Source organism: Coptis chinensis, chromosome 2, assembly GCF_015680905.1.
Source record: "Coptis chinensis isolate HL-2020 chromosome 2, ASM1568090v1, whole genome shotgun sequence".
Classification (NCBI taxonomy): domain Eukaryota; kingdom Viridiplantae; phylum Streptophyta; class Magnoliopsida; order Ranunculales; family Ranunculaceae; genus Coptis; species Coptis chinensis.
This window is the reverse complement of record NC_141457.1, coordinates 60,665,705-60,809,883: the sequence shown is the minus strand read 5'-3', so window position 1 is coordinate 60,809,883 and position 144,179 is coordinate 60,665,705. Positions and strand designations below refer to the sequence as shown.

At 37.4% G+C, this 144,179-nt stretch overlaps 2 protein-coding genes across 3 annotated transcripts; one reads left to right on the top strand and one right to left on the bottom strand.

The window, feature by feature from the left end:
• The first annotated feature begins 86,842 nt into the window (after nt 1-86,842).
• On the top strand, nt 86,843-102,304 carry MYB3R-5 (myb domain protein 3r-5). The gene is made up of 8 exons (XM_086589409.1): nt 86,843-87,374; nt 87,442-87,493; nt 87,561-87,618; nt 94,398-94,492; nt 94,596-94,699; nt 95,027-95,155; nt 99,486-100,585; nt 101,849-102,304. Exons 1-7 carry the CDS (start codon nt 87,208-87,210, stop codon nt 100,573-100,575), a joined length of 1,695 nt encoding a protein of 564 aa, XP_086445535.1. The 5' UTR covers nt 86,843-87,207; the 3' UTR covers nt 100,576-100,585; nt 101,849-102,304.
• Nucleotides 102,305-116,386: 14,082 nt separating this feature from the next.
• PRT6 (proteolysis 6) lies at nt 116,387-140,246 on the bottom strand. 2 transcript variants are annotated; one of them, XM_086589407.1, is made up of 19 exons: nt 140,032-140,246; nt 138,858-139,961; nt 134,542-135,728; nt 134,293-134,433; nt 129,918-130,161; nt 129,084-129,827; nt 127,993-128,187; nt 127,783-127,851; nt 127,194-127,684; nt 124,142-124,193; nt 123,421-124,066; nt 120,199-120,407; nt 119,575-120,116; nt 119,386-119,496; nt 119,167-119,245; nt 118,959-119,036; nt 116,916-116,984; nt 116,724-116,827; nt 116,387-116,618 (listed from the first exon to the last, which is right to left on the bottom strand). In XM_086589407.1, the coding sequence occupies exons 1-18, from the start codon at nt 140,071-140,073 to the stop codon at nt 116,753-116,755; spliced, it is 6,078 nt and encodes a 2,025-aa protein (XP_086445533.1). In that variant the 5' UTR covers nt 140,074-140,246; the 3' UTR covers nt 116,387-116,618; nt 116,724-116,752. The 2 variants fall into 2 exon arrangements, with proteins under 2 accessions (XP_086445533.1, XP_086445534.1); XM_086589408.1 differs by having other exon boundaries at nt 127,194-127,675.
• Nucleotides 140,247-144,179: the final 3,933 nt, after the last annotated feature.

Below are 144,179 nucleotides of genomic sequence, written 5' to 3'. Positions count from 1 at the left end.
TACACTCTGTTACTAATCATATATCTATACTACTTACTAATGAGGGGTGGGGAGCCAGCCGGTTTAGCCGATGACATGGCGTTAGTGCCTGCTTTCTTTATTTTTTTATGTTTTTTTTTTAATAATCTATTCTCATTTGTGAAAATTGGTCCTGTATATTAAGTGAAAAAAAAAATAATGGCCCCACATCTTAAGGGATAACACTTACACATCCCCGTCGGCCGCCACATAAAAATGTCGAGCAAGGCACGTCCATTGTTCTTGTCTTAATATATGTAAGAATTAAAAGTTGCTTGGAAACAAAAAACAACATATTCGATCACTTTCATGATCTGAAAGCCCTTGATATTTTGTGATTTAAAAAATATGAAGGTAAATCAGCTAATAACCCATATCTAAACTATGCCCTGGATCTGATGCCCTAGATATTATAGGATTTCAAAAATATGAAGGTAAATCAGCTAATAACCCATACCTAAACTATGCCCTGAAGATGAAGTAATAATGGTCCATGGAGCAGTGCTACTCGAAACTACTTAACAACCTACTATTGCAATTTAATATAGAGTTGAACAAAATTAGTTTGAAGATCAAAACAGTAAGAATCCTAATATAATTGGGTTTGAAGCCATTGATGCACAACTTGGAACTAACTAAACCGATCAAGCAAAAAGAAGAAGAAGAAGAAAAAACCATCAAGGGCCAGAACATGTTACATTGAATCAAACCTCTAATTGCATATTTGTCAAGGTCCATGAGTAATACACAATAAGCTCATAATATCAGTGATTATCGAAAGAAGAAAAAAAAATAACTTTCAAGCGATATATATAAGGCTTTAATTATCCCTGGCTTCCACGATTATTCTTGTATTGAAAATATAAGATATGACTGTTTAGAAACAAAATACTCTTAATTTCTATTTTCCTATAAGAATACGAAGAAAAAAAAAATACCACGAATAAATATGAGAAGCTCGCCGACTTAATATATATTTTTTAGACAAAAAGGCAGACTTGGTCACATGTTTACATTCATCAAATCAACAAAACAAATAGAAAAATTACAATACTTTAAGGGGGCGCACCTATACACAGTAACAAACATTGCATTACTATTGTAGTTTCTTTTGTAATGTAATTTTCCTCAAAAATAAGGCTGGATGCACCCTGACCATAGTGTTCCTACAAAAGTTCTCTAAAAGCAAAGCACATATCAATATCTCTCACGACAACCACAACCCCCCAAGTTCCATTGAATCTAACAAATGGGAAGACTACGTATTAAAATATCTAGTTGTTGTAAAATTAGTCAAAACAAATATGAAGTGCCAAAGGTGAAGTTAATATATATTTGTTTATACATGAAAATGGAGATCGGACAACAATTTACGATTGAAACTGAGTTTCCAGAAGGGTTTGCAGTATACTCACAATACAAATTAACATTAAGAGACAAATTAATCAATCAAGTCCTTTGATGTTACATACCTTTTTGACCAATTGGAAGAGGTGGGATATTGTCGACATTTTTCACTAAGTTTAAGACATCAAAATTCTCCACCTGAGTCTACTCGTATACATGGTCCTCTTTCCAGACTCTAAAATTTATTTGTTCTAATGGGTTTTTAGTATACAAACTAATAATCTACTTAACTTATGTAATTGGCTTAAGGAGGTATTATTCATTAGTCCCGTATAAATGCTCACCAAGGATTTCTAAATAACATGAAGGAAAATCATACCATTGTGTGTGTACGCGTGTGTGTATACCATTACTATAACATGCATTTAATGTCATCATTAGAAAAGTGAAATGTGTTTGAATGACCAAATAAGACAACACTTTCTTTTGCATATTGTTGGTATTAAATTCATAACTATCGATCTCTAAGTAATTGGATGAACTTTCAAGGTTGGGTGGTATTGTTGTATAGACACAATTGACTATGAAACTTCCATCTCCTAGTCAATTATGTAATAACAATCAGTTGGCAAGCTGATCAGCTCCCAAATTTACGTTTTATTATTTTTATATTACTATATCACAGCCCTTCTTACGCATAATAAACATACAACTAATAGCTTTTACTGTCTTTTGCCAGTTATAAGCCATTTCAGACCACTTATAATAAAAGATGCATTTTAGCGCCAAAAGGAGTTTTATTAACGCTTCTTATGAAGACTCAAGATGCTATGAAAAAGTGATAAAAAAGTCAAAGTCAAAGTCAAAGGTCAAGGACTCAAACCCAGAGGACTGAAAGTCATGTCCTTAACTCAGAAGACTGGAGATGGATGGCCTTGTCACAAAAGAAGACTTGCTCAAGACCTAGCTTGCTCAAGAAGATAGAGAAAAAGCAAAAGAAAAAGTATAAAGAAAAGTAAAAAGCAAAATAGTGAGGTGTCTTGATTGTAAAGGAAGAGGGGTGATAAGCTCCCAAATGTGCGTTTTATTACCCTTACATTACTGCAACAACTCATAGCTTTTATTGCGTTTTTTAGGTTACAGAGCAATTCAAACCATTTATCATAAAAGATACATCTTGGCATCAAAAGGAGCCTTATTTACGCTTATTATGAAGATTCAAAGTTGCTATAAAAAAGTACTGAAAAAAGTCAAAGTCAAAGGTCAGAGGTCAGGGACTCCAAACTAGAGGGCTAAAAGTCAAGCCCTTAACTCAAAAGACCAGAGATAGATGTCCTTGACACAAAATAAGGCTTTCTCTAAAATCTAGCTTGATCAAGAAGAAATCAACAAGCAAAAAAAAAAAGCAAAAAGGAAAAGCATAAAGCAAACTTGGTGAGGTGTTTTGATTGTAAAGGGAGATGGCAAATCAGTCTTTTGTTAAAGTAGGGCTATAAGAATTCAAAAGTAGGATGAGAGAATGCACCTAGACTTATTCTAGTGTCATGTAGGAGTAGTGTAGGATTTTATTTTCAAGTCATTTACTTTTTGTTCTTCATTTCAATCAAGTTGTTTACCTTTTGTTCTTCATTCAATCAAGTTATTAATTTCTTTGTTTGTTCTTCCTTTCAATCAATTTATTCCTTTCTTTCAAGTTGTGTTTGAATCTTTCAATACAACAAAGTCTTTTCTAATGTTCTTCAATACAACTAGAGTTAAGAAAACAAGTCCTAAAATCTAAGAAACCTACCTTCCTTCCTTCTAAACTAATTTGTTGTTGATCGTGGTTTGAGTTAGGGTTTTTGTTGTTCATCTTAGATCTAAGTGGAAAGAATGGTGATGGAGAAAACCCCACATTTTTCTTGATTTTTTATTGTTTTTGGGTTGGTTTTTGATGTATAATGATGTTAAGAACTAACTATTGTTGTTTTGATATTGAAAACATGGAAATAAGAGTTGTTTGATAATGAAAAACTTGAAGAACTTGATATGAACAAGGTAACTTGGTGAACAAGTTATACTCATTTAATTGATTCAAATAAGTATAACCAACTTTGGTTGGGTGAATGAATGATATAAAAGATGTTTTGAAGAACTATTGTTATGAAAAACAAGATAACACAACTTGAATGGAAGTAAAACAATAAGATCCAACAAAGGTTCAAGCTTTAAGAACATGAAAATGGAAAACAATGTAAATAACAATTAAATTATTAATTAAAATATGTTAAACTACTACTAATGACCAAAAATTATTTCTAGGTTAAGTTATCTCTCCTCTCACTTTGGCTTATATACTACACCTTTTATATTTTACAACTTTGCCCTCATCCTTTAGAAATAAGACACCTCATTAGGGTTGCTCTATGCTTTAGGTATCTTCTTGAACAAGCTTGCTAAGGATGCCCACTTTTGAGTTGAGGACATAATCTTTGGTCTTTTGGGTTAAGGACATGATCTTCTGTCTTTTTGTTTTGAGTCCCTAGTTGTTGACCGTTGACTTTGACCTTGACTTTTCGATATTTTTTCTCCTAAGCTAGAATCTTCCCAAGCAACGTCGATAACACTCCTTTTTGCACTAAAATGTACGTATTAGGAGTATAAGTCCTAAATGGCATGTATCCTACAAAAGGTAGCAAAAGCTATGAGTTATCTGTTCATTAAGCATAAGAAGCGCATATTTGAAGCATTGTAAAGGTAGTTAAATGCACATTTGGGGACTGATCACAAACTCCCATTCTTTCAAGCTCCAAATAATTTATAGTGAACCTCACTCAACAACTTTGATAATCCCATTATTATTTTTCAAAAATATAAAAAAAATTAGGATAATATCAACTTAGATAAGGTTTTTGATAACTAGGATAAGGTTTAGGATAATATCAACCTTGTGCCTAAAGTGAAAAATCATTTATCTTTTGGTTGAAGTTTAATAACTTACCAAGTGTTAGAAGTTTGATCTACTTGGAACATTTGGATGCGTGAGGCAAGTAGTGCAACAATACACTCACGCATATCAAATCAATTTGAAGATTAAATTTCTAATCATTTGCATTGTTCTTTTCATTAATCTTGTTAAGTAGTTATATAGTTAAGTAGTTAAGTAGATAAATAGTTATATAGTTAAGTAGTTATATAGTTAAGTAGTTAGTTTTTTATTTTACATTGTGCAAGTTAAGCCCACGAAGGCAAAGTTGTAAATTATTGGTTGTGCCACATTTTCAACCCGACTTGTGGGTTTAGATAGTCAAAATTTGTAACTTAATTGAACAAAACGCTCGAACGATTGGGCTTGATTCTCAGATCACGCGCCAACCAATGTTGGCTACACCTCAAGTAGTGTGTACGCACTGCTTGAGAGGTAAAACTCTCAACTTCCTCGCAACTCTCAGTCAAAGGATATTTGGTGTTTACAAAATCATGCTTATGTGACTTCGTGTTTAACTTCCACATTGTATTTACTTTAACGCATATAAGGCTAAACCCGAGCCACATAACAACCACTGGGAAGTCATTACCTAATGTAGATAAACCGGACATTGCTTGTTACTTGAGGCCCAACAAAACAAATAATTAAAATCAACCAACTAAAGCCAAAAGTTGTCACGTTCCTCCAAAAAAGGGCAAAAATATAGACACGAGGATTTAGAATAAACAATTACCATATTCTGGTGGACCAACTACCTTCCTCACTCCACTCCCCTAGATTCACCGTGAGTGAGTTTCTTGGTAGCACACCACTTGGTGAAGTAATTGATTGCTAACGCTTTTGAGCCGTGTAGTAGATCCCACCTAGTTTTGTGCCCAACTGTTTGTTTGAACAGGGCATAGTAATCTATAGACCAAGCAAAGATTTTCAAAAGTCCAACTTGCAAAAACGAATTTTGATTGTTTGAGCATCCCTGCATCATTTGCGCATTTTTAGGTAGTTTTGCTAGTCTTGCTAAAGTGCATGATACTGCGTTCAGGCACTACAAGGTTTAGCGAGCGTAAAACTTACTCACGTCGGAGAGCATGTCGTCCTAGACAATCTCCTATGTCTTGTCCTCTACCTTCTGAGATGGCTAGCTAATGAAGTCGTGCAAGCTGAAGAGCCTCTCTCCAACTTCTACACACCGTTACAAGATGGACCTCCATCTTGTATACGACTAACACCGCTCATGAGTAATTTTTGCATTCCACCGATCGTGTTCAATTTCTTACCCATTTTCCACGTGTTTGAACATGAGTTACCGTACGAACATTGATAAGTAAGTTTTGATAGGGTAAAAACATGTGTTTAAACAATACTAAAACATGGTTATCAATAATATAATAATACTCTCAAATATATTGATATATGGGAGTAATCATGTTCAATCCACTTTTGTTTGCACGTTCTTGAATGCGAATCTAGAATAAACTACTATTAACTAATGAGAGAGTAATATGAGGCTAAGAAAATAGTAAACTAAAGAGTACAAAATAGTGATTTGATGATATGAGAATGTATTAGAAGGCGTAAATTCCACCACGCGATTCGATTGGCTATTAGTTTAGTCATCGAATCGCTTATTTTGATCCCTAGTAAACAACCTACATCTCTATAGTCATTGTTTAACTAGCATGAGAGATTAGCACCCCCACAAATCTCTTTGATGGGGTTTCTAATCTCTAGTTCTCTTTTATGAGTTCTATCTCTAGAAACTCACAACGAAGAACTTGAAACTCTTATGCAAAAACAATAATGAATTAATTACTAATCATCCTCACGTGGCTTCATAAACCTCTTCTAATGGAGGTTTAGCCTTGTGTCATCAGATTTAAACCAACTAAATTAATAATAGAATACATAATGTAAAAGACAAGAATTTAATTGAAGAACTAAAGCTTTTTATTGATAGGTTCTAATGGAGGCTACAATTATAAAACTAATTCTAACCCTAAACTAAACTAAAACTAAACTAAACTAAGTAGAGACTAAGGGGAGAAATGAGTGTAATGTTTAGCCTTAATCCTCTTTATATAGGAGAGGATTAGGGTTATATTTTCGTGCATAGGCCTAAAAGGGGGACTTTGGGCCTTTAATGTGAGCCTAAAGTCCATTAGGTTAAGTCTAAAGAGGCCACAATTGTTGGAAATTACTTCAGTACTCTTTTTGTCCACTCTTGCAGTTCTGATTGGGGCAAGGTCAGATCCATTAGAAATCTTATTCCAAGCCGGCCGTTTTTCCATAAAATAGGCCAAATTCCAAAACCTAAGTCCAAAGATACGCTCTTTTGAAGTTCTGATAGTTTTTTCTCCTTTTTCTACCTGAATTGATTTTGACTTCCCAGCTTTGACTGGGCTTGAAAAGACTTTTTCTTCTTGATTCTTAGGCTTTAAACATAGAAATCTTCTAGCAATCATCTTGACTCGTTTTCCACGCAAAATGACATCTTTAAGCACATAAACAGCTTCAAGACCTGAAATACACAAAAACACGTAATTTTTTTTTTTTTTTTTTTTTGCTAAAAGGTAATTGATTAATGAATAAAATAGAGTTACATTTTGATTACAAGAGGAAAGTAAGATGCTAACTTCAAGTTACAAAGTGAAAGTAGGTAGTATATGGATCATTCATCCTTAGAAAGTCTGGCCTTCCATTCCACCATATTTTTGTTCCAGCAACTAGTGTCGCACCATACTTAGACATGTTGTCTGTAGCGAAGTTAGTTTCTCTCCATGTATGTGTGACATTGATCCATCTAGCTTCTTGCTTTAGCTGTTCCCACTCATCTCTCATTGACCAGTGAACAATATTCTTATGAAAGAGATTCGCTACTACCTTAGAGTCTGTTTCAGCCCATATCGATGTCCAGCCCATCTCGAGTGCTTTCTTTATCCCTTCCATGACTGTTGCTGCCTCTGCCATATTGTTTGTTGTAATACTGAATCCACCAGCTGCCGCACCCAAAACTTTGCCTTGATTATCTCTAAAGACATTACCCCACCCTGATCTTCCTGGGTTCCCTAGTGAGCAGCCATCTATGTTTACCTTGAGGATTTTTACTGGTGGTAGTAGCCAAAGACATTCAAATATCTTCGGTACCGCCTTTAATTTAAGCTTTAGATGGAGATTGTGCAGTATCCTCAAGTCTTGTATGCTATTGTGCATGTAAACATAATTAGCCTAAACACGTAAACATTACTAATACATAAATATTACTCTTATTCAAACATTCAAATATTCAAAACATGAAAACATTACTAACTCTTATTTATTATAAACATAATTGGCCTAAATGTAATACTATTAAGGGGTTTAAACTACAATTTTGGATACTTATCAAACTTCTATGCTGGATACATGAAGTACGCAATACTTTCTACCATCCGGGCGTCACCGCTAATCAAGTGAAGTTGTGGAGTGTTTCCTTTCACTCTAGCTGGTTAAAGTCACGCATGGCTTCTTTCTCAGAAGCCCGATTCTTTTGATACATGGGAAAAAGTTGTGTTCTCCTTCATGAAGAAATATTTTCCACCGAAGAAAATAGAAAAGATAAGAAGTAAGATACAGTTCTTCAGACAGAGTCCGAGTGAGACATTCTCCGAAGCATGGAATAGATTCTCTGACCTACTCCATTAATGTCATCACCATAAACTAGAAAAATCCACTCTTGTCCAATGTTTTTTCAAAGGTCTTCTCCAAGAACACAAAGTAATCCTCTATATCATGAGTAATATAATGACAATTTTTTGAATGGAGGTACAACCGAAGCTTTAACCTTTCTTGAAGACCAAGCTAAAAAGAGTACCAATTGGGGCAACATAAACAATTCCAGAACAACCCAACCCAGTAAATCTAAGGCTAGTGGTAATTTTGAGGTGCAATCCAATCCACAAATCAAAACATTAATTGAATCCCTCACAAGAAGATAGATGCCCTCACAACTAAGCAAAAAGACCAAACTCCTCAACTTGTCATGAACATAAATACCTCACCATGCAATTTATGTTTAACCCTAAATCATTTAGATACCAATTGTCCCTTGCTCACCAACATATCATCACTTCTACCAGAAGAAGTATGTGTTTTCAATATACCAAATGCACCATGGAGGCAACACCCTAACTTCGCATGGACTAATAATCCACAAACCCAATCACCTCCAGGTTTCATTAACCATATCAAGCCACCAAATACATTCAAATAAGGACAAGGTACCTATAACAATCAGAATAGAGCATTGGTTCCATCCCATTTTAAGCAGAACTACCAAAATCCACCAATGAACAACCAAATAGACCTAGTTCCAGTTATACCACCAACTAGCATCCAAACAAATAAGCCAACCGAGATAATGTTATAAGTAATGCAACAACAAACTCAAATCCTAGCATCTATGCAACAATCTCTAAACTTGTTAGCCCAAGATAAAACCCAGAAAGGTGTGTTCCCAGGCCAAACAATTCGAAATCGTAAACCTTAAGAGATGAAAGTAGTCACAACTTTAAGTTCTGGAAAAACAGTTGACAATAGAGTAGTCTTACCAGAAGACCCTGCATCTATAGAAATACCAGTTCCAAGGCAAAACTTACCATAACCAAAAATGGAAAAATAGATACCTCCAAATATCCCTATCGACATTCCAGTTCTTAAACCATCAACTCATTCACCTGACCCAGTTAAGAAATATAAACCAAAGGCGCCTTTTCCAGCACGCTTAATGACACCCAAGGAGGATGAAAATTTTGATGAAATCAGAGAAACATTCAAGAGTCTAACCATAAATCTGTCATTTCTTGATGCCATCAAACATTTACCCAAACATGCCAAATATCTCAAAGACAAGTGCACCAACAAAAGAAGAACTAACATTCCAAAAGATGTATTTCTTATAGAACAATTTCCATCCCTCACAGAGACCAATGGAATTGTCAAATATAAAGATCCTGGTCGTCCTACCATTCCATGCACTATAGGAGACAAGTACATAGCTACTGCTTTGCTCGATCTTGGAGCAAGTGTTAACCTCCTTCCATACTACCTATTCAAACAACTTGCTTTCCATGAGCTTACACCTACAACTATGACCTTACAATTAGCCGATCATTCTATTAAATACCCTAAAGGCGTAGTCGAAAATATGCTAGTCAAGATTAAAGATTTTTACTACCATATTGATTTTGTCATCCTTGACACCGAAGTCGCTCATGATTCCATACCTATCATTCTAGGGTGCCCATTTTTGGCAACAACCAACGCCCTCATTAATTTCCCAATGGATCTATGACTATGTCTTTCGGAAATCTCTCAGTGGAAGTGAATGTTTTCAAGATGATGAAGCAACAGATGAAAGAGAAATTGGATGGCAAAATGAGTATGATAGAAAGTGTAGTGCAATAATATTGTGACAGAACTTTCCAAGAGAATGAGGTGCACCAGTTCTTATCCTTTGGAGACTCTGATTTCGACATGGATCATTATAAGGAAGATATTATTGCCACTTTGACATTCATTCCTTTATACGATTCAGATGATGATTTACCTATACATGAAGAGACATCACCAGCCCAAGCGTTTACTGTGAAAGAACAAAACCCTGAAGAAACCTTGTTACCCTTAACACCTACACCTGACCTTAAGCCTCTCCCTCCTTACCTAAAATACATCTAGCTTGATCCGGATGGTACTCATCCCTTCATTATTTCATCTCAATTATCGAAAAAGGAAGAAGAGCACTTGGTTAAAATAGTGATTCAAGAACATCGTTCTTCCATTGGTTAGTTTCTTGATGATATAAAAGGAATCGATCCAAAGATTTGCACACACTGGATTCACCTGGAAGAGAATGCTAAGACCTCTAGAGAGCCACATCATCGTTTAAACCTAGCTATGAAAAAAGTAGTACGGGAAGAGATCTTAAGATTACTAGATGCTGGAATCATGTACCCCATATCTGACAGCGAATGGGTTAATCTATTCATGTAGTGCCAAAGAAGTCTGGGATTACAATGGTCCGTAATGAGGAAGGGGAGCTAATTCCAGCACGAGTTCCTATTATGTGGAAGATTTGTATTGATTATAGAAATTTGAATGCAGTCACGAGGAAAGATCATTTTCCCCTACCATTTGTTGATCAAATGCGTGAATGCCTAGCAGGACATGCTTATTACTGTTTCTTTGATGGATATTCAGGATATTTTCATATTTTAATTGATGAATCCAATCAAGAAAAACCTACCTTCACTTTCCCTTTTAGAACCTATTATTATGCCCGTATGACCTTCGATCTTTGCAATGTACCTTCCACATTCCAACGCTATATGTTACACATTTTTAGTGATATGGTGGAGAGATTCATGGAAGTGTTTATGGATGATTTTTCTCTTTATGGAGATTCTTTCGACAACTACCTATTCAACCTTTCTAAAGTATTGGCGTGTTGTCAGGAGAAGAATCTGGTCATTAATTGGGAAAAGTGTCATTTCATGGTAAAAAAAAGGAATAGTGTTAGGTCACATTGTGTCTAAAAATGGTATAGAGGTCGATAAAGCTAAAATAGACAAAATTTCTACTCTACCTATTCCACGGAACATCCGTGATATACGAGCCTTTCTAGGCCATGCTAGATTTTATAGAAGATTCGTTCAAGATTTCTCAAAAATTGTTAAACCCTTAACCAATCTTCTTATAAAAGATGCACCTTTTGAGTTTAATTCGGATTGCATACAGGCTTTTGAAACTTTGAAAGCCACCTTAATAATTGCACATATAATTCAACTTTTTGAGCATGTGTGACGCTAGCAACTATGTTATTGGCGTCGTACTAGGTCAAAAACATGATAAGGGACCGACAGTTATTTATTATGAAAGAAAAAAACTAAATGAGGCTCAACAAAATTATACAACCACCGAAAAGGAATTCTTAGCCATTGTCTATGCTTTAGACAAGTTTCATCCTTATTTGATAGGTTCAGAAACCTCCTTCTTGCTAAAAAGGATGCTGAACAGAGATTGATCCGATGGATCCTTCTCCTGCAAGAATTCACTTTGGAGATAAAAGATAAAAAAAGAGTTGAAAACGTAGTGGCTGACCACCTATCTAGATTAACCTATGGTAATGACAGTGATTCCGAGCACATTTCAGATTATTTTCCTAATGAGCACCTTTATGTGATTCTTTATGCACCTTTGTATGTTGATATTGTGAACTATCTGGTTACTGAAGACACTTTACCCTTATGGAATAGAAATCAGTAGAAGATGTTTCTAGCTCAAGTAAAGTACTATCATTGGGACGATCCATATCTTTTCAGATACTATCTGGACCAGATTATTCGTCGTTGCATTCCAGAATGGGAACAATCTGCGATTCTTTCTTTTTGTCACAAGCAGTCTTATGGAGGACATTTTAGTACAAATAAAACTGCTTCGAAAGTGTTCCAATGTAGATTCTACTAGTCAACGCTCTTTCGTGATGCCTTTGTTCATTGCAAGGCATGCGCTCGTTGCCAACATCTTGGTTGTATTTCTACACGTAACATGATGCCCTTAAATCCCATTCTCATAGTGGAGATTTTCGATGTTTGGGGCATCAATTTCATGGGACCTTTCCCAACTTCTCATGGTTTCATCTACATCCTAGTTGTCGTAGACTATGTATCCAAATGGATCGAGGCCATATTATGTCGTAACAATGATAACAAAACTGATGCGGGTTTCATAAAAGAAAACATTTTTCCAAGATTTGGTGTTCCAAAAGCCATCATCAGCGATGGCGGGTCACATTTTTGCAATCGAGTATTTTAACATATCATGAAAAAATATGAAGTAACCTACAAAGTTGCAACTCCATATCATCCTCAAACGAGTGGTCAAGTCAAAGTCTTCAATCGAGAGATTAAGCGTATCTTGGAGAAAACAATTAATCCAAATAGGAAAGACTAGTCGCTCTGTCTAAACGATGCTTTATGGGCATACAGAACCACTTTTATAACACCTATAGGGATGTCACCCTATAGGCTTATCCTTAGAAAACCTTGTCATATTCTAGTTGAACTAGAGCATTGTGCCCTGTGGGCAATAAAAAACCTTAATTACAATCTCGATGCGGCAGGTGAGAAGCGTAAACTACAAATAAATGAACTTGAGGAGATTCGAAATGATGCTTATGACCTTCCAAAAGATTACAAAACTAACATGAAAAGGATTCATGACAAGCATATTTTATGAAAACATTTTGAAATTGGTCAAAACATTTTGCTTTATAACTCAAGATTGCATCTTTTTCCAAGAAAACTTAATACTATATGTGTAGGAACCGTTATTCCAGAATGAACATTTCTACAAACCGTGAAAACCACGCGCAGTGGAATTAATGGTTCTCACGATTTTGGATTAGAAAACATACCTGCAGATCCGGCTAATCTAACTCTGAGAATCCAATAGCTATGAATCCGAATCAACAATCAACCCCTTGATCTTCTGTTATATTCCTTTCAATAGATTGGACGTTGTGTGGGCAACGATCTACCAACCCTCTTCTTTCTCACAAAGCTAGATCTAATTGTAAATCTATCTTATTTTGCCTCTCTTTTCAATCCAGAGTGAATAGTAATTTCGGCCAGGAGAGAAGGGATTCTATTTATAGGCTACAACAGGGACCATGAGGAGAAATTAGGGTTGGGCCTCCTGACGGGCTTGGGCTTCCCATGTTCGCCCAGAACACACGACCCAAGTCCATCAACAAATGGCTTATTCCACTAAAGGCCATTATTGCACTACAGCCCTAATCCCAAATTACATGTCATCGTTTATGGGCTCCATATTATATGCTCGTTGATGTCCCCTTGTTTAAGATATCGAATGTCTGTTGATTAAGTCAAGTTACTGACAATTACATTAATCAACTTCTTATGTCCTTGAGTAGTACCACTCAACCTTATTGTCATGTCGGAATAAATCCACCTGCAAGGTTTACATGACAATCCTTTTGAGCTCCTTAAGGGGACATCATCAACCCGACTTCTTGTGGGTCACGGATTCCTTCTATAATCAACAGCACACCTTACGTACAATGTCATTACCCAATCCATCGAGTTTGTTGATTCACAAATGAATCTCACTCATTGATGATTTAAAGCAATGTACAATGCACGTAAGTGCCCGTTATTATATCCGGATTAAGACGACAAGCATCCATAATAACAGAGGTGTTTGTTCTCTTATATAATTAGTATAAAGAGAAACAACCTCACTTGGTCCTGTTCAATACACACAAAGTGTACTACTGTAATCCTATAGTCAAGATAGACTAATACCAGATTATACTACAACCGTACCAATGGTTTGTCCAAATCCATCTAGGTTGTGAACTTTTGCTTATACTTTATAAGATATTGATGATATGATCTTCTGTGTGTCTTCCACACACCATATCATCTACAATATAAAGTATTAGACGCATGCATATAACTAATAACATATAATATGCATAACATTTGCCCATATGATTCTCATTCAAAATATGAAGAATTAGAGTTAATACAAAAGTAATGCTTTTAGTATATAACCCTATCAATATGGACTGGTCCTTTTAGTATAACTGCAATCACCCCTTATGGGGCTATTAGTTTAAGAAACCACAAAGATAACAACACATTTCATGTAAATGGTCAACGCCTCAAGCACTATCATGAGTTACGGTCTACGGATGTAAGAGAAACTCTTCTACAATATCCTATTTACAAGGATTAAATCCTTTTTTCCATGATGTATTCCTTCCCTTTCCCTTCCATTCCATCTTTTTCTTAAAAGGAGTACATCATTAAGGTAATTGGAGCCTCTATTTGGAGTGTGTGGTTATAAGTGCCAGAGCCTTAGTCTACGTATATCTCGCATATTCTTTATAAAACATTTTTTTACTCATCGTTTAAGTAAGTGTGACCCTGTGGAGCAAGTATACAATTTTTCTTTTCTTTATTTTATATTTCTTTTTCAAAATAGTTGTTTTCTCCATTCTATTAATGCAAGATTTTCGATACATCAATAGTTATGTGATTTTCCAAAAAAAACAAAATAGGCAATGGATTCTACACAGACCAACCCCTAGAAAAACACAATCTAGGGGCAGTTTGAGATCAATTTTGCTTGTTAATGGTCGCCTATATCACCGCGTTATTCGCACAGGTCAAGACATTCCATATCTTGTGCAGTAAATCTCCCAAGTCGCGTAGCTGAAGCTCTGTTTGTCTAGATTGGGTTCACCCCAGAGCCGACATGAAAGTTGCCTAAGATAACCTGTTATGGTTTCTTTTCAAAATTAGAGTTAATAATCACGGCGTTTGAGTACGAGTATCTTAAAACATCTCACTATAGTTTTCAAAATTAGAAGATATAAAAATGAAAATTATACACCTTGGAGTAACCAAAATGATACCATAATAATGGAGTACCGGATCATTTAAAAAACTTAAGTTATATTACACCCATTCTCCCAAAACAAGGTCCCCATTTCCTACTCTCACATTCACCACATTAATGGTCCCCATTACGTAACTCCCTAGTTAAATAAACCACATATTTCTCATTCTATATCAAACAACTCACACCCCAAACTTATTTGGGGGTGGTATATTTTCATCACGAAGAACAGAGTACAGGTGTACTGCCATTTTTGCTCATGTTTCTATGGTAATCTCTTTCCTTAGCTTTTCATACTTTGAGGATAAAACATATTTCTATTTGGGGGTGGTATAGTAACATTTTACAAAAATTAGGCATTTCTTATATTACTATTAGTAGTATATTTCTTCCTTTCTTAAAAAAAATTTTGAAAAAGACCAAAAATATTTTTCTGTTTAGTATTAAAAGTTTTGTTTCTTTTTTCCATGATGAATAAATAGTCTAGAAGTCTCATTACATCATTAGAGTAAAGATTTGCTCTTCAAACTTAGACTAATATACGTACAATAGTTTATGCATTTTTCATAAATGGCATACATAAGCATTTGATTGTATATAGCAGTGAGTTTCTGAGACCAAGGTTAGAACAATTAAGTTCCATATCCTGTGAGAATCTAGCCAAAAGTCTCATCTAAATGACTATTGAGTGATGACACAAAGGATGTCCAGGTAGAAAGACCACAGTGATTATTCCACTTGTTAAAATGAAATATATTGAAAAATTTATTAAAATACATATCCTAAGAGAGAATTTAGGCCTTTTTTGGATCAATATAGCCAAATAAACTTGAAACCCCCAAAAAGATAGTTCTTTTGAGCTTTCAAAAATTTCTAAAAGCCTTTTTATTCTTCACCATTAATCTCATAATAAAAAGCTTACCCAAATGACAAGTTGAGAATTGGATTAGTATCAGAAAAAAGAGAAGAGAAGACCTCATACAAAAACAGATCAGTTCATTACTTCAAAAAGAAATAAGAGAAAAGAAAGACCATCAAAAACCAAAACTGCAAAAAAAATCAAAGGAGTCAAAAATCGAATCTCCCAAAAGTTCAAAATCAAAAGGAGTTGATATCAAAAGAAACAAAAGCAAAAAGAAACAAAAGAAAAGTTAGAACTCCTAAAATTGAAAATCATATGGAGTTACAAAGCCAAATGGCTAAAATAATGAATCACAATTCGGAAGAAAATAACAAAACGAGCGAGGTTCTTCTCTACTTACAAGTATCTTGAAAACCCAATTTCTCAACTTATCAGATTTTGTTTTCCCTTCCTTTTTCTTTCTAAAACATCACCCTTGCCCTGTAACTCCTTGATAAGCAACTAAAACTTTAGTTTAAACCCTTTAATAGTATTATATGTAGGCCAATTATGTTTATAATAAATAAGAGTTAGTAATGTTTATGTGTTTTTGTGTATTTAAGGTCATGAAACTGTTTATGTGCTTAAAGATGCCATTTTACATGGAAAATGAGTCAAAATGATTGCTAAAAGAGTTCTATGTTTAAAGCCCAAGAATCAAGAAGAAAAAGTTTTTTCAAGCCCAGTCAAAGATGGGAAGTCAAAGTCAATTCTGGTAGAAAAAGAATAGAAAAGTCAATAGAACTTCAAATGGGCGTATTTTTAGACTCGGGCCTCGGAATTGGGTCTACTTTATGTCAAAACGATAGACTCGGAATAAGCTTTCCAATGGATCCATCCTTGTCCCAATTAGAGCTATAAAAGTGTATGAAAAAGACACTGAAGTAAGTTCTAGCAGCTGTGGCCTCTTTAGACTTAACCTAATGGACTTTAGGCTCACATTAGAGGCCCAAATTCCCCCTTTTAGGCCTATACACGAAAATATAACCCTAATCCTCTCCTATATAAAGAGGATTAAGGCTAAACATTACATCCCCAGCTTCCTCCCCTTAGTCTCTAATTAGTTTAGTTTAGGGTTATAATTAATTTTATAACTGTCGCCTCCATTAGAACCTATCAATAAAAAGCTTTAGTTCTTCAATTAAATTCTTGTCTTTTACATTATGTCTTCTATTAATTGTTTAGTTCATATGAATCTGATGACACAAGGTTAAACCTCCATTAGAGGGGGTTTATGAAGCCACGTGAAGATGATTAGTAGTTAGTTTTATTATTGCTTTGCATAAGAACTTCAAGTTCTTCATTGTGAGTGTCTAGAGATAGATCTCATAACGGAGAACTAGAGATTAGAAACCCCATCAAAGAGATTTGTGGGGGTGCTAATCTCTCATGCTAGTCAAACAATGACTATAAAGATGTAGGTTGTTTACTAGGGATCAAGAAAGGCGATTCGATGACTAAACTAATAGCTAATCGAATTGTGTGGTGGATTAACCCCTCTCTAATCCTTTCTCATATCTTTAATTCACTGTTTTGACATCTTAGTTTACTATTTTCATATCATATTACTCATTAGTTAATAGTAGTCTATTCTAGATTTATTTACAAGTACGTGCAAACAAGAGTGGATCGAAAACGATTAATCCTATATATAAACACATGTTTAGAGAGTAGAATATTGAATGATTAGCATGATTTAGTAATGTAGAAATACTATTTTTACATCTATCAAATCTTAGTTATCACTCCTAATAAAAGACCTCTAGCTCGATTAGGAATAGGATGGTGTGATAGTAAGTGCCAAGTGTGATCAATCGACCTTGGTTTCCTTTGGACGTCATTCGTGTATGTGAGGAATATAAATGCTCACTGTATTTGAGAGAATGAAACTTGAGTGAATCTAACAGAGAATTTGTGTTTTAACATATCCCTGTGAGAACCCACATTAAGGACTGTCTCCAAAAGTTTTGGAAACGACTCTGCTTTTGTATTTCATTGCTCATGTTTGCGTATTTATCTTTAGATTATTTAATTACTGTACATTTGTTATTATAAGTTCAAAGGAGCTTGTCCTTATTCCCCGCTAATGAGATGTATAGACTTATGAGAATAAACAAGGAGACAAGACCCTTTATACTAGATAGAGGAAGTTTGTGAATACTTTCTCTGGAAAACTCTCACGAGGCTTAAGCTCGTCCATTAGGGAATTCCTAGTGGTTTAAGGTCTTGTTGTATATGGTCAATGTAATCGCACTCCGTAAAACGAGATTTGGATAATAAATCACACATGGTCAAGGACAAGCAAAATGCTATTTGGGGGTGGTTGATCAGCTCCCAAATGTGCATTTTATTACATTTACATTACTGCATTATAACCCTTCTTAGTCATAATAAACAGACAAGTCATAGCTTTTACTACCTTTTGCAGGTTACAGGTCATTTCAGATCACTTATCAAAAAAGATATATTTTAGCGCCAAAAGGAGCTTTATTAACACATCTTATGAAGACTCAAGATGCTATGAAAAAGTGCTGAAAAAGTTAAAATTAAAGTCAAAAGTCAAAGGTCAAGGACTCAAACCCATAGGACTAAAAGTCATGTCCTTAACTCAGAAAACTGGAGATGGATGACCTTGTTACAAAAAAAGACTTGCTCAAGAAGATAGAGAAAAAGCAAAAGCAAAGCATAAAGGAAAAGTAAAAAACAAAATAGTGAGGTGTCTTAATTGTAGAGGGAAAGGGCAAATCAGTCATTATAAAAGTAGGAGTATAAAAGCAAAAAAGTAGGGAGAGGCATTATCCAATTTTGGTTTGACAACCCAAAAATTGAGATCAATTTTATCATGCTTTCTTAGGTAGATTTACATTTATTGCATTTTAATTTCTTGTATTGTTATTTCTTTATTTCAATCTATCTTGTTTTCTTGTTTTATTGTTTGTTTGTTTTCATTTCATTTCATTACATTCAATCTTGTTTTCAATACTTGTTGTTTTCAATCGTTTCATTCCAATCAACTTGTCTCTACACTTTGTCATTAAATATCAAGAACACTAGTTGCACTCATTGAAGTTATCAATTAGTGTAACTTTGGTGATAAAGCTATCTCATTTCCCCTTCATTCTTCATGTTTTAATCCTACAAACTTCATGTTTTCCTTTCTTTAAACACTAGTCTTTCCATACTCATTAGGAATAGAAGAAAAAAGATGAATAGGAAAAGTTAAAAAGTTGTTGTTTTCACTCATCAATCATTCTTCCCATCTTAAGATTTAGGATAGAAACAATCACCACCACTACTACATCACAAGCAAAAATGATGACAACACGGAAACTGAATAAAGAGAATGGACATTTTTTAACCTGGACAATCTGCGCATTGGTTTTGGAATAGGTATCAAATCCCTGAAGCGTTAGACCATCAGTCCACTTCTTCTTATATAGATTCAGCAACATCTTCTCCTCAAGTTCATTATTTTTGTAATTGATTGTTATTAAGTAATAATGCATGTTCAACCCATGGATCAATGCATGGAAGATGGATGTCACCAAAGAAAACAAATTGGTTAAGGTGCATTCAACAATCAACTTTGAGCAATTAATGATAGACTACGTTTAGAATCTACTTACTTGTGTGAACAGTTTGTTGAGATGCCTAAGATTGGATGTTGTCTGCCTTGGTTCTTGGCCAAGCATTATGGTTTGTGGGTTGATCAACCAGAAGGCATCAATCACCACCTTTCCCTTAACACTCTGTATTAGGTCCACGACAACTACAACAATGCTTTTATTTAAAGCTCAAAACTCTGCAAAACATAGTCGAGTTAGAATAGAGGTAGGCATATAGCATAATCGGATGGAGAGGGGCAAAGAAGAGTCAACATATACACTAATATGCTACAAAATTATAAAACCTTCCAAAGTACCAAAGAAAGGAGTTACTGGCACAATAAGCTACAACTGGCCCTCAAATAAGAAAGAAATAGCAACATTGACCCATAACAATCACTCAAACTCATTTTTGGATTGTCAATGATCGAACTTGGATATATCTTTAAGGAAAATATGAATTGTTGGAAATATATAATAAAACGGATATGTTGATAAACTTCTTTCAGGTTCGTGGAAACTAGTCTAACAAGTAAGAAAATTGAAACTGACAAATGAAAAATGATTAAAATCCCATCAGTAAGTAAAAAAGAAATTAACCCACCTTTCATAGCAAATCACATAGAACCAGGATAAAGTCAAAGGAGATAAAATAAAATTCAACATTTACAGAACAGCTCTGTTTTTTCGTTTCTCCATAGTTACTACTTTTTTTCAAATAGTTCTAGACAAAATATTTGAAATTATACTTGAATTTTTTTATAAGCCCATACGTGTAACTAAAAGGCATCCAAACACAGCCCTCCTCTCCTCTTCTTTGCACTGAGTTAATACAACCATACCGAAAGAAGACTACATATTTTATATGTTTGTGAATGTTAACTTTATTATACATCTTTATCCAAGGAACTATATCCTCAATCAGATAATTCAAAGATGTTTGAGAGCCTCAGTGAAAGGAAGCCATACCCAAGAGTCAAAAGGTATTACTACTTCTTATCTGTTTCTAAAATAGATATATTACCCCATATTCACCTACCACATATCGGTAATGCCGATAAGAGGATATCATCTTCTAAATAAAGTATCAAATTGAGAAACTTAGAAATGGTGGTTTTTAAGCTGATCTAACCCATCTTATCATGTGGTTAATAAGAACTCAAGTTAGACTAATTAAGTACGGAAAAATTATACAACCCCATATTGTAAAATCTAACAATACAAAAAATAAGAAGAAAATTAATTAAATAATAAAGTTGGGAACTAAAGCAAAAGAAAATATGATACCTTCATTATCCGAGCTTGTTAAGAACTGTTTGCTCACTTCTATGATTAGAAATTTTGTTTATTATTTTTTCTTGTTTGTGAGTAGGAAAAAAAATGAGAAACAAAGAAAGAGGCAAAAGATTATATGATAAGCACACAAAACTGTAATATTAAACCCCATAGAAACATATCAATTTGGTTAATCATGTGTTTAATAATCATGAAATAATTATATTTTTGTATTTTTGCAGGTTTTCACAGTAGACATGAAAATATTGGTTAAACCTGCGTTAAAGCACGGGAAAGATGTATATCTGAAGTCTTCCAAATCAGCCGTGTGAAGCTCAATAAAGACGGGGAAGAAAACGTCAACATATTCTTGAAGCTGGTTTTCATATCTCTTGAAGATAGCCATAATTGCAGAAATTGACGTCCGGGCCCACCAATAGACATAGCATATGGACCCACCTTCCGAGCCCACAATAAGAGATGAGTCACCAATCATGGAGCATGTCAAGACAAAAGGGCCAAATTATTGGCACAAATAGACACCTTGCATGTGGTTAAATGCATGGTTATCCAAAATAGTGTAATTTTGGCATGATTTGATTTTGAAGATAGGTTTGTAATAAATGTGGGAGGTGATTTCACGTGGGAAGAAAAGGGATAAAGTTTAAGTGTGGGCTGATTTGGGGAGTGAAGAGCTTAGCCATATTTTCATTCACTTTTCATTTTTCTCTCATTTTTGCACTTTCACTTTCATGTTTTCTTTTCCAAGTTTAAGAATTCTTCTCTTATAACACTAAGAACACTTTAGTTTCTTGAATAAACTCTTCATATTTTAGGTAAATTGGCACTGATTACTCTTCTACTCTTGTTCTTAATACATTATAGTCTAAATTAGTCTAAACTATCCATCCAATTATCATGAGCTAAAACATTCATTTGTGGAGAGTTAATGATGCTCATGTGAGGAATAACTTTTGTTATTGATTTCTAGTTATTTGTTTAGGACAAATAAGCTAGACTTTATATCCTACCCCAAAATGGTAGTTGGTGTAGAGTCTAGTTAGGAATTGAGATGATTTCTTAGAGATAAGTCATTACTTTTGTTTCTCATACTAGCAATATGATATTAGAGATAAGAACATATTGTTAGGGATCAAAACTCTAATTTTTATTAAGATTTGTCTATGAATTCTAATAAAAATTAGAGATGCAATAAACTAGATTCAAGCAATAAAGGTTTTTCTTCACATGAGTGGATTTAACTCTCCACACCTTTCCATCTATCCATTTCTCTTTTTAGTGGTGCATGTTTACGTAACTTGTAACTTAAGATATCTAAAATCAAACTAAGTAGTTTGAATATTACTAAACTATCAAAAATCCTTCTCACTAGTTTCCCTTGAACAAACTCTAATTGTAATGTTATCCTAGACTTTAGGTTGGAACGAATCCCTACTCTAATTAAAAAATCGAAAAACAATGAGTAAAGGAAGTTGACTAGTACCAAAACGGATAAAGAAAATACAATTCTTTACACCGCAAAGTGCTAGCATCAATTATGCATCGAAATTAATAATTTTTATTTATTAAGAAAACACACATACATAACTTTTTTTTGTTCATTTTTTTTTCTTGTTTGTGATATTGACCTACAAGAAGGAAGAGAAATAAATCTTTCATGGAGAATCGTAATAATATAAATAATTAAATAACAATAACAATAACATCACCAGCTATAGTGACATTCTTCAAAACTGTAATCTTAAAATTTTCCTAAAAGCCTATTCCAATGTCAATTCATGCATAAACATAACCCGAGTTCCACTACCAGCACTACCCAAGTTAGACTTCTAAGTGGCAAGGTCAATGCATAATTCTTTGTAACTCTGGGGATGGATGTAGTAACGAATTCATCGGAAATTCTAACTGAAACTTCCACTTACTAAATTCTATTAGTCCTTGACGAAGTTAGAGTCAAATAGGTACTCATGAAGCTTTATTTTAGTTGAGCGAAAGGTTTTCAATGATGAAAGTTAAGTAGAAGACACCTTAAACTAACCCAATCTACCGACATAGTATACGTACTCGTTTATGTCCTCATTGAAGTTTTAGTCCAAGTACAGTAAAAGAACATTGAGTATCAACAGAGACATTGCGCTACATGATAATAAACTACTCAATTGGACTTTCTAAAGTATGGAAAAAAAAAGGAAATGAAGAGCAAACAAAATTAATTGATGGTACCAAGTATTAACAATACCAAGGTGGTGTCTCCTTTGAACTTTTAGAATGACAACATGCTACTACAATGTTAGCTAATATGCAGTGAACTGATACAATGTACGATACAAATGGTAGGTTTTAGTAAATAGACATATTATGTACACTCATACACCATCCTATATTTCAAGGGGATGTACCCTTGTTTTTAATGTATGTTTGTATCACTCTGCCCACGTATTTCTTAACAAAATAGCACCGACGTATTTTATAGAGAATCTGCACTAGCCTACCGTTCTCTAGACCATGGTTAGGACATTGCAAGAGCATGTCCTTAAACATCTCCATACACTTCCATAATGACTCTCCATCAGTTTGCCAAAAAGATGACAAGTCTTTTCTAAAAGCATTCGCCTTATGATTAGGGAAAAAGTTCTTTAAAAACACAATGCATAACTTTTCCCATCCCATTATGGAATTCGATGGGAGAGTGTGAAACCAACTCTTGGCTTTTTCTTTAAGAGAAAATGGGAATAATTTTAATTTTATAGCTTCGTCACTAAATTGTTGAAACTTAATAGTCCCATAAATATTCTCAAATTCTCTCACATGAAGATATGGATCTTCCTCCTCCGTTCCCCTAAACTTAGGAAGGAGCCCCGGCAGATTGGGCTTCAACTCAAGTGGTTGGCATTGGTTGCAGGGGGAACGATGCAAGATGGTCGGGTTGTCCTAGTAGGATATATATATTCCTTAATAGATCTAGGTACTTGGGCAACCACGTCATTGTTATTCCCCTCCATGTCAACAAAAATTGGTGTATTGCCAACAAAAGTTACAGGTACCTCTAACTCAGGATTTCTACTTCTCCTATGGAGAGTGCGTTCAATCTCAGGATCAAATGGTGCAAAAGGTATATTATCAGACCAAGTTACTACCATAAACTATTTCTAAAACCTAAGACTCTTATTTAACTATCACGGCACACAAGACGAACAAATTTAAACGACGAGTAAGAAAAATACCTCCCTTAGCTTTGTTGTGTCCTCCAGCACTAGTACACTTGCACAAGCACAGTTCTGGGTTCCTCACAGTAATTGAAAGTAGCCTGAAAAAAATCAGATGCCTCAGTATATAAGATGAGGGGCGTGCATGCTCAGAAAACTCAGGAACAAAGCGTGTGCGTGCTCTGTACTAAACTCACAGAAAACAAGAAATAGCGCAGACGCACTCTAAGTTCCTCGCAGGTGGGTTTCAAAAATTTTAGGAAACTTATCACAGAAGTCAGGAACTTGTTCCTATGATCTTATGCAGGAAATACGAAACAGAAACTTAAATTATAAATATGACTAATTTTAACTATGAAAAATCACAAAATAATAAAAATAGTGTTTTAACGTTCAATTATGCCACTACAATCCCTAACAGTGGCGCCAAAAACTTGATAAAGATTTAACTAACATAAATAAACAGGTTAATTAACTCCTATTACTATTACTACTTGCAAGCGCACAAGGTCTATTGTAGTAGGTGTGCGAGAACAAGGTCGAACCCACAGGGATTGTAATATAGGAATAACTGAATACTTAAAAAACTATTTAACCTAATCCAAATATAATGGTGGTTGATTTGAAAGAGTGGTTTAAAAACTAATATTGTAATGATACTCTAAAAATTATAAAACTTGTATTAAGTTATGAATGGTGGAAACACTAAGACATTTGATTCCACCCTAGACTCTTGTAGATTCTCTTAATTCACAGTTTTAAAGTTCTCAATTAAGTACAAGTAGCATGAGGGAAAGGAAACCCTAGCTTCCTCGAATATGTGTTCGTTTAAGCCCTAATATGCATCTATACATGAAGTCGAATTGAATTTCAGCATGTAAACATATGATTCCCTAGCAAGAGTTGTCTTCTTATGGCATAACTCCTCACAGATTCAATATACAATTAAAAGCCATGCTATAATGTTAATGGAGTAGTAATCCTACGATTAACTAGTCAAGATATGATATCTAATCATTCAAGATATAGTCAATGCAAGTAAACCACTAACATCAGTGTGAAACAATATCTAAATCAATTAAAATTGGTTTAAGGACAATAATAGCAAAATAAAGATATCCTACGCAAGTCTAGGGCTTCACCAAAGCCCTAGCTTTGAGATTAGTTACTCATAAACATGGTGGAAGAAACAAGACAGTAAAGAAGGAGAGTTATTGACAAAACCGTCATTCTGTTTGGTGGCTTCCTCTCCAGCATAATCTTCTTCTTCTTCTCTAGTGGTTCTATCCTGCAGTATTGGATTTTGTGTGTAGGAGGCGAGAGAGAGAGAGCTCCTCTCTTCCTTTTTTATATAGAGATCCCTTAGGGTGTACAAGCCTTGGAACTGCTTTAGAAAGCTTCCTTTTCATGTTTTAATCACTTTTGGAAACATCCCAATCGAGTTCAAGCGGTGGAAGCAAGCTGCGAAGGGTGCTGTGAAAACACTGGAATTCTGCGTTTTTAGAAGGGGGCGCGTGCGCGCTCTGACATAGGCTTCTAATAGCGCGGGCGCACTATTACCTCTTGAAAATAGTACCTCAACTTTTTGCAGTAGCTTTATAATGACGTACACATGTTATTCCATATTTCGTTTTGTGTAGTCTCTCTATGTAATCAAGACGTGAGAATCTCACAACTTCGTATAGTCCTCGATCTCAGCCCGTTTCTTCGTATTCGTGTTGATTTCTATAAAACCAAGAAAATAGATTAATAAAATGCACTTATATTATTTAACTAGACAATATAACATAAATATGGGCTTACATGTGTAGCATTTATGTGCTTATCAGGCGCGAGACTAGGATAGATCTACTACACGACTCAGAAGAGTAAGCAATCACTTCACCAAGTGGTGTGCTACCAAGAATCTCACTCACGATGAATCTGGGGGAGGGGAGTGAGGAAGGTTGTTGGTCCACCAGAATTCGGTAACTAATTACTTTAAATCCTCGTGGCTATATTTTTGTCCTTTTTTGGAGGAGCGTGACTACTTTAGGCTCTAGTTGATTGATTTTAATTTGTTTATTTGGTCTAGTGCTTCAAGAATCAAGCAACGTACGATTTATCTACATTGGGGAATGACTTCCCAATGGTTGTTATGTGGCTCAGGTTCAGCCTTATGCGTGAATTTAAATTGTAGTGCATAAATTAAATTTCAAACAATCATGTAAGCATGCTTGAACACACAAGGTATCCTCTTACATGGGCTTCAAAGATTTTTAGAATTTATCTCTAAAGCCATGCTTACACGCCATTTGAGGAGATGGCGATGTTAGTTGGTGCGTGATCTGAGAATCAGGCTCAACCGTTCGAGCGTTCCCTATTTTAGGTTACAAAAAAGGTCTACTTAAAAAGCCCACAATCCAGGTTTTTAATAATTAAACAACTTTGCATTTAAGGGCCCAAAACATAAAAGTAAACTAACACTACTATTAATACTAATAGATTCACTAGATTAGATAGATTATCTAGATTAACTAGAGTTAATCGTAATTAGAGTGTTGATTACCAAGTTGATTCAAAGTGCATGAGCGTATGATTCACGACTCGCCTCGCACACTTGAACTTTCCAAGACAATGAAAACTCTAACTCTTGGTAAGTTTCACAACTTCCACCAAGTGTTCTGTAGGAACTGTTATGGTTGCATCAAATGATTTACAAATCGTGAAAACCCATGTGCAACGGAATAAAGGGTGTTCACAATTTTGGTTAGAATCATACCTTGGATCAGCTGTGATAACTCTGAGAATCCAAGCTCTACGAATCAGCAACCTCTTGATCTTCTGTTGTATTCATATCCTTGGAATGGACGTTGTGTGGGCAACGATCTACCAACCTTTTCTTTCTATCTTTCCTTGCCTCTCTTTTACAATCAATGAATGAATCAATTTCGGCCAAGAGAAAAGAGTTTCTTTATATAGGCTACAACAGGGACCATGAGGAGAAATTAGGGTTAGGTCTCCTGACGGGCTTGAGCTTCCCATGTTCACCCAGAACACACGGCCCAAGTACGTCAAAAATGGCTTATTCCACTAAAGTCCATTGTTGCACTACCGCTCTAATCCCAAATTACGTGTATGGGATCCATATTATATGCTTGTTGATCTCCCTGTGTTAAGATATCGAATGCTAGTTGATTAAGTCAAGTTACTAACAACTACATTAATCAACTTTTTATGTCCTTGAGTAGTACCACTCAACCTCATTGTCATGTCGGATTAAATCCACCTGCAGGGTTTACATGACAATCTTTATGAGCTCCTCAAAGGGGACATCATCAACCGACTTCCTACGGGTCACGGATTCCTTCTATAATCAACAGCACGCCTTACATACAATGTCATTACCCAATCTATTGAGTTTGTTGATTCACAAATGAATCTCACTCATTGATGATTTAAAGCAATGTACAATGCATGTAAGTGCCCGTTATTATATTTGGATTAAGAGGACAAGCATCCATAATAACAGAGGTGTTTGTTCTCTTATATAGTCATGTACAATGCATGAATCTATTGAGAGTGATGCTTGATAGGGTTATATACTAAAAGCATTACTTTTGTATTAACTTTAATTCTTTATATTTTGAATGAGAATCATATGGGCAAATGTTATGCATATTATATATGTTATTAGTTATATGTATGTGTCTAATACTTTATGTTGTAGATGATATGGTGTATGGTGACACACAGAATATCATATCATCGGTACCTTATAAGGTATAAGTAAACGTTCACAACCTAGATGGATTTAGACAAACCATTGGTACGGTTGTAGTATAATCTGGTATTAGTCTATCTTGACTACAGGATTACACTAGTACACTTTGTGTATATTGAACAGGACCAAGTGAGGTTGTTTCTCTTTATACTGACTATATAAGAGAACAAACACCTCTGTTATTATGGATGTTTGTCCTCTTAATCCGGATATAATAATGGGCACTTACGTGTATTGTACATTGTTTTAAATCATCAATGAGTGAGATTCATTTGTAAATCAATAAACTTGATGGATTAAGTAATGACATTTTATGTAAGGTGTGTTGTTGATTATATAAGGAATCCGTGACCAGCAGGAAGTCGGGTTAATGATGTCCCCTTGAAAAGCTCATAAGGATTGTCATGTAAACCCTGCAGGTGGATTTAATCCGACATGACAATGAGGTTAAGTGGTACTACTCAAGGACATAAAAAGTTGATTAATGTAGTTGTTAGTAACTTGGCTTAATCAACGAGCATTCGATATCTTAAACACGGGGAGATCAACTAGCATATAATATGGAGCCCATAAACGTAACATGTAATTTGGGATTAGGGCGGTAGTGCAACAATGGCCTTTAGTGGAATAAGCCATTTGTTGATGGACTTGGGACGTGTGTTCTGGGCAAACATGGGAAGCCCAAGCCCGTCAGGAGGCCCAACTCTAATTTCTCCTCATGGTCCCTGTTGTAGCCTATATAAAGGAAACCTTTTTTCTCTGGCCGACTTACTCATTGTTTTACTCAAGAAAGATTAGTTCAAATTCGGTTCTGACCTTGAGAGCGATAGAGGCCAAGAGAGAAAGAAGAGGGTGGTAGATCATTGCCCACACAATGTCCATTCCATTGATAGGAATACAACAAAAGATCAAGAGGTTGCTGATTCATATATCTTATATTCTTAGAGTTATCTTAGCCGATTTATAGGTATGTTTTCCAATCAAAATCATGAACCCCATTAATTCCGCTGCGCATGGTTTTCACGATTTGTAGAAATTTACATTCTGAAATAACGGTTCCTACACTTAACGCCAGAAAGAGAGAAATGTCTTTTTCTCTACAAGGTGAAATTTGTTTGCTGTTCGGGGGTCTATGAAGTGATTTCGTGAGGTTTCTAGTGAAGGAAACAGACCACGATTTCTTAAAAATAAATAAATAAGTAAATAAATAAATAATAAAATAAAAGAGTTCGGCGAACAGGATGGAACAATGAATATGGCCATAACAGTTGGGAATTTAGGTTTCCATTTTATTGTTCATATTTGCTTATTATATATGCATGTTTTTATTTATGGATGTTTGCTAAAAACTAAGCCCACATGAATAATAGATAACATAGACATAGGTCTAACCAGTAAATAGAAAGATCCTCAATTCTAAATAACTAAGTAGGAGCGGGAATTTTGTTTTGTATAAATCCCACAGTCTCCATTACTGGTTTGTTGGTAATGTAATTATACTTGTGCGTCGGTTTTAGTGCCTTCCTCCATATCGGATGAGTCTAATTACGGATCACCAAAACAAACTTCTAAAGGACAACTATATGAGATTATTAATGAATGGATTCACTTTTCCATCTGAAGGGATTCATTACAAAATAATGGACTTAGTGTTGAGTAATGGTATACACTTAGATACAAGTAATGGTATCCTCCCCATCAGAGTCACTGCTATTATTTGTAGGACTAAAGAAAGGTCAGCATATTAGTTTTACTTGTCTAGATGGCATGTGTCCACTCTAACAAGTGGTGTGCTGTTAAGTTGACGAGAAGTAAAACTAATAGGAAAAACCTCTCTACACGAATGTAGATATGGTAAATGTCCACACTATCGTGGCTTACTACTTCTTGGTGTGTAGGGTGCTGACAGGTTAATTAATTGATTTTTAAGTTAACTCCAAAAGTATTTCCATGAATGTAGAATGGTAAACGGCCACACTATCATGGCTTACTACTTCTCGGTGTGTAGGGTGCTAAATGGTTTATTAATTAATTAATTTTTGTTATTAACTCAAAAAGTTTTTGCCCTACATAAATATTTCTTTTATGTGATTTTCAGGTTTTCAAAATGGTTACTTTCAACCCACTAGCAACTATTCTTAAGGAAAACAAACTCCTTGGCTCTAATTACATAGACTGGAAACGCAACTTGGATATCGTGTTGACTATTGAATAGTACAAATATGTACTCAATGAGGAATGCCCACTTAAGCCTAAAGATGATGCTGGAGAAGAGGAGAAAGGAACATATAAGAAGTGGATCAAGGCAGATGAGATGTCGCGGTGTTACATTCTGGCATCTATGTCAGGTGTGCTACAACATCAGCATCAGGCCATAACCATGGCTTATGATATGATGATCAATCTCAAGGCACTCTTCAGACACCAGAATAGGGCTGCTAGGCAAACTGCCATGAAAAACTTGATGACCACAACTATGACTGAAAGGACTCCTGTAAGGGATCATATACTCAGGATGATGACTTATCTGAATGAGTTGGAGATCCTTGGAGCTGATATCGATGAGGAAACACAAGTCGATATCATTCTCATGACGCTGCCTAAGAGATTTGAACCGTTCGGCTTTAACTACAACATGAACAAAAGGTTGTATTCTTTGGCGAAACTTATGATAGAACTTCAGTTAGCTGAGAGTCACTTTAAGCAGAGTTATGTTCAGGTTTATGCTACTGAGAAGGTTTCTACTTCTACGCCTAATGGCGGTAAGAAGAAGAATAATGTTCAGAAGCATAGGAATATGGCAAAGAAGGGCATGGGACGTCAAGGAGCTGTGAAAAAGCCTAAGGGCAAGTGCTTCAAGTGCAAGCAGCCAGGACACTGGAAGCCAGATTGTCCTCTTCTCAACCAAGAGAATAATGGAGGTATGTCTCATGCACTAGTCGTTTAACATGTTTAGCAATGTTATCTACCAGTACCTGGTATGTAGATACGGGAGCCACTAACCATGTCTGCATTTCATTGTAGAGGTTCCAGAAAACTTAGTGCTGGAGAGATTACCATATCTTTGGGGGATGCTACGAAAGTAGTAGCTGTTGCAGTGGGAGATGTTTGTTTATCTTTTGGTAGAAATAAGACTATGGTGTTAAAAAATTGTCTTTTATGTGCCTAATTTTAGAAAGAACTTGTTTTCAATTTCTATGTTAATTATGGATGGGTATCCTATTTCTTTTAAATGACAAGATCGACATTAAGAAAAATAAACTTTTTATCTGTTCTAGTGCATTAGAAGGCAATTTATACATCATTAATCTTATTCCACCCACAGTGCATTAAATTATAACCCCGAGTAGTATTATTCTAGAAGTATTGAGAGGAGCGACATTAAACTTCTTTAGTACCAATAGTACAAGAACAGGAACCACAACGTGTCACTAATGATGTACAAGAACAAGAGGTGCTTCATTGTAGTGGGAGGGTTGTTAGACAACCTGATAGGTGGATTGGTTTGGGAGTGTCTTCAGATATAACCACTGATAACCAAGATCCTGATCCCTTGACCTACAATGAAGCACTCCAAGATAGAGATGTAGAATCTTGGCAAAAGGCAATGATTTCTGAGATGGAATCTATGGATTCTAATCAGGTATGGGAGCTTGTAGAGCCACCCAATGGTGTAAAACCCATTGGATGCAAGTAGGTCTATAAATGGAGGTCAAGACAGCTTTCCTTAATGGAAGTTTTGAGGAAACCATCTATATGAAGCAACCAAAAGGATTCATTGAAAAAGGTCAAGAGCATCTTGTTTGTAAGCTTAAACGATCCATTTATGGACTTAAACAAGCTTCTAGATCTTGGAACATTCTTTTTGATGAGGTAATCCAATCTTATGGATTCGATCAAAGCCCAGACGAATCTTGTGTGTACAAGAAATTTGATGGAAACGTAGTGGTATTTCTTGTGCTTTATGTAGATGACATCTTACTCATTGGAAATAATATGAAAGTGTTGTCAGACATAAGGGTATGGTTATCAAAGCAATTTGATATGAAGGACTTGGGAGAAGCGGGTCACATCCTTGGGATCAAAATTATAAGAGATCGCAAGGAAATGATGTTGTGTTTATCTCAGGCTACCTATATTGATACTGTGTTGACTCTTTTTAACATGCAAAACTCTAAGAAAGGTTTCTTACCTTTTAGGCATGGAATTCCTCTATCAAAGGATATATGTCCCAAGACATCAAAAGAGATAGAGGACATGAAATCGGTTCTTTATGCTTCAATTGTAGGAAGCTTAATGTATGCCATGTTATACACGAGGCCAGACATCTGTTTTGCTGTTGGCATGGTTAGCAGATATCAGAAGAACCCAGGACAAGGGCATTGGACTGCGGTAAAACATATTCTGAAGTACCTAAAAAGGATTAATGATTATATGTTAGTATACCGTGCAAATAGTTTGGTTCCCTTAGGATATACAGATTCTGATTTTCAGTCAGATAGGGACAAGAGTAAGTTTACCTCAAGTTATGTGTTTACCTTGGGAGGTGGAGCCATAGTATGGAGGAGTGTCAAGCAGAAATGCGTGTCTGACTCCACCATGGAAGCTGAATATGTGGCAGCCAAAGAGGCAGTTTGGCTCCGGAACTTCTTGTTGGACTTGATAGTGGTACCTAGTTTACCTATGAGTATCACACTTTTTTGTGATAACACTGGTGTGGTATCTAACTCGAAGGAACCATGAGCCCATAAAGCAAGTAAACACATTGAGCACAAGTACCACCTGGTACGATCAATCATAAAAAAGAGATGTTACTGTTACCAAGATAGCATCAAAAGACAACCTGGCTGACCCCTTTACAAAGAGCTTACCAGCTAAGTCTTTTGACAAGCATGTTGAGGGGATGGGAATCAGATGCTTGGCAGCATAGCTTTGAGTATAAGTGGGAGATTTGTTAGTAGTATACTAAAAAGAAATGCTTTAAGTATAAGTGGGAGATTGATAGGGTTATATACTAAAAGCATTACTTTTGTATTAACTATAATTCTTTATATTTTGAATGAGAATCATATGGGCAAATGTTATGCATATTATATATGTTATTAGTTATATGCATGTGTCTAATACTTTATGTTGTAGATGATATGGTGTGTGGTGACACACAGAAGATCATATCATCAGTACCTTATAAAGTATAAGTAAACATTCACAACCTAGATGGATTTGGACAAACCATTAGTATGGTTGTAGTATAATCTGGTATTAGTCTATCTTGACTATAGGATTACACTAGTACACTTTGTGTGTATTGAACAGGACCAAGTGAGGTTGTTTCTCTTTATACTGACTATATAAGAGAACAAACACCTCTGTTATTATGGATGCTTGTCCTCTTAATCCGGATATAATAACGGGCACTTACGTGCATTGTATATTGCTTTAAATCATCAATGAGTGAGATTCATTTGTGAATCAACAAACTCGATGGATTGGGTAATGACATTATATGTAAGGTGTGCTATTGATTATAGAAGGAATCCGTGACCCGTAAGAAGTCTAGTTGATGATGTCCCCTTGAGGAGCTCATAAGGATTGTCATGTAAACCCTGCAGGTGGATTTAATCCGACATGACAATGAGGTTGAGTGGTACTACTCAAGGATATAAGAAGTTGAGTAATGTAGTAGTCAGTAACTTGACTTAATCAACGGGCATTCGATATCTTAACACGGGGAGATCAACGAGCATATAATATGGAGCCCATTATCGTAATACACATAATTTGGGATTCGGGTGGTAGTGCAACAATAGCCTTTAGTGGAATAAGCCATTTGTTGACGGACTTGGGCCGTGTGTTCTGGGCGAACATGGGAAGCCCAAGCCCGTCAGGAGACCTAACCTTAATTTCTCCTCATGGTCCCTGTTGTATCCTATATAAAGAAACCTTTTTCTCTTGGCCGAAAAAAATTATTCAGTGATTGCTCAAGAGAGGCAAAGAGAGAAAGAAAGGGCTGGTAGATCGTTGCCCACACAATGTCCATTCCAAGGATAGGAATACAACAGAAGATCAAGAGGTTGCTGATTCATAGAGCTTAGATTCTCAGAGATATCACAAATGTTCAAAGGTATGATTCCTAACCAAAATCATGAACACCCTTATTTCGCTGCGCGTGGGTTTTCACGATTTGTAGTCGATGACATGAAACCATAACGGTTCCTACAATGCTTCCTTCCTTAGGTACCCAACCAAGCATCCATGTTCCTTCAATCCCCAGCAGTAGGGCCATTTAAAGTTTTAGTTGTGGGAGTTTCAAAGTTTATTTGATTGAGGTTCACCATAAATTGTTTAGAGCTTGAATGAATGGAAATTTGAAGGAAGAAAGGTAGATTTCTTAGCTTCTGGACTTGTTTTGTTAACTCTAGTTGTATTGAAAAATATTAGAAAAGACTTTGTTGATTGAAGGATTGAAACTCAAACTTGAAAGAAATAACTTGATTGAAATGAAGAACAAACTTGAAAGAAATAACTTGATTGTAATGAGGAACAAAAAGTAAAACAACTTGAATGTAAATGACTTGAAAATTAAATCCTACACTACTCCTACATGACAGTAGAATAAGTCTAGGTGCATTCTCTCATCCTACTTTTGAGTTCTTATACCCCTACTTTTATAAAAGACTGATTTGCCCTCTCCCTCTACAATCAAGATATCTTACCAAGGTTGCTTTATGCTTTTCCTTTTTTGCTTTTTCCTTTTGCTTTTTCATTTCTTCTTGATCAAGCTAGGTTTAGAGAAAGCCTTCTTTTGTATCAAGAACATCTATCTTTGGTTTTCTGAGTTAAGGACTTGACTTTCAGCTCTATGGTTTTGAGTCCTTAACCTTTGACTTTGACTTTTTCAGCACTTTTTCATAGCAACTTCGAGTGTTCATAATAAGCGTAAATAAGGCTTCTTTTGGTGCTAAGACGCAGCTTTTATGATAAGTGGTGTAAATTGCTCTGTAATTTGAAAAAGGAAATAAAAGCTATGAGTTGTATTTTCATTATACGTAAAAAGGGTTGCAATGCAGTAATGTAAGGGTAATAAAATGCACATTTGGGAGTTGATCACATATGCTCGCATAAGTTAAATATGGAAAAAAAAATGTTAATTCTATTCATCAAAAGAATCGAAGGATAAGACCGATGTATGAGGAAGTAGTTCAAGACGAAATTAAACCGATGCTGGATAATGGGATTAAGTAGTTCGACCAGTATAGTTTCAAAGCAAGACAATGCTTGAGGCTGAAACAAGATATTCACCTCTCAAAAAATATGGTTTAGCACTACTATTCTCTACTCAGCGGTTGCAACCATATTTCCAGTCACATTCAACGTGATAAGGGAAAGAAGTGTTTCTCTATTTTTTTTTTCACTGTTGCGATACTAGCTAACTATTTGCCCCACTCCAAAAGTAGTATTCCCAATCACTAGCATCATAGATGCCAATTAACATCGGCAGAAATGCAATGTTCTAATTGCAAGGCAGGCCACAGTAAAAAAAAGGTTGCAAAAATGCATTTGTTCCACCACCTCCACCAACACAGTCAAATAATCTTAGTATGATATGATATTAATGCATTGTTAATTTCGTTTACTTTTAAAAAATTATAATAATAACTTGGTTTCAATAATGCAGGCCAGACAAAGAAAAAATTCAAATCAAGCTGAGACAACACCAAGTTTTGAGAGTGTTATAATAACACATTGTTCAAACACAAGAAGAACTAAAAAAATGCGTAATAAGAGAAAGAAGTGTTTCTCTATTTATTTTTTTTCCACTATTGCAATACTAGCTAACTATTTGCCCCACTCCAAAAGTAGTATTCCCAATCACTAGCATCATAGATGCCAATTAACATCGACACCTGATTGTTTGCCCTCAGACCAACTATAAATCAAGACATACATTTTTTTTTCTTTCATTTGTTTGGTTTTTGGTTTGCTCTTTGATGGCAATTACTTTGCTATTATGATTCTTAGCTCAAATATAGCAACTTGACTTATTTCTCAATGAATAATTGCAATTTAGAGTGGAGGAAAATGCAAATGGTTGCATTTGTGATAGATATTGAATACAGATTGAAGTCTGCCTAACTTCATAATTAATTTTCCCAAACATGATCGAAAAACTTAATGTTTGGGAAAAAGTAATGATGAAGTTAAGCAGACCTCAATCTATATTCAATATCTATCACAAATGCAACCATTTTCATTCTCTTCCACTCTAGATTGCAATTATTCATTGAGTGTAGGACTAATTAAAGAAGAAAATAAAAAAGCATTATTATAAATGCAATTAGTTTAATATTTCACATCATTCGAGTTAGATGTTGAGAAGCCAACTATGGCCTCTCAACTTGAAATGGATCCCAATACTTTTGTGCCTGTCTTGGTACGTGATAAGTGTTAATTTTATATTACTCTAACTCACAAATTCACGTTGATGCACAATTTGAGTCAAGGTTTCATCTCATTCCTAAACAATAGAGCACATATGACAAAGGTGCTAGCACAATTCAAAGGGATTCCATGGTGAGAAGGATTTTTGAATAAGTTTTTACACTACATTTGAATTATTTTTACCTTAACTTACAAATTACGCAAACTCAACTTTTAAACACTTATACAAAGAAAATTAAGAGAGAAAGAGAATTGTGGAGAGTTAAATCAACTCATGTAGGTTACTCCTACACTGCTTACAACTTCTCTTGCATCTCTAATCTCTCCTTTGATTCATAGACAAATCAAAGACGAGTTTTGAGTCGTGATCCCTAACACGATGAACTCATCTCTAAGAACATCCTGTTAGCATAAGGAGTTGAACAAATACCTCATCTTCGAGAATACCTTTCAACTCCTAGCTTAATTACCTTACACACCTGTCGTTCAAAGATGGGAGTCTGATCTTCCAAAAAAGTCACGGGTGTTACTAATGTAGTCACGCCCCTCTACTGAATTCGGAATCAAGGTCCTCAAATTTGGCCAGTTGCTACCATTTTTTGATAGGATGTAAGATCAGTCTTGAACGCCCTAAACAAATGACCAAAAGGTAGAAACAAAGTTGGATTTCTCACATGAGCTTCATCAACCCTCCACAACGGAGGGTTTTAGGTCATGATCCTAGGATCTATGAACTAATTACAAGAGATCATAAAGAAACTAATGAAGAACAGGTTGAGAAGAAGGAGAAGTTTATTCCTTTGGAAAGGACTTCATTGATGAGTTACAAGCTATTCTAAAAACTAAAACATAAAAACCAGAAATGATATGTTTGAAAAAACTAACTTATGAATAAAACAAAAATGAGTGAAAATCACAAGTGCTCTACTTTGGTATTGCTCCACTTTGTCTACCTTAATGCTCAAATAATGGAGAAACCACTAAGTGATGGGCCATGTGCTTTGACCAATGGTGGTTCCATGTGAGCCTGGTGATTTTTACAACTTCACGTTTGCGTAGAGCTCGCCGTAGTAATTGTTTTGACAGTTTACGAGCCGAATTTGGAGTCCAAAATCAGAAGATATGATCATCAAAAGTTCCACGACTTTTCTACATCGTTGTCATGATTAGACCCTGAAATGGTCAATGTTGAATACACATGCTTTATTTTGGCCTTTTTGAGCATCAAATGGGCAGAGAGAGAACATTTCAAGTTCAAACACTATTCCATACAACATTTTCATGCTGTAACGCAGGTTTTGCTAGAATTTTATCGTTAACTGCCGAAACCTGTGAAAGCACGAAAATACAATTAATTTATATTTATTAAACACATAATCAACCAATATGTAGTGTCTCTATGGGGTTTATAGCATAGTTATGGGTACTTATCATTACATGCTTGCCAGGCCCCCACCCCCAGCTTCATCAACTGCTGAAACATGTATTCAATACCTATCACAAATGCACCATTTGCATCCTCCTCCACTCTACATTGTAATTTTCACATCATTCGAGTCAGATGTTGAGAAGCCGGCCGCTTTGGCCTTTCAACTTGAAATGAATCCCTATGATTTTGTACCTGTCTTGGTACGCGTTTGCCGACCCCTTATCAGTCCCCAAATATGCATTTTTAACCTCTTATAATGTGGTGCTAGTTTGTGGGGAGTTTGAAGTTTCTATCCTAAATCTTAAGATGGAAGGAATGATTGATGAGTGAAAACAGCAAATTTTTAACTTTTCCTATTCCTATTTTTCTTTTATTCCTAATGAGTATGGAAAAACTAGTGTTTAAAGAATGGAAAACATTGAGAACATGAAGTTTGTAGGATTAAAACATGGACAATGAAGAGGAAATGAGATAGCTTTATCAACAAGTTACAGTGCAACTAGTGTTCTTGATATTGAATGACAAGAAGTGTAGAGACAAGTTGTTTGGAATGAAAAGATTGAAAAGAACAAGTATTGAAAACAAGATTGAATGTAATGAAATGAAATGAAAACAAGCAAACAAGAAAACAAGATAGATTGAAATAAAGAAATAACAATACAAGAAAATAAAATGCAATAAATGTAAATCTACCTAAGAAAGCATGACAAAATTGATCTCAATTTTTGGGTTGTCAAACCAAAAATTGGATAATGTTTTCTCTCCTTACTTTTTGCTTTTATACTCCTACTTTTACAATGACTGATTTGCCCTATCCCTCTACAATCAAAACACCTCACTCCTTTACTTTTTACTTTTCCTTTTTCCGATCCTTTATGATTTTGCTTTTACTCTTTCTTCTTGAGCAAGCTAGGTTTTGAGCAAGGCTTCTTTTGAGACAAGGTTATCCATCTCCAGTCTTCTGAGTTAAGGGCATGACTTTCAGTCTTCTAGGTGTGAGTCTTTGACTTTTGACTTTGACTTTGACCTTTTCAGCACTTTTTTATAGAAGCTTGAGTCTTCATAAGAAGCGATAATAAAGTTCATCTTGACGCTAAAATGCATCTTTTATGATAAGTGGTCTGAAATGGCCTGTAACCTGCAAAAGGCTGTAAAAGCTATAACTTGTCTGTTTATTATGCATAAGAAATAATGTAATGTAGTAATGTAAAGATAATAAAATGCACATTTGGGAGCTGATCAACCACCCCCAAATAGAATTTTGCTTGTCCTTAACAAAGATGAGAGAGAAAACTAAGATCACAAATGTGTGATTTATTATCCAAATCTTGTTTCGTGGAGTGCGATTGTATTGACCATATGTAACAAGGACTTAAACCATTAGGAATTCCCTAATGAACGAGCTTAAGCCTCATGAGAGTTTCCTAAAGATCGTAAGGATGGAAATGGGTCGGGTAAGAACCGATCCCCGATCCGGTCTGAACCAATAAAAGCGGGTCTGGGACAGGTAGTTAGCATATTGGACCGGTTCTGGGTCTTGAAAATCAGAACCGGACTCTTATTGGATTGGTTCTAGATTAAGTATGTATCGAACCGTTATGGGCTTGATCCGGCTTGATCCGATTAAAATTTTTAGTCTTATTCTTCCTAATTTTCCTCCACCATATATTTCTATTACCTTATACAACATTGCAATATTTAAAGTTCCAAAATAAGATATGCAAAATATATATGTAATATTACGATATTTTTTTACATAATAAAAATATGGTCTCTATCTAAAGGAAAATCCTCCCATACAAATTTGGATTTCAAATCATTCATTATGTCTTTTGGATTTGTGTACCTTGTTTTTGTGTTTAGCAAAAAAAAAATATTTAATATTTATATAACGAAAATTAGCATCCAATTATAAAAAAAAACTCGGTTCACCAGTTTGAAATTGAGCTTATTGGTTCGGAACGAATCAGATCCAGAATCAAAAAAAAGTTTTTGGTTCGATTCTGGTTCTCTAACTCAAATATCCATTCGGGTCGAGTCCAGTTATGGGTCTATATTGTTGAAAAGCGGATCGGTTTTGGATTTGCATATATCTGAACCTATCCAACCCATTGCCAACCCTAAGAGAAGGTACTTACAAACTTCCTCTATCTAGTACAAAGGGTCTTGTCTCCTTATTTATTATTAGAAGTCTATACATCTCATTAACGGGGAATAAGGACAAGCTCCTATGAACTTAGAATAACATATGTACAATAATTAAATCATCTGAAGATAAATGCATAAACATGAGCAATGAGATGCAAACGCATAATCATTTCTGAAACTTTTGGAGACCGTCCTTAAGGTGGGTTCTCATGGGGATGTGTTAGAATACAAACTCTCTAATAAATTCACTCAAGTTTTGTCTCTCAAATGCAGTGGGCATTTATATTCCTCACATACAAGAATATTGTCCAAAGGAAAATGGATCTATTGATCACACTTGCCACTTATTATCACATCATCCTATTCCTAATCGAGCTTGAGGTCCTTTATTAGAAGTTACGGGGCTAGGGTGATCGTCTAGAAAAAAAATAAAGGGAAAACAAAATCTGATAAGTTAAGAAATTAGGTCTTCAAGATACTTGTAACTTAGAGAAGAACCTCGTTTTGCTCTTTGCTTCTTAATTGTGATTCATTCTTTAGCCCTTTGGCTTTGTGACTCCATATGATTTTGAATTTTAGGAGTTCTAACTTTGCCTTAATTTCTTTTTCATATCGACTCCTTTTGATTTTGAACTTTTGGGAGATTCGATTTTTTACTCCTTTGATTTTTTTGGAGTTTTGGTTTTTGAGGGGTCTTTCTTTTCATATTTTTTCTTTTTTTACAAAGCATTTAATTGTTCTGTTTTTGTACAAGGTCTTCTCTTCTCTTTTTTTGATACTCATCCAATTCTCAACTCGTCAGCTGGGTAAGCTTTTTATTGTGTGTTGTAACAGGTGAGGGATTAATGACAAATAATAAAAAGGCATTTAGAAACTTTTGAAGGCTCAAAAAGGGTTAACTAAAGGAAAAACTATCTTTTTGGGTTTTTAACATTTATTTGGTTATATAGATCCAAAAAGGGCCTAAATTCTCTCCTACGATATGGCGTGGTGATCAAGCAAGTGGATGTGTGGTCTTTCTATCCAAACATCCTTTGTGTCATCACTCAATAATCATTCAGATAAGGCTTTTGGCTAAATTATCATAGGATATTGAACTTAATTGTTCTAACCATGGTCTCGGAAACTCACTGCTATATACAATCAAATGTTTATGCATGCCATTCATGAAAAGATACAGAAACTATTGTATGTATATTAGTCTAAGTTCGAAGAGCAAATCCTTACTCTAATGCAATAATGAGACTTCTAGACTATTTATTCATCATAGAAAAAGGAAACAAAACTTTTAATACCAAACAAAAAAATATTTTTGGTCTTTTTCAAATTTTTTTTTAAGAAATAAAGAAATATACTACTATTACTAATATAAGAAATGCATAGTTTTTGCAAAATGTTACTATACCACCCCCAAATAAAAATATGTTTTGCCCTCAAAGTATGAAGAGTTAAGGAAAGATATTACCATAGAAACATGATCAAAAATAGCAGTACGCCTGTATTTTGTTCTTCGTGTTGAAAATATCCCACCCCCAAATAAGTTTGGAGCGTGGGTTATTTGATATAGAACGAGAAATACATAGGCTATTTAACTAGGGAGTTACGTAATTATTCTACTATAAAAATTTTGGGTTTTTGTATTTTTGAAAACATATATATAATGCAAAATAAAAATGGAAATGTTGGCATGCTGTATTTGTATTACCTTCTACTCATATACCAAATTCCATATATAAACAATTAAAACAAGCAGATATAATTAAAATTATACTAAACGTTATACACATAAGTGCTAAAAGTAAAAACAAAACAAACAAAATAAAAATAAAACATACATCCAACTATACGGACACTAGGGAATTGCCTAGTCATAATCCGTGCGTGATATCTAACGTCAAGGCTGTCTCGAGCTACCCTCTCCTGGCTCTCGGCAGACTCTCTAAGATCTATACTCAGGAATAATCGCATCTCGTAACTCGTTAAGAGTTCGAGTGACGCGATCCTGAAAAGCATCATGGTCTTCTCTGGAAGCACAATGCTCATCCTGCATGATGAGGACACACTGGTGCAGGCGTCCCTGGCCCTCGTACATGAATGCAATTGCATCCAGTGGGTGCGTGAACTGAGAAATCGCTTTAGGAGTGAAGTAGTTGACCAAATGTGGTGGCAGGAGATCCTCTGATGCGTGCTCTGCGGCAAATTCTTCTATTGGCAACCAGTCGAGCACCACACAGTGACGGTATGCAAGTGTGACTGTGCTAGTCCACACTATCATGTAGTCTGTAGGTTATGCTGCTCCCCAAGCAAGCATAATCTTGGTAACAAGGACGGGCAGGGGAGCAGTACTTCGCCTCGACTGTGTGAGCTGGTCCCAAAGAAATGTAACAATACATAACCTATTATTTTGGGTCTGTAAGATCCAAAGAATGTGGAGATCAAAAAGCTTCGTCGTTGCCACCAAGTTGTGGGCTATCCACGTAGCTACTACCATCTAGTTCTTCCTCAAGGAGCTCTGCTTCACGCATGTAGAATTGGTAGAGTATTGCCCCTCGGTAGCCATAGCGATCATTAGGTCAAACACTGAACCACGGAACTCTCAACTCTCTGGAATCGCGTGCCTTGCAAGAATACCCACTGCTCTTCCAACCACTACTTTGTTGAGCTCAAACAACCCTTCTCCAACCATCACGGTCGCGCTAGCCTCGTTATCGTGAGCTAATCCACGATAAAAAGTTTAAACAAGAGAAGGGGAGTATCGGGTTGTAAAGTCTAGCATGATAGGTTTCCAACCTCCCCTTAAGATTTGTGCCTTGTAGAGCATGTCATAAGCACCCGTATCGCAAAGAGAGGAAAAGTTGATCTCGGGTACAATCATTCGGATAGCCATGAGTGGAGGTTTTGTTAAATTGAAGGTTGGGTTGAGAAGGAGTGATGATCGATTTGCTGCAAGGTGATGGAATGAAATCAAGTTTGATGAAAATCAAGGGGCGGGCACGGATTGAGGTTGCGCGGGCACGCCTGGTTCGGGTTTTTATGGGCTAGATTTTGTGGGGGAAGAAGTAGGTCAGGAAGTCACGTGGTTAGGTTTTATACCCACATACGATCGTCAGATGTTGGGTTTTAGGGTTTTGAAAGTTTTGGCCCAAGCCTAAAAGAATATCCGAAATACCCAAGATGTCATTTCCTGTCTCATAACTCGTAAAACGCAAATTCCTATTTCGTTACAGGTAGAAACTGGACAATCAAGCCGTCTAAACGACCAGCATAAAATATCCTATTCAACGGAATATCACATGTGTCTATCCAAGGTCATATGACACAAGAGATGATGAGAACGCCTTGAGATACGTAGATGACGTAAGCTCAAATACGATGGAACTCTAAAGAAATAAAGTGTGTCAAACTGGAAAGCAAGCGTGTACAAAAAGCGTGATTATACAAAAAGAATGTTACAAGGGAAAAGGAAGGAGGATCTTTATTTTGTATTTACAAACTAAAAGATAAAGACTAATTAATTTTTTTAGGAATGAATTTTTGAAAAAAGTAAAAAGTTGGGTCGTTTTAAGTCAGATTCTAAAGACTTGTTAAAGTTTTTGAAAACTTTGACTCAATCCCAACCAGATGGTTGGATTACTCTATTAAGCTACGCTCGGTGGGCAGGTGTATGACAAATGAAAACCTTGAAAACTGAATTTTCACTATGAGGTTGAAGACCGAGGCAAGTTGGTGTTTGACAGTTCGAGCACCAGCCTTTTCACATAGCGCGTCTCTTATGTGTGTATGAACTCTTACCCAAACCAAGAATGGTTTTTGGTATATGTGTTCATATCTTCAGTTGCAATTCTCTAGGAAGTGTTTGTACACGTCATTGAAACTAATACATCTAGTCTTGCTACGTAGAGGGTTTATGTTCTGAAGAGAAGACATTTTTGGAAATCGGGAGAGTTTTGAAAAATATGTTGAGAAAGAGAAAGATTTTAAGATTTAAAAAGAAGGGGAAATTTTTGAAACTTTGTACAAGGTTGAGTCTTTTAAAGTCAGATTCTCGAGACAATTATAGAAAGGTGGAGGCAAAAGATAGAATTAAATAGAGAATAGTAACATTTTGGGTTACATTATTTGTTTAATTCGTGTTTGGAGACGCTTTTTTTTATTATTATTGGTTGGTTTTCCCAAGCAAAAGATATCTCTAACTATATAGAAGTTTTGACAATAAGATAAAATTATACGTGAATCTGGTATCATTTTGGTTACTCCGGGGTGTATAATTTTCATTTTTATATCATCTAGTTTTGAAAACTATAGAGTGATGTTTTAAGATACTCGTACTCAAAATCGTGATTCTTAACTCTAATTTTGAAAACAAACCATAACTAGTGATCTCAGGCAACTTTCGTGTCGGCTCTGGGGCGAAACTAATCTAAACAGACAGAGCTTCAGTTACGCGAGTTGGGGGATTTACTATGCAAGACATGGAATGTCCTGACCCATGTGAATAGCGCGGTGATATAGGCGACCCTTAATAAGCAAAACTAATCTCAAACCGCCCCTAGATTGCGTTTTTCTAGGGGTTGGTCTGTGTAGAATCCATTGCCCATTTGTTTTGTTTTTTGGAAAATCACATAACTATTGATGTATCGAGTATCTCACATTAACATAACAGATAAAATAATTGTTTTGAAAAAAAAATGTAAAATAAAGAAAAGGAAAATTGCATACTCTCTCCACATGGTCACACTTACTCAAACGACGAGTAAAAAATGTTTTACAAAGAATATGCGAGATATACGTGGACTAAGGCTCCGGCACTTACAACCACACACTCTAAATAGAGGGTCCGGTTACCTTAATGATGTACTGTTTTAAGAAAAAGATGGAATGGAAGGAAAGGAAAGGAATACATCATGGAAAAGAGGATTTAATCCTTGTAGACAGGATCTTGGAGAAGGGTTTCTTCTACATCCGTAGATCGTAACTTATGATAGTGCTTGAGGCGCTGACCATTTACTTGAAATGTGTTGTTATCTTTGTGGTTTCTTAATGTAATATCCCCATAAGGGGTGACTGCAATTATACTGAAAGGACCAATCCACCTAGTATTAAATTTTCTTGGAAAAAGATGCAATCTTGAGTTATAAAACAAAAACTTTTTAACCAATTTTGAAATGTTTTCATAAAATATGATTGTCATGAATCATTTTCATGTTGGTTTTGTAATCTTTTGAAAGGTCATAAGCATCATTTCAAATCTCCTCAAGTTCATTTATTTGTAGTTTACGTTTCTCATCTGCCGCATCTAGATTGTAATTAAGGTTTTTTATTGCCACACAGGGCACGATGCTCTAGTTCAACTGGCAGATGACAAGGTTTTCCGAAGACAAGCATGTAGGGTGACATGCAAAGGAGGTATTTTTTCTGAGTAATTGAAACAGAGGTTTACACTTATCTGAACTCTTGGAGATGAACCTGTTCAGAGCTGCTAACCTGCCTGTAACCTTTTGAACCTCTTTCATATTCTTAGGTGAATGCATTTCTATGAGCGCTCGGATCTGATCTGGGTTTACCTCTATTCCTTGCTTCGTAACCAAATACCCTAAAAACTTCCCTGACGATACTGTGAAAGCACATTTCGTAGGGTTGAGTTTCATGTGATACTCTCGAAGAATGTCAAATGCACGCTTCAAGTGGGAGAGATGATCTCCCCATTTCAAACTCTTAATCAAGAGATCATCTACATACACCTCCATAATGTCTCCCATTAATTTTTCAAACATTTTGTTCACCAAGCACTGGTACTTGGCCCCCGTATTTTTCAGTCCAAATGGCATTACCTGATAACAGTACAGCCCATTCTCGGTTGTGAAACTTGCATGTTTGTGGTCTTCCTCATACAATTGGATCTGGTTGTAGCCAGATGACCCATCTGTGAAAGATAATAGTTTATGTCCAGCCATCGCATCTACCAATTTGTCAATCCATGGTAAAGGGTAACTGTCTTTTGGACATGCGCGGTTTAGATCCATGAAGTCAATACATATTCTCCATGTCCCATTCTTCTTACTTACTAGGACAATATTAGAGATCCAGGTGGGGAAATTGATCTCCCCTACAAAATTAGCTGCCTTTAGTTTTTCAACATTGGCTTTTACCGCTTTGGACCTGTTAGCATCTATCCTTCTCGGTTTCTACTTGACTACTACTACATCACTATGAACATTGAGCCAGTAGCACACCACGTGGGGGTCAATTCCTGGCATTTCTTCGAATGACCAAGCAAACACGTCTGTGTGTTCTCGGAGGAACTGTATTAGAGCCTGACATTCTCAAAACTCAACAAGGTGCCGATGAAAGTGGTTTTTGGCGAGCTACCTCCCACAATTTCCACTTCCTTTAACAGTTCCAGTGAGGGGGGACCCTCCCTCTCTCTTGGGACCAGATTCGGGAGAGGGGGATCCAACTGTAATTGCTATTTGGCAGGTTGCTCCACCTCCATTGGTTCAGAAGGGAGTAGGGACTGCTTCATTGCCATAGCGTAACATACCTTGGCAGCCACCTAATCCCCTCTTATTGTCTCAATTTTCACGTTGTGTAGGAACTTCAGACATTGGTGATAGGTGCTTGGGACAACTCAGAGTCTATGTAGCCAGGTCCTACACAAGATCATGTGATAGGGTGTATTAGCTTTTACCATAATAAAATTTATGATGAGAGTTACCGGACCAGTAGCTACGGGTAGTTAGATTTCCCCTAACTGTCAAAGCTTTGTCCCCACTGAATCCATATAGGTTGGAGTTGGTGGAGACCATCTCAGAATCAGGAATCTGTAGCTCTTTGAATACATCGTAGTATATCACATCTGCTAAGCTGCCTAAATCAACCAATATGCGATACAAATCATAATCTCCAAAAGGGAGTGTCAGAACAAGTGCATCTTCATATGGGCTTTAGATGCTACAACAGTCGGCCTCAGTGAAGAGGATAAGCAGATCTTTGTGGGGTACCACATTGACCTGTGCACTTATAGTCAGTTTGTTATTCACGATCTTCATTTGCTTGGCGATGTGCATTTGATGACGCGTGCCCTTTTCATTGACCTTCCCACTTCATTTGCTTGCCTTTCCAGAAATCATAATTAGCTGGAGGCGGCCATTGAGCGGTCCAGCTCCTGGGGGATCCTGAACTAACATACTGATCTCCTTAGGCTATACTGTGTTAGCCTATTCGTGGGATACAAACTGCTTTAAATACCCCCTTTCAATAAGATCATGTAGTTCATTTTTTAAGGTCCTGCAGGCTCTGGTGTTGTGACCCTTAATCTTATAGAACTTGCAGTAGGTCCTTTGGTCTCTGGTACCCAAAGAGCTTGGCTTAAGCAGAGCTGGCCATTTGAGGTAGCTTTGATTCTTGATGGAGTCCAGAACCTCATCTGGCATTTTGTTCAAAGGGGCAAAGTTTCTGTCCATTGAGGGGAGAGCTTCTTCAGCTCCTTCTACTCGTGGCTTCTTCTGTGGTTTTCCATCTGCGCCACTGGTTACATTCTGGTACTGACCTCTGGGCATCCGTCCTTTTGATGGGGATTCAGCCCTTTGGCAGCCACAGTTACAGTCTCTTTTTGACTTTTGATGGGAAGAGTTCCCTTCTCGAGGGGCCACAAGAGCTGTCCGACTAGCCTTTTTTGCTTCTTGATGTATGTTGAGGACATCCTCCTCCCACCCCGCATGAGTCTCAACCCTATGTAGGAGTTCCTCTAAATCATGGGGTGGTTTCCTGGAGAGGGATCCGAATAAAGCATTGTTTTCATCCAACCCTTGTTTGAAAGCTATTATGGCAGTGTGTTCGTTGCAAGACTCTATCTGGATTGAAATTTCCATGAATCGTTGCATGTAGGACATCAATGCTTCTCCGTCCTTTTTCTTGATGTTGAACAATGCGTCAATCTTCTTTGGTTGGTGCTTGTTGCATGAATACCTATCTATGAAGGTCCTAAACACTTCTTCTAAGGACCTGATCAGTCGCTCAGGTAACCTGTGGTACCACTGGAGCATAGATCCAGACAGGGAAGCTTTGAACTCTTGACACATGTCGTGGTCATACCTTTCATATTGTCCCATAGTTGCTCGATATCTAAATACGTGATCCACCTGATCTAATTTGCCATTGAAAATACTAAACTTCGGTTGCCGGTAGCCGCGGGGGTAAGGCTTTCTCATTATTCGAGATGCGAAAGGAGATCTGCCTGCCCCCATTATGGTGGATTGAACAAGAGAGTCTTGCATTTTTCTCCCCTTGCCTGTCATTCGATGCATCTGACGTATCAGGTCATTCTTCTCAACTTTCCATGCAGCTTCTTTGGTGGAATGCTTCTTGGTCTGAGCTCTTTTCCTATGTCTAAGGTCGGCATCACGATCCTGGTCCTTGGACACTGGTTCAGATGCCGTATCCGAGTCCTCATCTGAGTGGCTGTATTCCGACTCAGAAGTCTCACATATAGCTAGGCCCCCACGCCTTGGGTTATTTGCATGACCACCTTCTGGAAGGTCGTCATCATCAAGATCGATGAGTGGCTCCTTCCCTGTGTCAAATTGATACAAATGCCTCAGCAGCCATACTTCTCGTTCAAGATTGCTTCTTTGCTGTTCCAGAGCCTGTACTGCCTGGCTTGCCTGAACAGACTCGGGGTTGGTGAGGACAACATTCTCACCATTGTCAAGCTCCTCTTGAGCGTTATTCCTGGGGCATGCACCGGGAGTAGCTTGTCCGTCGGTGCTGGTCATAGGTCGTCATTGTGACCGACGTTCTCCCCTTCAAGTATCTCATGCTATTCTTCTCTCACAGCGATGCTGTGCATGGTAGCGCCGCCCTTTGTTTTCTTTGCTCATGCCATCACAATGGTAAGAGTTTTTAAACTAGATCAATCATTTGAACGAATGTTTACCTACTTTCGTCCCCACAGACGGCGCCACAAGATGCAGGGGAGTTTTCGAGTATCCCCTGATCTTCCTCTATACCTTGTGATCCAGAAGCTTTTACTGAGTAGCAAAGGGATGAGATGATTGTGAGTTCAGGGTTGAACTGCCTGGCGGCTGCCTACGTATCTCCCTCTTGATTTAGGAGAATCAAACCCTATTTTGCGTAGTTCCTAAGAGTGAATCCCTCTGGTTCTTATAGGAAGAGTTATGAGAGTCCTAGGTTTAGGGATGTCCTCACCGCTTGTGAGTTCCCTTCCATCCTCGGACTCTACCTTCATATTAGGACTCCTCTCCTTATGGAAGTCTAAGTCTAGACCATATCTTATGAGAGGTAAGTTTCCTTGTTGATCATAATGTCCCATCGTATATGGGAAGATTATATCTAAAAGGTAACTCCTAAGATATGTCATCATGATTCCTTCCTTATCATCAGAGATCGCCATCTTCGTTTCTACGTTCAGAACTGCCTATATCGGGCCTAATGACTTGGAGAACTGTCATACTTAGAGGCTGTCAGCCACGTGCCTAGCACATGCCCACTAAACACTCGTGCTACGCACGAGATCACTTATTCATAGAACTGCTCTGATGGTCCTTGTCTCATTATGGACATCTATAGTCTTAGGTTATTTCACATGCACGTGTCATCTGTTCAATGACGAGAAATCTCCCTTACATTTTACTTGCATAGTAAATAACTGTCGGCCCCTTATCATGTTTTTGACCTAGTATGGCGCTAACAACATAGTCGCGTCACACATAAGCTCAAACGATTTTGACCAGTCAGGAGGTTGAATTATAGGTGCAGTTATTAAAGCGGCTTTCAAAGTATGCAATCTGAATTAAACTCAGATAGTGCAACTTTTATAAGAAGATTGGTTAAGGGTTTAGCTATTTTTGAAAAATCTTAAATGAATCTTCTATAAAATCCAATATGGCCTAGAAAGGCTCGTATATCACAGACGTTCCGTGGAATAGGTAGAGTAAAAATTTTGTCTATTTTAGCTTTATCGACCTCTATACCATTTTTAGACACAGTGTGACCTAACACTATTCTCTTTTTTATCATGAAGTGACACTTTTCCCAATTAAAGACCAGATTTTTCTCCTGACAACGCGGCAATACTTTAGAAAGGTTAGATAGGCAGTCATCAAAAGAATCTCCATAGAATGAAAAATCATCCATAAACATTTCCAGGTGAATCTGGTGTGTGCAAATCTTTGGATCGATTCCTTTTATTTCATCAAGAGACCAACCAATGGCAAAATGATGTTTTTAAATCACTCTAACCAAGCGCTCTTCTTCTTTTTTCGATAACTGAGATGAAATGATGATAGGATGAGTACCATCCAGATCAAGATAGATGTATTTTAGGTCAGGAGGGAGAGGCTTTAGGTCAGGTGTAGGTGTTGTAGGTGACAAGGTTTCTACAGGGTCTTGTTCTTCCATAGTAAACACTTAGGCTGGTGAGGTATCTTCATGTGTAGGTAAATCATCATCTGAATCGTATAAAGAAATGGATTCCAAGGTGGCGTTGGTATCTTCCTTATACTGATCTATGTCGAAATCAGAGTCTCCAAAAGATAAGAACTGGTGCACCTCATTCCCTGGGAAAGTTCTTTCATAATATTCTTGGACAACCTAACACTTTCTATATCACTTCTCGATCCAATTCCTCTTCTATATGTTGCTTAACCATCTTGAAAACCTTGACTTCCATTGACTGGAAGATATGGTCATAGATCCATTGCGGCAATTGATGAGGGCGTTGGCTGTTGCCAAAAATGGGCACCCTAGAATGATAGGTCTGGAATCATGAGCGACTACGGTGTCAAAGATGACAAAATCAACAGGGTAGTAAAAATCTTTAACCTTGACGAGCAGATTTTCAACTATGCCTTTTAGGTATTTAATATAACGATCGACTAATTGTAAGGTCATAGCTGTAGGTGTAAGCTTATGGAACCCGACTTGTTTGAATAGGTAGAATGGAAGGAGGTTAACACTTGCTCCAAGATCAAGCAGAGCACTAGCTGTGTACTTGTCTCCTATAGTGCAAGGAATGGTAGGACGACCAGGATCTTTCTATTTGATGATTCTGTTGGTCTCTGTGAGGGATGAAAATTGTTCTATAAGAAAGGCATTTTTGGAATGTTGGTTCTTCTTTTGTTGGTACACATGCTTTGAGAAATTTGGTATGTTTGGGTAAATGTTTGATGGCATCGACAAATGGCAAATTTATGGTTAGACTTTTGAATGTTCTCTAATTTTATCAAAATTTTCATCCTCCTTGGGTGTCATTAATCGTGATGGAAAAGGTTCCTTTGGTTTATATTTCTTAACTGGGTTAGGTGAATAAGTTGATGGTTTAAGAACTGGAATGTCGACAGGGATATGTGGAGGTATCTGTTTTTCAGTTTCTGGTTCTGGTGAGTTTTGTCTTGGAATTGGTATTTCTATAGGTGCAGGGTCTTCTGGTAAGACTACTCTGTTGTCAACTATTTTGCCAGAATGCAAAGTTGTGATTGTTTTAATCTCTTGGGGTTTAAGATTTTGAATTGTTTGGCCAAGAAACACACTTTTCTGGGTTTTGTCTTGGGCTAACAAGTTTAGAGATTGTTGCATGGATGCTAAGATTTGAGTTTGTTGCTGCATTACCGATAACATTATCTCGGTTGTCTTATCTTATTGGACATTAGTTGGTGATGTAACTGGAACTAGGTCTCTTTAGTTGTTGATTGGTGGATTTTGGTAGTTCTGGTTAAAATGGGATGGAACCAATGGTTTGTTCTAATTGTTATAGGTACCTTGTTCTTGTCTGAATGTATCTGGTAACTTGATATGGTTAGTGAAACCTGGAGGCGGTTGGGTTTGTAGATTATTAGTCCATGCAAAATTAGGGTGTTGCCTCCTGATCAGCTCCCAAATGTGTGTTTTATTACCTTTACATTATTGCATTACCTCCCTTCTTACGCATAATAAACAGACAACTCATAGCTTTTACTGCCTTTTTCAGGTTACAGGCCATTTCAGACAACTTATCATAAAACCTGCATTTTAGTGCCAAAAGGAGCCTTATTAACGCTTATTATGAAGACTCAAGCTGCAATGAAAAAGTGCTGAAAAAGTCAAAGGTCAAAGGTCAAGGACTTAAAACCAGAGAATGGAAAGTCACATCCTTAACTCAGAAGACTGGAGATGGATGTCCTTGCTACAAAAGAAGACTTGATCAAAAACCTAACTTGCTCAAGAAGATATGAAAAAGCAAAAACAAAAACATAAAACAACATAGTGAGTGTAGGAACCGTTATGGTTGCATCGAATGATATACAAACCGTGAAAACCCATGCGCAGCGAAATAAAGGGTGTTCACGATTTTGGTTAGAATCATACCTTTGATCAGCTGTGATAACTCTGAGAATCCAAGCTCTATGAATCAGCAACCTCTTGATCTTCTGTTGTATTCCTATCCTTGGAATGGACATTGTGTGGGCAATGATCTATCAACCCTTTCTTTCTCTCTTTCCTTGCCTCTCTTTTAAATCACTAAATCATTAAATTTCAGCCAAGAAGAAAAGATTTCTTTATATAGGCTACAACAGGGACCATGAGGAGAAATTAAGGTTAGATCTCTCGACGGGGTTTGGGCTTCCCATGTTAAGCCGAACAATAACACGCCACCCAAGTCCGTCAACAAATGGCTTATTCCACTAAAGGTCATTATTGCACTACCGCCCTAATCCCAAATTGCGTGTATTACGTTTATGGGCTTCATATTATATGGTCGTTGATCTCCCCATGTTTAAAATATCGAATGCCCATTGATTAAGTCAAGTTACTGACAACTACATTAATCAACTTCTTATGTCCTTGAGTAGTACCACTCAACCTCATTATCATGTTGGATTAAATCCACCTGCAGGGTTTACATGACAATCCCTATGAGCTCCTCAAGGGGACATCATCAACCCGACTTCCTGCGGGTCACGAATTCTTTCTATAATCAACAGCACACCTTACATACAATGTCATTACCCAATCCATCGAGTTTGTTGACTCACAAATGATTCTCACTAATTTATGATTTAAAGCAATGTACAATTCATGTAAGTGCCCGTTATTATATCCGGATTAAGATGACAAGCATCCATAATAATAGAGGTGTTTGTTCTCTTATATAGTCAGTATAAAGAGAAACAACCTCACTTGGTTCTGTTCAATACACACAAAGTGTACTAGTATAATCATGTAGTCAAGATAGACTAATACCAGATTATACTACAACCGTACCAATGGTTTGTCCAAATCCATCTAGGTTGTGAGCGTTTACTTATACTTTATAAGGTACTGATGATATGATCTTATATGTGTCACCACACACCATATCATCTACAACATAAAGTATTAGATGCATGCATATAACTAATAACATATATAATATGCATAACATTTACCCATATGATTCTCATTTAAAATATAAAGAATTGGAGTTAATATAAAAGTAATGCTTTTAGTACATAACCCTATCAGTGAGGTGTCTTCAAATGAGAGGGAGAAGGCAAATCAGTCTTTGGCAAAAGGTGTAATATAAAAGCCAAAAAACAGGAGGAGAGAAGGCACCTAGACTTAATCTATGGTCATGTAGGAGTAAAGTAGATTTTAATTTCAAGTCCTTTACATTTTCAAGTTCTTATTGCTTTATTTACTTTTTGTTCTTCAATTCAAGTTTGTTATTCAATCTTCAATCCAAGTTGTTTTCAATACAAATTTACATTCAAGTTTGTCATTTAATCTTCAATACAAGTTTGTTCTTCAATACAAAGTTTTTCATTCAAGTTTTAGTCAAGTTTCATTACAAGTTTAGTTCATTCAAAAACAAGTCATGAGTTTTAAGGATACTACCTTCTCACCTTCATAAACTCCCATCAATTCATCTCTAAAAATCTATTGTGAACCTCATCAATCTTTGAACTTATCACAATACTAATACGTCACCTCCATGGTGCAGTTGGTATATTGAAAGCACAAACTTCTTCTGGTGTAAGTGATGAGATGTTGGCAAGCAAGGGACAATTGGTATCTATATGATTTAGGCTTAGATAGAAATTGCGTGGTGAGGTATTTATGTTCATGACAAGTTGAAGAGTTTTGTCTTTTTTTTTTATTATGAGGGCATCTATCTTTCTTGTGTGGGATTCAATTAATGTTTTGATTTCCGGATCGGATTTCACCTCAAAAATACCACTAGCCTTAGATGTACTGGGTTGGGTTGTTCTGGAATTGTTTATGTCTCCCCAATGGGTACTCTTTTCAGCTTGGTTTTCAAGAAATGTTAAAGTTTCAGTTGCACCTCTATCCAAAAAATTACCATTACTCATGATGTCGAGGGTAACTTTGTGTTCTTAGAGAAGACCTTTGAAGAAACATTGGACAAGAGTAGATTTTTCTAGTTTATGGTGAGGACATGAATGGAGTAGGTCAAAGAATTTATCCCATGCTTCAGAATGTCTCACTAGAACTCAGTCTGAAAAACTATATCTTACTTCTTATCTCTTCTGTTTGTGTCACGACCCGAATTTCTAAACAATTACAAAGTGAATATTTGAGATATAAATATCTCAAACATCATTATGTTCAATTATCTAAAAACCCAGGCTATGACAGGGTGGATACAACACATACAAATACCGAAAACCCATATCATAAACGAATACACTTAAAATAAATAATCCCCAAATATATATATCTACCATCACTTTATTAAAAGACTATCTTCCGTCCAAAAATCATCAATCAAAACTCTAAGAATAATTAAGTCCTCAACATCATATTCTCATGTCATAATGAATATGAAAACTACATTATTACATACTTCCAAAAAGGATCGGGCCTAACAACATAAACTAACGGTCTGCTCCTAAAAGTTATCCAAATCAAACATCGTAGTTCCACTGCCTTCCACCTATGTTCCCAATAACAGACCCACGATACCAAAACAAAGCAAACATAGGTCAGCAAAATAGAATTTGCTGGTATGAGTAGACTAACAACATAAAGACATTCCCAAACTTTAATTATCAAATCAATCACTTTAAATGTACCCATACTTAACCATTCTCAGTATGGAAGACAAGTAGTTTCGTCTTTTCAACCGGCATAGTTTCTTCCCAAGCAAGATTTCCATTCTAATAACTCAGTAATTGAATTAAATCTTACCGATAACCGTTTCTGTGTAAAGGTAGGACAGCGTCCCTGCACAAAATATTAGTAAGTCCTACCCTCCTGAAATTGAAAGTTATAAATTCTTAATATATATGTTTAGCTAATCTATATGTATTCAAACACAAGTCCAAGCACGCTTATGGGTCTGGAGGAATGTCTTAAAGCATTGGAAGGCTGCCCAGAAGCTAGTAAGGCATCAGATAGCAAAAGGAGAGCAGACTTATGTATGGCACGATCCTTGGTGCCATGATACCCCGTTACTTCAGTAGCTAGAAGCAGTTCAACCCTTGTAGGTACCGAAGAATGCTCTAGTTAGGGATCTTATTACTGATGGGAGATGGAACCAACTAGTTACTAGTCTGCCTGCGAGTAAACTAAAAAAGAGCATAGAGGATACTGAGTTGAACTCTATGCTAAGGCAAGACCAGGTCATCTGGATTCCAACAGTCTCAGGACGTTTCACAGCCAATTCAGCATACATGGCACTCAAGCAGATGAGAACAAAAGTCAAATGGTACAGAGTGGTTTGAGGTAAGCTAGTTGTTCCTAAGCACTCCTTCACTGGTTGGCAATTGTTTGTGAATTGTTTACCTACGCAGGATAGGTTGGTTGGGAAGAAAATTATTACCCAATCTACTTGTAGTTTCTGCAACTCTTCCAGGGAGCACTCAAAGCATCTATTTTTTTACTATCCATATACTAAAGGTGTTTAGGCGAGAGTGAAAAGATGGTTGGGCTCGAGCACTCAAGTTAAGTCATCAACTGCCGAGTGGTATAACATTATGCGGATTTGTAGAGATACCACTATGGAATCTGAAATTGTTAGAGTTGTTGTATGCACCACTGTATATGCCATCTAGGTTGAAAGGAACTTGAGGAAGTTCCAGCGGAAGTAGCAAGTTAAAGACCGAGTCTGTGAAAAGGTGAAGCGGGATATGAAATTATATCAGCAAACAATGTTGAAAGAAGTCCCTGATACGATGGCAGCTAGAGTACTTCTCGACAGGTTAGGAATACAAGCTTCTTTCACGGCATGAGCCCCTATCTGGTGTGAATGGTTTAGGACAGAACCAAGTGAGTTTGTAGTCAATATAGATGGATAGGTCACTAAAGAATTTAATGGATTTGGTGGTGTGATAAGAGATGCAGCTGGGGTTGTTCAGCTGGGGTATACTGGGAGCTCTATAAAGAGGTCAGTCATTACCCAGGAACTCTTGGCTGTTGAAGCGGGTATGAAGGGAGCTATTTGTATTAGAGCTCAACGAATTACAGTTTGCTTAGACTCTAAATGTGCAGTAGGAGCAATTACTGGACGAGAGGAACCTCCTTGGTATTGTCTTAACGTTATTGCTTCTATCCAACTCTTGAAACAACAGTTTGATCAGGTTGATTTCAAGCATGTGTACAGGGAAACAAACAGGGTAGCTGATTGCTTCTCTAAGTTATGTAAGTCTCATGAGGATTTTGTTTTCTATTTTCTTCCTCCGTTAGACTGTGCACTAACTAAAATTGTAATGGAGGATGCGCAAGGAAAAGTGTACTTGAGATCTTGATTAATACAGGTTGGGGTCTGCCTAACCCCTAGCTTCAAAAAAAAAAAAAAAAAAAAAAAGTCCAAGCACGCACCCACATAACCAAATCAATTTCTCTTATTAACTAAACCGATTAATTTTTATACACCCACCCTTTAGTACCTACTCCACGATTTGTACTCCACACATTTGCCAAATCACACATTCATGTGAGTCTCTCTCCCATTGAGTACCACTATATCACAACCATCTCTGGGCTTTCCATACACAAAATCACAGCCACTTTGGGCATAAAATCTCAGGTCATTCATGGCACATTCAATGAATACCTTGGGTCATTCCCGCCACATTCAAAGAATACCCATCATAACACTAACGGGCCATCCATGGCACATTCAATGAATGTCCTGGGTCATTCCCGCCACATTTAAGGAATACCCAACCATACATTCTCATACACTCGAGGAATACAATCAACCTGCAAGGCAAATACCTTAGTTCCTCTCTAGGGAAGTCCAAACTATTGGGTCATTCATGGCACATTTAATGAATACCCGGGTCATTCATGGCAAAGTCAATGAATACCCATTTATAACACTAACGGGCCATTCATGACACATTCAATAAATGCCCACCTATCACATGACATCACAAGTCATAATATCTCATTTCCAAATCTGGAGGTGTGGAGAATTCGAAAAGGGTGTGCTAAATCTGTCGAGAACATTATTGAATTGTATTGCGTATATTCTTTCAGCGTAAAGAGAAGTATCTTGCTTTGTATATATCATTGTTCAAGCATTATTAATTATCACGATGTCTAATTGTCATAGAGTCGTATATCATAAAAGAATTATAGTAAGAATGTAATTTTACTTAGGAATTTATACAAGTACACACTTATGTAAAAATATAGTCTTAGCCTAAAGTCAAGCACACTAATAGCCCTAGACCTATCCTAATAAACCTAATCCTAGCCAATAGTCAACAAGTCAAAGGTTGACTGGTCAACAACAGTCAACATGCCAAGGGTTAAAAGGTCAACAGGTTCTAAACCCATCTAACCAAAACCCAAGACTAAAGCCCAAAAGTCTTTAGCCTTCCCCAAATTAACTTAATCAAACTTAAGCCCACATGTTTATATCTTGGCCTAAGCCCACTAAAATTTGACCGATCTAATTCAACTAAACAAGACTTAAGCCTAAAAGTCTTTATAACTCGGCCCAAGCCCAAAATCTTAATCTGGTCTAACTTAACTACCAAGACCGAGAGCACTAGATCATACTCTCGGTCATCTCCTCCTCCACCGATCTTGCCGAACCGCATGACCACCCAACACCACCAAAAGGTTCGGTTTTGCTCCCCATCAAAAACCCAACCTTTTCATATAAACAAAACTCAAATCCATCACTTCCCCAAAATTGATCTCGACGCCATTAACACCCCTTCAGAGCTTCAACAACACCCAATTAAACAACAACCAAACATCAATCACTTAACCCCCCGACATCAACCAACAACCCAAGCTTTAACAGTACCAAAACAAACAAAACACTGGAGTCAAACAAAACAAACCCATATACATCAAAGAACGACACATAACAATCGGCAGAATAAAACTGATATACCTTATATACTCAATCGGCAGTATAATAACATTCAATACCCATGAATTTAAAGATAACAATATGACAGAGCATGCAGAATAACATAGAACGTCACAGAATGTCTAAAACTTATCGACAGTTTAAGCATTCTAATACTAACACAGTTATATATATAATTTGTTTTATCAGTAGAGATTGGTTTGACAGTAAACCTTTTTTGTTCGGTAGAAAACTTTAAATAAAAAGTTTAGTGAAAGATAAAAATATACTCACTCGTTAAACGCAAACTTGTTTGCTGTCAAACTCGAGAGGGAAAGCGTAGCGCAATCTTCCTCCTCTTCTCAGTAGATCTCCAGCCAAACTTCTCCCTTTTTCCTCTCTGTGTCAAACTCTCTTTTTCCTCTCTGTTTCAAACTCTCTTTTTTTCCTCTTTGTTTTTAAAACTCTCGAAAATAGGGAAGAGGGTTTATCCTCTTTACCCACGTTTCCTATCTCCAACTAATCTTTATCCTATTTTGTTTTATTTTATTTATTTATTTATTATTATTATTATTTTTTTATAGTACAAGGAAATATATAAAAAAAAATGCAGGGTGTTATAATATACACACCTTAAAGGAATCTCATCCCAAGATTCAAAGTAAAGTGTTAGAGAAAAGCTTAGGGTGCATCGATCTATCTTACTTTATCTTCAAGTTCCCAAGTCACGCCGTTTTCCCTTTTGCTCCATTGCACTTTCACTAAGTTTACAATTCTCATCCTAAGGTGTTTCACATCTCTATTTACTATCGTGATAGGCCTTACCGTAAAAGTTACATCATCGTTCAACTCTAGCTCGGCTGGCTAAACAACCTTGGTAGAATCTTTCACACATTTTCGTAGCATAGACACGTGGAAGACATCATGAATCATCTCCAAGTTAGGTGGCAAAGCAAGACAGTAGGCCAAACTACCCATAGATGCAACTATCTCATATGGTCCATATTATCGTGGACTCAACTTTCCTTTCATGCCAAACCTCATTACTCCACGTATATGGGAAACCTTTAAAAACACAAAGTCACCTACAGAAAACTCAACTTGTTTCCTCTTCAAGTTTGCATAAATTTTCTGCCTACTTTGTGTTGTCTTAATCCTTTCTCTAATGACTCTAATCTGTTCGGATGTCTCTCTCACTATCTCAGCCCCAAGTAATGCTCCATCTCCCACTTCTGCCCAACAAGTAGGTGATCGACATGGACGCCCATACAAAGCTTAAAAGGGTGCCATACCGATACTCGACTGGAAACTGTTATTATATGCAAACTCCACCAAAGGCAAATGCTCCTCCCATCCTCCACCAAAATCCATTACACAAGACCGTAACATATCTTCTAATATCTGATTTACCCTCTTCGTCTGTCCATCTGTCTGAGGATGATAAGCAGTACTCATCGCCAAACTAGTACCCATAGCATGCTGAAAACTCTTCCAAAACTCAGAAGTAAACAAAGGATCTTGATCTGAAACAATGCTCATTAGGATCCCATGTAACCTGACCACTTCCTGAATGTACAAGGAAACCAACTTATATGTATTTCTACGCACGTCAATAGGAATGAAATGAGTAGACTTCGTTAAACAATCAACAATAACCCAAATAGATTCATTACCTCTCCGAGACTTAGGCAAGCCATAAATAAAATCCATAGAAAGGTGCTCCCATTTCTACATCAGTATCTCTAATGGTTGCAATAATTCATAAGTCCTCTGATGTTCTGCCTTAACCTGCTGACAAGTTAAACAATGAGAAATATATTCTCTGACATCTCTTTTCATCCCTTCCCACCTAAAGGTCCTCTTCAAGTCATGGTACATCTTCGTTCCTCCAGGATGAATTGTAAACCGAGACCGATGATCTTCATATACATATATTATCTCCTTCTTTAACTCTGCATCATCTAGAAAACACAATCCCCATGAAATCTTAATCCTCCCTCAAAATCAACTGCCCAATCAGACAAACAATCATCTAAAATATCAATGACAAGATCATCTAATCGACTCAAAAGAAATAGGTCCCTATGCTGCATGGCAATCACTCTACTGAAAATCACCAGCCTAACCTCCAAACTGTATATATATCCTTCATTTGTACCTAGTGTTGTCCGGACATCATAAGTTGTTAGTCTCCAAACTGTTCCACTCTTGCACCGTAAGAGTGGTCAAAACACAATGCAATCGACTAAGTGCATCGACAACTACATTGCCTTTGCCTGGGTGATACTGAATCTCGAAGTCATAACTACTTCTGAATTCCATCCATCTCTGTTGCCTCATGTTCAACTCTTTCTGTGAATAAAGATACTTCAAACTCTTGTGATCCGTGTAAAGCTCAAACTTCTCACCATATAAATAATGCCTCCAAACCTTCATAGCAAAAACCATTGCCTCTAACTCCAAGTCATGAGTAGGATAACGTCTCTCATGTATCTTCAACTGTCGTGAAGCATACGACAGTACGACACCACCTTGGGGTCTTGCATTAACACACAACCCAAACCAGTTCCACTAGCATCTGTAAAAACCAGTAGTTTTCCGCCTCTAGTCGGGATTACTAGAATTGGAGATGTAATCAATCTCTGTTTCAAGTTTCAACTCCAAGAATGCCTTCTCACAATCATTAGTCCACATAAACTTCACATCCTTCCTAGTTAACTCTGTGAGCGAAGCTGCAATAATCGAGAACTTCTCAATAAATCTCCGATAATATCCAGCTAACCCCAAGAAACTCCTAATCTCTGTAACAGTGGTTGGTTGTTTCCATTCTTTCACTGCAGCAACCTTCTCATGGTCTACAGCAATCCCCTCACTAGATATCACATTTCCCAAGAAACGAATTTCTTCTTCCCAAAAATGGCACTTGCTAAACTTAGCATACAACTTTTGTTCTCTAAACGTCCGCATGACTATCTACAAATGCATTTTATGTTCTTCTGTGTTTCGTGAATACACTAAAATGTCATCAATGAAAACAATCACAAATTTATCCAAATAGGGCCTGAAAATACGATTCATTAGATCCATAAAGAATGCAGGTGTATTCATCACAGAAAACTCATACAAACCATACCGAGTTCTAAATGCAGTCAAAGGAACACTCTTCTCTTCAACTCCCATTTGATAATAACCAGTCCTTAAATCAAACTTTGAAAACACCTTAGCCCCTTTCAACTGATCCAACAAATCATCAATCCTAGGAAGCAGATACTTATTTTTTATAGTCACAAGGTTCAAATCTCTGAAATCAATACACATCCTCAAAGTACCATCCTTTTTTGAAACAAAAATAGTAGGCACACCCCATAGTGAGTTAATCGATCGTATGAACCTGGTCATACACACCTTAAAAGATTCAAACCCATATCCTCAAAAGAAATGGTTAAGCCAAAAACAAAATCACTCAAACATAAACTCTTACCCTTTCCTGAGTAATTCTTCGACTTGTAAGCCGAAACATAAACTCATACAAAATCACTCAAAGATAGGTGCCAACCTGTAAGCCGACTTTGAAACTGGTGCAGTCCCTGGTACCAATTCTATACGAAACTCCACCTCCCTTTTGGGTGGCAAACCTGGAATCTCCTGAAAAACATCTTCGAAGTCTCTTACTACTTCCACATCACCAATGTCCCTCATAGGTATCTCTATAAAGCACAAGAAACTAGACATCACAGAGTCCTCCTTACTAACACAAGTGTGAATCAACCTCGGCATGCCAGGTGTATTCACTATAACTTCCCTCCTCGCACAATCCAAGGTAACATGATAATGAGTCAACCAATCCATACCAAGTATGAAATGGAAACCCTCAAACCCCAAAACTATCAAGTCTACCATAAAGACACGATTTAAGAAATACAACTTGAAACCTTTGCACTCATCATATAAAGTAACATAACCTCCTAACAGTGTTTCGACACACAAAGGTTTAAATAAAGGTGTAGTTTTAAAATGTTCTTTCTCCACATACTGACGAGGTATAAAGGAATGTGAAGAACCCGAATCAAACAAAACTCTGAATATAAACTGAGATAAACTAAAGATACCTTCAACATTCCCATGTCCCCTCGCAGCTGCATAGGCTCTAGCACGAGTGATTGTTGTTGGTGCTCTGTTCTGCTGATTACCCTGTTTGGTAGTGCAATAACGAGATATGACCACCTGCTTACACTCCTAGCATGCCCTTTCAATAGCAACTATGGCTCTAAGTGCTGGAACTGGAGCAGGTAAAGGTAACGCTGTTGTTCGGTATGGAAGAGCGGGAGCACGACCCTAAAACTAGTTACCCTGCCTCTGCCACTAATTCCCCTGAGGTCTATAGCCTCCATGCTACCTCGGTGGCCTATAACCACCCTATTGTGCAAATCCTTCAAGGTGGTGAAATCCTCCCTGAAACCCCTGTGATGGTGGTCTCTGAAACTGACCCCTCTGAAGAATATCATAAGGCCTGAACCTATTTGACTACCTACTCTCAAAATGCCGAGGCCCAACAACTGGTATCTCACCAAACTTCCTCTTCCCCTTCAACTCTCTGAGGGCTGCACTCTGCTCCTCATATTTCAATGTCAAATCCAACACACGATCAAAGGTGTCCCCGTCAAAAGGAATCAATTTGCTGGCCAAGTAACTCTCTAATCCACGTATGAACTTTTGGTTTTTCCTCTTATCAGTATCCACAAGATGAGGAACAAACCTCGATAACTCATTAAACTTTGTCACATACCTAGCCGCGTCATCAAGTTGGTGAGCAGCCAACTCCTGTTTTTGTACCTCAGTAAGATGCATACGCTTAAAAACATTTTCACAACTTTGAATCAAAGCCTCCGCTGCAATCGCGTTCCCAACACCAGTAAACCGCTGCCCACCAAGAGTACCAAACTCTTTAATGAGCTTAGCAAAAGGATCACCCTGAACAAGCTGGTTATTCTGCATAACCTACAGCAACTGAGTCAATTGTCCCCTGTCATCTGTACTAGAGTGTTCACTGCAGGTCCAATACTATTGCCATTTCATGTTTCAACCATGATTTACAGTTCAAACAAAACTCCCATTAATATTCACATATTTTCCAAAACACTTAACACTACCCATATTCCACATTTGAGTATCACTTAAACTTTCTAAATCTAAGCTAACCTAGGCTCCGGTACCAAAATATCAGAACCCAAATTTCTAAACAATTACAAAGTAAATATTTGAAATATAAATATCTCAAATATCACTATGTTCAATTGTCTAAAAACCCAGGCTATGACGGGCTGGATACAACACATACAAATACCGAAAACCCATATCTTAAAAGAATCAACTTAAAATAAATAATCCCCAAATATATATATCCGCCATCACTTTATTAAAAGGCTATCTTCCATTCAAAAATCATCAATCAACACTCTAAGAATAATTAAGCCCTCAACATCATATTCTCAAATCATAATGAATATGAAAACTACATTATTACATACTTCCAAAAAGGGTCGGGCCTAATAACATAATGTAATGGTCTGCTCCTTAAACGAATCCAAATCAAACGATGTAGTTCCACTATCTTCCACCTATGTTCCCAATAACACACCCACGTTGCCAAAACAAAGCAAACATGGGTCAACAAAATGGAATTTGCTGGTATGAGTAAACTAACAGCATAAAGACATTTCCAAATTTTAATTATCAAATCAATCACTTTAAATGTACCCATACTTAACCATTCTCAACTTGGAAGACAAGTAGTTCCGTCTTTTCAACCGGCATAGTTTCTTCCCAAATAATATTTCCATTATAATAACTCAGTAATTGAATTAAATTTTACTGATAACCGCTTTTGTGTAAGGGTAGGACACCGTCCCTGGACAAAATATTAGTAAGTCCTACCCTCTTAAAATTGAAAGTTAGAAATTCTTAATATACATATTTAGCTAATCTATATGTATTCAAACACAAGTCCAAACATGCACCCGCATAACCAAATCAATTTCTCTTATTAACTAAACCAATTAATTTTTATACACCAACCCTTTAGTACCTACTCCATGATTTGCACTCCACACATTTGTCAAATCACATATTCCTGTGCGCCTCTCTCCCACCGAGTACCGCTATATCACAGCCATCTCTGGGCTTTCCATACACATAATCACGGCCACTTTGGGCATAAAATCTCAGGTCATTCATGGCACATTCAATGAATACCTTGGGTCATTCTCGCCACATTCAAGGAATACCCATCATAACACTAACGGGTCATTCATGACACATTCAATAAATGCCCTGGGTCATTCCCGCCACATTTAAGAAATACCCAACCCTACATTTCCGTACACTCAAGGAATACAATCAACCTGCAAGGCGAATACCTTACTTCCTCTCTAAGGTAGTCCAAACTATTGGGTCATTCATGACACTTTCAATGAATACACGGGTTATTCATAACACTATCAATGAATACCCATTTATAACACTAACGGGCCATTCATGGCACATTCAATAAATGCCCACCTATCACATGACATCACAAGTCATAATATTTCATTTCCAAATCTAAAGGCGTGGAGAATTCTAAAAGGGTGTGGTCGATCTGTTGAGAACATTATATTATATTCTTTCAGCGTAAAGAGAAGTATCTTGTTTTCTATATCATTGTTTATGTGTTACTAATTATTACGATGTCTAATTGTCATAGCGTCGTATATCATAAAAGAATTATAGTAAGATTGTAATTTTACGTAGAAATTTATACAAGTACACACTTATGTAAAAATATAGTCTTAGCCTAAAGCCAAACACACTAATAGCCTTAGACCTATCCTAATATACCTAATCCTAGCCAATAGTCAACAAGTCAAAGGTTGACTGGTCAACAGCAGTCAACATGCCAAGGGTTAATAGGTCAACAGGTTCTAAACCCATCTAACCAAAATCCATGACTAAAGCCCAAATGTTTTAGCCTTCCCCAAATGAACTTAATCAAACTTAATCCCACATGTTTATATCTCGGCCCAAGCCCACTAAAATTTGACCGATCTAATTCAACTAAACAAAACTTAAGCCCAAAAGTCTTTATAACCCAGCCCAAGCCCAAAATCTTAATCCGATCTAACTTAACTACCAAGACCGAGAGCACTAGATCATACTCTCGGTCATCTACTCCAACAGCTCCTCCTCCACCGATCTTGCCGAACCGCATGACCACCCAACACCACCAAAAGGTTTGGTTTTGATCCCCATCAAAAACCCAACTTTTTGGTATAAACAAAACTCAAATCCATCACTTCCCCAAAATCGATCTCGACACCATTAACACCCCTTCAGAGCTTTAACAACACCCAATCAAACAACAACCAAACATCAATCACTTAACCACCCGACATCAACCAACAACCCAAGCTTTAATAGTACCCAAACAACCAAAACACTGGGTTCAAACAAAACAAACCCATATACATCAAAGAACGGCATAGAACAATCGGCAGAATAAAACTAATATAACCATATACTCAATCAGCAATATAATAGCATTCAATACCCATGAATTTGAAGAGAACAATATGACAAAGCATGGAAAATAACATAGAAAGGCACAAAATGTCTAAAACTTATCGACAGTTTAAGCATTCTAATACTAACACAGTTATATATAATTAGTTTTATCAGTAGAGATTGGTTTGACAGTAGACCTTTTTTGTTTCGATAGAAAACATTAAATAAAAAGTTTAGTGAAAATAAAAATCTACTCACTCGTTAAACGCAAACTTGTTTGCTGTCAAACCTGAGACGGAAAGCGTAGCGCAATCTTCCTCCTTTTCTTAGTAGATCTCCATCAAAACTTCTCCATTTTTCCTCTTTGTGTCAAACTCTCTTTTTCCTCTCTGTTTCAAACTCTCTTTTTTTCCTCTCTGTTTTTTTAAAACCCCCGAAAACAGGGAAGAGGGTTTATCCTATTTACCCACGTTTCCTATCTCCAGCTAATATTTATCCTATTTTGTTTTATTTTATTTATTTATTATTATTTTTATTTTTATTTTTATTTTTATTTTTATTCTTTTTATAGTACTAGGAAATATAAAAAAAAAATACGAGGTGTTATAGTTTTTTTTGGTGGAAAATACTTCTTCATGAAGGATAACACAACCTTTTCCCATGTATCGAAAGAATCGGGCTTCTGAGACAGAAGCCATGCATGACTTTTACCAGCTAGAGTGAAAGGAAATACTCGTAGCTTCACTTGATCAATGATGACGCCCAGATGGTGGAAAGTATTGCATTCTTCATGTATCCGGCGTAGATATTCGTACGGTAACTCGTGTTCAAACCCATGAAAGATGGATAAGAGATTGAACACGTTCAGTGGAATGCGAAAATCGCTCATGAGTGGTGTGAGTCGTATACAAGATGGAGGTCCATCTTGTAATGGTGTGTAGAAGTTGGAGAGAGGTTCTTCATCTTGCACGACTTCGTCAGTCATCTTAGAAGGTGGAGGACGAGAAATAGGAGATTGGCTAGGATGATGTGCTCTCCTACATGAGTAAGTTTTATGCTTGATAAACCTTATAGTGCCTAAACACAGTATCATGCACTTTAGCAAGACAAGCAAAACTTCATAAACATGCGCAAACGATGCAGTGGATGCTCAAACAATCGAAATTTATTTTTGCAAGTTGGAGTTTTGAAAATCTTTGCTTGGTCTATAGATTACTATGCCCTATTCAAATGAACAGTTGGGCACGAAACTAGGTAGGATCTACTATACAGCTCATAAGAGTAAGCAATCACTTCACCAAATGGTGTGCTACCAAGAAACTCACTCACAGTGAATCTGGGGGAAGGGAGTGAGGAAGGTAGTTGATCCACCAGAATATGGTAATTGATTACTCTAAATCCTTATGGCTATATTTTTATCTTTTTCTGGAGGAGCGTGACTACTTTTGGTTTTAGTTGGTTGATTTTACTTTTGCCAAAATGTTCAAAACCTAAAAAAGGGCACGTGTAGTGCTCACGCCTTTTTCTTTTCTACCCCACACACTAGCCCCCACCTCAACCCATCTTCCCCAGCAAAAACAAAACCCTATCCACCGCAACTCAACCCGCGCCCGCCCCTGTACCCACCACCACCACCGCTAATAATTTCACCGTAAACTCCATTTTCAACCCCTTTAACAACTATCCACTCCTATTTCACTAATTCAAAGCCGAAATGAACCAGGTCACAAAAATCGTTCCGTAACAAAATTTTGAGCACCTGTTTAATTTTGTTCTTTTTGACATACACTACAAGGCAGAGATAGAGAGAAGACATTGGGAGTCTTTGGTATAGTTGGTGCATGCAACTTACTCTCCCTCACTCACTCTTTCATTTTATAATAGTATGCACCGAGCGGTGGATGGTAAGGTTTTCTATATGTTTGTTAAGGGAACATTTGAGCTTACACCAGAGGTTATGAGTGAAGCAATCAGGATTCTGTTGAAGGCTTACACTCAAATAGAACAGTCTCCAGAAAACAAGTTTGTGGATGCTCTGATCGCCGAGATGCTTCTGGAGGGTAGGAAGAACCCCGTATCTCACTACGCTTATCAGAACGCGCTGAGGAGGAATCATTTGGCAGTTTCACAATGGATATCCTACAATCCTATAGGCTCAGCCAAACCCTCCAACATCAATAAGAGTATTCTACACATTCTTTGGATTCTGCAAGAGTAGAAAAATAGTTTCTGCGTAGTCTGTTTCATTTGGAAGCAACTTCGTAAAGTCCGTAACACTTATGTTTCTCTCCCTGTGATTGCGACTCTTATTATGCAATAATGGGATTTTGAGATTCCTGACGACACAGTGGAGGTCGAGTACGTTACAACAAGTCCCATCTATGCCCACTGTGTCCAGCTGTACTGGCATCCTCCTGCAGCTAGGGCAGCCGACCACGTTCGTGCTAGTCTAGAACCTGAAGACTACTTTGCTCTAGGAGCTACTTGCCAGTTCACTCAGCTGATGGATGAAATTTATTTCCTCCATGAGGGCCAGAGACTCCTCCATGAGCAAGCTTTCGAACTCAGGCAAACTCAAAGAAGCCATTTTAGCTAATCAGCAAGCTTTCCAACACGAGCAGAGATTCTTTCAACAAAATGTCACAAGGACATTGCGGTGGATACAGAATGTTGTCACCGGTATAGATACATAATGCAGAAACCGTCGTCAACCAGGAGATGGATATTCTCGACACAACAACAAGTCACGCACGGATTCTGACTAAGCACATCCCTAGTGTCCGTATAGATAATTTTATGTTTACTTTTTGCACTTATTAATTGTAATAACTATTAGTATTATAGTAGTATTATGTTAGTAGTATGAATGCATGTTTAGAATTTTCTTATGTGGAATTTGGTATATGAGTAGAAGGTAATACAATTACATCATGCCAAAATTTTGAATTTCAGCATTATATATGTTTTTCAAAAATAAATACAAAAACCTAAAGATTTCATAGGAGAATAATTACGTAACTTACTATTTAGATAAACCATGTATTTCTTGTTCTATATCTAGCAATCTACGCTCCAAACTTGTTTGGGGGTGGTAAATTCTCAACGAATAACAGAGTACTGGTGTATTTCCATTTTTGCTCATGCATGTTCCTATGGTAATCTCTTTCATTATCTCTTCATATTTTGAGGACAAAGCACATTTCTGTTTAGGGGTGGTATAGTAACATTCTGCAAAAACTAGGCATTTATTATATTAGGTATATTAATATATTTCTTTCTTTCTTAAAATATTTTCGAAAAGACCAAAAAAATAGTTTTCTATTTAGTACACAAAAAACTTGTTTCCTTTTTCTATGATGAATACATGGTCTAGAAGTCTCATTATAACAATAGAGTAGGGATTCGTTCTTCGAACTTAGACTAATATACGTACAATAGTTTCTGCATCTTTTCGTGAATGGCATGTATAAGCATCATTGATTGTATATAGCAGTAAGTTTCCGAGACCAATGTTAGAATAGTTAAGTTCCATATCCTGTAAGAATCTAGCCAAAAGCCTCATCTGTAAGTTTATTGAGTGATGACACAAAGAATATATGTCCGGATAGAAAGACCACACATCCACTTGCTTGATCATAACGCTATATCCTATGAGAGAATTTAGGCCTTTTTTTTTATCGATATAGCCAACTAAACGTTAAAAACCCTAAAAAAAAAAATTCCTCTAGTTTCCCCTTTTTGAGCCTTCAAAAATTCAATAAATCTTTTTATTCTTTGCCATCAAATTCTTGACCCATTGTTACACACAATAAAAAGCTTACCTAACTAACGAGTTGAGAATTGGATGAACAATAAAAAGAGAATAGAGGACCTTGTACAAAAACAGAACAGTTAGTTGCTTCGAAAATAAAAGAAAAGAAAAGAAAGATTCATATCAAAAATCAAAACTCCCAAAAATTCAAAATCAAATGGAGTCGATTTCAAAATAAACAAAAGTAAAGTTATAACTCCCAAAAATCAACATCATATGGAGTCACAAATTCAAAGGGTTAAAGAATTAATCACAAATTCGAAAGCAAAGAACAAAATGAGGTTCTTTACTAGTTACAAATATCCTAAGGACCCGATTTCTCAACTTATCAGAGTTTGTTTTCCCTTCCATTTTATTTCTAGACCACCACCTTAGCCCCGTAACTCCTAATAAAAAACATCTAGCTCAACTAGGAATAGGATGGTGTGATAGTAAGTGGCAATTGTGATCAATCGACCCCGCTTTTCTTTGGACGTCATTTGTATATGTGATGAATATAAGTGCCATTTGCATTTGAGAGAACGAAACTTGAGTGAATCTATCAGAGAGTTTGTGCTTTAACACATCCCTGTGAGAACCCACCTTAAGGGCGCTCTCCAAAAGTTTCGGAAATCACTCTACTTTTGCATTTATCGCTCATGTTTGCGCATTTATATTTAGATGATTAAATTTTTGTACATATGTTATCCTAAGTTCAAAGGAGCTTGTCTTTATTCACCCGCTAATGAGATGTATGGACTTCTGAGAATAAATAAGGAGACAAGGCCTTTTGTGCTAGATAAAGGAAGTTTGTGAGTACCTTCTCTGGAAAACTCTCACGAGGCCTAAACTCATCCATTAGGGAAAATTCCTAATGGTTTAAGGCATTGTTGCATACGATCAATGCAGTCACACTCTGCGAAACGAGATTAGTATAATAAAAACATATTTGACTTTTTATGTTCTTATTTCTTATCTTTGCTTGGGGACAATCAAAATGTTGTTTTGGGTTAGTTGATCAGTCCCCAAATATATAATTTTATCCTCTTATAATGCTTCAATTTAGTCAAATTATATGATCAATAATGTAGAAAACTCATGTTCTTATTACTTTTTCAGGATACAGACCTATTCTGGACCAAATACCTCAAAAGACGTGTTCTAGAGTCAAAAGGAGCCTAAAAGGGATCCTATGGGACAACTGAAAAAAAAATGCCAAAAAGTCAACGGTCAAGGTCAAAGTCAACGGTCAAAATCAACTCAAGGGTCCAAAAACTCAAAAGCTCATAAAACACTCCAAGGCTTCAAGGACCAATGACTCAACCCTTTACAAGACAATGGCTAAGCACCAAAGCTTCAAAAGACCAAAGGCTAAAATTCCCAAAGACATGGGCTTGCGCCCAAAAGGCTTGATCTTATTCACTCAAAGAATGCACAAGAAGGTTCTAGATTAGATTGCTTGATGAATAAGATATGAGGAGAGCGAACTTGTACATCACTACACATATATAAGTGTAGAGATGCCCACAAAATAAGGAAGCTAGTTAACTAATAGCTAGACTCTAGTAGGAGTAGGAGATAATAATTAGTTAATTGTTTTTATTTAATTTTATTATTATTGTTTTCCATTTTCATTGTTTTAAAGCTTCAAGTTTTGTTGAATCAAGTTAGTTTTCTTCCATTCAAAGTGTTTAATCTTGTTCTTTATTAAAATAGTTTTTCAAAACATCTTCTTATTCATTCATTCAACACATCAAAGTTAGTTATACTCATTTGAATCAATCAAATGAGTATAACGTGATTCAAATGAGTATAACTTGCTAACCAAGCTACCTTTTTATATTTAGATCTTCATATTTTACACATAAAACAACTCTAGTATTCATGCTTTAATCCTCAAAACCTCAATAACTAGTTGTCTACATCTTCATACACCAAAAGCATACAAATAACAAATGAAAAGTTAAGAAAATGTTTGGTTTTTCTCCATCACACTTCTACTCTTCAAAACCCAATACCCCACCACTACATCAACTTCAGCCCCTTATCCCCCATTTCATCCATTGCTGAAACATATATTTAATATCTATCTCAAATGCAACCATTTGCATCCTCCTCCATGTAGGAACCGTTATTTCATAATGAATATTTCTACAAATCGTGAAAACCACGCGCAGCGGAATTAATGGTTCTCACGATTTTAGATTGGAAAACATACCTGTAAATCTGGCTTCTTGATAACTCTGAGAATCCAATAGCTATGAAATCAACAATTAACCACTTGATCTTCTGTTATATTCCTTTCAATAGATTGGACATTGTGTGGGCAACGATCTACCGACCCCCTTCTTTCTCACAAAGCTAGAACCAATTTTGGATCTATCTTTCCTTGCCTCTTGATTACACACGCATTTTATTTCACGTTTATTGGTTTTCTTGATTAATTAAGTCCGAGGTCCACAGTCCAAAGTCCGAAGTCCAAAGACCAAAGTTCCAAGTCCAAAGTCCGTATAGTCGTACGTTTTCGTCAAGTTACCTTACTCACGTGGGTTTGGTAGGATAGGTCGAGTAAGGGATCGTCGAAACCTTAGGGCTTGGAAAAGGTTCACAACTGGAATTACAACTTTTGGTGAGTAGGATTTTTAGGTTTTTTTTAGTTGGTTTAATTAATTTTACGGTAATGCAATTAATGTAAATTACTACGGTGATTTTGATGTAGGTAAACAAAGATGGAGAAACAGGGAGAGAGTTAATCATGCTCATGCAAGAATCGTTTTTCAACAGTTTACTACCACATCACTACATCTCTAATTTGTCTCGTGTTCGGAGACGACGTCGAGTATTGATCCCTAGCGCATGCCCACATCTCTAGGTCGCATTGCACTAGCATAAGGAGTTTAACTAATATCTCATCTCTGGTATATTATTTCAGCTCCTGGCTCGTTTTCACATCAGCTGGACAAATTGGATAGCTGTCTGACACCAAAGAGTCGCGCGCGAGACATTTTGGGTCACGCACGAGACTGTTCTGGAGCATCATCACTCTAAATGCTTACCCACGACTCATTTGGACTCCGAATTGGATGAATGAGATATTGAAATGATCGGCACGAAAAATGCTATCCAATTGTATGTGTCATCCTCAAATGTCACAAGAGTTTTTGAAAAGAAGGAGGGTGTTTTATTTATAAACCAAGATTGTATTTATATACAAAGGAGATAAACGTGAAGAACACTAGATGTCCAAAAGAGTCACCATCTATAATCATAGACAACTGTCATGTCGGCTCTAGAGCGAACCCAATCCAGCCAGACTGTGGCTTTACCTTTATGTATTATGGGGTTAGGGGTAGGACGGTACCATCCTGGACCGTACGTGCTACGGTCTAATAAAATTGCCCTTATTACATACGGCTATCCTCAAACCGCCCCAAGGGAACTCAAAGTAACCAATTCTAGGGTTGGTCTGGTGGAATCCATTGCCCGCTTATGTTCCAAGTATGCGACATCGAGGTTGGACAATTAATCTCATGTCCAAAACTTAATGCGAAGGGAAAAGGCAACAATATAAACATATCTACAAGATGAGTCTTTTAACGCCGGATCCTCAAGACGAATCGAAGTCTTTTAACGCCGGATCATCAAGACGAATCGAAGTCCGTTAACGCCGATTCTCAAGGCGAATCCCAACCTGTGGGAGAAACGGCGGCGGCGAAGATTATCCTGCGCAACCGGTGTCGACAAAAGTATACCTTAAACCGGCTAGTATCGGATAGGAATTCAGGGGCCTAGATGAAGGGTGTTTGGCAATGCATACACCAACCCATCCTTCGGCGCCGCGTCGTTTACGAGCAAAAGAACTACGACCATTCCCTATTCGTGATGAGTGAGACTTACACCAAATGATTAGCTGAAGTTCGAGGTAGAGAGTAGAAAAGGAAAGAGAAGGAAGGAGGTGAAATTTTAGGTACCCATCGCTTTACCGAAAGGCACGTTTTTTCTCGTGATGCGTAATTTTATACTCGGTTCTGAAAAAGAGTTTTCGTGGACTAAGGTTCGCGCTTGCAACCACACACTTCAAAGAACTTTGGAGATCATAAGATAGAAGATGGCCTGGCTACCAAAATGGCGCACCCTCTATAGAAACAAGATTGAGTACGCCAAACTAAACATCTAGTCGATTATATCTTTGGATCCCGAAGAAGAGTCCGTTCAACATCCGGTGAGCGTAATTGTGGTAATGTTTTAGGCGTTGTCCATTGACTTGAAATTATTTGTTATCTTTTGGATTAAGCAAAGAGATTGCCCCATAATGTTTCACGGTGACCACAATGAAAGGACCGGACCATCGTGTTTTCAATTTACCGGGAAAGATGTGTAATCTGGAGTTGTACAAGAAAACTTTTTGGCCAATTTTGAAATCCTTACGCAAAATGTGCTTGTCGTGCACTCTTTTCATATTAGCTTTGTAGGATTTCGAGAGATCATAAGCATCACTCCGAATCTCCTCCAGCTCATTTAATTGCAGTTTTCGCTTCTCGCCTGCCTCGATGATATTGTAATTGAGGCTTTTGATAGCCCAAAAGGCACGATGCTCAAGTTCAACTGGCAGATGACAAGGTTTTCCAAAAATAATGCGGTAAGAAGACATCCCTATAGGTGTCTTAAATGTTGTTCGATATACCCACAAGGCATCCGATAAGCGGAGAGACCAGTCCTTTCTTGATGGGTTGATAGTTTTCTCCAGAATAGACTTTATCTCTCTGTTGGAGGCTTCTACTTGGCTACTCGTTTGTGGGTGGTATGGAGTAGCAACCTTGTGAGTAACTCCATATTTCTTTATTAAAAACCCAAAAATTTTGTTACAAAAATGTGTACCCCCATCACTGATGATAGCTTTGGGAACACCAAAACGAAAGAAAATGTTTTCTTTTACAAATCTCACGACAGTCTTATGGTCATTTGAGCGACATGCGAATGCCTCAATCCATTTGGACACATAGTCTACAGCGACTAAAATGTATAGAAAACCTTGAGAAATAGGGAAGGGTCCCATAAAATCAATGCCCCAAACATCAAAAAATTTCACAATCAAGATAGGATTTAGGGGCATCATATTTCGTTTGGTAATTCAACCTAGGTGCTGACAACAAATGCAAGCTATGCAATGTTCGTGTGCATCGCGAAAAAGGGTAGGCTAGTAAAAACCACATTGTAACACCTTGGCCGCAGTTTTCTTTCCACTGAAATGACCTCCGCAAGATTGTTCATGGCAAAAGGATAATACCTCGGTGTGTTCCCAGTCGGGAATGCAGCGACGAATGAGTTGGTCGGAACAATACTTAAAGAGGTAGGGTTCATCCCAAAAATAATATTTCACAGTGGATAAGAACTTTTTATGATCAGGACATGACCAAAAGGAGGGGACTTCCTCAGTAACTAGGTAGTTAACGATATCCGCGTACCATGGAGATGAGAAAATAGAGTACAAGTATTCATCTGGGAAGGAATCACCGATAGCCCGTAATCACTATCGATGTCACCAACCAGCCTTGATAAATGGTCGGCTACGACATTTTCGGGTTCCTTTCTTGTCTTTGATTTCCGGGCTTAATTCTTGTAAGAGAAGGATCCAAATGGAACAAAGCGTTGTTTTTCGTCCTTTTTCGTAAGTAAGTACCGAATTGCGGCATGGTCAGTATATACAATGGTCGATGTTCCAACTAGGTAGGGGCGAAACTTATCCAAAGCATAGACAACAGCTAGGAATTCTTTCTCAGTTATGGTATAATTACGTTGAGCGTCGTTAAGAGTCTTACTAGCGTAGTAAATGACAATGGGTTTGTCGTCACGTCGTTGGCCTAGTATGGCGCCAATAGCAAAGTCGCTAGCGTCACACATCATTCGAATGGTTGAGACCAATCAGGAGGTTGAATGATAGGAGCGGTAGTCAGAGCGGTTTTTAGAGTATCAAAAGCTTGTTTGCAATTGAAATTGAAGTCGAATACTGCATCCTTAAGCAGGAGATTGGTTAAGGGTCGAGCAACTTTAGAAAAATCCTGAATGAATCTCCTGTAAAACCCAGCGTGGCCTAAAAAGGCACGGATATCACGAACTGTACGTGGGAAAGGTAGCGAAGCAATTTTAACAATTTTAGCTTTATCGACCTCTATCCCGTTCTTCGAAACAATATGACCTAGAACAAGTCCCTTGGTAACCATGAAATGACACTTCTCCCAATTGAGTACCAATTTTTCTCTTCGCAACGCATTAATACTTTAGAAAGGTTGGATAAGCAGTCGTCAAAGGAATTTCCGTAAATGGAAAAGTCGTCCATGAAGACTTCCATATAACGTTCCACCATATCACTAAAAATGTGAAGCATGCAGCGTTGGAAAGTGCCTGGGGCATTGCAAAGACCAAAAGGCATTCGTTTGTATGCAAAGGTTCCAAAGGGACATGTGAAAGTTGTCTTTTCTTGATCGGCTGGATCGATGACAATTTGGAAGTATCCGGAATAGTCATCAAGAAAACAGTAGTAAGCATGACCGGCTAAACATTCTAGCATCTGGTCAATGAATGGGAGAGGGAAGTAATCTTTATGGGTTCTGGCATTAAGTTTGCGATAGTCAATGCAAATTCTCCATTTCAAAGGAATGCGAGTGGAAATGCACTCACCATTTTCATTTTGTACAACTTGAATGCCGGACTTTTTGGGAATAACGTGGACAGGACTAACCCAGTCACTATTAGAGATAGGGTATATGATACCCGCATCAAGTAAAGGTAAAACTTCCTCTCTCACTACTTCCTTCATGGCGGGATTAAGGCGGCGTTGTGGTTCTCGCGATGTCTTTGTGCCGTCATCAAGATGTATGCAATGCGTGCATATGCTAGGGTCTATTCCCTTGATATCATCTAAGGACCATCCGATAGCAGAGCGGTGTTCACGAATGACATGAATCAAACGTGCCTCTTCGTCGGTAGTCGAGTGAGCAGAAATTATGATAGGGTGACTACCATCGAGATCGAGATGCACGTACTTCAAATCAGAGGGTAGAGGTTTTAAATCCAGAGTTGGAGGATTGGGGATCAAGGATTCATGAGGGATCATCTCTTCAATGGAAAAGAGCGAATCCGGTTCTTCTGAATCAGTTTGCAACGCAGCATCAGGGTCAAATAGTGGTACTGGCTCTAATAATGCATGGACATCCTTTATGTACGAGTCATCGTCAAACTCCGGATTATCATAAGAAAGAAATTGGTGTATCTCGTCTGGGGGAAAAGAGTTTGTGAAATAATCATGTTCCAGACTATCAACCAAGCTAATCTCGCCCTCCATTATAGGATCGGGAAATTGTTTCATTAATTTGAACACATTGAGTTAAATGAAAGGTTCCCGAAAAGCGGTGTCATTGAACCGGCCCCGACAATTTATGAGAGCGTTAGCAGTTGCAAGAAAAGGACGTCCCAAGATGATAGGAATGGAGTCACAAGCCACTTCAGTATCTAAAATGACAAAATCAACTGGGTAGTAAAAATCTTGGACCTTGACTATGACGTTCTCTACTATGCACTTTGGGTACTTGATGGAGCGATCCGCGAGTTGCAGAGTCATATTGGTAGGTTTTAATTCATGAAGACCTAACTGCTTAAATAAGTAGTAGGGAAGTAGGTTAACACTGGCACCTAGGTCTAAAAAGTCGCGTAGCGGTATACTTGTCGGCAACGCATGGTACGGTTAATTCGACACGGAATCTTGTACTTTACCACACCATTGGTAGTGGTAATCGAGGGAAATTGCTTTCGATGAGGAACGCTTGTTGAGGTACATTGCAGACGTCGTTTGGTGGTGCACATGTCCTTCAAAAACTTGGCATGCTTTGGGCAAATGCTTTAGCGCATCTAGGAAAGGTAAGTTTATGGTCAAAATTTTGAAGGTTTCACGGATCTCATCAAAATGTTCGTCATGTTTGTTCTTTACCAAACGGGCGGGAACGAGCTTTTGGGCGAATCGGCGTATAAGGATCGGTGGTATCTTTTCCTAGGGACGTGGGTGTAGATTTGGAAGGTACAACTTCGTCCGTTATAGGTTTTGAGGTAGGAGTTGGAAGGACGCGTCGGTCGTGGCTTCCGTCGATTCCTCGCGCCCGGCATATCGATATTATTGTCGATGGTTCGGCCGTAACGAAGAGTGGTAATGGCATTTACCTCACCCTGGCTTGGATTACTAGATCCTGGTGCATTGTTGAGTTCAAAGGCAGTGTTTGTAGGCTTAGGGTTTGGAACTACTTGCCCAGGAACACGCCTTTTGACTTTTATCCCCGAAGCTAACGGTGAAGAGAGGCTATTGGATAGAAGCTAGGATTTGATTCTGTTGATTCATGTATGTCAGGAAAGTTTCAGCCGTTTTATCGGCTGTGGATTGTACCAAAGGAGCAGCAGGAACTAGTTCACGGATATTATTCACGGGTTGATTTTGGTAGCCATATCCTTGATTAGCGGGAACAAGGTTACGGTTGTTTTGGTACCCTATATTTGCGTTGTTGGGAAAATTACTTTGCCCTTGCTGGAATTGCGGAGGATTTCCTTGACGATAGGAATTGTAGTTCACGAGTGGTCGTACAGGAACGTTGTTGACACCTGGAGGAGCTTGTTGTTGGACAGGGGGTGCCCAAGCTAAATTCGGATGTTGTCACCAAGGTGCATTAGGGATGTTGAAAGCACAAGCCTCTTCAGAAGATTGGGGAGGGCACTCGTATACCAAAGGACAATAAGAATCGGCATGCTCAGGACTTAAGCAAAGAGGGCATGGGGAAGCGTTGGCAGCCATGACCTGTTTGGGTTTTTGTTCATTTACTTGTACCGAAAGAGCATCGACCTTTTTGTTTAGGGACTCGATTAGAGTTTTTAATTCCGGATCGGGTTTGACCTCGAACATAGACGTAACTTTGGCAGGAGTGTCTTTAGAAGATCTAGAAGAATCAGTGTTTCCCCAATGGGTGCTTCGTGAAGCCTGTTTCTCAAGAAAAGTGTATGCTTCAGTAGCGCCCTTGTCCATAAAACAATCGTCGTTCGTGATATCTAATGTTTCCTTTTGATGGTCAGAGAGACCATTAAAAAATGAACGGACTAATCTGGCCGATTGTCGAAGTTGATGATGGGGACATTCGAGAAGCGCATCAATAAATCCGCTCCATGCTTCCGAAAAGGATTCCTGGGGGTGCTGGCAAAAGAATTGAATCTTTTGAAGTATTTCTGTAGTTTTCTTCTGAGTATAGAACTTTATCATGAATGCTTGTACGAGCTTGGCACATGTGTCAATGGATTGCGGCGCTTGTCCGGCGAGCCAAACTGAAGCTTTATCAGCTAAGGTGAAGGGAAACAACCTAAGCAAGACTTGTTCGTTGATAATTGTCGGATGGCGGAAAGTGGTGACTACTTGTTGCATCCGACGAAGATGATTGTATGGTTTTTCATAGTCTAAACCATGGTAAACAGGTAACAAACCGAAAATGTTTGGCGGAATGCGAAAATCACCTACAATCGTGATCGAAGTTTAATGCAGAAGCGTGTCCTTCCTATAAGGCAAGATAGAACCGAAAGGGGTTTCTTTGATTGTGAGATTTTCCTCAGCCATAATTAAAGGAGATAATGGCAACGGAGATGTTTGACGAGGTTGATTTACGGAGGAGGAACTATGTCTAGGAGATAACATAAACAATTGTTTCTTGTATTTTCGACGACGATATGTAAGTTCTAATTCCTTATGTTTATCAGACCGTAGTCTCATACAAATATAAATTTTAATTTAAGGCTCATAAGGAACGAATAATGACTGGAGGTTTTAGAATTTAGGAAAGAGGGAGGTGAAGCACGTCTTCCTGAGCTGTTGCTAACTCGAGCAGGTAACCTAGGATAACGTGTGAATATTCCAGCAGCCATGTCACCTGAGAGGATTGAGGGAGGTTGTCCGTGCTAGCACGTTCCTTAATTAGGCAACCTCAATTTTTTTCAAGTTTCCTAGGCACTGATGGAATAGGATGATGATTTATGATGGTGTATTTTGCGGGGTGTTATTAAGATGATTTAGATGAAATTTTTAATTACTATGATAATTTTTTAATTTTTTTTTTTTTAATTTTTAATTTTTTTTTTAATTTACCAAATTAATGTATTATGGAGACGTGATTACGAAATATGCAATTAAAAACGATAGATGCCCAAATAGAAACTAACTAACATATACTAGTTTACGCAGAAAGTCTACACATGCAATCTATATTACTTGTACGTGCAACTATATGTAAGTTATATGTGAGCTAGGGGGATGTCGAGAACGAACTCATGCAATTGAATACCGCGTACGTGAATTGATTTAACATACACATACAAAAATATTCTAAGCAGGTGGTTTGAAGCTACGCATATATCCAAATATATTCGAATCATATTAATTGTGTTAACGTGAATATGTAATGACGAACCACCTTTATATGCAAGGAGTTCTCATGCCAACATACAAATATACGAGGTAAAACAGGTTATAGCAAATAATATCCTCGATAAAGTTTGAGGAGTTTAAGAGTTTGAAACCTGGCGTTCCGCGATTCCTTGTATAGCGATCGACTAACTCCCGAGCTTATGCTTACTAGAAAAACAGGACCAGAGAGTCCAAAAAGTAATCGAAAAGGAAAGTGGCTCAGACTGAAAACCGGAGTGTTGATACTCCGTGCTAGTCTCGCGTGCTACTAATTCAATCTCGTCCGAGACTCTTTTGTCCGTTCAAGATTTTCAAATTCCTACGGAAATTACTTAGATCGTGCTAATGAAAATAAACAAAACTTGGTTCACGATATTTGTTAGTAGAAAAAAAGTTAGGGTAAAGAGTTACTTAACTCGTTAGTATTGTAACAGAAATGAAAATTAAAAAGATGAGGAGGTAGGGGAGGGGTTTTTATGGATGTATTCCAGTTATTACGTTAAGTCCAGAGTCCTTCGGCGTGCAGCGGCGCCATTTGGTTACACACGCATTATATTTCACGTTTATTGGTTTTCTTGATTAATTAAGTCCGAGGTCCACAGTCCGAAGTCCGAAGTCCAAAAACCAAAGTTCCAAGTCCAAAGTCCGTATAGTCGTACGTTTTCGTCAAGTTACCTTACTCACATGGGTTTGGTAGGATAGGTCGAGTAAGGGATCATCCAAACCTTAGGGCTCAGAAAAGGTTCACAACTGGAATTACAACTTTTGGTGAGTAGGATTTTTAGGTTTTTTTTAGTTGGTTTAATTAATTTTACGGTAATGCAATTAATGTAAATTACTACGGTGATTTTGATGTAGGTAAACAAAGATGGAGAAACACGGAGAGAGTTAATCATGCTCATGCAAGAATCGTTTTCAACAGGTTTACTACCACATCACTACATCTCTAATTCGCCTCGCCGGTTGGAGATGACGCCGAGTATTGATCCCTAGCAAGATGCCCACATCTCTAGGTCGCATTGCACTAGCATAAGGAGTTTAACTAATATCTCATCTCTGGTATATTATTTCAGCTCCTGGCTCGATTTCACATCAACTGGACAAATTGGAGAGTCAGTTCGACGACACCGCAGAGTCGCAAGACGAGACTGTTTCGAGCATCGACTCCAAATTGGTATAGTCTCAGTCATTTTGGGACCGGATGTCTAATCTATGCCTAAATCCTACGTAGTGATTCTAGAATATTAACGAGTCAATCTGGATTTTCACACGAGCAGCATAACCCTCCCCCTAGGGGATTAGCTCATGGTCATAGAAGGAATAATAAAACTTGTTGTATACATTAAGTAAATAAATGCATGACATGAATTAAACTAGAAAAGAAATGACTGTTATTAAGGGTAAAATAACTTATAGTATTTAAGCTGCTGGAATGAAAATGACAAAATGTAAGTACTGAAAGAAAACGAACTAAAGCTAAGCGGATGCTAAAGCATGAAAATCTTTGAAGGGAAAATAATGAAGGCTACCCCTCATATATATAAAGGAAGACCCTTCACATGAAATCCTAAAAATTAATCAGGGTTTGTTTGTTACCTAATTTAAAAGTTCAAAACTTTGAGAATCAAAGTTTTGTTTTTAATATTAAATTTTGTCCTTTAGCTTATAAAGTTTTGTCTTTATATGTTTTATTTTCGTCTTTTAGCCCAATTCAATTCAAACATTGAATTAGTACGTGTCTTTCCTCTTGCAAGGTGGCACCAAATTGAACCCATCACTTGTCACCTGCCTATGCTGACTCGTCATGCCTTTTGGCCCGCAGAGTGGGTCTGCTTAGTGTGTCCAGTGGCGGCGTCAATTTTGGCATTTTTACGACTTTCTGTCCTTGTGCAGAGTTCGTCACCCGGGTCGCTATGGCAGCTTCACTAGCCAACGTCGGCATCTAGATTTATCCGATTTGAGCTTCGGAAGTTTGCTGCTTCTTTATATGTGGACCCTTTCTGCACTGGTTTTGAACTTTTGGAAACTTCGGCTTTAGTCAGGCTTTGTTGGGCTTCACGGGGGTTGAGTGGAAAACTTCAAATATTCCAGTATTCCCGTACTTTGATGCATGTTTTATCATTATATTCATTTTAATTGCGGAAATCTGCAAAAGTACGAAAATATAATTATTACATGATTATTAAACACATAATCGACCAAAATGTTATGTCTCTTGGGGTTTAATATTACAGTTTTGGGTGCTTATCACCTCTCTTTTCAATCCAGATGAATAGTGAATTTCGACCAGGAGAGAAGGGTTTCTATTTATAGGCTACAACAAGGACCATGAGGAGAAATTAGGGTTGGGCCTCCTGACGGGCTTGGGCTCCCCATGTTCGCCCAGAACACACGGCCCAAGTCCATCAACAAATGGCTTATTCCACTAAAGGTCATTGTTGCACTACCGCCCTAATCTCAAATTACGTGTTACGCTTATGGGCTCCATATTATATGCTTGTTGATCTCCCCGTGTTTAAGATATCGAATGCCCGTTGATTAAGTCAAGTTACTGACAACTACATTAATCAACTTCTTATGTCCTTGAGTAGTACCACTCAACCTCATTGTCATGTCGGAATAAATCCACCTGCAAGGTTTACATGACAATCCTTTTGAGCTCCTCAAGGCTCCTCAAGGGGACATTATCAGCCTGACTTCTTGTGGGACACGAATTCCTTTTATAATCAACAGCACACCTTACATACAATGTCATTACCCAATCCATTGAGTTTGTTGATTCACAAATGAATCTCACTCATTGATGATTTAAATAAATGTACAATGCACGTAAGTGCCCGTTATTATATACGGATTAAGAGGACAAGCATCCATAATAACAGAGGCGTTTGTTCTCTTATATAGTCAGTATAAAGATAAACAACCTCACTTGGTCCTGTTCAATACACACAAAGTGTACTAGTGTAATCCTATAGTCAAGATAGACTAATATCAGATTATACTACAACCGTACCAATGGTTTGTCCAAATTCATCTAGGTTGTGAACGATTACTTATACTTTATAAGGTACTGATGATATGATCTTCTGTGTGTTCACACCATATCATCTACAACATAAAGTATTAGACAGATACATATAACTAATAATATATATAATATGCATAATATTTGCCCATATGATTCTCATTCAAAATATAAAGAATTAGAGTTATTACAAAAGTAATATTTTTAGTATATAACCCTATCACTCCACTCTACATTGTATTCATTGGGTGTAGGAGTAAAGAAGAAAATTATAAAATCTTTCAAAGTAAGACCTCTAGCTAGCGAATAAGTCAGTTGCCCTCTTGTTAGTGGCGGAGCCTGGGGGCCAGGGTACGCCCTGCGCACCACCAAATTTTCCTTAAAAAAAATGCTATTGAAGTTCTAAAGCTGATCGTGCATTGTCTCATTGAGGACATTATCTTCCTTTAAGTCAAGTCTTAAGCCCATACAAGTCCTACGCCCCATACATTTCAAGTCTTAAGCCCATATAACTATATAACTGTTAAAAGTTCATGGATCCTTCCATCCCACATATCTTTAAATCATATTCGGGCTTTATTTTTTTTTGACTGATAACACTCTAGCCTACTAACTATCCAACCCATTAACTGGGCTAATCACACAAACAAAATACAGGGACTACAATTTAATGACAAAGCCCAACAATGGTTTCGCAATAACTCCAAAATTGGACTGAATTTTGGCTCAATGACAAAACTAGGTTGACGTCAACAATCTTCAATAATAATTTCGGTTTTAGGACAAATCGAGTTGATGTCATCATATGTAAATTTATACAATTTTCTTTGCCTACGTAAATTTAAATTTTCATATGAAAATGTTTTACATAGTATTTTACATATGTACATTTGTATTTACGTATGACAATGTACATTTACAAGTGGAAATTTAAATTTACACATTATTTTTCTCAATTGAAGAAGTCTATAAATTTATATTTACACAGTTGCTGACGTTAGCTCGTATTTACATATGGAAATTTATATTTACATTGCTGATGTCAGCTCGTGTTTTTGTCCTAAATCCATAATTAAAATTCAGGGTGAACTTGGGCAAAAAAAAATAGGAAAATTGGGCTCTCAACCTAATTACTCAAACAAAATACCCATAAAAAAACAAAGCCAAAGCAAAACCCATTAGGTACTCTCTCACTTCTCCTTTTTTGGCTTCTCTCATCTCCCTCTAATAAGCACATAAATGTTACACATTTATGCCCACATTTATATTAAGTTGTCCAGTTAATTTATATATTCTCCTTTAATTAGTTTGTTTTATTGGTTTTACAGAAATCGACATGAACGCGACGAAATGAGATGAGACTGGAGATTTACGGGATTGTAAAATCCTCATGGTTTGATTACAGATAAGATACTCGATACAAGATTGAAAATAGCATATGAAAGATATTCTGCAGCTGCTATGAAAGTTTGGAGTTCCGCAGTCAAAGTTGGAGGGCGCCCGCCCCCTAATATGCCGTGTTTCGAGGGCCCCCGCCCCTCCTCTTTATTACGCACATAAATAGTATCTTTTCCAATTTCGATCAAATCCTGACTCTTCATTAAATGCACCGAATTAGAAACTTCTAATTCCAATCAAACACGTCTGGCTGCCCTAATCAAACCCCTATATATACTAATGAAAAAGGAGATAGAAGGGAGCCTTGTAAAAGCAAGGAAGAGAGAACAGGAGAGGCCGAGACTTTTAGAGCAAGAAATTTTTTTGGAGAGAGGCCGAAAGCTAAAACAGGTTATACTTCATGGAGGCCGGATTCTGGAGTAGCACAGTGAGCCGAAAAGGAGGATAGAGATTGAAGACATGAATAAACGAACTCACTATCTACATGAGTGTTTCTATATCTTTCTTTGGTTTTTGTTTAATTGATATGTGTAGCTAAATTCTATCTAGGGCTTGGATGAAGCCTTAAACTACTGTTTGTGCACTTGGATTAGTTTCAATGATTTCTAGGGTGGTTTAAAGTTAATCAATTCTTCTAAGTTCGTATCTACTAGTAAAACTTTATCTTTCATATTGTATGTCATGCATGCATTATAGTTTGCTAGTAGTTAAGCTTGTTTCAATTATTGTTGAAATCAAATTTACATATTACTCGTGCTGTAATAAGATGAGTAATCTTTTGAGTTTGATCATTAATGTTGAATTTTTAGAAGATACATGTTAGTTAAGATATGTCACGTTCACATCATCTAGAAAGTACTTGATTCTCATCGATAATAATGCTACTCGTATAAAATTCGGAACATTGGACTTCATTCGAAAAATACAAATAAAGGTTTAAGGTGGATTCAACAGTCTTAAAATTCTTCACACTTGATAGTTCAAGTAATTAGTTTTATTGATTCGTAGTTAAATTAAATAACTTTAGTTATTAGTAATTAAAAACTTCATAAACAAATATTGTTCGGATTAGGTTAGGTAATAGTTTAAAACTCAATTATCCCCAACACGCATTTTTTGTGGGATTGAACTCGTATTTGCATACCTATTATAATAGAATTTGTGCGCTTGTGAGTATTAATATTATAAAATATGATTAAATTAGTCTAATTATTTAGGTTGTTTTATTTCCTATCACCCTCCTTCTAGTGATCTAGTCTCGACTAATTCTTTGCCAACAAGGAAAAAAAATAAAAGAAAAAAAAAATCTTCTTCACTATTATTAATCACTCTACTTAAAGATATCTCGTGGACTTGTTTTACTATATGGATGAGCATAAAGAGCATATATGTATTGTATTGAGATATTGCAAGACTAGAAATTGTAAGCTAAAGTTCAGCAAGTGTCACTTTTGAGGGAAACATGTATAATATCAGCTCACGCTTCAAGATTTGTAGGATCTGAATGACATAGAAATAGAGTAAAATCTATTTGTTGTCGATTTGGATTCCATAAAAAAATCGGGGTGTGACATTTACTCCTAAGAAGTACAGTAATAAGTTTTGATCTAACACTTACAAATTTAAAAATTCCGTTACTTAAGCTATAATAAGATTTTGATTTTTACAAATTGAAAACATACACTAAAAAAAAATGTTTGTTTGTATAATAGTATTAAAAAAACAAAATAAAAACAAATAAAAAGGATAAAATAAAACGATAGATTGACAAAATTAAACTTATGAGAAAAACAAGAAAAAACAAGTGTGTGCTCTAATTGAATCTGTGCTAAAAACTTATAGTGCTAATCGGCTCACCCTGGAATAAATTTCTGGCTCCGCCACTGCCTATTGTTTCCCTAAAACCACGATGGATATAGATAGTCCATGTTTGTAAGGATTGTAGCTTTTCTCTTATAGACTTAACCAACTTAATTAAGCCTGTACCAAGGAGTGAAGGAAGAACCCTTGATGATTTATATACTTCCAATAAGCAAATAGTCAATACTAACCTCAACTTTCTTGCAACTCTTCAAGATGCGTGCCTCTAAGGCTTTAACCCAGCTTCAGCTGCTCTGATTTCCTAATACATGATAGACTTATTATTTTTTTTTCCTTCCATTGAATGCTATATCTACATTGCCTTCATGGTATCTCTGGTCGATTATACCACCAAATAAACCAGCTATATCACTTCATAGAGAATTATCAATATTTAAACTTAGAAATATCAACTGGAGCGGTGTTTAATCCACTCAGACTTTACTCACAAAGTCGTGTTAATTCTTGGAGCTAGCTTTACAAGTACTCCTTCATCTGTTGTATAATCTTCTTCTTATCTTGCTATGTAGTTAATGTTCTTCTTGTAATTAACCTCTTAGCATTTTTCTCTATTCAGACTTCAGAGACTACACGATAGCGTACAAAATTGCCTATATCACCTTTGTTTCTTATAGTCTTTAGTCCATTATATCAAGTAATTCAATATTTTAGGTTTTGGTCCTTCACCTTAAGATATTAGGTATTCTAAGAGAAAAAAAGGACTAAATGGCTTAAAAAAATATCAAAAGGGAGCCGAGCCCTAATATCGAAATATTTAAATCCAAAATCTAGGGTACGCACTACGTACATCCCAAAAAATACCTAAAAATTAGCTACAACGTCTCTTTCATAAATTACACATAAAAATCAATCTAACCGTCGAAAAAGAACCGCCAAATATCCAACGTCCACAACAATCTCAGTAACAAAAGAGTTTGTCAAAAAAAGACAAGGGCAAAAGAGTGCCGTTTGAGTTCAAACTTTTTCTTTTAATCAATTTAACGAACCGTTAACTCTTAACTCGCGAAACACGGGTAGTTCCGTAACTTTCGTTAAAAAACCGAGTAACGGAATCGTTAGTCTCTCTTTCAACGGGCAAGATTATTTGCTGCGTTCCAAGCAGTGGTAACACAATTTAAACTTTTAAAAAACATAAACTAGAAGAATTAAGGTTGTTTATTTGCTGATGAAGTGATATCTTATAAGATCTTGAATTGAGATATGATCGAAATGAGTGAATTATTATTATTAGTATGTGTTGAGAATAAACAGTCGGATGCAACTTCTTCCAGCTCTTGCTCTTCTTTTTCATCTTCGGATGAGGATGAGGAGGATAGCGAAGAAGATTCGAGTATTGTTCTTGGGATTACCACGTCTCCATCTCATCGGTACATTTCTCTTTATGCTTTGATTTATATTTTTGCACGACGGTAATTAGAAAATTTTAATATACAGGAGAACTTCTGGTCCTATTAGAAGAGCAAAGGGAGGTTGGACTCCACAGGAGGTAAGTTGTAACTATGATTGTTTTCTTTCACTGCAAAATTAATCCTTTTAACATTTGGAATATGCAGGATGAGACTTTGAGAAATGCTGTTCAAGTTTTCAAGGGGAAGAGTTGGAAAAAAATAGGTTTGTATTCTGATGCCAACAATTTCATTTGTTACTGAATTATAGATTAAATTACTACGGAAGTAACATCTATAGAAAAAAAACATATTCTAAAATAAATGTGAGTTTATTACCATTTACCAAGTTCTTCATGTAAACACAATAATGGTATGAGACGTGACATCATGGTTTAAATCTTGAAAACGAGTTCAATTCTATAAACTATATAACATCTTTAGTTGACTGGCCTGTAAACAGACTATCACGCTTAATAAAGGTTGTAGCAATTTTAGTGGCTTTATTGCTTGGTGAGTAAAACTGAGAAGGACTCTCCTTCTCAGTTCTAGTGTGCTTAGCCAAAAGGATAAAACTAAACACACTAGATGCTACATTAAGAAGGCAATTACTTGGGAATTAACAATTGACACCTGCTAATGTTCTCAATTATGTCATTGGTTATCACTTGTGAGGTTATGGAAGCCATGAGGAGTTTTATTCATCTGTGGATTATATGAGATGGATGCTTTCCATAAGAGTAACAACTGAAAGAGAACAATTTGGATTTCTTTGGGTTTCACTGAATGTATGTAGAATTTTTTCGTCACGATCTGTGTACAGATAGAACAGCCCCTTTGTTATATGGTGGTGTGGTAGTAAACTTTGATCATTGTTATAATGAGACCAAATGGGAAAAGTAGCAGTACTTCTTTTCCAGTTTATGTATGGTAATTCCATGTATATATTAGCAGTACTGGAAATTTAGAGGTAGAAAGGATTGCACAAGACGAATTGATGTGGACATCATAGCTGAGCCCCATGGGTACCCTACCTTCTGTTACTTCTTTTATTGAGTGCTGGCCCATGGCCTATTGTAATAGATTTCATTGTCTAGCAAGGAAAACCTCATCTATAAACAAGGGGCTCTTTGGGTTTAACACAAGAGTGGATGATTATGTTTATGAATTAAGATGGAATGGAGAAATGTTTTAGGGCATTTATTGTCTATAGAAGTATAGATTTTCTATTTGTTTGCTTCCGCTGATGAAATCTACATCATTGACAGTACATAAATCGAACCTAAAAATTGGCCAAACAAGGTTCCACACAACTAGAGCTGCTGAAAGAGTAAAGAGAAATTTCGGTGATAGTTATCTGGAAGCTTAGCAATTTAGAAAGAGTGGTCTGCTGCACACCAAACTTTAGGATGCTGTCACTCTGACAAAAAATATCAGTCATAATGTGAAAGTCTTGTCCATAGCCTAACTCCCATTGCTAGGAAGATGGTGGCTGGCTTTGACCATATGGACTATGTGACAGTGTTCCTACAAGGCTTTACTGTTATAAATACCAGAGAAATTTGGGATTTGTTATTTTAGCTTTAAGTTTTAAAACCTGAAATGTCATCCTTTAGATTAAAGTTACTTCACACCAAATCCCCTTTTTTTTTACCATATAGCAAGTGAAACTAAGACAGTTGAATTAGTTCTATCTGATTTTGATAGGAATCAAATTAATAACCTAAGCTAATTACTGAAAATTTGACGTTAGTAGCTTTAAAATATAACCGCTTTAGGGATTTACTTTGAAGAGATTATTGCCGAAGTGGTCATCATATAAGTTTTTTTTTTCTTAGTTAATTTCTCCATAAGAATATAGGTAAAGAGTTAAATCATGGCTGGTTAACAAAGAAGAAATCATATTCTTTGAATTACAAGATATAAAGTGGTATTTTCCATTAAAAGTTTTTTTTAAAGATTAAGCTACGGTTAGGCAGACCACCACCTTTTTTTCGTAATCAAGAAACATGTCTTAGTCTTACATACTGAACTCCACCTGCATCATTCTCTACATGTTCTTGAAGAGTTCTATCTAGAGGAATAAAAATAACCACAAAAGGACATTCTATATTACAACATAGAGACGCTAAATAATTTGCAGCCTTGTTTGTTTCGGAAATAGAGATGTGTGTGATCAACTCGGAAATAGCTGCAACCAGCTCTTTCTCAGAACCAAGGAGTTTTCTCAATCTTTTTGATGGACTTTGCCTTTGAAAGTTAATTCTTTTAATACTAAGAGTATTGAAGAAAAGAGAAGTTCAGATCCTAAACAATTGCTCGGTTTTCTTAACAGTATGCCTTACAGTGTCCTGTGTCCAAAGCTTTGCTAGAATAAAGCTTTGGACATTCTATATTACAACATAGAGACGTTAAATAATCTGCAGCCTTGTTTGTTTGTTTGTCTATACCATGGGAAATAGAGATGTGTGCGAATTGAGTGACCAACTCGAAAATAGCTGCAACCAGGTCTTCATAGAACCAAGGAGGTTTCTCAATCTTGTTGATGGACTTTGCCTTTAAAAGTGCAAAATACTGAGAGTATTGAGGAAAAGAGAAGTTCAGATCCTAAACAGTTGCTCACTGTTTTAAATTGTAACGGCGGTTAAGGGTTTTCTTAACAGTATGCCTTGTCCTGTGTCCAAAGCTTTGCTAGAATGTCCTGTCTCCAATGCTCTCTGGAACTGCTTATCACCTTTTCAGAGTGTTGTGGAGTTGGTCAATGCACAGTGTTCGCAGATTTGGGAGGTGTCTTGAAGAACATCTTTTAGCTGCTACTTATGGGATGCACTGAAGAAGCATCCTTTTGTTTCTTTAAAGTCAGAACAATTTGCAGTATATAGTATTCACTATTCAGAATGAAAGAAGTGTATTTTTTTTTTTGGTAGTTGTCGCACCCAAATACCGCGACCTTTAACTTTACTAGTATTAAAGCTCTATTTTTTATCGGCTACACCAATTAGGTTGCCTACGTACTTACTCCTTCGCACTTACTCCTAGAACTCGACAACATGTCCGGGAAGGGTCTCATCCCCTTCGCACTTACTCACCGAACTCACTACCATGCTCGCGATGGGTCTCTTCTCCTTGTCCTTCACTCTTCACAATCAATCGTCATCCCCACAAAGTGTCTCAACCCATCGGCTCTCGTACATAGAACTCATTGGTGTATCCGCGAAGGGTCTCCTCCCCTTCGCTCTCACTCTTCAAACTCAACATATTGTCCGCAAAGAGTCTCATCCCCTTTGCTCTCACTCTTCAAACTTAACATATTGTCCACGAAGGGTCTCATCCCCTTTGCATTTACTCATGGAACTCAATATCCCGTCCGCAAAGGGCCTCATCCCCTCTATTTCTCTTTTGTAGAACTCAATAGTATATCTGCGAAGGGTCTCAACCCCTTAGCTCTTATTCGTAATACTCAACATCTCCGTAAGAGTTTCATCCCATTCTCCTCGGTGCTCTGTAAAACTCTACATCATGTTTGTGAAGGGCTTCATCTCCCCCGCTCTCTGGCTTAGATGCAACTCATTTTGCCCCAAGCTTGATTCGGACACTGCGGTCCACGTAGGGCTCATCCCCCCCCCTTCTCTCTGGCTTAGAGGCAACTTATTTTTTCCCAAGCTTGATTCGGACACAACAGTCCACGAAGGGCTCATCCCCTATTCTCTGGCTTAAAGGCAACTCATTTTGCCCCAAGCTTAATTCGGACACAACGGTCCACAAAGGGCTCATCCCCCCCATTCTCTGGCTTAGAGGCAGGAAATCTCATTTTGCCCCAAGCTTGATTCGGACACTACGGTCCACGTAGGGCTCATCCCCCCGTCCTCTGGCTTAGGGGCAACTCATTTTGCCCCAAGCTTGATTCGGACACAACGGTCCACGAAGGGCTTATCCCCCCGTTCTATAGCTTAGAGGCAGCTCATTTTGCCCCAAGCTTGATTCGGACACAGCAGTCCACGAAGGGCTCATCCCCCCGTTCTCTAGCCTAGAGACAGCTCATTTTGCCCCAAGCTTGATTCGGACACAGCGGTCCACGAAGGGTTCATCCCCCCGTCCTCTGGCTTAGAGACAACTCATCTCTATCTCCCACATAAGAGTAGACCAAACCTTCTCTAGTAAATATGTGCGGACAAATTCTCAAGGCATTAAGAGATAATAGTGTACATGTATGTAACTTAGTGCAAAGATATCATGCCCTTAATGTGAACTGTAAGTCCCCACTACATAGAGACACCAGCAAACTCCGAGGGGTCCCGTATAACTAGTACGGGGCTCGACCCCGGTCTTACTCAATGTTATATCATGCAATAAACCTTTAATGCAAAAAGTAAACTCTTTGATGACAATATAGTGCATGCAAATAAGGTAGTAAACGAGGTGTGATGGATCCATCTCTCAATGCCAGCTCAATCTCAGCTCTGTTCCGCGGTACCGTGGATCTTTCTCTTTAACCTGAAACTTTCATATTTGAGTTTTGCACAAATAACACATGAGTTTTAACGAAGAACATTAATTCAACATAAGTATTTGCATACAAATATAATGGCGATCATATGCTCCAAACAGTGTACCATCCGTCTTACCCTGAGGTGTACAACCACGTTTCTCATTTATGGTCTGCGACCTCCCAGAGCGAATAGGTTTGCGGAATACCACGAGGTCTGGCCACATACATCTCAACCACGGATGGGGACAAGGCTTGGTTGCCCCCAATGTAACTCTGGTTGACATCCAAGTCACTACTTGTTCGTCTATTATGTACATGACGGTAAAATAACAAGTTACCTGCCGCGGTACATGTCTCTGCACATCTTTTGTAATCATCTTACCATTCATATTCGAATGCTCCAATCTGTAGATCTCAATCTCAAACTCTGGATCTCCTTGTTCCTTTGCCTTGAAACTATATAGCCATCAATGTCTTCTCTGCGCATGTTTCATCAAACCTTCCTTATCCAGATATTTTTGTTGTGAAGCACCATACCATTGTGACTTCTCCATACTTAATGTGAAAGCTCAAATTATGTGTCCACCCGGAATCACTATCGTGCACTGAACTCGTAAGCACCGCAACTCATCCCACAATCCTTCTGCCGCACATTTCTACAGGCACCTTCAAACCCTTTTCTACATATCTGCCCCATCGAGACTAGTTCTGAACCGTCGTCTCATGAGATTGATTCCAAACAGCTAGTGACCGTCTCTTATTGGTTGATTTTCCCAAAACCCAAGGTCTCTTAAGCATATAGTTGAACACTTGAATACTTCATGTACACGTTTCAGATGTCTTTCTAGCTGAAATTTGTGGCACCGAACCAAGCTGCTAGTAACTGCTGAAATGTGAGCCTTTTCATTGTATTTGTTGCCAAAATGTTCATAGCTGCTCAATAGTTTCTAGATAGCTATAGGCCTACTGAAATCATTTGTTGTAAGAATTCCAATCCAAAGACCAAACGAAGCTCACATCACATATGCCTCTCTCAAGCAAATAACCGAGAACCGAGAAGATCTACTGAAACAACTTGAACACTATCGGAATTTAAGATGAACATGAACTTAGTTGTTAACTAGTAGTAGCTTTCTCATTCGCAACACATCTCAGCCACTACTACCTTCTCTTTTCTCGACCACCAACTATTTTTCTTGTTCTCTATTTCGGTCCCCATAGACGGTGCCATTTGTCGCACCCAAATACCGCGACCTTTAACTTTACTAGTATTAAAGCTCTATTTTTGATCGGCTGCATCAATTAAGTTGCCTACGTACCCATTTCCGGATCAAGCCGTCATAGTTCACTCATCTCCCCTCACCCCTCCCCCCTTTCTGCCTCTCTTATGAGCTGCCTCCTTCTCCTCTTCCCCTCTCTTCCCTTTTATTTCGCTCTCTTAGGTTTACTTCATAGGGCATGGTATGGTCTTGGTCCTATTCTCTGGGCTCAATATATACTATGGTGCTGGCCCTATCTCTTAGCCCAATAAACACAAGCTCCCTCTATGAATATGGCTACTACAGTAGTTAGATCAGGAGTGTTGCGGTAGTGGCAGACTTCACATGCTGATATTTAGCACGGAAGAGACTTTAAGGTTGTCGGACTTTTGTTTTTCGACCGTATTGAATTGGAACTCTGTTTGCGTTTTCCTTTGCTTGAGATTTCCAAAAGATAAAAATGTTGCTCACATGTGGTGTTTCTTGAGGATTCTTGATTTTCTTTATCTGCTTCCATTCTTCTTGCAATGATGTATTTATCCATTGAAAAGAAGTTCTTCCCAGCTCTGTATTTCAAGCAGCAGTTTAAGTCTGATGTGACAAATATGAAGAGTTTAAAGGGGTATTAGGGAAGTTTTTTTTTATTGGTGCGTCTTATATAAGAGCTATTTGTCAAAGAATACAAGAGCTTTCAGCCTTTCACCATAAACGGAAATTCTCATTATATTATTTTAGCAATGTGTTTTGCTGTGGAAAAATCAGGCTGGTTTGTTTTTATTTATCTTCCAGGGCTACATAACTGTAGAAGTTCAGGTATCTATGAACAAGAATGATGAGATATGTGGCCTGAGAAATATTTAAATTCACAAATGTTTTAAGGAGGAATTCTATTTTTTGTAGCTAACAGTGCTACATAAGTTGAGAAGTTCAGATATCTATCAACAAGATTGATGGAATCTATTGCCTGAGTCATAATTCATTCGCTTATGTTTTTTTTCAAGGAGATCGTGTGGGTTTATCAAATTTAAGTTGTCCTCTTTTTTTATGTTGTAGTAATGGCCACGACACATATTAAGCAGTCATTCTGTTGCTGTCATAATTTTTCTTTTTGAATTAGTTTGGAGGTTACTGTAATCGAATAATCATTCAATATATATCTGCTATCTGATGACCGCCAATATTTTGTACACCAATCTATCACTAATTGATTGTTGTTAGACTTGTCGGCATCCTAATCATTGAACAATGTAAATGCAGCTGAATTTTTTCCTGATAGATCAGAAGTGCAATGTCTTCATAGATGGCAAAAAGTTCTCAATCCTGAGCTTATTAAGGGACCATGGACCCAAGAGGTTACTGCCAACTTTTCTCTTTGTGCTGTTAACAGTTCATCAGGATTTGGATTTAGAGATTTAGTTATTTTTTGTTTCTCTTTTCTTACTAATTGTTTTACAGGAAGATGACAAAATCATTGGGTTGGTATCTAAGTATGGTCCCACAAAATGGTCTGTTATAGCAAAGTCCTTGCCAGGTCGCATCGGAAAACAATGTCGCGAAAGGTAAACTTATCCTCATGCGATTTTCATCTGGATTTTTCAGTGCGGATAATGGTGCTTTATTGTTGTTTATTTGTTCATTAAGTTGATATTGCTATTCCTGCTAAATATAACCAACTATAATCGTTTTCCTGCCGAAACTTGTAGGTCTCCTCTGAAGTTCTTTTTTCCTGAGTTTCTTTCCTTTTATTCAAATATTTTTTGCTACAGTTGACACTGCTAGTTCTTTCATTTTACAATCTATTTGTCCGTGGCATGTAATTTGTTTGCTTACAAATGAAAATCCTTCACTGTAAACAAGAAAGGAGCTAATGGTTCTACTATTTTCAGGTGGCACAATCATTTAAACCCTATGATAAAAAAAGATGCGTGGACACTGGAGGAGGAACTCTCACTAATGAATGCTCAGCGTACATATGGGAACAAATGGGCAGAAATAGCTAAAGTTTTACCTGGCAGGTAGTTGATCTTATATAATATATTTGTTTAATGAAAGGGAGTAGTTTAATTGGTTGAAACATTCTGGTAGCCCATGGATTTGATAATGGAATAGATTATGTTTAGGCATTGGGTGTCAAGGAGCCATGCATGATTTGTATGTCCCACTTTTTTCTTTTTTTTTTCTCTCTCTCTCTCTCTGATGAAAAGCCAATTTAGTTTGGAGGTCATTACTATGAAATCCAAGCTATTTTTGGAGTTGATCAGAAGAAGTGAAAGTGAAAAACAAAGATAGACCTTATGTCCACTTTTCTCTCTATATTTAGATCACAAAGATGAAGAGATACATGATCAGGCGTTCTCTTAAACGGACTGTCCGTTAACGGACATGTTATATAGTGTCTTGAGCAGCTTATATAGTGTCTTGCACAGCTTATATAGTGTTGTATATAAGCTGCCCATGAACAAGTTAATAGGCGTAAATTAAAAAGCTGTACAAGACACTATATAAGCTTCGGAGCTGCCCCACAGAACGGACATGTCCGTTTAAGAGAAAGCCTGGATACATGATGGTGATAAATCAAGGTTCAACACATACTTCTAGCAATTCATCATCTAGTGGCATTTAGACCGAGGGATACTGTACAATTACATGATGATTGTGTACATGATGATTTTCTAGAATATAGTTAATGTAAACTGATTGGCTAAAGCTTCAATCGAATAATGAAAATCAGTAACACTCAATTTATCACTGAAAATAATTACTTAAATAATGTTAGTATCCTGAACTACTGAGTAAGGAGGCTATTATCCTATTTATATTATCCTTGCCTCCTTATACCTTAAAATACTCTAGTTGGGATTTATTCCTTGGGCCAGCATGGCCAGTTAATAAAACAAAAGAAAATACAAAAAGAAAATATGTCATGGAAAGGACGACACCTATGATCCCTACTATATCATTCTCCTTAGCTAAAAATCTCGCGAGATTTAAAGTGGCTTATAAAACTCTTCTGGATAAACTTCCACCACTGGGATAGCGAAGCAGCAACATGCTCCTGCGTTTCAATATTTTAGGGAAGGTGGTCTGAATTGTCTCCATTAGCAACAAGAGTAGATTATTATTAATTTATTTATTACTGTAGTTATCTTTGATATGAACCCCAATCATTGTAATTCTAGCAACGCACTCCAGCAATACCTGAATTTGGCGCAAATTTAGGCACAACAAAGGAGGAAGAAGGAATATTACCAGTACTGACGTGGTCTCCAAAGCATACAAATAAAGTGTAAATATCCTTGAAGTCAAGGACATTGGCTATTTGAGGCTTTGGATGTGGTATCTTCCCAACTTAGCCTCTTCTGTCTCTGTAAGGGTAGCATGTAAAGCAAGTATGTCAAATTCGTCAATGTGTTCTCTCAAATGTAAATTTCTCAGTTTCAATGCCTGAACTCGACGAGGTAAATCACGCTCATAAGTACGGAATTTGTGCTTCATCTTCAACTATTCCTCAATAGGGCTAGCATGACACTTGTTGGATCTCCAAAACTTATGATGCACGGATACGGGTACGGATACCGATACGGCATCACGGGTACAGGGTACAATACGGCTCTTTTGAAATATTAGGATACGATTACGGCCTATGGGTACGGCTAATGAATATGAATATTTTAAAATATATGTGTATTAGTCAGGAACATGTGAAAAACTATTATAACACATGTCAAAGTCAATACAACTTGAAGCCTCAAGAACAATTTACATTTCAACGAAGTAGAACTATTGGATCAGGTCTATTTCAGAGATTCCAATACCCTAGAAGTATCCAGTACCTGTATCGATATCGTACCCGACCCATACAGGTGCAATGGCATTTTAGGAGTATCCGTGCATCATAGTCCAAAACCTTTTTAGTCGAAAATTTTATTACGTTTGTCCAGTCAATAAAACCATCAGGATCTAATTTCCCATTGACCATCTTAACATCATTCTCAAGTCTTTGTGAAGTTTAGCAAATTAAAGTAGCAAGGATTAGAATTAGAGCATCCATGTCTTTATTACTCATTACCATTACTAATTGAGTAGGATTATTTTAAACAAAAAAATTGTCATTGTGGCGACGATTCTTACCTGTTGGATAGCGGTTAAAAGACATGTTATTTCGCCTACACGGTGAAGGAAGGCTATCAACAAACCATTGAGGCACATGAGGGTTTTGATAGCGCCCCTGAAATTGTGCTTGATTATTTGGTATACCACATTGAAATGGTGGTTGCTGAAGTTGAGGAACCCAATTGCTAATTCGTTTCTAATTTACCATCATCGAAGAATCATTGATATCAATTTGAGATTTATTGGGTAATTGAATGCATGCTCTATTTGCCAGTTTCAGATTGTAAATTCTCAAAGGGATTTGCAAAAGAAAGGGAGGGGAGGGGGGGAGGGGGGAGGGTGGGGTGGGTGGGGTGTTAGAGTTTTCCGGAGACTCATTAGTAACAAAAAGTGCACTTGGTTGTTGTTGATGTGGAACACTGGTACCGTTGGCAAAATGGGGATGCTCCTATTAAGAGGAGTAGTTGGCGCATTGCCAGTATGAGCGGGATTGAGTTATGAAGCAGAATCAATCGTTGGAACTACGTTGGTGGTGGTAGAAGTTGTTGCTTGTGTGGTTGAGTGGCAGCATGTTGAACATTAGCTGCTATAGGCATGAAAAAAGCATCAAACCATGTGTTCCATTGCTGTTTTGATGCAAATAAAGCTCCCATGTTAGCGTTTGATATAGCAACATGAGATTCTCAATTCACTTTTCTTTTTATTTGTTGAATAAATATTAGAACTTGTCTTGAAAAGAAATTCCGAAAATCACAAGCTCTGAGTATTACTTTATTGTAAGCCGATTGGTGGAAGATTTAATAACACAATTTATGAATATAAATAGTCACTCTAAAAATCCCTCAAATCGAACAGACTTCTTCTCAATAGGCTACTATCCTATTTATAACTTATAATACCCTTGCCTCAAACCCCTACAAACCCTAAATATTATCTAGTTGGGCTTTGACTCCTTGGGCCAACATGACCATCTAATAAAATAAAGAAAATTTGTGAATTATAAAACGTCCTAAAAAGGACACATACTTCTACGCCTATTACATCACTTTGATTTCCTAAGTTAAGTAGGAATAGGACTCCAGTGGTTTCCTATTTGAATTAGGAGATTTTGAAGGGCCTTCTTTGTTATTTAGTTGTTTATTCATTTGAGATTTTGACCATAAGTGGTTGTTTTTAATTAATTTAAACCAGTGTTACTAATCAAATTTACATCCGTCTTAAATATTACATCACAGAAACACTATTTTCTTTTTTTCTTTTTCTTTTATTGGCAAGCCTGTTTTTAAATGAGATCAGTAACTGTTTTTAAACACTATTTTCTTTGCTTTACAATGTCATCTTATGATGATGCTCTAGATAAATAATGTCAAATATGCCAAGGCTACTGATGTTTACAATTTGACAGTGGAAATATGAATCCCTTCTATTGCATTCACTTCCACTGTGACCAAATTGCACGATATAACCTATGTAAGTTTGTCATTACTAATGAAAAAGAGAAGGCCATATCTCATAACTCTTTTAAGAATAACAAGCACATTACCTTTTATAGTTTGCGATGCCATCTGAAGATGTTGCTCTAGATAATTAATCTAAAGTCACATTGAAACGGGTAAGCATGTCGGTGTTTGACACTGATACGGAGTGTCTGACACGGCCACCTATATAAAGTAGGACACGGGGACTTAGCTAAGTGAAAAAGAAACTATTACTGTTCTTTAGTTACACAACTATTTCCTGGCCTCAATACCTAACAGAACACCTCCTCAAGTTATTTCCTTTGCAAGTGGCATATCATGGAGTGGTGACTGTTATTTGTGTTTGTATACGTATCTGACACCGATTTTGTTGAGAATATGAAATTCCCATGTTACGTATGAACCGCAAAATCTTTTGGTGTATTAATGCAAAATTGCAAATATGCTAAATTGCTAATGTTTTTGATATTTAACAATCTACTTACTTTTGTTATGATGCAGTATTGAACTTTGAAAAAAGAAATAAAGAGTGAACGAACACAGCCTACTAGATAACAACCCCCCCTCCAAAAAAAAAATGGGGGGAGGCTTTTTTAACGATCAGTATTTGAGTTGTTGCTTGCATTTCATGCATTGTAGAGAGTTGCCTTTGACATATTGAATAGACACCGGGAACACGTGCTGATTTATTTGGAGCGGATATGCTGATTTAGGTTTTGTCTTTTATATTAACTACTGTGCATTGTGTCTGCAGGACTGATAACTCAATAAAGAATCACTGGAACAGTTCCTTGAAGAAAAAATTAGATTTTTATTTGGCTACTGGTAGACTCCCGCCGGTTCCAAAGACTGGGATAACTGGCACCAAAGACACATCCAGACTTATGGCTACTGGGCAAATTTCTGGTTGTTCTAATAGAGGGTCTGACTCAACTGACCAACAAGTCTTAGAAACTGAAGGTTTATGTAAATTGGATGAAGATTTCGAAGATGAGTTCAATTTTGCCTCACAAACCATTGATACAGATAGTTCAGCAGGGACAATGCTAGCATCACCCTCCAAATCTGATGATGTTGAATGCAAGCTGCAGGCATCAAATTCAGAATTTGGCTGCAGTTCATCTGCTTGTGCAACAAATCCAATGATATTTGGAAGTAAGGGAAAAACCGATGTCAATGACCTTAATGGAACACCATTGCAGTCTAGGATTCCAGCCTTTGGTTCATTGTATTACGAGCCTCCGCAGCTTGAAAACTGTGATATTCCCTTGAGTTCCACTCTCTCTGACACTTATTACTCCTTTCAGAAGATGTACAGTACAAACTTGGATATGTCTCCTAGCAGTTTTGCAACTCCACCTCGTGTTGAAGAACCTGGTTTTGGTACGCTAAATGCAGAATCTGTATTAAGGAATGCTGCTAAGAGCTTTACAAATACTCCCTCCATATTAAGGAAACGAAAGGCAGAATCTCTTGGTGTATTACCCCTAAATAGAGTGGGGAAAACGAAAGTAATAGAAGTCTTAGACAGTTCGCATACACCTGAAGAAAAAGAAAGAACAGAGAACAACCAAGATAAGATTGGGTATGAAAAAGCAAGGCTGTGTCAGAGTCCTGCTTTTTGTGGTAACAGAACCACTGAACTTTATGACGAGAAAGACTTCAATGCATCTCCACCATATCGTTTATGGTCGAAAAGAACTGCTGTTTTCAAGTCTTTAGACAGAGATTTCACATTAGACAGAGGTAAATTTGAGAGTCAAGCACAGTCAAGTCTTGTAGTCAAAAGCAATCAATCTTTTACAGAAAGTTATTCACAAACGGCAAAGATGGGGGTGGCGTGATACATTAATTGTGAGTATATTCAGGAACTGCAATACTTTGATTTAATGATTACCTATATTGTCCGTACTAACTCCCTTTTATTCCCCCTTTCTATGTATTCACACATCCCTGTTCACTGTTAGATTCTTACTTTCTTTAACTAGATTCAACTGTGATTGAGCATGTTCTTAAACACAGACATATCTGTAGAGTATTGATAGAGGTTGCCTGACTGTGTAACATCAATCGTCTGAGCAGTATGCTCATAGACATATCTATGTAATGTGTTCATAGTGCAAAATTCCTTTTTCTGCAATCCCTTTCCCCCCCTTTTTGGGCATTCACATCTCATTGTTACTGCTTGTTTCTTGCCATCTATAACTAGATTCAACTGTGATTGAACATGTTCTTACACAGACACCTATGGATTATTGATGGAGGAATGCCTTACTGAACACTCTCATGGTAGTGTAACAAAAATTGTATGAGCATTGTGCTCAAAGCTGTCTTTAGTTTGCTGATCATTTTGGTCTGAAAATATATACTGGAACTATAGTTTTCTGTTTGTCTGCTAATATAGTCTTTTATTTTTAAGTGTTTGAAAGTAGTTTGGTGCTTGTACTATATATCTTATCAAAACTTGCAAGCGCGAGAGACTGGTTGTTTTGTTTTAGGTCTCACATAAACCTACTTTGTTTCTGCTCTACACTTGTCGCCAAAGTTGGTCAACATAAACCCATAGTTCGGGATTTCAGAATTCTCGGAATTCCGATAAATCCAAAAACCGAAATCCATTAAATTTCGACTCTATCACATTCGGAATTTCGAATTCATTTGGAATTTTGGATATTTCGACTCTATATTTGGAATTTCGGTTTTTTGGAAAACCGAAATTCGGGAATTCCGGAGTTTCGTTCGGAATCACGAACTATGCATAAACCTACTCTGTTTACAGTCTAGAACATAAACCTATTGCATGTGTATATGTGCTAATTATAGTATTTTGATTACTAGAAGATGTGATGAAAAGCTAGGAATCAACTAGTAACATGTGATGAAGAACTAGGAATCCAAGTGCATTATGTTATGCTGCTAATCAAGTAACTGAGATATGATAGAAGCTTTGGTTGTATTAGATGGTGCATGTGAAAGCTCATAACGTCCTGCGAGTTACAACTTTAAAGTTCTGTAAGAATAAAATACAACACTAATTGTAGTATTGCACCCACACAAACAATCCCATCTGAAGATTAAGTAGCATGTTTTGATTTTCATTCGCTCGTCCTATTGCAGTTAGCCTAGTGGAAACAGTCCTATATTGCAGTTAGATTTGAATGGAACAATATGAATCATTGATGAGGAACTCCTCACTTCGGCGTTTGTGTTGGCACATGGAAGCTGACTGAAAAGATTTTTGCTTGCCAACGCTAGAAATCAGAGTTCACATGCAGCAAGAAGAACAGGTTTATTGTCATCATTTTACAGTGGAATAAGACGGACAACTTTCCTTGTGGTACAAATATCCGGACGGTTACTGGATTTAATGTACAGTTTTATAGAAAAGGCTCCCCCCTCCGCCCACCTTTTGTTTGGTTGTAACTGCATTAACTTAGTTTTCTTACTTTGTGCCTGGTTCCTCTTTTCTACAGTACCTTTTAGTGACATAAGAGTGATGAAAGTAAATAGTGCACCGATGCTCTTGTGATATTTTACTATTCTTTCTAATAAGATCGTACGTGTCAATGAACACCAATTGTGTGAGTGTGACTTTTTCACCATTTTGTCTCTTACCCATTAGTATCTAAATGACCTTATTTGATACTTCCTATCTCATCATATTTGAAAATGCTATGATGTGGAGCTGTGGAGCTTGCTAAACTTCATCTAGTAAGGGACATCATATTTGAAGGAGAAGCTCGACGTGTACTGAAGACTCTGATGGATCAAGAAAAGAACTGGGATATGGCATTACGGCCTGTTTTTGAGAACATTAGTCTGGCTCTGAGTCATTTTCATTCACTATGTTTAGATTAACTAGTCCTAAAGGCAACTTGTGGCCTAACAATTTAGCGAAGTGGGCGGCAAAGTATGGACCTATGCACTTCTGCTGTTACCTTTTTCGATAATGGCTTCTGTTGTTACGCGACTGATGTAATAGACTATGTTTTAACTGATTAATGAACTTTATTTTCATCAAAAAAATAAAAAATAATAAAAAAATGCTATGATGTTGTTCTAGGCTCCTAGCTATAAACAACTTAGTCAGCGAAAGTACAACTCTTCTTTCCAAATTTTACTCTCATTTTGAATAATTTAAGAGTGACACTTGTATTTTCCTCCGTCGTCAATCAAGAGATTAAAGGATCTGATAGAGCATTCGTCGCTGTAATCTCATCTCCACTGTATTTCATTTGTTTCACCAAAAGAGTGGCCGCCACCTCTGCCTTGATGGTCATGGACATGCGTGAGGCATGAGCGTGTCGTGCGGCACTTGGGCTTAGATATCCTAAGCAAGTCTGTTTTAGGTGACCAATAATCATTCAGTGGTTCACAATGTCAATAGTATGTGGAAGTAGCAAGTATGAGTGCAATAGTGCGATTGTAGGCATCAAAGTAAACTTTCATTTAGAATTAAGGATCCTAGAATTAAAAGGCAACAATACAATTGTCGCAAACAAAGGCAACTAAGTGAAGATTTTGTATGTTTAGTTACTTTAATTATTATTTATGCTTAAAGTTGAGTATTTTCATTGTTCTAGAAATAGGAGATGTTAATACTGGACTAAAAGTTAGTTAATCCTCACAAGAGATTAATGGATTAACTCTCGTCACACTAATCAACATTTGGCATAGAGATAGAGATTGGTTGGTTGGGGATTTAATAAAGTTTGAAATTTTGTGTTGGAACATTGTGATAAAACATAAAATATTAGAGTTTTACAATAAAACTAATTAAACATATAAAAGAATTGCTAGGTGGATTAGAATACTCTTCCTAAAACTCTTTCTCCATCAAAACCCTATTTCTATTAATTTAGTTAATTTAGTTTTATTTGAATTCACTAGTTAGAGTAGTATAATAATTCAAATAGTAAAAATCATTCTCTCTTTTCCCATTGATTTGTCTCTAACTTCATTTCTTTTCCACATATTTTGAGATGGGTACGAACCCTTACTTAAGCTATAACACGACGTTTTTATTAGAGAGTAAAGTATTGACTGTAATCTAGTTTGTTTTTGTGTGTGTATGTTTTGTCTTTCATCTGATATATATCAAATTAGATTATATAATCCTTCATAGTGATTGATAACCCTAGTCATCATTAGGGGTGGGCAATGGGCCAGGTCGGGCTAGCCCGGCCCTAAACATTTAAAGTTCTTCAAATATTAGGGTCGGGTCGGCCCGGCCCTAAAGTCAGCATAGGGTCGGGTCGGGCTGGGTCACAAGTCTAAACCTCAAGCCCTGACCCTACCCTAAGCTCTCTTTAAAGGCTTTAGGGCGGCCTATATATTTTTTTTTACTACATGGTTTAAAACTCATTTATATTACAAAATGTACAATAATCTACAAACTCAAAGTCCAACCAATCTAAGTAATAATCTCGTATAAGTCCAAAAAATTTAAAATGCACATCCACAATCTAATGAACTCAAGTACATCGAGAGTTCGAATTTGTTCTTCCTTGTACTCAAACCTCACTAAAATTACATTTAACATTGAAATACATAGACAAATAATTATATTATCATTTTAAAGGAAGAAGTAATAGATATAAAGAAGAAACATAATAGTTTTGGTTAAGGGTCATGGAAGTTGTTAAACTATTTGTAATATCATAAATTATTTCTATAATAGATTCAAACAAATATAATATTACATTTCTTCTAATTTAAAAGTGATTCAAGCTTTGTATATAGAAATGAAAATATTGGCTTTTGAACAAGTGATGGAGAAAGGTTTGAGATTACAAATGTCATTTTTCTGACAAAGGTTGTTTTTTGGTTTCTATGTTACAAATGTCTACTCTGTATTTTGCTTTAATGGTGTGGAAGGAAACCTTTAGTTTTAGACTTGGCTTGGATGTGAATAAAAATATAATTTATAAGAAATAAGTGAGAAAAGAAATTGAGAATAATAAGTTATGGACTTTGACTTGATGATCAAAGGAATAAAGTCTTATTTTTTTATTAGGCTAGTGCTCATTGTTTTTCATGGCTGCTAAGTTGACAAGTTTTTGTTATATAAGACAAGTTATTGGAAGTACCCTTGGGTGTAAGTGATAAATTATAAAGGACAATGTTATTTTAATTGAAAATATTTAACAAAGAGTTGGACAATTATGGTATGTGTATTTATAGTGAAAGTGTGAAACAGGGCCGGTTAGGGCTTGGTTAGGGTCGGGCTAATGAGGGCTGGATTAGGGTCGGGCCTATGTTTTAGATATTTAACCCTAGTCCTGCCCTAGAAGGCATTAGGGCCGGGCCGGCCCGACCCTAAACTTTAATTCTGTGAGGGCTTTATAGGGCTTAGGGTCGGGTCGGTCAGAGCCGGGTTAGGGTCGTTAGGGCCAAATTCCCACCCCTAGTCATCATCCATCACAATCCATATTCCCTACCCATCTCATATTTCCACTCAAGACTAATCGTTATCAATCCATACTTCCTCAAATTCATCTCAAGTTAGCTCACATTAATTGAAAGAAAAAGTATTACAAATTCATTTACTTCAACTGGTAGAGAAGTCCTATATCAGAACCATCATTAGCGGCTGAGAAAGGCGTGGTGTTGGCATGTATTAAGTTCTTCCCAAAAGGCACTTCATGTGGTCGTGATAGTCTTCATGCCCAACATTTGATGGACACCATGAGTGGTGTTGCTGCTGCCGTAGCTACAGATCTTATGGAAGTCTTGACGCTAGTCGTGAACTTATAGCTAGCTTATGGAAACCTTAAAGCTAGTCGTGACGATGTCCTCAAGCCTTGGCAGAGTTTATAGCTAGTGCACCACTCACCCCACTAATCAAACCAGATATCAACATCCGTCCTATAGCTGTTGGCAAGGTATGGTGTGGAGTTGTGCCTAAAATTGGCATGAAGGAAGTTGTTGCAGATATGGTTCAGTACCTGGGTGATTATCAGTTTGGTGTTGGTATCTTTGCTGAGGCGATATTGCATGCGACAGGACCAAATGATAGTAGGAGTTTTTATCCCTGCTGTTCGTAGTGAATGTGAACCTTGAAAGCAGTCTACAAGCAAATTCGATAGGAGCTGGGCTCCGTCGAACTGTTTGGTTCATCACAATGAGGAGAATTCTTTTTTGACTATGATGCTTGTGGAATTTAAGAATGCTTCCAATCTGGTTGATTGGGCAACTATGTTGTAGAAGGTTCGTTTTCAGTGTCCTTTTATTGCTCATTGGGTAGAATACTTGTATAGCCAACCTACAAGACTCTATGTGGGGCAAGATTACATTTGGTTAGACGCAAGGATTCAGCAAGGTGACCCATTAGGACCTCTTCTTTTTGCACTAGTTTTGCATCCACTAGTGCTATGAATCCAATCCAATCTGAATGTCAATTGGAACTTCAGGCTTGGTATTTAGACGATGGAACTCTGAATGGTGACTCAGGGCAAGTAGCAACAACTTTACACATAATTCAGGAAGTAGGACTATCTCTTGGGTTAGTCCTTGATGTTGGTAAGACAAAGATTTTTTTGTCGTTGACAGATCCTCGATGTTCTAATCCAGCTCTATTCCCACCATATATATCTCGTCCCCAACTACGCATAAGGTTGGGGGTGGGGGGGAGGTGGTTAGTACTAACATGTCACATGTCATTCATTATGGGTTTTGTCCATAAGCGAGTTGAGAAAAACATAAAGACTTCAGATTCATTAGCTCAATTGAAAGACCCACAATGTGAGCTAGCCCTCTTACAAGCATGTGTGGGGTCGTCAAAACTAATATTTGCTCTTCGTACATGTCCATCGTCATGGAAGCAGCTACCCTTTCTGATCGTAGACTACTTAGAGTATTGTAGTCTCTGATGGTCTTGGATTTGGCCATCTCCTGTCTACACTCCCATTACGTCCTCAACATATACCGTACAACCGATAGCATCAATTTTGCCTTTGTTGCCTCTCGAGTTCATACCAAGGAACTTCAAAATCATAGAAGTTGCAGAACTACACCTATGGGGATGTCTTCAATAATGTTATGGCTGAATTACAACTCTACCTTCCGGATTTTGACCTTAGTACTCTAGCCTCAAACGTTGTCGCCCCCTCTAAACCACAGCACGTGTTGGCGAAAGCATACTATGGCAAGGTACCCCACAAGTTTTGGAAGGGAATTTGAGTTGTCAACTCGTCAAAAGGCTGTTGTTGACATCTTGAAGCTTGAGCACGCCAAAAACTTTCTCCTGGCAAGGTACCCATAAGTTTGAAGGGAATTTGAGTTGTCAACTCGTCAAAAAGTTGTTGTTGACTTCTTGAAGTTTGAGCACGCCAAAAACTTTCTCTTTAGTATTTCTATGGCAGGTCTTAGATAGCACATGTCACCGGTTGAGTATCGTGTCATCCTCTGCTACCGCCTTATGATCCCTTTGTAGATGACCATTGTCTTGTGTGTAGGAAGAGTTGTCTTGACACTTTTGGGGACAACACAATACAGTGCAAGTACTTCCCTGGGTTCAAATACAAGCATGATCATGTGCGAGATATTTTTTATGATACGGCTCGGTGGGTAGGTATACAAGTGAAAAAAATAAGCTCCTACAGATCCTATAGAAGGTAGATCGACACTTCAACTAGAAAAAATTTTAGTTTATAATTGGTTTGAAGGAAAACATGTTTGTATTGACGTCACAGGAGTGTTGCCAATAGTAGGATTTGGTAATGGGTTTTTTTAAGGGAAGACAAGCAGCCCATAGTGCACAAGCTACATCGAAGGTGGAGAAACACGAAAGAATTTGTTTGTGTAGGATTTTTTCGATATCTCATGCATGATTCCTATGATATATACAATTACGTTATACCACATGCATAAAATAGCGCAGCGGAAACAGAAGATCGTACCTTGGTCACAAATTTTCAATTTGAAGTTCCAAGCTTTGATCTACGAGAGAAGATGTTCTTGACACACTCAAGATCTTCTTCTTCTTAACTTTGCTTCGAGTCAAGTTCCAACCACGAGCGGGAAGCAACCTTTTTTTTTTTTCACGAACCAAGAACCAAGAACTGACAATGGCTAGGGAGGATACCACCTATGGAATCTCCACAAATTCTTGGCTTCTACTTTAGAAAATGTTGGAGGCGCCATTAAAGGAGAGAGAGCTTTTCTTGTTGTTAGGATGATTAATATGTGAGAGGTGGGGGTCTATTTATAGAGGTTCCCACCTCCTCAATATTGGATAGGATAGAGTCCTATACTCATCTAATATCGAGATAGGATAGAGTTATATACTCATCTAATATCGATAGGATAGAGTCCTATACTCATCTAATATCGAGATAGGATAGAGTTATATACTCATCTAATATCGATAGGATAGAGTCCTATACTCATCTAATATCTGATGGGATAGAGTCTTATACTCATCTAATATCGGATAGGATAGAGTCCTATACTCAGTGGTTTATCCTTATCTTGGTGGCGTCTATCCAACCTTTATTTCCAACATCTCCCCGCCACACATCGCGAAGAAGGTTTCTAAGAGAAGCATTTAAGTAGAATGCTTAGCCATTTTTGTGTGTCTCACACGGCAAATGGTTCGTGTGACCCTAGCACACGATCATGATATCCGTGGAAGTAGCAAGTCGCAATGAAAAAGCCGCGACCACGGTGATCTACCATGAAAGTGATCTTAAAGAAGATGAATCCAAAACCTAATATCCGGGAGAGTGTGTATACCCCAAGATCTGTTTGTTTCATCACTTTGACAAATAGCACTCATCCCTATGAGTCCACACCATAAAGTCAAAAACGTATCACATGATTCACAATTATCATCAATTGTCCGCCGTAGAATCCGGTGATTGTGTGATAAACCTTCGGTTCTTTTACCCTTTGCAGACGAAGTCATTGTCGTCGAGTTCTACCAACTTCCCAATATGCATCCAGTCAGCCTTTTAGTAAGAGCTTGTGGGGAGCAAACCAAAGTTACGAGTAGTCCTCTTATTTTCTTGACAAGGTCAAAAGTTCAAGGAGGGTACCATTCGATATGTTTTAAACAAAAATATATCAATAGAGCTCACATAGCAAGAATTTTAGGGATATTTCTTTTCTTGCTCTCAGGTGGTCAACTATACACATGTTGTGTGAAAACATGTCATGGCAAGAGTATCTAATTTGTTTACTCAACAATAGATATCTGTATGTCCACTCATACCATACAAGTGTTGTCATCCCTAATGACAATTCCAAGGATACTATGCTCCCACTTGGCAACAACCGGTTTGTAGGTTTAGGCGAATCTTCCCTATGAAGCTGTTTCTTCTTATCCAATTATAAGAAGGGGCATGACTCGACACTAGGTCCACCCTTCCTATAAGGTTTAGTGACTTGTCAAGCTAAACTCCCATTTATTTTAAAATGGAAGTGGATGTTCATGTGAGTGAACCGGTCCAACCCTACCGACATACATATGAGATGATAAATGAAGATAATGAGAATGCAATCGATCCGGAAAGAATGCACTTTTATTCATTAAACCATCAAAGTGTTCTTAACATAATCACATCCTCTTTTAACCCAGCATTTTTACATGTGCAAAGGAAGAGTTCCTTTGGAATAGGTTTGGTCGATGGATCCAGAACCATCGATCGAATGGATATATGTTGTAGAACCACTTTCTTTTCAATTATCATTTGTCGTGCGTAGTGGTATTTTAACTCTATATGCTTGGTTCTTCCATGGTACTTTGGATCTTTAGCATATGCAAGAGCAGCCATCTTTGTCCGTCGGATGTGAACCTGTTCAAGACTCTTGAGAAGAACACCGACAAGTGTTTGATGAATCGTCGAGCCACTGACCTCTCGCGGTGGCGAAAGCAACATGCAATATACTCGGCTTCCATAGTTGAAAGTGCTATGGAAGTTTGCTTTTGTTTGCTCCGGGATATAGCACCTCCATTCATTATGTAGGTATATCCCGAAGTTGACTTCCTCTCATCAAGGTCTCCAAACACCGTCGGCATCGGAGTACCCAATCGACTTAAGATCTTTCCCTTGGTAGACAAGTGAGTAGTCCACGGTGCCTTTTAGATACCCTCATTATCTTCTTGATGACCTTCAAATTAATGCGACCCGAGGATTTGTTTGGAACCTTGATACTAACCCAATGCATAGCGGATGTCCGGCCTTTGTACACAACATTGCATACATAAGGCTTCCATGCGGCTTGAGTATGGTACATTTTTCATAGCCCGAAGTTTCAAAGAGGATTCTTGGGAGACATTTTAGAACTCAAAGACTCTCCTAGACTTCTTGGGAGATCCACTTGCTTACAATCGGTCATGTTGAATCTTTCCAAAACCTTCTTGATATATGTCTCCCCGAGACAAAGATAACAAGCGTTTGGGCGATCACGAAGTTATTTTAACTCCTAAGACATAACTTGCTTCACCCATGTCCTTCATTTCGAAGTTTAATGACAACCACTCCTTAGTGGAATTTATCAATGCCTTATTGTTACCTGCTAACAAAATGTCATCCACATATAGAGATAGAATCACAAAACCATTTTTTAGATGTCTTGACATATACGCAATGGTCCTCATTTACCATTTCGAATTTGTCTTGAAGCATTGCTTCATGGAATCTCAGATTCCACTGTCTAGAGGCCTGTTTTAAACCATATATGGATCTGTTCAGTTTACACACTTTGTGTTCCTGACCCTTGATTGAAAAACCAATTGGGTTGATCCATATAGATTTCCTCTTGTAATTCTCCATTGAGAAAAGCAGGTTTGACATCCATCCGGTAAAGCTCTAAATCTAAATGGGCAACCATTGACAAGAGGAGAGACGATGGAGGCAAATCTCACTACTGGTGAGAAGGTGTCCTCATAGTCTATTCCTTCTTTTTGGGTGTAACCTTTTGCAACAAGCCTAGCTTTGAATTTGTCTATGTTCCCTTCCGCATTTTTCTTGATCTTGAGAACCCACTTGTTCCCAATAGATCTCCTGTTTGGAGGTAGATCAACTAAGTCCCATACTTTGTTTTTCTTCATCGACTCAATTCTTCCTTCATAGCTTCCATCCACTTACTTTGTATTGGACCCAGAAATAGCCTCCTTGAGCGTTTTAGGTTCATCGGATATTTCGTAAGTGCATTGGTCATATTTATCTCCCCTTCAATCTCAAACCGGCGTTTGGGGATATGGCCTCTAACACTCTTACGAGGTTGGGATTGATCAATCATTTGACCAATGCCATTGTTACTAGAATCGGGGTTGATGAAAGTTTCATCTTCGCCTTGTTCATCGCCAGGTTATAAGGTTATCAACGTAAAGTTGTATATCCTTATCAACCTCACCCCTCATTGGGTATTGATCCTCTAAGAATCGGCTACGCGTGCTTCTATTTTACGTGACATGCCCTTGAGTATCCTCCCCCTAGGAAGACATACCCCTTAGAAGTCTCATCGTATCTTATAAAGATACACTTCTTTCCGGGAGCACTCAACTTTCCAAATTCTCGATTTTGAGAAGTGACAAAGGCAGCACACCCCCCATGGTCTAAGGTAGTTCAAAACGGGTTGTCTACCAATCCATAGTTCATAGGGTGTTTTGTCAACAGTTTTTGAAGGAACTAGGTTAAGTATGTGCGCAGCCGTTAACAATGCATCACCCCAAAATGAGATAGGCAAGTTAGCCTGAGCCATCATAGATCTAACCATGTTCAGCAGGGTTCTATTCCTTCTCTCAGAGACACCATTCTCACGAGGGGTATAAGGAATAGTTAGGCGCCTAGTTATACCCTTATTTTCCAGAGTTCCTTAAACTCATCAGAAAGATATTCACGTCCGCGGTCAGTTCTTAAGGCCTTTATTGTCCTATCAAGTTGATTCTCAACTAAGTTCTTGTACTTTTTAAAATAGTCCAAGGCGTCTGATTTGTGAGACATCAAGTACACGGTCCCATGCGTGTATAGTCATCTGTGAAGGTAATGAAATACAAAGCCCCATGCCTTGCTGTTACATTCATTGGTCCACAGATGTCTGAGTGAATAAGTTGTAAAGGATAAGTTGCCCTTTGGGCTTTCCCAAAAGGTTTCTTGGTGGCTTTTCCAGCAAGACAACTTTCACAGGTTTCCATTTTAACAGAGGTTAAGTTACCTAATAACCCTCCCCTTGCTAAGCGGTCTATCCTATCAGGTCCAATATGTCCTAGTCTAGCATGCCACAATTGGCAACCAACCATTTTAGACATAAAAACTTCAGTTTGTGCTAAGTGTAATGTCATAAAAGAATTCATTAAATAAGCATGACCTATCAAACTGTTATTTAAAGATATCTCAAGCGAGTTCTGGGAAAAATTAAACACATAGGATTCTTGAAGTAATTTCAAAACTGATAAAAGATTTTCTCCTAATTGAGGGTACAAAGAGTACTTCTTCAATAAGGATGGATCTCCCACTCATAAAAAATCCAACCTACAAGTGCACGTGCCCAAAACATCAAGAACACTTTGGTTTCCCATGTGGACTCTCCGAAGTTCCTTGTGGAAGTTCAGGAAATCTTCAAATAGGGACCTATCGGCTTATGTGGTCATGTCGCTGCTGAATCTACAATCCAATATTGTGATGAATGGGACAAAGATGACAATATTTATCACATTGACAAGATTTCTTAAAGTAAAACTCACCTCGGAGAAGGACATGCCCTAGCATAGTGTCCCATCGATGACAACGGAAGCATTCAACACTAGTCATGTCTATCGACTTCCTAGGTTTCTTTTGCTGTTGGTTAGGCTTGGCCTTTTTCCTTGCCTTTCCCTTTTCCACTTTTCTTGTTCCAAGGAGCCTTCCCTCTTTTTGGAGTTGACAACATTTGTTTTCGGTTTGAACAATGGGCTTTTCATTGAGAAGCCTTTGTTCCTCAAGCTTCACATTTCCTTTGCACAGTGCGTGTAAAGTTTGTGATATCTTGTCGTCATCGTCAAGATAAGACGAAATTGTTCCCAAGTTTTAGGTAAAGACCTAATGACAGCTTGAATTTCTTTGTTCATTTGACGGGACTGTCTGCTTGGGCTAACTCAAAGAACCATGTTTCTCATCACCGTGCAATGTTGTGTCATAGAGGTATGGGGCAGACTTGATAAATTTGTCAAAGCTCATTTGTAGCCTCCTCACCGTGCGAAAGAGTCGTACCCCAAAGGTCCGCTTTTCGCTTCCCATAGCTCTTTTGCCGATCCAAGGCCATCATACCGCGATCATGAAGTCATTCCTCATGGTGCCAAGTATGGCAATTCGGGCAACATTATCTTTGCTTGTATACTCATTGTACTTTTTAAGTACAAAGAAGATAAGCAACTTGTGTTAATCCTTCAATTGGTAGGTTACGCCATTGTCTCGGTTATTACATCAATGACCTTCCTATCTCCGCGTAATTAGCCTAACTTTCCTAGACCAAAGTTCGTAATTCTTATCGTTTAACAAGTCCTTTTCAGGTAGCATCGTAAACGGGGATTTTCCATCGGGTGCCATTCTATCAAGTTTGAATTCCAAAAATAAGATACTACGAATAAGAATCATCTCTTAAATTTAAATCTAAGTAATCCACATTTTCACATATGAGATGATCATGATAATCTACTAGCATGATTCTAGCCATTAAATAAAATCAATGCATTTGACTATCAATAACATAGAATATGCAAAAAATCTACTACTTAAATTTCCATTTCATAAAATTGTTTCTACAAAAAAAGAGTTTCCTATCTTTCAAAAAACAATGTAGAACTAAACAGAGCTAGTCAACCATGAACATAGAAGCTTCCTGGGTGCCCAGGGGAGTCATCCTCATCCTCACAGTCACTATCACCATTCAAAAAAATTACTAGCCACTTCCTCTGTTTCCCGTGAGGGGGGAAAATAAACCCCGATGACACATCATATGGATTTGGTTCCTTAGCATCGTCCCATAATCGATGTAGGAGAGATTTAAGTGGTCGAGCCTCATTCCTATCTTGAATAGGATTTGGGGGCTCTTTGGTGTATATTCTCGGTGATGGTGGCTCTGTCTCTATCTTATCGATTTCAAGGCAAGTAGGCTTCAAAGTTCTCCTATATTGCTTTGCGATCATGCGTTTCTTGGAAGCCCGCCTCCCAAGATCCGGTTCGGTTTTCCTACAAGTTTGGTCTATGTGACTTAGGCATTGTGCCTTAGTTTTCATATGACCGTTGATAGAAAACAAACAATTTTATATTCATGCAATAGTAAAAATCGTGATTCAAATAATTCTTTGCATGGTAAAAATAAACATCCTAATGTCAATTTTTAATTGTGGAAAAATACATGTGAAAAAAAATCCTAAAATTTATAGAGAAATAATCTCAGAAATAAATTTCCATGTAAAAATTTCTAAGAAAAAAATTTCCTAGAAAAAAAATTTCCACTAATTATTTCCCATAAATAATTTATTTTACAAAAAAAATTAAGCAATATCTAATTAATTTTAAACAACCTAATTATTTAAAAATTAATTAAAATATTTTGAAAAAAAAACGCATTTTTTTCAAAATTTGTAGATCACAAGATCAAAACCGCAAACAAAAGCATGCAAACCATGGAAAACTGGCTCGATGCCAATGTAGGATTTTTTCGATATCTCATGCATGATTCCTATGATATATACAATTACGTTATACCACATGCATAAAATAGCGCAATGTGAAATAAGATCGTACCTTGGTCACGACTTTCAATTTGAAGTTCCAAGCTTTGATCTACAGGGAGAAGATGTTCTTGACACACTCAAGATCTTCTTCTTCTTAACTTTGTTTTGAGTCAAGTTCCAACCACTTAACGGGGAAGCAACCTTTTTTTTTTTCACAAACCAAGAACCAAGAACCGACAATGGCTAGGGGAGGATACCACCTATGGAATCTCCACAAATTCGGGCTTCTACTTTAGAAAATGTTGGAGGTGCCATTAAAGGAGAGAGCTTTTCTTGTTGTTCGGATGATTAATATGTGAGAGGTGGGGGTCTATTATTTATAGAGGTTCCCACCTCCTCAATATGGATAGGATAGAGTCCTATACTCATCTAATATCGATAGGATAGAGTTATATACTCATCTAATATCGATAGGATAGAGTCCTATACTTCATCTAATATCGATAGGATAGAGTTATATACTCATCTAATATCTGATAGGATAGAGTCCTATACTCAGTGGTTTATCCTTATCTTGGTGGGCGTCTATCCAACCTTTATTTCCAACAGTTTGGCCAACCAACATTGTTTCATCCTATTTGCCTTTGATACATTTGAAGCATCGAAAGCGGTTGAGTTGCTTAGGAGAGTGCAGAAAGTATTTGACATCAATGTGATGACAGCTGGTTCCAATGAGTATGTGTTTAGGAGAATTGGTTTTGTAATTCAGAAAGTGCTTGCACCGCAATTTGTTGTACACTTGACTTCTAAATCCTTTGTATGATTTATTTTTGAATATCAAATAAAATGAGATTTTTTTTTTTTAAAAAAAAAAGAAAAAAGGTTTCTACCCCATCTAAACCACAACATGTGTACCGGAAGCATACTTTGGTAAGATTATTAGATATTTTTAGAGAGAATTTGAATTGTCAACTAGTCAGAAAACTGTTGTTGATTGCTTGAAGTATGAGCATGTGAAAGACTTCCTCCTGGTTACTCTTATGGAAGATCTTGGACAGCACATGTCTTCGGTTGAATATCGTACCATCCTCCGTTAACGGCTTATAATTTCTGTATATACAGATGGTGATCGTTGTCCTGTGCGCAAAAGGAATTGCCTTAATGCATTTGGAGACCGTGCAGCTCAGTGCAGGTATTTTCCTAGGTTTAAATACAAACATGACCACATGCGAGATATTTTGTATGACATGGTTTGACGCCTTGGTATACAAGTGAAGGAGGCTTAGTGGACTTTTTAACAAACCCTAGAGAGGGTATATAGAGACACTCCGACCAGCAGACATGTTGATTTATAACTAAAAACATGAATGTGTTGGCGTTACTGGAGTGTCTCCAATTGTAGTTGGGAATGGAGATTTCTGTATATGAGAAACAACTAATAGCACAGTTGTAGCGATGGTAGAGAAACACAAAAGAGCATGTGTTCCTAACTAAAACTGTTTCGCCCTATTTAGCTTTGATACAATTGGTATTTTAGTGTCAGAAGCAGTTGAACGGCTTAAAAGGGCACAAAAAGTAATGGGTAAGCAGTTCAACTGCTTAGAAGGGCACAAAAAGTAATAGATAGCAATGTGATTACAGCTAGTTCTAATGAATATGTACGTAGAAGGATTGGGTTTGCTATTCAGAAAAGTCTTACAACTCAATTTGTTGCATGCTTCCTTTGTATAATTTATTTCAAAATTTTAATAAAATAAATTGTTCGACCCAAAAAAGAACAACAACACAGCCAGTAGTAGCGTTCTCTGACACTGGAATCTTTTTTCTCTAACTATCTTCAATTAGGTAACCTTCTTTCAGTATACAAAGTTATTTTGCAAAGTTCATTACCTTCCCAATGGTTCTTTTGAATTTACTCCTTTTTGGTTAAACAAAATCGTCATCTACAAGCAAATGAAATTATACCACAGTTGATAAATCAACAACTGGAATTAGAAAAAACAATTGATACTCATAATTTTGCAAGAAATATTCACTAACAATAGTGATTTCCCAATATACTATACAATTGGAAATTGGAAATATATTTATACAAGGCCCCATCCTTCACCTGGATGTAAGAACAAACCAATCGCTAGAAATACCAGGATCTCAGCGATAACCGCATACAGGGGCAACTTGAATCTTTCTTTGCCACTCAAGTAATGTTGATCTAACATATCACTGTATATTCACAGGTCAATCATATGTTCAATATTTGGTTTATACAGATTACTGCCGAATCAAAAGCTGGAGAAAATTACAAGAACATAATAGATCTATTTGTACCTTTGACAATACAGTTGAATGGTTCAGAACTAAATCATGAAGAGAGACTCCATAGTTGTTTGACGGAGAACTTCAGAACTCTGATCAAGTCCATGGGTTGCCACCTATCATGCAGTATCTCTGTCTTAGATATCCAATAAACAATTACACAGTTCAACTCACAACCTAGGTAAAGGGATGTGTTTTCTTTACCATATGAGCTAGAGCCACATAGCGTTCCTCGTTTAGAAATAGTGGTTTTCCTCTTTGCAAATCAACATCCTGCAAGGAAAAATGAAAATAAAAAATTAGACATGCAACGAAGGAAAGCAACGGGTGAATAAGCATGACGTTTAGCAAAGACTGCAAGCATGAAGAGAACTACCACTGTATACAAGAAAAATAAATAAACACAATTGTCTTCTTTCAATAAGCCCAGCTGACATTACAGATTGTACGGCTTGACAATTATCGACCACCCTGAACTTGAAATAGTTGTCAATGAGAGAAATGGGGTATTCCATTATTGCAAACTCTTGGTTTCTCATTTTTTGACAAAACCTATGTAGTAACACATGCAATGCCGGTTCCTGTAAAACACAAGGGTATTACAATGACGATGTATGTGGTTTGAGATGTGGAGGCTGTGGTACAGTCGCAGTGGCATGGTATAGGATGGTGCGACATATTGGATAAAGGATACAATAAAAATAGACAATGCGGTTTGAGTAATAGGGTGGGTAGCTACAAAACGACAGAAAGATTCTGAGTATGCCAGCGGAAAAATAGAAAATAAAAAATAAAAAATCTTCATATTTTTGCTTGCTGGGCTTGGCTCCTGGCGGCTCGATTCAACTTGTAGCTCTTACTAACCCATGCTGGCTCGATGTTGACTTGCTTGACTCAGATCTGGCTGGAAGCTAGACCACAAAACAGTACTGTAGTAGTAAGGAATAAACTCTTTTCAATACAGATTGGCTACATTCATGAACAGATTCAGAACTCGAGCCTCGGGGTAAAAAATAAGAAATTGAGATCAAGCAATGACAAGAATATAGGAGTGCTTGCTAAGAATAACAAGACGTGGTAGCTGGCGTGAAAGGCAGCCCTGCTAGTGGTGGCATTTAACAACGGAAGCAAGTAGGTTTTTCTATGCTAATATTTTTCTCTCTACTTCTTCTCAATGATTAATCTTCACCACTCCAAAGTTCCCAAGGGTTTTCCGTTTCTTGATCCCAGTTTGATAGGTTTAAAAGTGAAAGCAACTTCAAATCAACAACAGAGTCACAAAGATGAGCAAGAGCTAGATTTAAGGCAAACCCTAACTCAACTACTTACAATCCAAAAATCTTTAAAAATCAACCAACTTTTTTTTTATGTTTTAAGTCCTTGGCCAAGACTCCATTTTAGAGAGCAATCTCAATTAAAAAAAGAAATAACTACATAAATAACAATTACTTAAAATAAACTAGCATCCAGTTTATGCATTGTGTCAGTCACTCTTTATAACACATAACAATAACCCTAGGATAAACAATCTCAAAATAGCAACTAAATCTTATTATGAAGGTTCTTAAAAATATAGCAACCATATTGGGGAACAAACTAAAGGTTTTAGAAACACCACATTGCAACTTTATTGTTTTACACCTATTAAATTTTGGAACATTCAACTCAAAACCAATTGGGAATGAGAGGAGAGGCTCGAGAACTTATATATTGTTACGCAAGGCTTTCATTGTCTCGAGTGGGACTATATTAAACACCTCAACACGCACCCTCACGTGTGGCATTCCTTGAGCCTAACACATCGACAAACCAACTTGGGTAACGTGGAATAAATGGTCCCTTACACACTAGTTTGCTCTGATACCATATTAAAATCTACACATCCAACTCAAAAGCAACTGTCAATGAATGGAGAGGCCCAACAACAACGCTTTCACTTTCTCGCGTGGCCACTATATTGAAAATCTCAACATGCACCCTCACGCAAGGCATTCCTTGAGCCTAACATGTGAACAAACAAACTTGGGTGACGTGGAGTAAATGGGCCTTTAAATACTAGCTTGCTTTGATACCAATTAAAAATCTAGACATCCAACTCCAAAACAATTGGCAATGAGCAGAGAGGCCCAATAACTTATATATTGTCATGCTAGGCTTTCACTGTTCGGTGTGGGACTATATTAAACATCTCACTTTTACTATGACAAAAGAAAAAGTACATCTTATATTGCTGAACAGTGACTTTACCTCTTCACCAAATGCATCCAAGTATGGAGAAGGCCAAGGTGCATTACGTGCGGACCTTTGCAGCAAGATTGTGGTTCTCTTCATAAGAAATGGGTTAGAAAGATTAAAGCACATAACAACATTTAACAAATTACTAATGTAGTGTTCACAAGATAAATAACACAGATGGGTGGTTGAAAAATCAAGCACAAGAATTTTCAAAACATACCCTGATCAACAAAAATACTCCAATACCAGCACCGCAGAACTTTGCATGCTCATGGCATCCACCCTCACCCTCCATTTCCCTTTAGAAAGGCAGCAAGAATTTGTATCGTTAAATATAACAACACTATAAAAAGAATAAAGGATGGACGCCAGCGGTACAAATTCGACAAGTCAAACATAGGTATGAAAAACAAAGTCTAAGAGGACAAAAACATTAAACCTGCAACAAGTTTTCAGTCGTGGAGAGCATACTCTACCGCATAACAAGCATAATGCTGGATTAGGAAGCACTTTCTTACACTGGGGATTGGGACATTGTTGTTTTATATATCTGGCAAAACCAAAGTCTTTCGTCACAAAAGAAAAAGTAACTGGTTCAAATATCTAAAAAAGAATACAGGAAACAAACCTCTCTAAGAGATCTTGGTAGACATGGGGCAGACACATCAACCTAAAAGGAACTGCTGGAGTAGAATGCAGCACCCGTCCATAACTCCGCACTTCATAGTCCTTGCAGAAATGATGGAACCATTTCAAACTTAGAGCAGAAAATTTTTTGTCATTGAGAATAACTGCCAGATCAGGAATCTGAAATATGTTTTCCAGTTCTTCCACTTCTTTAAGCTCCATAAAAAGGTCGGCATTACTTTCTGATATATCATTATTCATATGGAATGACATATCCCACTGCTGGTGAGATCTATCACAAAATGGTCCTGACGTTGAAGATTTCAACAATTTCCATAGTAATGCACATCTTCTCAAATATGGATGAGCGAATATGCGTATCACATCTTTAGGATGGCAAGAAGAATCAACGTAGTGAGAGACAAAATACTTTTGAGCAGCAACAGATCCAGCCTTAATCTTGCAGACGTTATCAATCAGACAATGACCAGATCCTAACTTGGTAATATCTAACTGGTTTTGGCCGCAGCATGTAATAAGGGCCTGGAATGCAAGTACCAAATGAACATAGAGGTCCAAAACCTTGAAACTATCAGAACGTCAAAAGAATATAGTGGAAAAATACCTGAATTACACAGACACAATAAAAGAGATGAACAAGACAAAAGAAAGAATCCACAGACGACAAGAAAGGGCGTGGAAGAGAAAATAGGATCCACATCATTGATGAAAAGGGATCATGAGCAAGGACAGGATTAGCAGCACGTCTCCAGAACTGAATGTCAGGATATAGAATATCCTTCTCAGTATGTTTCAGGACCAATGAGGTATTGCCTGCCATAAAATAAATTCTGTGAGGAAATTTAGAGCAAAGATAGACCAATACAAACAAAGAACTAGATGCATCAATCTTCATGGCATGAATCTGTCACTGCTATATAACATACATACACATCACCACTCCAAGCCTCCTAGACAATACATGCGAAAGTGAACACCTAGACAAAAGTATGTCTATGATTAGAAGAATGGATCAATACATTTTGCTAGCCTTGCACTAAAACAGGAAATCATTAAACTACCCACATTGGAACTACCATAAAAATGGCAGCTAATTAATCCTTGAATATCTCTACATGGTGTCAGACTCTCAACTCTGCCATTTAATTGAAGAAAGGAAGACTAGTGGAGAGTGGAGACTAAGCAATCTTGACTGAGTTGTCCCATAAAGAAAGACAACAGTTTCTGCGACAGAAACCATTTATGTGTCTCATAAAGAATGTCAGACTGCAACTGAGGGGGGGGGGGGGGGTAGTGCAACTGATGTCCTTTTATTTCCTAGGTAAATTTAATGGTCTGTCTTACTAATCTAGCCAAAGAAGTCTGTAGAATGAAATGTCCTACATTATTTCAGCAAAGAGGGAAAAGAGAAAAAGAAAAACCCAAACCCAAATAGTAAGATACTTTCAACATTGAAAAATGGCGTCACTTGTTATCTACAAAGCCATTTTTATAAACTGGTTTGCTAGGACAGATCTCGCCCAAACACTTCAAAGGAGACCAAACAAGACTAACAAATGGGATTTAAGGAGTGAAACAGAAGGATCTTTGAACAAAAGGAGAGGATGCTCCAAGGATCGTTCTTGATATCAAAATAATCTGGTCCAACCCACTAAGGGGGTTCATTTGTAACTGATTGAAGTTCCAAGGTTTTGTCTGTAATTGTGACTCCACAGTTTCCTCTAAATAATGTTAAAATTTGTGCTAGTCTAGACCTCCAGGGTAGTGCCTTCCCGTAATACCTTGCTAAGGGATTGCAAGACACAGTCAATATGCTCTCTACTTTGGGGGATTTTAATTTGTTTACACCACGGATATCTAAATAGTACTGTTCAAAAAACTGATTAACAGATTGTCAGATTCTAATAAAAACCCTAAATTTTGTCTAAGTCACAAGGTAATCATTACATTGAATTTTTGTTTGTGGTCACTTCAGATAAGATTTAGCTACCGTTGTACGATGAGAAAACTATGTCTGAATTGTTTTGGGATATATATGAGGGGGAAAAACAGGGAGCCTGGGTTGCTTGGGAGAACTTACATTTCCGTGTAAAGAAGTCAGGTTAGGAACTAGATCTCCTCCGACTGTTAAAGAGTGCTTTTATGATGAAAAAGGTTTGGCTTGTCGGAGTTGTCGCTAATTCCGAAGACACCAACTCCGTATGACCTAGTTTTTTTCAGAAGCAAATGCGTTATCAGCTAAAATTCATATAGTTTACATCTTTTAGCCACTCTTCCTTAGAGGGGATTAAGAGGCAGTATAAAACAAGTACTCGGCTTGTAGAATGGTCATATTGACTTTTGGAAATCTTTGTGGTTAAAAGGTGGCCCTTTAGCTTAGTTGGTGCTTGGTGCAGGAATAATCTCTGAGGTTATGAGGTCAACAACTGTGTTGCATGAATACGGGTATGAGTGTCCGATTTGGACACTGGTACGGCGATTTCGACACGGCAAGGTCTAGATATCAGACACGGGGACCCGGCTAATATTTTCATTTACGCTTAATTTCTATTTTTTTTAAAGTATATTTGATAAGGCCCATGGCCATTAACCATTTAAAACTGTTATTACCAAGTTTAGATCTTGAATATAATACCAATTCCAGAAAGTCCCAAATCCACATTGCCTGTTTCAAGACTAGCCCATTTAGTAGTGTCCACTGTCCACCCATTTTGTAATTGTCTTACGTCAGCACATACCTAACTTTAGGTCGTTTACCCTAGATCTGGGTTGGCACAGCTGCTAGGGAAGAATCAGTCACAAATGAGACCAAAGAGAAAGAAGATGGTGCATAAGGAGAAGAACATGCTGCACCCCTTTCTCTCTTTCATTCTTTCTTTATCCTCTTCCTTTTTTAGTGTTTGGACGTGATTGAACATAAACAGTCACATTTTTCTTTGAAGTTGAGAATCTTGGAGTGTCGAGTCGGTGTTGACACGAAACAACATGAGACACGCCACCAAAATCGCCGTACCCACGCAACACAGGTTATCAATAGTAATGATGTTTCTTACGGTAATTGGAAATGGGTTTCACTACAGATGAGTCTGTCAGCTGGATTGAAGTCTAAAACTATAATGTGGTTCCATATATCACAAGTATGATCGTTTTGATGGTCGGTTACTCCGTTAAGTTGTTACAATTGCTATCTTCCACTCTTTTCTATAAACTGGACTTCCTAATCATGGTCCTGAACTTCTTAGTCTCACTACCCACCCCTTTAGATTCCCTGGGCCACTCTTTTTATTATTACTAGAGCTCACCCCTCTGGGCTTCCCACTGGGCCTTTCACCCACAGAGCCCAAACTATGTATGGAGATTGGGCTAGTTACTGAAGTGGTAAAAGTATCTTGACTCACCAGTCCCAAAAAGTCTTGTGATTGACCCAAGTTAGAACAAAAGCTTAAATTTTAAATTTCCAACTCCACCCTCTCTCCCTCCACACCCTACCATACCACCTACCTCAGAACACATCTGCAAGCTGGCAATGGATATCCCAGCATTCGTTCGCTCAAAAAAAAAATACTCTTTATACCTCAAAGGGAACAAAATTTAGAGAATTCGAAGGAATAACAAGAAAATTTAGAAACTTTGGTCCACATTCATAATCCAAGTCCCATCTAACGACATCCTAAACAAATAAATTAAAAACTAATTTATGACAAAATAACAATGGCTTAAACACAAGGGATATAACAGCAAACACGTATAGAAGACAGTAAAGTAACCAAATTGACAGTAAGAAAACTCTAATGTATCAAAGAAACGAGAGAAACAGTAACTGTACCTCTTTGAGTGCTAGTGCCAATGGACGATTGATCTACTGAAACAGCAGAACAGATGGACTCTTTAAAAAGTTGAATGCCTCTAAGCCTTAGAAGCACCTGAGGACAATTCTCACTTCGTGTGCTTTGAACAACTTGAAGAAGCAAGGATAAAATAAATCCAGAAGATGATTCTAATTCCCTATATAAGGCTCCGGCCCCAGAGACTGGACCTCCTGTGGACAAGGTAGACCTTCCACCACGAGCAGCAATTTCAGTTGCAATGAGTGAGTATCTAAGGGTGTCCCAGAAAACCAGAGAGTGGCTTACCCTCCCAGATTCTGAAAACCCATCACAAGTATCCGGGAAATACATTCTACACAATCTACGGAATGCAGGTTCTAGAGTCGGTTGCCTTTGCTGACTTTGAAGCAAAGAGAATACTTGCAAAACTTCACCCTTTCCAACCACATTGGCACCACTTAGAAGAAGAGAGAGAGCTTGTGGAAGGCGTAGAGCATGAGCTCCCAATTTAGTTGAAAAGTCTGGAAGTACTTCTGAACTGGGGCCAGACATCATCCTTTGCTTCCAAACCTGATTAGAGTCACCGGGAACTGTAGGCAAGACTGCATTCGCAAGTCTGCGGCATACGGGACAGAGGAACTCTCCCTGACAATATATAAGAAAAATGAGGTAAGAAAACCAACATGAAATACAAAAGAAATGTTGACAGAAACTCGATACCTTATCTGGATCCACAACATGAACTCCTTCAAAACCAATTCTCCTATTGTACCTGTTTGAAAAGTGAAATTAATATCATCATGTCCGACTGAGTGAAGAAACATCTTACACAACTTAAGAGAATACAGCCAGAGATTAACGGTAAGTGTCCTCTACTAATACTTGGTCTCTAGAATACAAATGCGTAAGCACCTTTGAGATGAGAAATCATAAGGCAACACCCATTTTACAATCATCCGAAAACCTCCAGCCTCCCTGCGAAGGGCACTACAAATGAAAGCTAACTTATAGAGTTACATTTCCTCTTTGGAATTCAAACTTTCTGATTCTAGAGATAGTGATCAAAAGCTCGTTTTCAAGATGTTTTTTGAAGGACAAACTTGGCAAGTTTGAATAGAGATGAAACTGTTATGTGGAGCCAGCAATCCATTCATCAATCTCCATTTAAATTCAAATTTTTCTCCTCAAGATCGGACCTAATTTCCTCCTTTTCTTCAATGGCTGGTTCAATGAATAAAAAGGAAGACGCACATTGGTTGAAACAAAGTATAAGGACACTAAAAAAAAAGTGTTCACAATATATCAGGAAAAGGGACTGATGGTAGAAACGATCGCACTAATGTGAATGCTAAAGCTGACAAAGTCAATGCCTTGGAGAAGATTTTGGGAACTTAAAACGAAATTATTTGTAAGCGGCCTGTAGTTCAACTCCTTTCTTTGTCTTTGGAGGTTAATGAAATGGCAGATGGGTCTGTTAAATCACAGTTAACCCTATTTCACACCTTGGTAATCAGAAAAATCAGATTGATGGTGAAAGACATTTTCAATCTCAAGGACTGTGAGCACTAAGAAACCTACCACCATGTTGGAACCGACAAAGGCATCAATTACCAAGATCCACCAATACTCAAAGTTTCTTTGCGATACACTTACTCTTACGGATTTACCAGACATTGGTATTACTCATAAAATGGCCTTGAAAGCTGAAAAGAGATAAAGTCTTTCCACTGATCATGCACCTTCCAGTCAAATGTCCGCTTCACTTCCACTACTTCCTAACTGTAAAAGCCAATAATCAAGTGGTTTGAAGCGCGTAGATCGGACATCGGCCTTCGTATTGTCCCAGAAAAAAAAGAAAAAAAAAAAGGAAAAACAATATTCTTACTATTGAGGGTAATTAAACTCCTGTGAATGCGACCAATGACACGACTCCTATGGAAATTTGCCTCTCTTTTTAACAGTAAAGTGAAAGACAATTACAATAAAAGAAAGAAAAAAATACAACATTCTCAAAGACTACATTCTACAGATCCACCACTCAAGAATCTCTACACATAATATCCCACCATCTCACCACAAAGTGTTCAAAATAAATGCTTTTCAAATCTACAGTTCTACATGCACTTTAATCCAGTAACAAAGGCGGCCCTTTATAGGTATGATGACCAATTTGACCATTTGCGAGTTCAATGCTCTACACTCAAAAGTTCATCCATTACGTTCAAACCATATTCCCATATCTATGGAAGTTTTCCTTAGATATGATGTTGCTGGTTTTACCCATGCATAGCTCAAGAAAGAGCCTCGAAAGATGTTTTACACGAGTCACGCAAAAGACCATCATGACCAGAATTAGGATTCAGCCAAGCTATCAATCCATGATGGCATCATATTTTTACTTGTTATCTTTGTTTTCATTTTACTACTAAAGAGTTTTAGTTTATTTCGAGTCTGTTCTAGGTTTCAGTTTGCTTGGAGCTGAAGGAGGTTTTGAATCCAAGGCCATTAGAGCCTCTTTAATGGTATATATTTTTGGAGAAATAAAAGTTGTTTATTTTTATAGCCCAACTTTTGGTTTTTTGTTCTTAAATTATGTTGCTTCCGCCTAATATTTTCACAATTGACACAAGCATAAACTGTGCAAGGAAAAAATAATAAATCAAATATACTAAAATTGAAAGATCCAACAAGTATATTATAGTCTATTGTTTTTCTTTCCATTGATAAAAGGTACTACACTATATAACCATTGAAATCACATCAACACGTTGAAGATTAGTCACCAACTAATATCCTAGCAGCAAACACCCCAAGCCCAGATACACCCATAATCCTAACAAAACCCAACAACCTACTACCAAAACAGGTGACAAGTTGCCCAATCCGAGTGAAAACAAAAGAAAAACAAAAAAATAAAAAAGAGCTTCTTAAGTTAGGGGCTCTCGCACCACAATCTGGTGGAAGTACTTCACCCAACCTTTCCAAAACCAATAGACATCATGTTGCAAGGGTTCTTTAATTATTTTCTTATCACCAATGGCCTCATGTGCAATCAACATCGTCTAAAATCTGGTGTCAAAAAAAAGAGGGTCATGATCTTGATCTACAACTCTAGATAGCATCTCTAACAGGATGATGAGGACAGCCAATGAGACTAACAGGGGGGTAATATTAACTTCCTCCACTCCTTGTTTCTGAGAATGATTTTACAAAAGTAATGTTCAGACTATGAGCCAAAATTTGACTCATGAAAATCTTGCAAAGCAACTAAAGACACTCCAGTATATAACATAATTAGGTCAGGACTTGATAACATAGGATAAGCAAAGTACGAGTTCTTTACATGCACTGAGGTTTGGTACATAAACCAATACACACATATTCAGTACAGTAGCATCGTGTATCATCTTTATTTAAGACTTTTGACATTTGTTTTGTGGATAAGTAAGACTTCGGAAATTTTGATAGGTAGAGCGATATTCCAACCTGAGACATAACGCTCTTCAAGGAAGTGCTACTATTAAAAAAAAAACTATGTAACATGGACATGCCACATTTCAAAAATAATCTATGTCGGATAGGTATCCACGTGTCTGTGTCGGACACATATAACATATTGTATGTGATATACCCCCATTTTTTATATTTTTCCGTGTCAGCCCACTTTCTATCCATATCAATGTAACTTAGAAAAAAATTAAACAAATTTTAAAGCATTTTCTTTTATTCCAAGAAATAAAAAGAGAAAAGTATTTTCATAAGCAAATATTACCTTTCCCGTAAAGAGGATATATACCGGTCACGACACTCCAGATGCACAGCATGGCCACATGAAGAAATATAAATCCCATCCCCATTAGTAGGACCAAATCCATCAAATGAAGGTAATGGAACAGAGGACTCATGCGATGCATTTCCATCTTTAGAAACAGAAGGTTGTTCTGAAAGTGAAGCAACATATTTTTTTAAAAGTACAAGTTCTGTGCTGTCGTTCAAATCTTTAGCAGGTAGCATTGAATTGTTTAAATAGTCCTCTAAAACATTTGGATGCAACAGGATACACTGCATCTCTCTCTGAATAGATCGATAGATATTATCTTCCAGTGTCTCAATGGATTCAGTATCCATGCTTTCATCTTGGGATGTACTTGGAAGCTGGATATTCCTTGCAGGAGGAAGTCGTGCCTTAATGAAATTCATAAAAGCATAAACTTCTCCAGGAAGCCCATCGTTGGTGGATTCATCCGCTGCATTCTGAACCAACTGCAACAAATGAGAAGGTGAAATCGTTTCTGAATGGCACGACATAACATTTCTTTCAAAAGGATCAGTCACATTTTTTAAGTCTTATATATGCGCACCTTGTCTAAAATGTAAGCCTGTTCCCATGATGGAGGGCCTCTTTCAACAAAAGTGGTAAGTCGAGATTTCTTGCACGAAAAATATCAATTAAGATTTGGTTTGATCATCACATAAAGTAACTACAATAATGAACAATGAATTATGTGAAATCATTGTAGCATATGCAGCTATAATGTACAAGAAAAGTCAAGCACAACCTAGCGTCTCACCTGCAGAAGAACCATAAATGATAGAGGACTTTTAGAATCCGGATCTCGGCAAAGAGAACAAACAAGAGGTTCTTCTGAGACATGCTCTTCATCTGACATATATAATTCTTGCTTTGATGTTGAATCATTCACAACCATGTTTGATGTGGATTTAACGTTCGCCATAAACTTAGACTGGGCAACTCTCATTTTCTCCTGCATAACAAACCACGTGAGCCTGGGCTTAGGAAACTAAGGCTGTATTTGGTTTGTAGAACATGATAGAATCTTTCTCCGTGGACTCATTTTTTGAATATCATCACATTTAAGGCCTTCGAATACAATTTCCAAAAAATTCAGTAAATCATATACAAATGTAAGACGATCCTGTGTTCTTGGGTTTGGCATGTCCCCACTGTTAGAGATCTTAAACTTGAAGATTTAATGGCAACATAGTAGTGTGAATCACTCACTGCAGTGAAACAGGGAGTCTAGAGACTGGAGAATTTTGAATTATAAGAAAGGAAAACAAGCTGTTTAGGTTTATAATTGAAGTAGGCTTTATACCGATCTAAACTTATTTTCTATGTTTCTGTTTACATTCGTTATATCCATCCATACCTTGTACTGTCCAAGATAGTGATTTTCTCAAAAAAAATATTCCTACAGACGTAACACAACCTAAACTAAATTACCACACGCAACCCAAGTGTGGGTTTTCAGAAAATAAATTTATTTATTGGAGTGATCCGAAATCTGCATAGCAACTTTAATGATCAAAACTCCCAAATGGTGCATAAAACCAAATTATAGATCCATCTGAATGACGAACCCATTTACATATAACTATAAAAGCATGAATGCATAATGAAATATTCGTTGAACTACTCCGTAACAAGTTTCAAACATGTGTGTGAATTCCTACAAAAGCTAACAAACCTTGTTATCATGAAACATACAGCACAAAAATTATCTTATTTGACACAAGGCGTTTTCTCCTTATTATTATCTTTTTTGGCTGAGAGACACAGAGTTAAAAATGCCAACCAGGCAGAGCTCATTTTAAACACCTAGCGTGAAGTATAAAACAAGAAAAGCCATGCATATCTCACCATTATAGCAGCTTGACGCTCTCTAGCCTTAGCTTTGAGATCTCCAACACTGGAAGTTGAACCTGACATATGTATGTCACTATTATCAATCGCTGGAAACATATGACCCACCACTTCTGGCGCTAGTGTTTTCAATTTGGTCATGCAGCCAACGTCAAGCTCAGCAAACGTCTTCAATAAATTTTCAATCATATCAGAAAGGTCAGATTGCCCCGACTCCGAAAAGCTTCTTACAGATTCTTTCCTATGCTTTATTAGCAAAGAAACAAGTAGTGATAACAAGCTTTGTGGCTTGCATGCACCAGACCTGTTTGTAGCTCCTAAATCAACTTCTTCACCAGCCAAGGCCATCAAATGATGAGAACCTTCCATACTATGTGAAGCACTACATGATTGCTCACTGGATTTTCTTTGCACTTGCAAGATATCTAAAGATAGTGACAGCAGGTGCAATGTCGTAACAAGAACTCCGTCGGGAGCACGTGATGAAGACTGGTTATCAGAAGAAACGGCATAGAACAACACTGCACGAACAATTTTTAGGACTGTCTCACAAGTAGCTATTGCTGAAATGCCGCTAAGGGGATGAAACACATTTGTCCACCTAGGTAACTGGCCTGTCAAAGCAGAAACCTTACAAAACCGTAAATACCTTTCTTCTGCTATTTGCAAGTCCCTCGAGTTCCAGCGCAGATGATACAAATCCAATTCATCCCAGTATGCTTTCTGCAGTGAATACTTACCCTGAAACATAAAGAAAGATCATGAAATCTTAGAGGCAGATTTACCGCATGCTAAACATCTTTGCAAATCATTCGCAACATTGAATCAGACCTGCTTCATTTCAGATGGATTGGCATACACTGCAACTGTATCCAAAGTTTTCTGAAGCTGATCATTCTTGGAGAGGCCATGAGGAAGAGATTTCATCAGCTGGCTACGAGTCGCATCTCCAATTGCTAGCTTATAGATCAACTCTCTTCTCAAAGTTTCCACAGTTGAAAGCCCACAGAAACGCCGTTCTTTGACAATTTGTATGATAAGGGTGAGCATTTCCTGCATAATAATTGGTTCATACCTGAAACATACGCTTTCAAAAGTCAGTTAAGAATTTTTTTTCAATATGGGAAAAATTCACTTCATAGAAAGATGAAAAAGATATGTTGGAACAATATCACAGTATCAGAACCTCAGGAAATATAAAGACTTTTTGTAGAACAATGCAAATAACACATAACTAGGACAGATAACTTTGTTATGGTGGAGACTGGAGAGTGCAAACACCAATGCAGAAATGAACATCCGCATGGAAGGTATTCACTCAAATTACTAAGACAGACAACCGAGAAAGAAAGTACTGTTCTTTCTTATGGAACACTGTTTAAAGACGGATCCTAAATCTCCTGAGTTTGCACATGGAGGATTTCAAGAGCTCTACTGAATGACAGGTACCATTTGGCTTGATGGGTGGGATGGTATCATGGTATACAACCCGAGTTCAGCATATAGCTGTGCAGGAGAGGGATCATGAACAACAAGGAAGAATATCCCATGCATATAAGATTTGAGGTCAGCAATGGTGAGAAAATCCTCTTCAGGAAGAACTGGGGTGTAGTGATTCAACTCTTTCTGCTGATTTTCAATCCATACACAACATTTCCAAAAAGAAGACCCTAGGGATTGCATTTTTGCCAATCAGTTGTGATATTTAAAAAATGAGATAGCATACAGTCTTGGGAATTCCAAGAATAACGGTGATGTAACTTGTTGACGGAAGCTTCAATAATGGTTAACCATCAATTAATTTTAATGAAAGAAACACCTAAAACTAGGGTTTAAACCTTCAACAAGAATAATTATTCTCTTAGAATTACTATTCCATAAAAACCATCTAACAATCAAGGCCTAGATGCCTTCATATAATAAACCACATTCCTAATTCTAGTTGGACTCCAAAATAGAAACATTGCTTCTAAAACAAATAGGAAACTCTACTAATTTAATAAAACTACTAATAATCTCTAAAGCACAGACGCACCTCCTAATAGGTTGTGTCCGCGTCGGACACGGACACGGTCAACATGGTCAAGACGCAATCAGGACGCGGTCAACATGATCAGGATGCGGATTTTTACCTAAAAAAATAAAAAATAAATCAAAATAATATTAAAAAACTCAATTTTTCATTTTTTTGTTTTGTTAAGACTTATGGCATGCTTTTAAAGTTTGATTAGGAAATATTAAACTTAATTTTGTGGCTATTTATCTTTAATAGTTTTGAATTTATGAATGTTGATACATTTAATTTAGTTTTTAATGTTTAATTTATATAAAATAAAATTATAAATATTAATTAATTTCCGTGTCCTTTGCCGCATCCGCGTCAATGTCCGCATCCGTGCAACATGCTAATAATATAAATAGAACTATTTAATATTCTTCGATGCTCCTGCATCAAATGGCATCTCACAACCCATATATCCTCTGTATCTAACCTCTCTTTGAAACTCCACGAGGCCGCCCAGAGTACTCTTTCACCACCATATATGTAAGGACCTACACGAGCCTTCATAACCTATCGTGCTTCCCCAAAACCACCAAAGCCATTAGCCCAGTAAGACCAAATTGAACTCTCGAATCCTCCACTGACCCAACCCCTTTATCTCTCTTAGAATCTAAGACAGAGACACACCTTCCAATTAACCATGTGATACAACTCATCGAATTCATCCTACGAGAAAATTTCTAATAACCTCTTAACCATGCTTTGTGGCATCTGAAACAAGGACATGACCTACATCAGAACGCTCAGTAAGGAGCTCTTCATTAAAATCACTCTCGCCCCTCTCTCTTCATTAAAGTCACTCTCGCCCCTCTCCATATGTACCGCCACTAACACCCTTCCACTTCCCGACCAAGGTTTTGCTCTACAAGTTCCCACGTGGCAACCGACCTACAATGACACCAAGCCGAAGCTCGATAAAACTCAATAGTTGGGGTCTGGCATCACAACCAATGGCTCCGCCCGTCCCATTAACATCGCTCGTGTGAACCACCCAAACACTTTACCTTTGGCAATCTCAACCTTAAGGTCGAAGGTTGCCTCAAAGCAACAAAGAATCACTTAGGAATCAAACTCTCAGAAGTCCCTACCCGGGAAGACCACAATATCATCCACAAATTGTAGGTTAGATACAAAACATACACCTCAATGAAACCAAATCCATTAGCTTTACTAATCATCTTGCCCAACACCTTCACCACCAATGTAATAAAGAGATGAAGATAGGGGATCCTTCTGTCTTATACTAGGTTGGTGGATATCATGTTTGGTTGGACTAATGTAATTTTACCACAACTCCTTATGTAACTCTGACATCGGTGTATGCTATCAATCTATTTGGTCTTATGCTACCTTGGCACCCTGATAAGCAGGTTCACATCAAGAGAGATTCTGAAACTCATAAACCAAGGTGAGAGTGAAGGTTGATGATGACAATGTACTTAATTCCTACGTGGAGTGGCTAAAGCTAAGACTAAAACGGATTATCTAAAGAGTGTGTGTATTCATGGAATGCCACTTATGTCTTATGTCCTAAGTTCCGATCAAGTTAGACTGTGAAAGTTTAAGTAAATCGCCCAAAATGTTATGGGGTTAAATTGAAACGATTTGACCGTATTCCAAAAAGATCATCGAGACTTACGCCTTGAAGCTCACCTCAAGCCTTTAAGGATATTAGTTCACTGAGGCTTAAGCCTCACTAGCAAAGTAAACCAAGATCCTAAAAACTTAATTTTTTTCCAATTTTTTTTACTTCTCTCCTCACAACCACCATCAATCTTTGTTTAATGGACAAAACAAGACTATTTCAAAAAGATACTTAAAAATTAAGTTGTTTTTTTTTTGTGATCGAGGCTTGATTGAGGCATAAGCCTCATAGAGATAGAGTGCCTTGAGGTTAAGAAGCTTCTTCTTAAACCTTGCCCATATTTGATAACATTTGTTTTAAAACAATTATTCTTTTATGTGTTCTAGATTGCATGGGTACGTGACGAAGTGTCGGTACAACGAACTACCAACAAATTAGGTATATAACACATCTTATGTCATGTACACAAATTATGTTTAGTATATGGTGTTGTCCTTGTAACTTCAGTTTTAAGATGGTTCCCAAAGGTTTTTTTTCTCAAGTATTTTAGATTCCTCTGATTAGTATAATTGACTTAGGACTTTTCTAGATGTTTCTATTTTCATTTTGAAGTCCCTGGAGGCTTATAAAAAAATTGCCCCAAGTTGTAAAACGAAAACTAACTTCGTTGACTAATAAAAGCTTGTTTAGCGAATTGGTATCTCTTGTTACCTTCCCATATCTTGGTATTCTGTGTTAGAATCAACAAGAAGTGGCCTTCAAAAATTCCAGCAATTTCTTAGTGAAATTCAACTGATTTGAAAGACATTTTTCGATAATGTTATTAAGATGTTCAACAGATTCGATTGAAAAGCAGCTTGTCTCCCACTTACGCTTGCTCCCTGTAGAATACTAGGTGGAGGAAAAGTGTTGAGAGATGTGGCAAGTGACAAAGATAGAGAAATCTTGAGAAAAAGTTTTGCAGAACTTGTGTTAATTGTTAAATGGAGGTGAATTTTATCAATTTTGAACTGTGAGCAACAGATTAGATTAGGTTTCTTTAACATCAGATGGTATACAAAATGCATGAAAGAACAAAATTGCAAATTTTCAGGAGATATATATCATGTTTCAAGAAAACACATTTATTGATTGCAAAAACACTTGCAAAGTTGCAAATGACATGACACACCCCATTTTCGCACGAAGGTAGGGGCTTAGCAATGCAAGTCAGGGGATATTGCCTAGCTAACTGTTACACCAGTGGATGTATATCTATACAAAAATGCGTCCTACATGCATCATGAAAACCATGCTTCAGATATCCAAAGTATGAATCAGATGAGCATGGAATTACTATTATAACAATAGAAGAAAAACTCACGAAATCTTGCCAATTTTTACTAACTGCTTAGGTATTCCAAAAAATCGAGATGGGAAATATCAAATATCCCAACCCTATGCTTAAAAAATGTCAGTGTTAAAATATTCTGAAATTTCGGTTGTGCAAGCTGTAGTCAATTCAAACATATCTTCATGCTTATATCACTACGACAAAGTTAGCAAGGTGGGGCACCTACTCATTAGACCGCTCCAGACTAAGAGACAGGTAGCTTGATAACCCAAATCGATCCAAAAGTCTCTTAACATACAGATCAGGAGGAGCTAATGCAGCACAAAACTGCAACAGAAACAAATCGAGCTCTAATCCCTGCTCAGACCTGTATAAAAGAGCATAGAGAATAAAGCTTCCATCAATGAAAAGCAGAATAAATGTCGTAAAGTCAAATTTGTCTAGACTACAAGCCCCACAGAGATAATTGACATACCAACGAGCTAAACGATACCACTCATAAATGATAACAGCTGAATCACCATTTTTCCGCCACATGCCAGCGCGCACTTGAGCACAAAATACTCTTGTTCGCAGGGGATGCTCCATAAGAAAGCCAGAGAAACCAAATGGGTGACATCCACCCAGTAACCAGCCAAAAAAATCATGTGAACATCCAGATGATGGAAAATCAGAAACAGGATTCATTACATCCAAAGCTTTGGATGCACCATAACATCTGTTCAATACTTTCTCTAACAGCGTAGCGAGTAGTCGGTGTAAAGGAGAGTGAACAGAAATATCCTGTGAACTAACATTATAAACGATATCTGGCCAGTCTGACAGACTCAAAACACCAAGTGCCTCTGATTCATTCCAGCTGTCAGTCTCCATAATACTTTCATCAGGGACGCAACCAGTATGGGCATACCCAACATCCATGTCATTTGTAGCCATCAAGTTGGTGTTTTGTGCTCGCAATAGGCTTTGTCCACCATCATGAAGTTCGGTTGATGCACCAAGTCGAGTTTTAGCAGAAGATGTCTGATATAACTTTGAAATACTCTTACCCTTTCTACTCTTACATATTGTCTTTTTCAATCCTAAATAATTGCTAGCATTACTCGAAGTTTCTTGAGATGAGAAAATTTTGGGATCTCTTAATACACAATTAAACCCTAACCAATTTTCTAAAGCCCTCAGGCACTCAAGTATTAGCCTCATCACAGAAGATGGCACTGATAAATGATTGCCAAATTCATAACTTACTTCACCAACCTGGAACTCCCCATCCAATGCACCACTCCTCCCCGTTGTACTACAGACAGAGCTTTCTTCAGAAAGCTTGCCTACTTTGGCATGGCGAACACCACAACTGTTGTCAATGACATCCTTCATTCCACCAGAAAATGCTCCAGCGACCAAGAGAGAATTTACATTTGCAGTAGAGCGTCCCAATCCAAAGGGCATATGTGAGTGCTCATTTTCTTCCTCCACGTGAATATCCATAATTCTCTTTTGAGGGTTCATACCTTGGACAAAAGCCAACAGGCGGATCCAAATTCTGGAGATATCTGGCTGCTCACATGTTACATACTCAGAAACCTCTGCATGGCTCATAACATAGCGTGTGTCTTCAACTAGACGAAGAGTTGTTTCATATAAACTTGCCCATTTACCAATCTGCAAAACAAAGAGATGAAATTAAAATACGAAACAAATGATCAGAACATAAATATTTGAGACTGACAATCGCAAATGGTACATTGAAGGCTAGATGAATAACAAAAAAATCTTTAAGCTATATCATCTACTCATCTAGTTGTTTCATGGTAAAATGACACCAAAAACGATAAAACCATATCAGTCAAGCTCTAATTTAAATACATCATCTAAGATAGGTCTGGTCATCGAGCTACTCGTGTCAAGTACTAGGGTGCTCAAGCTCGGCTCGTGTATCTCTCGAGTCGAGCTCAAATTTTGTTCAACCTTTATTTCCTGAGCTCAAAATTGACTCATCAAGTATTCAAGTAGCTCAATGAGTCTAGATTCCTATTCTTCTAGACTACAAATTTGAATTCGATCATAGGCTCCAGAGTTTGATTTGACTTGTATTATGTATAAGCTCAACTTCAACCACAAGCTAGAGATAATTGAGCACAAATAGACTCAAAATTTTACCTCAATACCAAAACAATTTGCTAAACTCATCTAAATAAAATACTAAAATGCAACTACAATTCACTAATTAGATCGATCCTTTTCCCATCTTCTAACCCAAACAAATTAGATCGATCCTTTTCTCCAGCAACCCTTCTTCTCCAACTTCTCCACTCTAGCAACCAAAATAATTATTACCGAAAAAAACAACACTACAGCATAAGTATAAGTATAATCAAATTTGGTGAAACAGCCAAGCGGCAGTGATAAATATTTCCATCCAAATCTACAACATGGTATTTCCCTTTGAAACAAATGACATCTCCCAAAATAATATCATGATTATCATCTGTGTCGGTAAAAAGAGCCCAAGCCTCAGTTCCAGAATGAAAAAAAAAAACCAAACTACAATTCCCACCTTCCATCAACGCCATAATTGCGAAATCACTACTCAGAGATGGATTTCCGAATAGAACAGCTTTGACAATGGTACAATCAGTGAGGTAATCGATCTGATCCCATGGGAGAACATTGTTATAATCATTCGGAGAAGTCGAACGGTAGTAAAACAAGGAAGGCAGTTGAATTTGAGCTCTAGTTAATGGATTCAATAGACTAATCAAAGGGCTAGCTTCTTGCCCATAAACTACCCATTCATAAGGTGAACCCCAACACTGTTTTTTATCACCAATAACCTCTAGAAGCTCAAGAGAATAAGTTCTACTATCAGCTAAATTGTAAAAACAGCAATGGGTATCACATAAAGTGTTGTCATTGTTATAACGAGAAAGCAATAACCATGGACTTTGAGCGAGTCGACTGTGGGGTTTTTGCAGTAATATTGCTCGCCATGTTGGACAAACTAAGCGAACTCAAAAGTAATCAACATAGCTTGTCATCTTAGTTGTGATGAAACCTAGTAATTCTTGAGAAATTTCATAAAGAGAGTCGGGGAGGTTTTTTGGGGAAGAAAGTGTTGAGAAGTTGGAGAAGAAGGGTTGCTGGAGAAAAAGGTCGATCTAATTTGATTTGTTGGGGTTAAAAGATGGGGAGGATAATTTACCAGTTTACCCCCCTTATTTTGGCTGTTTTAGTTGTGGAGATACGTTAGATCTGGTCCGTTGGTTCTAAGAGAATGAGTGGTCCGGATAGGGAGTGGCTATGTGTGTGTGTGTGTGTGCAGTCAATCATGTACAAGGGGATGGTTATATGAACTCCACCCAATACAGACTCCGAAAGAACTCCATCACTAAAAGTGGAATTACAAGATGAGTTAAGGGGTGATTTTTTGTGGATATAGTCTTCCCATTATGGAGAACACCCTCACAAAAAATCATCTCATTTGAAGATGTCTAACCTCATCAAAAATTGTGAGGATAATCTCTATTGTGTGGAGAACATATCTGCCAAAAATTAGCTTATAATTCTTTTTTTTTTTTTTGGAGTATAACCGCCCCTCCTTATAGGACCTCAAAATAATGTATCAAATTTAAAACAACTAACAACTACACCTACAAAAAAAATTATAACATAGTTTCTTTTGGATATGATCTACTGACCACAAAGATTATTTCTATGCCAAACATGTGGGACATACAATATTCTTACATTCCCCCACTTGGCCCACATGGATTTTGAAAATACTTTAATTTATAATATTCTTTAAAAACAACGCCATCAGTTATATTGAATAGTGACTTCCGCTTACATTTCATAATTGTCTTTGATATGATAATAACCCAATGGTAAATGGATCAATCATAATAAGTTGGTGCTAATAAAATCTATTGACCCGGTCATTGAAAGAGCTCATAAGAAATTGGCAAGTTGGAAGTGCAGATTTTTATCAAAAGGGGGCAGTTAATCCTCATTAAAAGCACCCTAGCTAGTCTTCCTATCTATTTTATGTCTCTTTTCCTCAATTACCAAGAGTGTTGCAAACAGGATTGAAGAAATTATAAGGAATTTTCTTTGGGATGATTTGGACGAGCAACATCACTATCACTTGGTTAGGTGGGAGTTGTGTTGTTTGGTTAAGAAGGACAGGGGTTTAGGTCTTCAAGCCATGAACAGTTTTAATCAAGTTTTGCTGGGTAAGTGATTGTGGCGGTTTGGAAAGGAACGTTAGAGTTTGTGGAGAAGAGTGATTGTGTCCTGCTTTGGGGAAACTCATTTTGGATGAGATAGTGGAGTTTAGTGCAGTGTTGTAAAATGTCCTTCCTAGCACCCATTATGCATAGGAGTATAGGACTAGGGGAGCAGTACATGCAGAATCGCATTACATAATTTAGCATTCATAGCAAGATCGTATTTACTTGTTTCCTAGTGTACAATAAAGAAGTTCAAAGGGATAAATGTTGTATGGCAGGGACAAAAATAGCATGGACTCAATTATTACATTTTTGCGACAGATGAGCTCAAACTTACAGGGATTCAATATTTTCTTCTTTTTTTAATGGGTAAGAAGAAAATTTTACTAATGATGACATTCGATAAAGAGAATCATTACAGCCCCACAAATACCAAAAAGAGTCCCCTATATACTGACCCATTTTCTGAAAAAATAAATAAATAAATTGATCGGTAAACAGATGCGATTTATCAGATAAAGGAAGCAGTAACAGAAAGCGTGAAAAAAGATTGATTCAGTACCTGTAGATGACCCTCTTCGCCGGTACAATGATAGAAGATGTCCCCTAGACATCCCAACAGTATGTCAAGCAGACCCATCTCTTTGACTAGACGTGGTGTTAAAGTTGGCACTGTGAAAATTTGAACAGAGAAAGTAGAAAGTAGAGAATACTTTTGGAGAACGGCATCACTGCTCTTTTCTATAGCTTCTTTTATAACATCTGGATAATAATTTATAAATACTTTTGCAAACTCATACTTAAAAGTAGGTTCTCCCAACAATTTCAAAAGCACCTCATGGAGCTTCTTTCCCTTATTTTTGCCCATGAAACACTCAGCCCTCACCAGAACATCCAATAAACCAACGCATGAAAACACTCTTTTTGACACAAAACTGAGCAGACTTTCACTAATCATGCAGAATTCAAGAAGCATCCGAACAACAGTGGCTGTCAACTCCTTAGAAACCATCACACATTCATAGTTTTCGCCAACAATCCCACCATCAGCATTTTGTGTATCCACTAGCTTCTCTTTCCAATAACCAAATAGCAAGTCAAGAACAGGTCCCACAGTGTTAGCAATTTCCTCAGAAAGAGGACGTATCTGTTCCGATCCTGTATGCCTAGAACAAAAACCCTCGCGCTTCCATGCAGTAACATCCCCACAATCACAACACCCACCACCCGTATACATGAGCGAATAATCATGATCCTTATGGTTCCCATTCTGAAAACACGTGACACATATAGCACACGTATAATCATTCTCACATGTCCTACACCTATAAGCTATATCCTTACTTCCCCAAACAGCACCACAAACACCCCTTTGACCAACACTAGATTTTCCAAGATTCTTTAACGACTCAACAGGTTCATCCTCGAACATTAACCATTTCAACCAGTCAATACTTACATGTAATTCATCTTTCATTCTTTCACTAATCTTAACTTTTCCATCAATTTCATTAGCTTCTAAATACGCCTCTAGTAAGTCATCTTTATTAGGTAAAATAGCATACACAGCTTCACTTAACAAAAACCTATTCTCTTTCACAAATTCAACTACACCTGACTCATGTTTATTAAGTTGCTCCTCTCCAACTCCACATTGATGTAGTCTCTGCACACACAAAAAAAAAAAATGTTCAGAATTAATTCAGACACGTGTCCATAATTAAAAATTGATTTACCTGTAAAATACGGTCTTGAGGAGAAAAAGAATCGAGCTCCATTCCAGAAAAGAAAAGTAACCAATCAGAACAACACCAGAAATTGGATCGCAAGGTTTCGCGACCCAGTGTGTATTTTTAATTTAGAAACCCTAAAGAATGAATTTTTATTGCTTTGGGCTAGTAGTAGTGGCCTGATTTTTTTAGTAAGTAAGCTATCCGACTTCTTAATCTTTATACGGTTCGGTTCTGTAAGCAAACAATTTATAATTTTATGTATAATTATGTTGGGCAGACCCCCAAATAAGCCCGGCCCAACTTGGGATCTGCAATTGTGTTGGCCACCATTTTACTTCCACGAGGTAGTGCAACTGGCCTACTACAATAATTTAGGTATTTGTTACTGCCGGACCCCAATTTGTGTTGGGCGGTTCAAAAAATCCAAAAAAAAAACAATTATTACAAGTATGCCATTGATTCCCAAAAAATTGAATTTGAAACCCCAAATTTAAACGGCCATTGTAGGTCGTTTGGAATAAGTCCGGCGGTGTTGTTTGCGAGTCGTTTGGGACTTTTAATCCAAACAAACGACCCTACCGGTCAAGAGCCAAAAAGCGAGAACTTTGAATTTTTGTTCAAAGTTCAAATCCCAAATGACATGGCCACACCGTCTAGACTGAGTCAAAAACGATATGGCCATGTCATTTGGGATTTGGACTTATAAAAAAATTGCCACACCGTTTGGACTAAGTCTCCAACCACACCGTTTGGACTAAGTCTCCAACGATATGGTCACATCGTTTGGACTTAGTTCAAAACGATGTGGTCATGTCGTTTGGGATTTGAACTTTGAAAAAAAATTCAAAGTTCTATTTTTTGTGCTCTTGACCGGTGTGGCGGGGTCGTTTGGACTAAGTCCCAAACGGTGTAGCCAAGTCGTTTGGGACTTAGTCCAAACGACCTAGCCGGGTCGTTTAAGTTTGGGGTTTCAAATTCAATTTTTTGGGGACCAATGACATACTTGTAATAATTGTTTTTTTTTAGATTTTTTAAAACCAATAGCATACTTGTAATAATTGTTTTTTTTTTAGTCCGCCCAACACAAATTGGGGTCCGGCAGTAATAGGACCCATAACTTATGGTATTCGTTACTGTCGACCCCATATTGTGTTGGGCAGACCCCAAAAACTAAAACACTTATTATAAATGTGTCATTGGTCCCAAAAGTTGTTTTGTCCTCCCAAACCAAAGTGAATTTGACTTGCTACAACCTTTTCAGCCCTTCTCTTCTATTCTCTTCTCTTCCACCGTAAAAAACCATAAACCCTTAAACATTTAAACTCTAATACTAATACTAAACACTAATGGAAGAGCCCAACCCCATTTTAGAACATGAAGATGACGAAGAAAATGTAATGCATCATGACTCAATTCAAGAAGAAAATGTAGAACAAGTTTCAAGTGACCCCATTCAAGAAGAAAATGTAGAACAAGTTCAAAGTGAAGAAAATAGAGGAATGGATAATGATGCATTTACTAAGAATAAGGTAAATCTAAATTAAACGTAATTATGTATGTAGTAATTATACATGTAATAATTATGCATGTAGTAATTATTGATGTGTATAGTGATTATACACGTAATAATTATGCATGTAGTAATTATACATGTAATAATTATACATGTAGTAATTAAACGACTCGGCTAGGTCGTTTGTATTTCACACCAAACGGTCTGGTCACACCGATGCGATCGAGTCCAAAACGATGTGGCCATGTCGTTTGGCATATGGACTAAAAAAAACTTGCCGGTGTGGCCACACCGTTTGGACTTAGTCCCAAACGGCAAACGGTGTGGCCATGTCATTTGGGATTTGAACTTGGAAAAAATGACTTGTCTATTTTTGCCACTTGAACGGTGTGGCCACACCATTTGTACTTAGTCTCAAACGACATGGCCACACCGTTTGGACTTAGTCCCAAACGACTTGGCTAGTCCAAACAGTGTGGCCAAGTCGTTTGAGATTTGACCTTGGAAAAAATATGAAGTTATATTTTTTGGAATCTCTAACGGTGTGGCCATGTCGTTTTAGGATTTGAACATAAAAAAACACAAACAGTGGTAAACGGTGTGTTTGTGGCATTTGGTACTTAAGCCAAACATCAATTAATAACTGTTATTTATTTAGGATCCTTCGGTGTGTTTCGAGAACTCTGGAAACTCGAATGATGTGGATAATGTTCAACCGCTTTCAATGGATACAACAGAAATATTTACTACGGAAAAGGTACATAGTAGGCATTGTTTTCACTTGTTTTTATTTTCTAAATGAAATTATATTAATTTATTGATTGTTGTTTTCTTTCATATCTTTAGGTATTTCATACACGTAATGACGTAATTGGTTGGGCAACTGCTCGGGAAAAACAATGTAATGTGGTTGTGGTAATTGGGAAGTCGGAGAATGCTAATGGGAACCGAAAGTACCAAAGGCTGGATTTAGATTCGAGAGTTCGGTGTATCGTTCACGCAAAAAGCGAGAGAAAGTTAATAAGAGAAATACGGGAACCAAGAAACATGGATGTCCATTTAAGTTAAGATGTATTTTCCAACGCGGCACTGTTGATAGTTGGAAAATTGTTGTTCTTAATGGTGTTCACAACCATCCATTGGTGAAGACCCTTGAAGGACATGCATTTGCTACTCGACTGACTGTTCCACAATTTGAGTTCTTGTCAGAGATGACTCAAAATGGAGTTAAGCCTAAAGAAGTTTTGAAGTCCATCAGACATAGGTTTCCTGATAACCTATCTAGCATATATCAAGTCTAGAATGTCAGGCACAAGGTGAGGACATTGGATATGAACGATCGCTCGCAAATGGAGAGATTGCGTGAGTTGTTAGCAGAAAACCATTATTTCGAGGAGGTGAGAGAGGATGTGAATACGGATGAGATAACGGGATTGTTATGGGCCCATCCAGACGGTGTTAAAATGGCTCGAACTTTGCCAAAAGTTTTCATCATAGACGCAACCTACAAAACCAATAAGTATCGGTGGCCTTTTGTACAGTTTGTGGGGGTGACTTCAACCTGGAAGTCTTTCACGGTCAGTCAAGTGTTGCTCCAGTCCGAAACAGCGATAGACTATGAGTGGGATTTGCGTCAGTTTAACGGCTTGCTGGGTGAAGAAAGACCATCTATGATCATGTCTGACAGGGACTTAGCCTTGATGAGTGCCACTGATATTGTGTTTCCTGACGCGCACAAGCATCTCTGTAGATGGCATATCTCTATGTGCGTCCTTCAGAAATGCAATGATTTTTTTCCCACCACAGAACTTGTAGATAAAGGTCAATTCTTGTGGAACACTGTAGTGAAATCGAGGACTGAGGATATCTTCAACCGTAGAATTGCTGCTTTGGAAAAAGCGATTATAGGGTTGAAGTACTCAATTTTGTTAGTTATCTGCGAGACTTGGTTGCCTTACAAGGATCGATTCGTATGTTGTTGGAATGATTAACACATTCACTTTGGGAGTACAACGACCAATATAGTCGAAGGGTCTCATGCTCAGGTGAAACGTGTTATAGGAAACACAAACAGACATGATTTTCTAAGTATGTTTTACTTGATCCACCCGATTTTAGATCAATTATTTCTAAAAAATTTTGCCGGCTACCCATAGACCGGGAATAATTGAGGGAAATTTTAGAAAAATATGGATATGATAAAATAAAAAACGAGTAGCAAAAAAAGAGAGAAATAGAATGATTATAGTTATAAACGACCCGATTTTTTGATCCTCTGTTTTGAGCGCTCTGAAAAAACTTAAGCTAAGTTGTTATATAACAAAATTTATGAGGTCCTTACTCAATGCTGCGAAAGCATTAATTCTTCAATTCATTTCAAAATACTTCAATTGGTACGCACAAAATATAGGCCAACTCCGCAGACCCTTTTTTCAATTTCTCCGAGTCAAATTCTCATCAAGACGAGTCAAGGGGATGGCACCCGGCCTCGATTTCCATATAAAGTACACGAGGGTAAATACCTTCTTTAACCTCTATTCTAATCAACTGAATATCTCTCATAAGGAATCTAAGGAAGATGCGACGGTTTCTTCCAGGGAATCCCCAACGAAAAATGCACACTATTCCCTTTTTTTCT

Coding starts and splice junctions, on each gene's coding strand:
- PRT6 (XM_086589407.1), bottom strand. CDS start 140,073: ATGGAGCTCGATTCTTTTTCTCCTCAAGACCGTATTTTACAG. Junction 134,434..134,541: donor TGGTATCGTTTAGCTCGTTG/GTATGTCAATTA, acceptor TCTTTTATACAG/GTCTGAGCAGGGATTAGAGC. Junction 120,408..123,420: donor TGGCACTAGCACTCAAAGAG/GTACAGTTACTG, acceptor ATTTTATGGCAG/GCAATACCTCATTGGTCCTG.
- MYB3R-5 (XM_086589409.1), top strand. CDS start 87,208: ATGATCGAAATGAGTGAATTATTATTATTAGTATGTGTTGAGAATAAA. Junction 87,375..87,441: donor ACCACGTCTCCATCTCATCG/GTACATTTCTCT, acceptor TTTAATATACAG/GAGAACTTCTGGTCCTATTA. Junction 95,156..99,485: donor GCTAAAGTTTTACCTGGCAG/GTAGTTGATCTT, acceptor TTGTGTCTGCAG/GACTGATAACTCAATAAAGA.